Here is a 121,754-nt window from a genome sequence, read left to right as displayed (position 1 = left end):
TTCCCCATAAGGACGGTGTTGAGTGCCCAGTAGGTGACCGGTGAAGATCTGCTATGAACGCAGTGTCAGAGTCTGACTTAACTAAGTACTACTCCAAGGAGCCTCCTAGCTCCTCACCCCCCACCTGCCTCACTTAGGGGCAGGGAACATCCAGAGGCCCCGAAGCTCTCCCATCTCTCCCTGCCCCCACGTTGGACTCACCAAGCATGGGGGGCGGGGGGAGGACATTCTAGTACCCTTGGGACAGTTCCATCAGTGATTCAGGTACCGTCGGTGTCCTGAGTGTTTGTGGGGAGACGTGCTTGCTCCCAGCCTCTTGTTGAGTGGATGCATGGAATCATTAGGCCCTGGGCTCTGGTCTTAGTTAATGATCCTAAGACAGATGAAGAGTATTTAGGAAAAAAAAAAAACTCAATAAAAAGTGAGTAATATAGCACTGCCCTGTCTGACTATACTATAGTATAGTCATATATAGTATATATATACTATATATAGTATAATACTATAACTATTGGCTACATGTGACAAGTTAAATTAAAATTAATTATCATTTATTATTTTTAGGGGGTGGGGGAGGGGCAGAGGAAGAGGGAGAGAGAGGATCTTAAGCAGACTCCCTGCTAAGTGCAGAGCCCAATGTGGGGCTCATTGTCATGACCCTGAGATCATGACCTGAGCCGTAATCTAGAGTCGGACATTTAACCTACCAAGCCACCCAGGAGCCCTAAATTTTAATTTGTTAAAATGAAAAATTCAGTTCCTCAGTCACACTAGCCATATTGAAGTGTTCAATAGCTACACATAGCTAGTGCAGACATACACCTTTCCATCATCATAGAAAGTTCTGTTGCACAGCACTGTAGAAAAAACCTGAGCTTCTTTAGACGTGTTCTGAAAATACCAACCTGTCCTTAGACTTCTTGAGGGAATCTTTTCTGCCTGCCTTCCTCAGGCTTAAAAGGGTCAGAATTTTGTCCGATCATTAAAAATAACAATTAGCAGGATGCCCGGGTGGCTCAGTCAGTTAAGTGTCCAACTCTTGGTTTTGGCTCAGGTCATGATCTCAGGGTTATGAGATCGATCCCCACGTTGGGCTCGGGACTCGGCATGGAGTCTGCTTCAGATTCTCTCTCTCCCTTTGCCCCTCCCCACTCTCTAAAAAAAAAGAAAAAAAATTAAAACAACTAGTATACTTCTGACTTGGAAAGACAGAAGTGTTCTTTCCCACAGGTGCTTTGGGAGGACACATCTCAGCTGGCGGCATGTCCTCCACAGCCCCTGAAGAAGGTGACGTGTTTCTAGCACCCAGGCACATCGAGATGAAACTTAATTTTATACGATGAGCATTTTTTGAGAACAAACAAGTTTTATATTTTATTGAAACTTTACATACCACGTTAATTGTCCCTCTTTTGAGGGCCAGGATGAAGAGTTGAAAAGTTGTATTTTTTTTCCCCTTTTGTGGTGGTTAATTCTCTGAATTCCAAAGATGTGTATTTCAAGGTAAATTTGGTAAGTCGTTGCTAGCTGACCCTTGATAATTATGAACGTCCCTTTCAGATTTAGAATTATGAAATAAGAATTGAAGGAAAAAGTCAAATGTTATAAATTTATTTGGGACATCTATTGCCACCTCTTTGGAAGCCTTTGAAAATCCAAGCAGAAATCAATACACTTCCAGCTTTTTTTTTTTTTACTTTCAATAAATAATATCTTTGTGTATATGTATATAGAGATAGATATACTTAATTAATGAGTCAGTTAGCAGGATTTTTAAGTTTTATACTGCATTAATTCCAACATAGCTCTTTCCAGATTGATAGAATGCAAATGAGGTAAGAATTAAGGCAAACCTAAAAGGCATGCAAATGTAGCACATTTATGTTCACTGGTAACACAGGCTCTTGAGTGTGGACCACCCAGAGGAACCGAGGCCCCGCCGTGGGCCTGTCCAGTACTATTTTATGGGAGAATGGAGACACAGCCTATATTAAGTTACATTACCATGGGGGGCTCAGTGCTACTAACATGTAATCAAGGAGACACGAGCATTAGCAAAACATGAACAAGAAACCATAGAACTCTTTGCAGCACATTTCTGCCCAGGCTTGAGGGGAGAAGGGGTTTTAGGAAATGATGTTACACATATCACATTGTGGCAGGTTGTTTTATAATATATGCTTTTAAAATTCATTAGCAAATGACATTCTCATGCACACAAGTGTTTCAAACACAAGAAGCAAGTCCATTGATAGGTAGTCCAAGCAATATCTGTGTGCGTGTGTGCGTGTGCGTGTGTGCGTGTGTGTGTGTGTGTGTGTGTGTGTGTGTGTGTGTGTCTATAGCTGCAGACTGAATGGAACATTGAGACTTCTGTGCAGTCCATAGCATTGATCTCAGCTCATTTCTGAATGTCGCACTGCAGAAGTAATACAATGGAAGGGTCGCTCTTTGCAGCTTCTTTGAATTCATCCAGTGTAATCTGGTCATCTTTGTTCTTATCCATCTTGCTGAAAATCTTGTCTACTCGCTGCTCAGGGGTGAGGCCGTCCTCGTTCATTTTCATCATAATCACGGTGCCTACCATCTTATAGATAGCCTTGGGAAAACCAGAAACAAAGCATAAAGGTCTCCCGAGATCTGATAAAGAATTTAAATTTACTTCAAAGGACTCCGAAATCATTTTAAATAAGATGGTGATATGATCAAATATGTGTGAGTCTTGTGACTAACAGGGCATAAAAGAATTTCATCCGACTCCCGTTTCTGACTGGAGGGAGTGGGGAGAAAAGTGGTAGGAGCATGAGTAATAGATGAGAAGATTCAGGAGGAAAATGAGCTCAGTTTTAAACATTCTGGGTTTGAAGTGCACTGGTCCTTGCGGATTTAGGAAAACAGAAAATGGGGTCCCAACTGTTGTAATGAACTTACAGTTGGCTAAGACAATCACCAAGGTGGACCAGTAACACTTAGCCCAGAAAGAAGATGGTGTGGGCAGATCTGTGGATCAGGGACTCTGTTCTTTTGTAAGTTAAAGAATTCGTCTATCCAGTTCAATTAACCATAAACAAGTAATTCTCAACGTGGGAATTTCCTAAATAGAAACAACTTTCTATTGCCCACCTCTACCAAGGCCTGCAGGAGAACGTTCCTAGCAGCATTATTAAGAACGACCAAGGAGTGGAAGCAACACCAGCGCTCGCCACCTGATAGGCAGGTGAACAATAAGCCAGATCTGTGCAGCTGAATACTATTTTAGGGGAAAAAAGGAATGAAATACTGATAAATCCTAAAATTAAAAAAAAAAAAAGGCCAGACAGAAAGACCATATATTTACATTGTATGGTTGTGTTTATATGATATGTCCAGAGACACAAATCCCTACAGACAAAGAAGAGTGGAGTCTTCTGAGTCTGTATTAGGAACTAGCAGGTGGCAGGAGGGGCCTTCCTGGGGGAATGAAAATGTTCCAAAATTGGATTATGGTGATGACAGCATACTTTGGTAAATTTACTAAACATCATTTAGTTTTACAATTAAAATGGGTGAATTTATGATCTGCAAATTATAACTCAATAAAGCTTTTTAAGATGCCTGTTAGAGGAGCCAAGATGCCCACCAGGGGAAAGCTTGTTTGAGGAAGAGGGGAACACCCAGCAGAGCATGAGGACGAGGGGAACACCCAGCAGAGCAGATATAAGTCAAGGGCAGAAGAAGTGAGTCCTTCAATATCCTCTGCGCCCAGCGTCAGGGCCCAGCGGCTTGGATCTGTGACTTTTCCCAGCGCGGCGCTGAGGCAGGGGACAGGGGTGAGGTGAAATCAAGGCCTGGCACGCAACTACCTGGGCTCTAGGCAGGGAAGAAAAGAAGTCGCCGCAGCCTAGGGCCCACCCCAGCTTCCTCATGGGAGTCTGTCTTCTGTGCCCTGCAGCCCTGGTCCTAGCCCAAACTGTCCCGCCCTGGTCCCGAAGTCCAGCAACACCGCGAGGTCCACTGAAGCCCAGTCGGCCCGGCCCCGCCCCAAGGCTCCCCCCCTCCCCGCCCCTGCTACCCAGGTTCCCCCATGATCACCCCACCCACCCCCTCCTCTGTGCCCTGCCCAGGCCTCCCACCCTCGCCCCCACCCCTCAACCCCAGCCTCCAGGGTCCTGGCCCCGCCCTGGCCCGTGGGCCGGCCCTGCCTCCCGGGGTCCCCGTCGCCCCGCCCCAAGCCCCCCCCCACCTCTATGATCTCCAGCATCTCCACCCGCGTGATCTTGCCGTCGCCGTCCAGGTCATACATGTTGAAGGCCCAGTTCAGCTTCTGCTCGAAGCTGCCCCTCGAGGTGATGGACAGGGCGCAGATGAACTCTCGGAAGTCGATGGTGCCGTCGCCGTTCTTGTCGAAGGTCCGGAAGGCGTGCTGGGCGAACTTGGAGGCGTCCCCGTAAGGGAAGAACTGTAAGCAGAAGGCACAGGTTCAGGGGGGGGGGAGGCCCCAAACCTCAGGGCCCGGTGGTGTCCGGGAAAGCCTGGACGGCCTCTGCGCCGTGCCGCGGAGCGGGGCAGCTGGGGAAGCAGGTGTGGCCCGTAGGCCTCCCGCCCGGACAGCGGGTTGGCCGGTGCTCAAGGCCGAGGGCAGGCGTCCATCGGGCTATTTCCTGTGGAGGAGGCTGGGGACGTGTGGCCTTCGTGTTGGCAGGGCTTCCCTGCCCCCTCTCCCACAAGGACAGGGACTGAGGCAGTAGCCGACTTCCATCCCCAGGCAGGGTGGTGCTCCATGAGTTTCCTCTGCCTCCCTGGGGACCTCTAGGTTCGCTGCCCGGTGAGGCCAGCGCGAGGTTGCCCAGATCTGGTTTTCTCTGCCCCCGGCTCCCCATGGCCCGCCCACACTCCTCTCCCCCGGTGAGGCTCCAGCGGCTCGCTTCTTTTCTACAAGGACTTTTCTTTTGTAGAACAGACATTTAAAACCCATTAAAAATAGAACATGACTGGGTTTATTTCTGAGAGCTATAAAGAGGTTTCTTTTCAGAGCCAACAGTTGGCCAGAGTGCCGCTGGAGACAAAGAATGGACACGGAGGAAAAGGAAGAGCAGACCCTAGAGGAGGAGACCGCAGAGAATGAGGCGGTGGCTCTGCCTGCGGACAGGACAGGAGTCTGGGCCGGTCACACACAGCGGGTGTTTCTGACACCTGCCCCTCCGGCTGCCCCAGAGAAGCTAAAGGACATTCTCTAGGTAGAGGGGAGAAAACGAACAAACCTCAAACCCCAAACCAGAAGCAAAAACAAACCACATGCTGTTTTAAGGCAGAGAGGGGATGAACAGGTTTCTGGAAGAATCCATCGGGCAAATACAAAGACCAACGTAGGTGTCTGAGGATGTGATGGGTATCCCTGCTCCTTCCCAAGTTTTGTCCCTGGTTGCTGGGACAGGCCAGCCAGCCTCCCTACAGTGGGCCTGCTTCGTGCCCACCTGGGGCTCGCTCCCTCTGGGGGCCCTCAGCACACGTTTCTCTCTGTGCCTCCTGCCCTGGGCCTTGCTGCCCACACCTCCCATACTTAGAAGCACCATGGAAGGTGGAACATTTCTGTGCAGAAATGAAATGCGTGGTTCCACCTGCAGATCCCATAGTGGGAGCCAGAGAAGGGACAAGCCGTGCAGTGGGAGGAGCGGATCGAGGTCCGCATCTCAGTAGCACCCACTTCTGGACCCCAAGGTCTGTCGTGCTTACTATTGCTGGGTAAAAAAAATCCTGCCAAAACGGAGTGGCTTGAGACAACAATTATTTCACTAATCTCAGAAAAGCAGGATTTGACAACCACTTCTCTTTTAATCGAATGACATTTTTCTGAGGCTATGGAGGACAAGTTTCTCCTTTGTTTCCTCATCCCCTGAGCATGTTAACTTCTATCCTTCATTTTTCATGATTGGTCAAAATCCACTGAGGACTTTTTGGGGCCAGGCCCCATCTTCGGTACTGGGAAACCAGAGATCAACACCTCATGGTCCCCAGGCTCCAGGAATTCACAGTTATTGGGGGAACCCAAGGCAGAACTGATGAGAATTAGGACGGCGGAGGGGACAAGACGATCCCACCCTTCAAGACTGCGGGATTGGTTTCAAAATGGAACATTAGGAGGGAAAGGCTCCCGTCCTCTTCTACCGGCTCAGCCTGTTTCCCTACTCCACCCCGTAATGACATTAGAACCTTGGGCACCTGAGGACAGGCTAGCAGGCGCTGAGTTTTGAACTGCACAGTTTTGACCTTGACAGTTTCTGAAGAGGTAAGTTTGATTCACATGGGCCCTGAATGTTTTTAAACTTACGCTACTTTTGACACCAAATGTGTGGGGTTTGTTTTGATTGGGTTTGGTTTTTGATTATTCCTTCCTAACAACTCCGATTTTCTGGACATTAACCTGGTCCAACTGAATTCAGTTCCATTTGTGACTCTGACTGGGGGGAGTCCGTGCAGACCCCTACAGGTAAAGGGCTCAGTCCCACAAGACTGCCCCCCACTTCAGATGCCAGTGGCCAGTCCTGGATATTTCTGATAGACCTGATAGAAAGTCGGGGGGACCCACAAGGCCTTCCTTCAGTAATTTGCTAGAAGAACTCACAGAATTAAGGAAGACAATTTACTTACTATTATTGGTTTATTTTAAAGGACACAACTCAAGAACAGCCTATTGGAAAAGACGGATAAGGCGGGGTGCAGGGGAAGGCGCAGGGAGGGTACACAGAGCCCTCTCTGGGATCACCACCCTAACAGCACCTCAGTGTGCCCCCCACAACTGGGGAGCTCCTCAAACCTGTAGTTGAAGGGTTTTATCAGAAGTCTCATTACTTACCCATGGTTGATTAAATCACTGGCTAATGATGATTTAATTCCATCTCCAGCCCTTCTCCGCTCCCCAGAGGCCAGGGGATGGAGCTACCAGTTCCAGTCCTCTAACCATGCCTCCTTCTATCTTCTGACCAGCTCCCATCCGGAAGCTACCAAAGGGCCCCCAGCCACGGGACATCTCATTAGCATACAGAAGGCACTGTTATCCTTCCAGAAAGTCCAAGCGTCTTAGAAGCTCCGGTGTCAGGAACTGGGAGCTGAGACCAAGTACTTATTTCTTACTATATCACCACATCACAAGTGCCTTGTGCACGAATGTCCTTCACCCCTTTCTCCTCTCTGCGGATGTGGCCATCTGCCCCCTGGTCAGAAGTCTTGGGCGGTGAAATGGCCTCCGAGCACAGCACAGGGAGCCCTCGGCACCTTCCCATCTCTCAGTGCCTTGTGTCCACCAAGCTTGCTATAGACAGTGACTTGAGACCACTGGGTGTTTTTCTCCATCTGGGTGGGTTTCTGGCTGTGAAATGCTTTAACTATTTTATTTCTCATAGGGAGCTTTAAAGGGAAGGGGTGTCAGATAGTTTCATCTAAAAATAGCAGGGAACTTTAGGCCAGTATATTAAAAATTAATGTAGATCTGAAAATTCTTGAGGAAAAAAATCGATTGAGCTATAAAAGTTACATGTGCTCTGTAGAAGGGCTATTGACTGACTTTTATAGCCAACATGTTTACCTCAGAAGAACTGAGCGTGTGCTCGGGAGCTCTCACATATGGGGGGGGGGGGGCGGGGTGCGATTTGTTCCCTTTAGAAAACTCACCCTGTCGTGTTCTGAGAGCTAGGAGCTTTTCTAATCAGGGGAGTGCCCCTTCTTTTGATGAAATGATTCACCTCTGGATGGATCATCACAGAAAAATGAAACTACACTCTTCAGTGTCTTCTGGAAGAAATCAGGGTCTTGAGCTCTTATTCATTTCTGGACTATGATAGTCCCTGAGGAGTACAAGTATTTTTTGCGTATTGTTGCTTGAAATGTATACTGTTTTATTTTTTAAATTCAATGTATGTTGCTTGAATAACTGTATTACATGTTGATGTGGAAATAATTCTCAGTGGCACTAATAATCTATAAGTCTATATAATAAAAAAAACTTTGAGGTTGAAAAGTCATATATATATTTATGTGTGTGTCTATATAATACATAACACACAATTATGATACATAATTCCACTTGTGTCTTAGTCCGTCCAGCCTGCTGTAACGAAGTGTCCCAGACTGGGTGGTTTATAAACAGAAGTTTATTTCCACAGTTCTGGAGGATAAAGTCCAGGATCACGGTATCAGCGGGGACACTCTCTAGTGAAGGCCCTCTTTCGGGTTGCACACTGCTAAATTCTTGCTTTGTCCTCATAGAAAGCAAGGAAACTATGGGGTCCCTTATTCCTTCTTTTTTGCGGGGGGTGGTGGTAGGTCAGAGAAGGGGAGAGAACCCTAGGATCTTAAGCAGACACCGTGCCCAGCACGGAGCCTGACAGTGAGGCTGGATCTCACCACCCTGAGATCATGACCTGAACCGAAATCGGGAATCACACGCTGAACCGACCGAGCCACCCAGGCGCCCCTGTGGGGTCTTTTGTATAAGGGCACTAATCCCATTCATGAGGGCTCCACCTTCACGACCTAACTCCTTGCACAGTCCCATCTCCTAATAACCATCACCTTGGGGATATAGTTTCAACATATGAATTTGGGGAGGGACACAAATATTCACTCCGTAGCGATTTGTTTGAAAGAAGATACACCTCATTGTGAGAAACTTTGGAAACTGTATTAGAAGGTTGAATTTAGCCAGTCTTTGATAAATTTCTAGTTTCTGTTTTATGCCTAGGTATATACACACTTAGTGTTTCTACTTTAGGTGAAAAATTTTATTATATCCAGTATATCCTGCTTCTCCAGTGACAGGAATAAGCCACCTGGGAAGCAGCTGCAGACGGTCAGCTGACTGAATCCAGGTACTACGTCCTTCTGGCACTGGTGGCACCCGGGTCGGGTGGCTCTTGGAGGCCACACCTGTCTGGTTTGGCACCTCGGGGTAGCCTGCCTTCCCGAGGGTGCCTGGGAGAAGGCTCCACTTCGGAGGGCAGGGTTTGGGGGTGGAGCGGAGTCTGCTGCAGGGGCTGGCCAGCAGCACCCTAGACTCAAGTCTAAGGGTGACAATGGCACCATCAGCCCCAGTTGGACAAGGCATCTCTCGGGTGGAGATGACCAGGCTGGGCCCCCAGGTTCCCGTGTGGGGGATGGTTGACCAGAGACAGTTTCTTCAGGGCTCTCTGGAGTCCCCTTCCTCAGGTCTAGGACTCCCCCTGTGTCGGCCCACAGCCCTTTTGCTCTGACACTTGGGCCTCCAACTTAGGAGTGGGTGACTGACAGAAGGTGGGGGCAGGAAGGGCCTTCTACCCCTGGCTACTTCTGGCCTGCTGGTGAGACTCTGACCTCCAGACTACACCTTGATCTGTCCCTGCCTTATCATAGGGACAATCCTTTGCCCCAGCTGTGTCCTGAGAACACGGGCTCTCCATGTTGCTGGCCTGTGGTGGGGGGAGCACCCGGCCCACCGAGTGTAGCATGAGACCCACAGGAAAATCTCCCCATTCCTGCTCCCTTCCTGCTGAATGACAAGCAGGAGAAGCGTGCATCTGCCCCATGGAGTTTGCCTGCACTGATTTCTGGAAGCTCCTGAGATAGGTTTTCTGGGCCGCACATCTTCTTTCCTATTGACTCTCCCTCCCGGGAAGCCTGGGAACAAGGACCGCCCTTGTACCGGCCATCACATTGTGGGGAGCTGCTGCAACAAAGGGCTGCATCTTTTTCCTGAGGGTCTGGTGGGGGGAGACCAGACCCCTCCCTCGGGCTTTCAGCAGAGCCCAGTCAGAGACAGCAAGGCTGTCTGTCTTCAGAGCTGTGCCACGGGGAAGCTCCCTGGGCCCCGTCCAGCACCACGGAGCGCGGGCCCAGACGACAGCTCCTTCTCACACTGTGGTGGCCCTTCCGTGAAGTCCAGTGGGTCAAGACCTCCTCTGTTTCTCTCCCCCGTGATCTCCCTAGTGGACTTTCCTTTGGGAGGATTAAATATAGCTTACCCTCTTCTCTCTCTTCCGCCTCAGCCGGAGGCCGATCGTCTCCCATGGGATCCTGGCTACAGTCCCCTAATTCCCTCCTGCCTCGGGTCTCCTCTGGGTCCAGCACCCAGAGCAGCTCTGACTTTCCCCTAACATGGCTCAGACTGCGCATTTCTCTTACAGAAACCCCCAGTGGAATCAAACCTGAACCCTTCGCTTGCTCTTTGAGAGCTTCCGTATCTGACCCACTACCTGCCTTCGGTACTAGTGTCCTGCTTGGGGCCCAGCTCTCCAGAGGCTTGTGAAGCTGAAGTCTGAGCTTCTCACCCTGCTGTCCGTGGCCCTTCATGAATGCCCCAACCTGCACATCCATCTCTGTCATTCCTTTGCTTTCTGCCTCTGTGCCCCGACTGTGTTCCCAGGGGTGTCTGCCTTCGACCACAGTCAGACTGTTCCTGCTGTGTCCCTCCTGGCAGGAGAGTTCTGCGAGGGCAGGGACGGTTTGCTCCCCCTGCACCCCACAGTTATGCTTAGCGTCTCCCGAGGAGGAGCTGCAGGGCTCCAGCGAGCGCGGGGTCTGTGGTCACCCCATCTGTGGATTTGTCCTCGTGTCCCTCTTCCATCTGTGGAATGGGGCTGCTGCATTAACTAAATGCTTTCATGCGCCTGGGAGAGAAGATGGGTTTCCACAACTCAACAGTGACGAAAACCATGGCACCCGACTCATTAAAATGTCAGCTCTCCCTTTCCCAGAATTCCCTGTCCCCCTTCACTTTTCTCCAAAAAGCTGATGACCATCCAACATATTTCAATTATTTATTCATCCTCTTTCTTCCTCTATGAGAAATGTAAACTCTGTGAGTGCAGAGAGCTTTGGCGGCTACACTATTTGGGTTCTGACCGAATCTCGACATAGCAAGTGCTCCAGAATGACTTAGCGAATGAACGAGTGAACCGATTTCTTTCTGACACTGTCCTTCTAATAACCGTACCGCACAGTTACTACTGACTACGCATTCACGATCTCCTAGAATGCCCAGGACAACCCAAAGAGATGGTTTGGTTCTCTTTCACTTTGACTTGGTGATAGAGAGGCGGGTTTTTAGGGCAGAGGTTCAGCACCATCTGTCATTCCTATTTCTTAGGGGGATTATTTACTTAACATCAGTTATTGAACTGTAAATTCCTGGAAGGCAAAGCCTTGTTTGCTCACCATTGCTTCCATAACACAGAGCACAGGTCTCAGATGGCGGGGACCAAACACGACCTTGTTGAGTGAGCACATGAGAGAGACACTTGCAGTGCCAAGTTCCGAGTGACGAGGTGATCGAACACTGCTGCTGAAAACAGACCCCACTCATTGGACATGTATCATAATCTAACCAGCTCTGTCCACCAGAACTTCTCGTGATTATAAAGATACTCAATAACCACCCTGTTCAAAATGGTACCTACTGCAGGTAGGTACCACTGACATAGGTGCTGGGAATAAAATTTTTAAAAGACACAGCATTGAGGACAGTGGGGAAAGTAACCCTTGAAGTGTTACTGGTGTAACCAGAGAATGAATGTTGTAATAGTGTTTAATTAACCTGTCAATTTAGAAAACCGCGTGCACCCACCAGCTTCTGTATGGAGTTCTATGATCTATGCTACGTCGTTAGTTCTCACAATACCCTTGTCAATCAGTCATCCTCAGCTCCATTTCACAGACAAGGAAATGTGGACTTGGAAAGGTCCAGCAAACCCTTAAGTTAATTCTCTTCCCACTGTGTCAGTCTGCTGCAAGGTTATGCAGACGAGCAGTGAGAAATGGACAGTCCTTTTCAGAATACGAACATACAAAACAGAAGGTAGAAAGTTAGGGACAGATTTTCATCTGTCTCAGCATTTGTTGGAATTCTTTGATGATTATCACACAGCACTGGAATGGGCTCAGTCCTAGTACTTCTTATGTGTGTTAATTCATTCAGTTCTTATAGCAACACCGGCCACTCTAAACCACGCACTGTGGTCAAGGAAGTGAGCTTGAAATGCCCAGGCATTTGCCCCAGGTTCCTGGCAGAATGTGACAGAGGTAGGATTTGCATACGGATCTGTCTGGTCATTTCTGCTTCATCCCGCTGTTTCTCTTTGTCAAACTGAGGCAATAAACCTAAATCCACATTTGATGAAGTGAACGTATTTGTTACGTTATGTAATTCTTTGCTACCTTCCAAGGTCTGCCGTCTTCTGTGGTGGGCATTTATCGCCACCTTCTGGCAGCATGTATGTACTACATAAAAATTGCTAAAAAGGATATATATTTTTTTATGACTCATTCATTCTTTAACTCAACGTTTATTGAGCAATTACTATGTATTAATGAGTAATGGGGATGATCTTATGACCTTGAAACTTAAACAGAAATTTTCCATGTGTTCCTCTCCCTGCACCCTAATATGCAGTCTCCTGTCAATGCATTGTTGTTCATCATAGCTCAGGAACGGTCTCAGAGACCGAAACTTCCTGGGGTTTCACCTAGATTGTATCCAACTGCACCACCCATCCCTACTCTGAACCATCCAACATACAAGAGAAAACCCCAGGAAAACCTTGAGGACTTGGTCTCTCCTCAGGAAGATAATAGGAGACTTTGCACCAATATACCAGCTTGTTCCAAAGCTAGCAGGAGCTTTTCCCTACACTACAGATAGAGGGCTGAAGCTCTGCGTTTCCATCTTTTCAATAACCTGTTCAGTTGCGACTATTTTTTTTTTTTTAAATATGTGGTGAATAAACCCCAGACACCTCGTGCTGACTTGGCATGGTGTCATTGGCTTCTGCAAGCCCGGAGCCCCACCTGGCACAGAAGGCTGTTCGGTGGTTCGGTGGCTGTGTTAAGAAATGGCCTGAAGACACAGTGCTTCTGTCCCCTCATGTAATCCTCCCTCTGCACCTCCCGCTCCAGCCCTTTGCACTATCTTGCTGCCTATACGTCTCATCCTTCCAGAAGTTGTACCGAGTGCAGAGAAAACATTATAACATTTCCCATGAGAACCTCTCCCTCTTCCCGCAGCCACTGGGGCCTGCCTCAAGTTAATGGAGGCTGCAGGTCTCCTAGAGGTTGCCCCAACCGACCTTCAGGTTGAGGGAGGTTTGCACAGCAGGGCCTTGGCCCACTGTGACAGCTGATGGGCTGGGTCAAGAGGGGTGACGGCAAGGCTGCCCAGGAGGACAGACTCTCTCCAGCACTTTGTCCAAGGCCCAGCTCCCAGCCGATGCTAAGCAGCCCTCAGAACTCAGAATAGATTTGTGCCCATTAGTCTGCCTGAAATAGAGCTCATGATGGGATCAAAGAACAGAAGAGTATTCTTGGAGGCTCCATGGCTCACGGGCTTGGAAAAGTCTGCCATCCAATCCCTCACAGAACACCGTCCCTTTAAAAACGTCCTGACTCACATCAATTCTGTTTACCTTTGTTCTCAAATGTCAAGCCTATGTTCTTTGGCTAATGAACCCACAAACACAATCCCCTCCCCAAGCATGGCGTCTTCGTCATCTCCCCCGCACCCTGGCATCCAAAATAGGGCTACTGTACCTCAGGGTTTCTCTGCCCTCACCTCTGCTGGAACTGGCCAGAAGCTTCTAGTCTCCTGTGGACACCTTGGCTCAGTGGTCCCCTCTTCAGGCCCTGTCATTAATGCCGAAGCTCCCGCTTCACGAGTGTCTATCAGGGAGCAAAGCCCGAAGAAGGCCTTTTGTCTGTGCTCCCTCAGCTGCTGCTTCAACAAGTTGACTCGAGGGTCATTACTCTGAGTTCACTAACTGCATAAGGTTAAACCACTAAGGGCGGGGGGCTGCGACAGGCCAGGCAAACAGGCTCTGTCTGAGGAATCCTCACCGGTCGAGTGGGCCCTTCCTCCCCACACAGTGCTCCTCCTGCCTTGCGCTGTGTTCACAGGAGCCCAGCCTTCCCGTCTCTGTTCTCTTCAGCAGGGCTGGGCCGCAGCAGGCCCGTGGGAAGTGGAACCCCCACCAGGGCCTTCACACAGGTCCACACTCGTCCCCCCCTTCCCAGCGTGGGGATCCCTGGTGGGATTGCTCAGCCCAACAGAGCCACACCCACGGCAGGCCGATGGTGGCTATGGGCCTGGTTCTGTGGCGGGTGCTGCTGTGGAGGGAGGAAGAGGTGCCAGCCAAGCCCGAAGATTTCCATTAAGCCTCCTGGACCTCCACTTGGTCCCTGAAAGAAAGGACGACCCCCGAGGCTAATGAGAGGCAGAGGCAGGAGGCAAACCCTGTGTGGTGGCTGAATCTGTTAACCCATCTGAGCCTTAGTTTCCTCATCCACCAAATGGGGCAACAGGAATTAATTCCAAGTACGAAGGACTGTTGTGAGATTTACTGGAGATGACAGATGTGGAAGGTACCTGAGGTCGCATGGGGTTGGGACAGTGGGTGTTGGAGGCTCCCTCCTCCCCCTACCCCAAGGCTACCATGATGCCTCTCATAGCCCGGATGTACAGCACCCCGGCCCCCAGGTGATGGGTTCTCAGCACACACATCTCGGGCTGCAGGCCAAGCTGGGGCCCCTGAGGATTAACTTGGTACTTGGTTTCAGCCTCAGACTCTTCACACTGGTGCAACCTCACCAGGAATAGGATCCCGTTTCCTCACTGGCCCATGTTCTTTGTCCCCCACACCCACCCTCAGGGCTCTGCGGTCCCTCCTCCCCATAGCTCCAGAGGGAACCTCTCACGTCCGCTTCTTCGTGTCCACTTCCCATACCCACCAGTCCCGTCTAACCATTCTCAGAAGGAACAAAATTCTCCCCAGGCCTCCGAGCCTTCCCAGGTGCAGTCCAGTCCTCTGCTCCCTGAACCTTCCTCTGCCTGGGGCCTTGCTGTGCCCTCTGGCCGCAGTCCCCTTACTCCCTTCATCAGGAATACTCCTTTCATGCCCCCGCCCAGTCAATCCTTGTTGCTTCTCAGACCTTGATTCAGTCTTTGCTTCCTCAGGAAAGCCTTCTCTGAGCCTAGGTCGGAGCCCTCCCTTACAGGCGTGCACAGCACCGAGTCCCGCCCTTGGTGACCATCCTTCTGTGTTCATGGGACTGCTTCGTTGATGCCTTTCTCCCCTTGTGGACTGTAAGCTAACCAGGGCAGGGAATGGCCTGCTTTTCCCCACCACTAAAACCCCTGGTGCCTCGTATGGGGCCAGGCACACCGGAGTTGCTCAGTAAATGTCTGTCGGACGACCGAGCGACTCAGCACAGCAGGCGTCTTTCAAGCCAGAGGAGACAGCAGTGAATGCACACGGTGACCGGTCAGAGGGCTGAAATGTGTTCTGAAGATTGTCTGAAGTCAGCTGTGCTAAAGGAGGCTCGCCGTTTGGCCTTAAGGCCTGTCGCTGCCATTAAGACTTTAGCTGATGATTCATGATGGTGTGAATCATCCCGGAGCCGGGCACGTACCTGTCATGTGCACAGGAAGAGGAGAGAGATGCTTCTTCTTAATTAGAAATGGGGAGTCCAAAAGCTGTTTTCTGCCAGCGTCTTCATTGAACAGATACTCACAAAAGCCTAGTTGGTGTCAGGCTCTATGCTGAGCTCTGAGGGGGCAGGAGGGAGGGTGAGGAGAGGCAACAAAAAATCGGAGTGAAACAGAAGAGCTGGTCTCTGTCCCAGAGCCGGAGCTGCCTTCCACATGGGGGCTCTCTTGGGGTGGGGGGGCTCAAACACACCCACCCCATGCCCCCTGCCCCCCTCAGAGCTGACTCTTCACTAGCCGTTGGGCAACAACATCAATTTTCTGCACCCTTGGCTCTCTCCCTCGGGGTTCCAGACTTTCCTACAAGGCAACCACTATTAACTCCTGGTTCTTGTAGAACTACAGCTATTTGAGAAGAAAATTCGTCCTGAACTAAATTTCTAGAGAAGGGGGTTTCTGCCTCTTGGGGTAGGGGAAGCAATTTTTGCTTATGTCCTAGACCAGGTCTCTCTGTGTGCATTTTGACCTTGTTACACGGCCACAAGAAGGTCATGAGCTCCTAGAGAAGTTCTGTCACTTTTTTTTTATATATATATAGAAAAACATCACTCAGGCAGCAGAAATCCAGACTCCTCACTCATCTTTAGGTCTCTTTTGTTTTAGAATTAGCACCAACAGCCCATATCATCTCTACTTTAAGGGAAATATGCTTTGCATTTCATTATATCAAATTAGGACCTGGAATACTGTAGGTGCTCTATAAATGCTTTGGATGGATAAAGGAAGCAACGTGCTGGGTTGAATGACAAGGTGTCTGTGTGTGACTAAAGTCAAGCCCTTTTGCTTCTTAAGACTTCCATTTTCCTATAAATGATGTAAAATGAGGGCACAAATCAGATGAGCTTCAAAATTCCTTTTAGATATACTATTTTATTTTTCCGATTCTGGAAGTGAAATCTCAAAAAAAAAAAGAAGAATTAATTAATAATGAACTTGACAAGTGGACGATCCTTGCATTATTCGGCATTCATTTATCAACTAAAGAGCTGATCATATCGCTCCCTTGTGTCGGTATGTCTTAATTACAGGATCGAGTATTATCTCCATCTATATATGTATAAAGGGCGAGTATTATCTCCATCTATATATGTATGCATCAGTATCAATATCTATGTATCTATATCACTACCTCCTTGTCTCTGTCTTTATATCTATAGGTAACCTATATCTCTATAACATCTCTCCCTATCTCTGTCTCTGTAGCTCTGTCTCCTTATCTCTGTATTTATCTCCATTTCTATCCCTTTATCATATCTCTATCTCTATTCCTATTGCAAGTTTCACAGAGCCTGACAGATACTCACTGATTACTCAGACTTTAAAAAAATCAAATGAACTCTTTATTTCTGTCCAATACCCAATTCACATTACAAACTGGATCAATGACATCTTGATTTGGGGCAGGGGATTCCCTCCAGCACTTCATTGGCTGATTAATCTTGAGCCACCCACATAAATCAGTCCACCATTAACGTGTGTTACAAGATAGGAGGTCACCAATAGTAAATTACACTCTGGGAATGGTCATGAATTTCCATTTAAAGGCAATCCGTTTGATTAGAGCGAAGACTGTTTTATCAATTTAAAAAGGAGCTCATTTTTGAAACCAGACAAGGGGTGAGGATCTTTGCAGGTGCTTGGTGGAAGCCTGGTTGGTATGGGGGAGAACTGGAAAGACACCCCCGGCCTGGTATCCCTTCAATTACTCCAACTAACGTGAGTAGAGCAGATTTTGCAACTGGTCGTGAAAATGGATGTTTCGTCTCTCCCACTCCTCCTAGAATGCAGTGATCTGTTCAAGATCGATTCCCATTTTACCCTCCGCCCGACTCGCTTCGCAATGTCGTGGTGACGACGCGACTGCTCAGCCAGGCTGTGTCTTAATAAGAACCCTACCAGCACGCCGGAGGCCGCTAGAGAGGGAGCCGTCCACAGCCCAGGGAGCGGCAGCAAGAGCAGCCTGAGCAAGGGACGCGCTCTATCGCAGAAGTGGGAGTTTGTAAGAAATGAACACATTCTGGGCCACTGCCTCAGAAGATGCGCCCTCCGTTTCCTGGAAAGGAGAAATCTGCCAACCTATTATGAGATGGTTCCCCAAATTTGTTACTGTCCCCCAGGACTGCCGTATCTATAACTGCTTCCCAATTATGCCAGTTCCATGTACTCCCATCTCTGCCACTGGAGGTACAGGGAAAGGTGTGGGTGCAGCGGCTCAAGACAGAAAGGAAGTACATCATGTAGGGAAGTGGGGGGCCGTGTTGGCGTGTGAGATTGTGCTTGGGGGGGGGCCTGGGATTGAAGACCACTTCTGCAGTTTACTAGCTGTGGGATGGCTTGTAATCTTTTTCAAAGCCTTAGTTTATTCATATGAAAAAGGAGCTGGAGGTGAGAGTAGTTGCTGGGCTGGAAAGGATGCCCAGTATGCCCAGGACGGGTTACCAGTTCCACCAAAAAGGAGAGGAGCCTCTGGGAGCAGCGGGCACTCTCTCTCTGGATGGACCCACGAACGATGCTCTAGGATTAAGATGCTATGTGTGTAATAACTCCTGCACATAGTAGGCTCTCAGCTAATGAAAGATGCCATATTATTACTGCTATTACTACTTTGTGTTGTGGCAAGCCTGTGTTCTTCATGCACCAAGACTATGAAGACTGAGGGACACTATAAAGATGCAAGTAAAGGAAATGATTTTGGGGGCACCTGGGTGGCTCAGTGGGTTAAAGCCTCTGCCTTCGGCTCAGGTCATGATCCCAGGGTCCTGGGATGGGGCCCCGCATCGGGCTCTCTGCTTGGCGGGGAGCCTTCTTCCTCCTCTCTCTCTGCCTGCCTCTCTGCTTATTCGTGATCTCTGTCTGTCAAATAAATAAATAAAATCTTAAAAAAATTCATTTAAAGGAAATTATTTTCTTTTATTCTTTCATGGGAAAAATATATCGATTGATTAGTCAATAATCACCTTTTGTGTGCACCCACTACGTGCCGGGTGCTGGGCTAGGTGTTGAAAAGGATGCAGAAAAGTGTAAACTGTAGCTCGAGATTTCCACCGGCTTAGGGTGGCAGACACAGAAACACGCCCAAGGTTCATGAGCGATGCAAGGCAGCCCAGGGAGCCACCACCAGCCAGGGCTGGGACTGTTGGTCCCGCCTTGCAGAATGAGGATACATCCTGCGGTATCTAGATCTTCCTTTTATTACCTTCAAGCCCTGCAAAACCCATGTCAACCAGAATCCAGATTTGCTCAAAACCAGAAATCCAGTTGAGGCAAAGAATCTTGTAACATAAGAAATACTGAAGGGTTCGGGTAGTCCCTCCCCTCCAGAACAGCAGGGCAGGGTACCCCGGCAGCCCCGTGGCAGAAGACTGGACAGACCAGACCGTCGCAGCAGATCCGTGCAGAAAACTGTCACTCTCTACTGTCCAGTCTTGCTGGGTCCCAGAGGCAGATTCCAGGAGGGAGCCCTGTGTACCTGGACACGCCAGAGGTTACAGCCTGCTGGGGGACAGACGACGGTTCATTTGGAAAGACCCAGAGATGCACCAAGAGCCAGAACTCAGGGGCACATAGAGCAGGAACAAAAACCCACAAAGGAGTGCCCACCCGACCCCACCATTCCTTATCATCCCTGCAGAACCTCAGAATAAGGACTGAGCCAGCCTTCCCTGGGGGAGCCCTCCTTGGCTGCCTCTCCTCCCAAAGGCAGGCTGCCGGTTTTCCTCTCCCTGGAGTGTGCCCCCAGCAAACACCATCTGACTCCTTAATCTGCGGTCTAGAAGGACAGACTCAAAGATAAGATTTCAGAGCACGGGGAAGTCTCTGGAGGGATTGCCAGAAGTGGCTGCTGCTGGAATCCTCCCCACTAACAAGGACAGAGGCCAGAGCAGGTCTTCATTTCGATCATGTCCTGCAGGGCGTGACCCCCAGCAGAAGAAAGCCGGAGTCCGAGTTCCCACTGTGCTGCTTATTGGCTGGGCTACGTTGGGAGAGGGATGTGACCATCTGGGCCTGGATCCTCCTGTGTAGAATGAATGAGTAGGTTCTCTGTGAGCCCTAGGGGTTCTGTCTGCTATTATGATTCTAAACCAGCGCACTGTCAACATTATCCTTGACAAAAGCTGCTGACTTAATTAAACTTTTATGCACACCAGGCGTGGTTTAAACACATTGTCGATATTTAACAATGTCATCCTCCAACACCCTTGATTGATGTAGGTGTCACTGCTGGTCCCATTACACAGATGAGCAAACAGAAGCCCAGGGCTAGATCATATACCCCTAGCAGCAGAATTTGAACTCATCTGGCTCAGGAGGCTCTACACAGGCTCTGAGTTACAAGCCTCTGGTCTAAGGAATCCAGGAACACACACACCAAAAACGGCAAATCCCCAGTTGTGCCTCTGACCCCTCACCACGAAGCCGCAGCAGACCACCTGCATCCGCCAAGCCAGACAGATGCAGCCACGACGCTAGACCAGTGGGGCGCCTGGGTGGCTCACTCGGTTACGCATCTGCCCTTGGCTCAGTTCATGATCCCAGGGCTTTGGGATCGAGTCCCCTGTCGGGCTTCTTGCTCAGCAGGGAGCCTACTTCTCCCTCTGCCTCTACTGTGGCCCCTGCCTGTGTTCCCTCTCTCTGACCAATAAATAAATAACATCTTTTAAAAAAGGAGGGAGAGGATGCCTGGGTGGCTCAGTGAGTTAAGCCTCTGCCTTCGGCTCAGGTCCTGATCTCAGGGTCCTGGGATCGAGCCCCACATCAGACTCTGCTCATCAGGGAGCCTGCTTTCCCCTCTCTCTGCCTACTTGTGATCCCTCTCTGTTAAATAAATAAATAAAATCTTAAAAAAAAAAAAAGACACAGGGCAGGTGAGGTCAGCTGTTCTTTGGCAGCCCCCGTTGGGCCAAGTTGCTCAGAGATTGCTTAGGAGTCATGGGCTTTGGCCAGAGCCCAGGGTTCTTGACTTAACTGCTCAGCACTGTCCAGGGCAGTGTGTGATTATGTGGATAGCACCTGAGAAAATGCCGCTCAGCGTTCGTTCTGTGCGCGGTGTCCCCTGTAAGCTCAGCGCCGTGCTGGGTTCGTAGGGTACACTGCTAACCTGACAGCGTCCTGCTCTTGCTGGTGGGAGCCACATATCTGCTCCCCTGCTCGTGGGTTTCCTGGCAGTCTTGTGTAAATGCAGGCTCTGATTCAGCAGGCAGTGTCTGCGTATCTAACACCCTCCCCCGGGCTCCAGAAACTGCTGATCCACGAACCACACGAAGCAAGAATGTAGCCACCCAGCGGCTGAGATTTGAAGAAGGAAGCCCAGACGGCCTGGGGAGGTCAGGGGAGGCATGCTGGGGGGCTTGAGTGGGGTTCTGAGGGTGGCAGGAGGTAAGGAGGCCCAAAGGCATTTGGGGGTATTGAGGGCACCCACTGTTGGGGGTTGCTGCAGGGAACAGAAACCGAGAATCGGCATGGGGAGATACCCGCTGGGTCTGCCAAGCCTGCCTGGGGTGGCTCTGCCCAGTGAGGGCGGGAGGCTGGAGGGGGCACCAAGCCGGTCGGAGGGGACTCAGCTGGTTTCAGCCGCGAGGAGCCTCCTCCTGCAGGCCTAGCTGTCTGGCATAGGATGAGGCAGCAGTCCTGGTTCCTGACAGGGAAGCTCTCCTCCCACATTTCCATATTTATCTCTGCAGGGAAAGCAGGGAGCAGTCTTCCGACAGGCTCCCGGGGCTGCCCTCCGCCAGGCTCATGAATAAAGATGCCCGAGACTCTCCCAGGAGAGTCCTCCCAGGAGAGTCCTCCCAGCCTTCCAGAGAGCACAGCAGGGGAGCTGGGCAAGAGGAGGCAGGGCAGGAGGTGCTGAAGCAGATCGAGGCAGGCCAGGGAGGGCTCCTGCTGGGGTGTGGGAGTGCAGGGGTGGGGGGATGGTAGCTGGGGTTCTCCCTGGAGCACCACAAGCCTTTCTCCTCTGAGTGCCTCAGTTTCTGTGCCTGTACATCAGTGAGCCAAATGGCTCGGGGCTCCAGGTTCCAGGCCTGACTCTCTGTGACTCTACCATAAAATAGGGCTGATGCTTTATGATCACTAAAGCATTCGCCAAGTAAAAGGCCTGTTATGAATCCCCTGGAGAGGAGCCTTGTGCATCAGAAAGAGGCTCTGAGCCACAGCCATTATCTGAAATTTTCTGTAACTGCTTAAAAAGTTAAGAAAAAAGACAAGTAAAATTAATTCTAACAATGTATTTTATTTACCTCACTATATTCAAACACATCAAATGATATCATTTAAACATGTAATCAACATTAACTATATTAATGAAATAGTTCGCATTTTGGGGGGACCAAGTCTTTGAATTCAGTGTGTGTGTGGCCTATGTAGGGCGCATCTCCCTTCCCACTCGCCACATTCGGGATGCTAGAGCTCAGGGCTGCATTATGGAGACCTGCAGCCTGGAAACACGCACAAGGCAAACGAATGAGTTCAGGCTCTTGCTATAAACGAACTTGAGGAATACGTAAGCATCCCAGAGCAAGCATCCACTTGGTCAGGGAAGCAGGGGTTTGTGTGTTCGTGAAGAAAGCCGTGAGCTTCTAACCTCTGAGGCCCAGACACCAGTTTCTCTTCCTGCTCTTGGACCCATCAGGCTTGAAGGCCAGTGAGAGGCCAGTGTGGTCTCCTGCTTATGTGCGGGGCTTGGAATGGTTGCACAAACTCATGTTCTCATTCCACATCCATGTGTCTAATGTCTTCGTATCTTGATAACATCATCTAGGCTTCTAGAACCCTGGCTAGTATTTCCCCATCTCGGGTATCATGCCCCAGGGACTCAGGGCCATCACACCAATGTCATACACTACTTCTGGAACACTATTCTTGGGAGGAGCTCTCTCTAGCAAGTCCTGACTCTCTGAAAGAAAACAGATCTTTTTTATACTTCTCTGAGAAGCAATAGGGGAGACAATTTGGCTTAGAGGAATGAGTGAGGGCCCTGGAGCTGATGACTGTGTCGAACCCCAGCTCTACTTCTGGAGTGCCACGGGGCCCTGAGCAGGGCCCTTTGTTTCTGAATCTCGGTTCCCAAGGATATGAAAAGACCAAACCCACGGGTATGAAAGACCAAATCGTACCCACGTATGATAGAGGCAATAGCTTATGTAAAGCGATTTATATAATACCGGGTGCCTAGAAGACACAGAAAGAAAGAAAGAAAAAGGAAGGAAGGAAGGAAGAAAGAAAGAAAGAAAGAAAGAAAGAAAGAAAGAAAGAAAGAAAGAAAGAAAGAAAGAAAGGGTAGCTTACATCTCTTTCTGCCCTCGGAACTACGGATTTCTAAGTTTGGGAGTCAACCGTCTGTGCCGTCTCTGACAAAGAACTCTTATCCCGGAGAAGTGTAATTGACACGCGTTGGCTCACACCCACGTGCTGGACACTGTTTCGAGGCCTTTTAAGTGTTTTAACTTAACTCTCAAGACAGTCCTAAGAGATAGGGCTCATAGATGAGGAAACGGGGACACAGAGACGTTAAGTAACTTTCCAAAGGTCACACAGTAAATGGCAGAGCTGAGATGCGATCCTAGGAAATCCACCTGCAGAGCCCTGGTGCAGATCTCTTTTGCTTTGTGCTCTACCAGGGGCAGGACTCCACGGGGAGGGGATTTGAACTTGAGTTCCAAAGGCAGGAACCCCAAACCAGTGCAGAAGCTTTTAGGGCAGCCGTAATGATGACCTGAACCCAGATCCCATCAAAGCAAACCCCATCCATAGATACTTCTGGATTCTTACATTTCGTCTGCCACCTGTTACCAGCCATCCCTGCAGCTTCCCTGTACTTTGCGTTGTGATTCTATTTTCTGGAGCATTGTTCCCAGTAGGTCTCTGAGATTCCTGGAACAGCCCCAGGGCCCTGACTGTACCATCTCTGAAGTGTCCTTCTGGGGGCCGCACACCCCTGCTTTCTAGCTCAAGTCGCTCCCGTGGACCCTTCCCCTCCCAAGGGGCAGCCAAGGTTGAAGCACCAAAGGGGCACTTTAATTCCCAGCTCTGCCCTACAGCCTGTTGCTAAGCAGTTGTGCACACTGAGATGTGTGGAAGGAAACCCTCATGTGACACAAACCAACCCTCATGTGCCCAGAGGTGCATGCACGTGTGCGTGTTGGGGGGCAGAGGGGTATAGGATCAGACCAAAGCTGCAACTCCCTGCAGCAGGAGCCCAAGAGGGTGTGGGAGCAGCCGAGGGTACATAGCGGAGGCCTGGGGCAAGTGCTCTCCAGTAGGGAGCCCCCATCTTCTGTTTTTCAGTAGCTGTGCTCCCGGTGAGAGAAAAATAAATGCACAAAACAGCTGTTCTGCTCTTCTCCCAGCTCCTACTGGACAACCTTGCTCTTCTGCTGGGCTAATCCTAATTTCTAAACAGAAGCAAAATGCGGGTGTCGGGGGAGGGACCGGAGGCCTTGGGAAGTCTTTGTCCTGGACTCATTTTTCCCACTCTCACATTGCGGGACACCTTCCCTGGCCTGGCCACTGCCACACATTGCCATTTTATTTGTTTCTTCTTCCCAGGACAACGTGTTGAGAAGACCCCTAAACACAAAGGCTGTTGGAGGGAGAGGAGGACAGCCGTCCTCTCGCCTGGTCACTGGCAGTACGGAGCCAGTCTCTCATCTTGCCAGGACTCCTTCCATCATTTGGGGGGCCCAGTGCCAAATGAAAATGTGGGCCCCTTGTTTAAAAAATTATGAAGAATTTCCAGACGGCAACAGCCAAGCTCTGAACCAAGCACAGGACTAGCCAGTCACAGGAAACCCTTCTGGACCACCCGGGACCCGCGAATCTCTCCAGCTTCATTTCCCAGCCCACACCTCGGGCACCCCAGGCGCATGCTGAGCCGCTGGAATCCTTCCGAAGTTCTCTTGCATGCTTTGCCCACTTTCCTCTCAGCCAGGAATATCGTTTTTCTCTCTCACTCCTTGCTCGTTCCCACTAGGCCTTTGTCACTCAGCTTATGGGTCACCTCCTCTGAGCTGGCCTCCTAGACTGTCCTTGCCTTTTAAGCCCACACGCTCCCACACCTAAGCCTGTATCGATGTGTTCAGGACACTCACTACTCATCATTGTAATGATCTGTTTATACACCTGTCCCCCATTCTGCTAGAGGTCCTTGAGAGAAGGGTCAGTCCTAACTCATTTATGAATCCTTAATGCTGGAATAGAGGGGGTACTCAATAAACAGCTCTTGACTAACAATGGGTGAAGGTAGCCTCTTGTGAAATCTCTCATATACAGTTCTTTTCTTACCTTACTATTAAATTAACAGAATTATATTTTACATGCTTATTTCTACATTGTTCTCTTAATTCTTCTCTAATGAGTGATCTGTTCAGTGCATAATGCAGTTTCACTGTTGATATTTCTTAAAGTATTTTTATTTTCACTTAATGAAAATTACCACATTTTTCTGACTTCAAAGATAAAACACATCTCTAAAAAAAATTAAAGCATAACAATAAAGAATTACTATCCAAAAGCCTACCGCTCAGAGTTATTCTTAACAGCAAACATTGTTCTAGACATTCGTTCACAGATTCAACAAGTGTTTTTTGAACAATGGCTATGTTTCATGCATTCAGGATATCGCAGTGAATCATACCCACAGAAAGCCTTTTCTTCCCTCGGGTCCTTGTTTATGTTAGCACCTCTGTAGAGTTCTGTGTACACACACACACACACACACACACACACACACGTATATTTGTTGTTTTTAACTAGATTTGCTCATTGACTGCTACTTTGTGAAAATCTTTTTATGCCCCTGGCTTTGCACGTATGACCCTCTTTTGGCTTGTACATTTCATAATTTATTTCACCAGATCTTACCTCTTAGGCAATTGTTAGAAACGTCATTGTTATCAGTACTGGAGTGACACTTTTTTATTCATAAAATTGCTCTGGTTGGGGCGCCTGGGTGGCTCAGTGGGTTAAAGCCTCTGCCTTCGGCTCAGGTCATGATCCCAGGGTCCTGGGATCGAGCCCCACATCCGGCTCTCCGCTTGGTGGGGAGTCTGCTTCCCCCTCTCTCTCTCTGCCTGCCTCTCTGCCTACTTGTGATCTCTCTCTCTGTCAAATAAATAATAAAATCTTTAAAAAAAAAATTGCTCTGGTTATCTTCCAAAATAGATCATTGGGGAAAGAGTACACACATTTTGGATTTTGATGCAGAGTGCCCAGCGAAGCTGCATGAGCTGGTCAGAGTGCTGGTCTGTCGGTCTATCTGGCAGACGCTCTGTGTGAGCAGCTCACGGCATCTTCTGGCTGACTCTGGAGGTGGGTGGTTGTTGTCCCATGTCACGGAAGGAACCGAGGGCTCGCTGACCTGCCCGAGGCTGGTAGCTAATGCTCCGGGACTGGGTCCTAGATCTGTCCACCTCCGAGCCTCTCACTGAAACAACCTGAGCATAAGGAACTTAATAACAGCCTGAAAACCCAGCCCGGGAAGGGTTGAAGACTCAAGCAGGGAGGCAGGCCGTGTGCCCGGGAGAGGGGCCGTGGGGGGATGCGGAGACCCAAAGGAATTGTAGGGACAGGAGATGGGCCCAGGGTCAACCGAGCTTCCCCTGGCTCTGAGCCCTGTGCTGAAAGCAAGTATTATTTTCATCTAGTGGGAACCAGGAATTTTGAAATATAGACAAGAAAGCGGCGAGGCTCTGTGGCCATGGGGGTGGCAGGGATGAGCACAGGTGGGCAGGGGACAGAATGAGGGTGCCAGACAAGGCCTGAAAGCAGGCGGTGGGGACAGTCAGCTCCGGAGTCCTGGATCCTTAACGAGGCTGGCGGGGCCAAGCACCAGGCAGGAGGCCAAGCTTCCTGTCAGGTCAGGGGCCGGCCTGCCCTTGAAACTCTGTTTTAAAATGTCCGAAGGCTGTACATTATATAAAAACAATCTTCAGCTCTCCAGCCGCTGACACATCTTCTTAGAGATGTGTTTGCCTGCTAACCAGTCTGCTGCCTGGAGGGGCCTTAATCCAGCTGCTTTCTGTCGTTGACAGTTTTTTTTGTTGTTGTTTTGTTTTTGTTTTTGTTTTTTTAAAGATTCTATTTATTCATTTGAGAAAGAGTCAGAGACAGAGCACAGGCAGGGGAAGAGACAGAGGGAGAGGAAGAAGCAGACTCCCTACTGAATGAGGAGCCTGATGAGGGACTCGATTCCCAGACCTGAAGATCATGACATGAGCCCAAGGCGGGAACTTAACCATCTGAGCCACCCAGGAGCCCCCGTTATTGATGAATTCCACTGCTGGGGTCCACAGAACTACATCCACCAGCAGGACCCTCTCTGGATAGACAGCTGGAGTAAAAACCACTTTTAAAAGAAGTATCAGGTGCCTGGGTAGCTCAGTCGGTGAAGTGTCCATCTTCGGCTCAGGTCATGGTTCCAGGGTCCTGGGATCGAGTCCCACATCAGGCTCCCTGCTTAGCGGGGAGTCTGCTTTTCCCTCTGCCACTTCCCCCTGCCCATGATCTCTCTCTCACTCTCTCTCAAGTAAATAAAAAAATAAAATCTTAAAAAAGAATTAAAACAAATATTGCATATATGTCTTATGTACACTCCTCCCCATGTCCTAAATATGCCTTCCCTGGTGGACCCTTATAAACTCGAGAACCTTCGGTGGAGGGGTAAGATCTCACTCGCATCCCAGAGCCTGCGGGACAGGCTACAGGACTCTGAATTTCTCTTTGAACGTCCTTTCAAAGGAGTTATCATAACAAACCGAAACCATATCTGAACACCCAGAGGACCACAGTCCTCACAAATGTCTTCTCCCCCTGAAATAAAATGACTCCCCCACCCCTGCCTTTCACTGATGGCATAGATGGCAAATTCTCTAAAACACGAATTTCACATCATTTTTCTCTTTAATACCTTTCCTGCCCCTTCTTGTCTGCAGGAAACAGTGTAGACGCCTGAGCTGGGCATTCCAGGCCTTCAAAATGGCAGCTGACCTCTCGTCACAACCCCCACTTCCCTGTGCTATACACCAGACATCTTGAATTTTTTTGTTTTTTTTTCATGTCTTCATGCCTCCAGTGCCCAATGGATACACGGGGTTAGACATCTGACGTGTGTCAGTCACGGGGCCAGACCCTGATGCATACAGAGATAAGACGCAGCTGCTTCCTCCAGCGCTCACTCTCCATGATGTCCCAGCTTGCTGTACAGGCTACAGTCTGTCTCCTGGATCTGTGCTTTCTTACCCTTCTACTTACACTTCTCTTAGGGCATTGGCCCCCTTGTGTCTAATTTTCAAGCTCTGTGTCTGTGTCTGTCCTGTGAGATTAGGGTACACCACCAAGGAGAAAGGCCATCTCTTGCCTACCTTTGTATCTCTCAAAGCACGGAGCTGGGAACCTGACAGGCGCCTTCTCGAAAGAATGAATAACCCCATGGGCTCTTGAGGCAAAGGCAGGTCTGTCTGCATGTAAATATGTGTCAGTGTTTGGGGTTTGCTCATCTAACCTTCTCGGGCAGCCCTGAGGCAGCCGCACAGCCGCGGTGCCGTGAAGGGGCCAAGTTTGGGGTCACGTGGGCCTGGGTTTGCCTGGTGCCCATGAGGCTGTTGGGATGCAGAATCGTTGAAATGAGGGTGGAACTGCTGAGATTGGCCAAGAACAGCAGGTCTTGGACGACACAGTCCTGTATTGCTTTAATTACTGCTAAAAACCCTTCTCGGGCCTTCCCCCTTCCTGGGTCCGTGCAGTAGGCGTGCTGGACCCAGCGGGCCCTGGCAACAGTCAGACTCACTTGGAAGTGAGGTTGGCTTACGAGTGCTGTAATTCTTCCTCATGTGAATAAATTCACGACTCTTTCCAATGCCTCTTCTAAGAATCCTCGTGAAGCTTCAGGCCTGTGACAGATTTTTCCTGGTGTCCTCAAGTGGTGGCAAATGCCCCAAACTGGGAATCACAGGCGTTAAGTACTCCTCATTCTAACTTCACAGGTGGGGTCAGCCATATGCTGATAGGATTGATTACAAGGTGCTAATACAAGAACCCGTCCTGTGTCCAACCAGGGTCTCCAGGTCAGTGGAGAAAATCTGTTCTCCTCCCTCCTGCGCAGGAAGGGGGCGGGTGAGTGCTTCCCCTCCTCACAGACAAAGGGGTGTCTCCAAGGGAATTAGTACCAGGAAATGGTGGCTTCTGTATGAGGGAAAGACTGGTCTTTTGTTCCATAGATGGCTGCTGTGTGGGCCCCTGTGTGTTCTGACTGGGGAAGAGAATTTGAGGCAGACGAGATGGGGGAACTATGGCTATGCGGGATGCTCCCATTCCAGTGACGCTTCTACTTCCAAGTCCCTAAGCAGGGTGGACGATGGGTCCTGCATGTGTTCAAGTCCACGCTGGAGGGGGACACCGTGAGTCGTCCCTGGAATGCAGCCTAAAATCCCCAGCTCCCAGGGGGCAGCTGATGCTTAGATGACATTGCTCGAAGCCTCCTTCTTGTAGATGGAGTGCACTGGAATCCAGCCCGTGAGAGCCCCAAGATGGTGAGCTAATCAGACGGTCAGCCAAGGAGAGGATCGTAGCTTTCCTAGTTCAATGAGGAGATAATCACTCCCTTTTCTTACTTTCTCCCTGGCTCCGCACACTGTGAGGGTGGAGGAGCTGGCCAGGAGCAGACGAAGGATGGTGGGGGAGGGGTGCAAGACATGGTCATTGACCCTCCACCCCCATCCCTAGAAGCCGCACCACAGAGAAGTCAGCCTGTGCTGGAGGAGGCAAGGGGAGCTCGGACCTGAGGTGGAGACGCAATTTTATTAGATGAATAGGACTGAATTCTAATTACCTGAAATGCGCCTGTTGTAATTACAGAAAGTGACTGCAGACTGAAGGAATCTTGCCAAGATGCCACCAAAGTAACGACAACACACGTCAGAGTAGTTCACCACGGCTCGGTTACCAAGTACAGTTACAATAAATAAATTTTAAAAAAATCCCTTTGTGTTTATCTGTCAGCGAGTGGAGACTTTTCTGAAAATCCACTTTCCCATACTGAGTGACATTAGAGCTACTACTGTTCTGGTAACCAGAGTCCTTTGAACTGAGCCCTTGGGTGGCAGTCAGCAGAGTAGACATTTCACATTTCTGCTCTCGTTTAATAACCTTAGCCATACATTTGAATATTATCTATTGTATGTACGAAATTACCTCAGTTTGGTTGGCTTGCAACAGTATGAATGTACTATTGTCTTACACTTTGAGAGGTCTAAAGTCAGACATGGGTCTCCGACTTCATGACATTAGTGTGTTGGCAGGACGACATTCCTTGGCTTGTGGTCTCTTCCGCCATCTTCAAAGCCCCAATGGCCGGTGGAGCCCCTCTCTCGTTGCATCTCTAGGACCTCCTCTTCCACTTCTGAGGCTGCTTGTGATTACACTGGGCCTATCTGGATAACCCAGGGTTGCCCCCATGTTAGTAACCGTAGTGCCATCTGCAACTTCAGTTCCCCTTTGCCAAATCCACATAATGTAGCATTTTCACAGGCTCTAGGCATTTGGATGCAGATGTCTTTGGGGGAAGACATTATTCTGCCTCCCACAGAAAGGCCAAGTGACCAATCCAAGTTTACCCAGGTTTAAGCAGCAGACCAGTGTCTAGTCATGTCCTGGGCACATCTATCGACACAGAGCCTGCGCTCCCTAGCACCCGGTCTGACATTGATCAGCCAACATCCACCCTGGCTGTAACCAGAAACAAGTTGGGAAGGGGTGAGCTCTTCCTTTCCCAGGGGGTGCCTTGCAGAAATTGGTGTTTTCAACTAGCTCCTTCCATCCTGGTGCTAATTCACCACAAAGTCCATCTTCAGCATGATTCCAGGTGGCTCCTGGCCTTCAGCTGGGCCGGTGGTATTTGGACCTACACGATCTTCACTTTCTGTGTGGTGAGACTACAGATCGAAGAGACATTTCCTATCACTTTCACACCTAGAAATCACCCACTCACAGACGATGAATTAACAGCCACTTCTCTTTCCTTAGAATTTCTTTATTACTTAATTTAAACAAGCACCTCCTTAAATGTATCTGGAATTTATGCAGTGTCTGGTGGAAGGGGAGGAAACAACTGGCTATGCCCAGAGTCATCAGTCAATGAGGACGTCTGATCACATACTGCATTCTTATAAATGCTGGGGGTGGGGGGGCTCGGACCTAATTGTCCGTGCCATTCCCTTATGGTCGCCCCGGCACTAGGGCCATCCTGTTTTAATTCCTGTAGCTAAAAAACCTGTTTTCACATTGAACAGAGCAAATATGACGTTCTCAAGTATTTATTCTTCTTATTTATTCAGAATAACTTGAAATTGATATTTAATTATAGAATACTTGGTATCGTTATAATATGTAATTTTGTTATCCAGGAACATTGGGGTTCCATTTACTTATGCCTTCTTCTACATTCCTCAATAAAATTTTCTCTGTATAAGCCCCACCCTTTTTTTCCTAAAGGCTACTTCTAAGCTTTTACTTTATTGCTATTATAAGGGTTATCTTTTCCTCATATGTTTTCTGATTGATTATTGATGCTATATATGAAATGCAATGACTTGTATCTTTAACTTATATCCAGCCATTCAAAATCAGTCATTATTGGGGCACATAGGTGACTCAATTGGTTAAGCATCCGACTCTTGATTTTGGCTGAGGTCATGATCTGGGGGTCCTAAGATGGACCCCTGAGATAGGGCCCACAATGGGCATGGAATCTGCTTGAGCTTTCCTCTCTCCCTTTCCTTCTGCCCATCTGTGTGTGCATGCTCACTCTCTCAAAAAATAGAAATAAAATCAATCATTATTAACCCATTTTTTTAATGTTGGTTCTCATAGATTTTGGGGAGCATACGTGGTTCCTCCATAATGATAACGAAATCTCTTAATTTTTGATACTACATGCTAATTTACTCCCTTAGTGGTTGGAGGAGAATTTCTTTAACAAAATGAAGTAACAGTGGTAAAAGATCAAGAGTGTCCTTTTCTCAGTCTTGGTTTGAATGGATGTTTATTTTCAGGATGGTGATGCCAGTGTAGGTTTAACATAAAAATCCTTCCTCAAATTAAAGAATTTCCTTTTGTTATTAGATATTAAAGGTTTTTCTTTTCTTTTAGAGGATGCTGCCATTTTTAAATGCATTTATCCAAATGATTGCATGCTTGAGAAATAGTGGTGTAATTATATTATAAAGTATTTATAGTTTTTCTAATGCTAAACTATCCTTAAACTCTTGGGGAGGGGGTCTTCCTTGATTGTGGTGAATGATTGTTTTAATATGCATTAAATATGGATTACTAGGATTCATTGACAATTTTTCTATATGTAGAAGTAAGACTGGTGCTAGATTAAGAGATGAAGAGGGAGCAGGCTGAGTGCTTTGGGATGCCTCTGGGTCTGGCTTCTGACACGAGTGGAGGCCCCTACCAGGGAGAAGGAAGGGACCCAGAAGAATGGAGCAGAACAAAGGACATGATGCAAACCTCACCTACTTGAATTACCCTCTCCTGTTATGACTTTTCAGAGTCTTCCCGGCTCTCCAGAAGAATCCAATCTAAAAACCAGTAGCCCTCCACCCCCAGAAACTGCTGATTTTTATAGGACTGCCTGTTCAGTGAGATTCTCTGTAAAGTGAAATGCTGGATATTGTGTTGTTTTTTTTTTTTTTTTAAGATTTTATTTATTTGACAGACAGAGATCACAAGTAGGCAGAGAGGCAGGCAGAGAGAGAGGGGGAAGCAGGCTCCCCGCTGAGCAGAGAGCCCGATACAGTACTCGATCCCAGGACCCTGAGCTCATGACCTGAGCCGAAGGCAGAGGCTTAACCACTGAGCCACCCAGGTGCCCCTGCTGGATATTGTTTTAAGAAAGCTATCTCCTTCACCAGCTTCATTTTCAGGTACCAAATGACCAAAATGTTCGTGACTCACCATTATGTAACACAAGTCTCTTATGAATTTATTATTACCTTATTCTACTTATTAGCTTTGATTACACAAATATTCTCTCATGGTTTTATTATGCTTAGATGTGAGATTTTATAATTGCATTCCTTAGAAATGATGTGAAATTCAAATAAGCCTTCCCCTGTGAGTTTAAATTGAGAGGTTTCACTCTACTCTTTTTTTTTCTGAATTTATTAGGGGTTACTCTCTGTGCTTTTTTTACACAAGCGAGTGAAGAGTGTGTGAACTTTGCTATTTTTTACTATACACCCTCTTTGATTGCTGAGGCTTGGAACCTATTTGTAATGTCACTAGATAAAAGACAGTGGTGGGTGTGAAATTCTTTTTTTCTCGAAAGATAATATCATAAGTAGCGTATTGCTCACCTACCCACCCCTTTTCCCAGGGGAGCAGAGAAGACTACATTCTTCAGTGGGCCCTCAGTTTTAATTAGAACCTTGATCTGTGAAGAGATATCCTACACCAGAGCCAGTGACAGTCCCCCACCCAGAAAACCTTCCAGAAAAGGCAAAGCTTCCCATCTTCCCGAGGGAAGGGACGCAGCTGCTCTCAAATCCCAGCTGGATCCCTTAGCAGCACCTGCTAGCCAGCCTTCTTGCCTCTAGCCTGCTCCTCTCCAGGCCAGTCCACTGTCCACAGTGCTGCCAGAACAAGCTACTTAAAAATAAAAATGTCACGGAGTCATCCTACTTCATGGGTTTTTCATCACTTTATGAATTGTAGAACCTCTCTGGGAGAGGGGCCCTGGTCACTTCTCCAGGGTGTAACCCATTCATACAGTGGTACCCTCCCAGCTGGATCGCAACACTTGACGCTCCCGCAAAATGAACTTTTGTGCTTCCCAATGTACTTCCTGTCTGGTGTGTGTGGAGGGTAGTTTCTTACCCCCATCTTTTCCCCATGATACAGAAAGGTGGCACTCTCATACTTTCTAGAATGGCCTTTTCCAGGTCACCTGGGTGGCTCAGTGATTAAGCATCAGATTTTTTTTTTTTAAAGATTTTATTTATTTGTCAGAGAGAGAGAGAAAGAGAGAGAGAGAGATCACAAGTAGGCCGAGAGGCAGGCAGAGGCAGAGGGAGAAGCAGGTTCCCTGCCAAGCAAGGAGCCCGATGTGGGACTCGATCCCAGGACGCTGGGATCATGACCTGAGCCGAAGGCAGCTGCTTAACCAACTGAGCCACCCAGGCGTCCCAAGCATCTGATTTTTAATTTCAGCTCAGGTCACGATCTCGGGGTCCTGGGATTGAGCCTCATATTTGTGCTGGTCATGGAACCTGCTTGGGATTTTCTCTCCCCTTCTCCCTCTGCACTACCCTCTCCTACTCCCATGCTCGAATGCCCGCTCTCTCTAAAATAATAAAGTAAAATAAAATGGCATTTTCCTACATATCCTCTGGGATTTAGTTCAAGAAAGAAGCTTGAATTCAAACCTAAGTTGAGTGCCCTTCCTCCATGCTGTAAACAGCGTGAGTGTGACTCCCAACAGGGCACTGACCCCTGCTATTGTAATCACTTAAGATGGATCTGCAACATCTCTGGGGGCTCTTGAGGATAGGGACTGCATTAATTGTTTTTCAGATTGAAACTAATCATCTTTTTTTGGAAAGATTTTATTTATTTATTTATTTATTTATTTGAGAGAGAATGTGAAAGAGCACAAATGTGAAGAGGGAGAAGCAGGCAGGGAACCCGATGAGGGACTCGATCCCAGGACCCTGGGATCATGAACTGGGCTGAAGGCAGATGCTTAACCAACTGAGCCACCCAGGTGCCCCGAAACTAATCCAACTTTAAATCCCTGATGTCTAGTATAGTTTTTGGTCATAGTAGGTATCCAGTACAACTTTATTCTGTGAATAATGAGTTACTTCATTTTTCGAGGGGAGAAATGCACACCCAGAGAGGCCAAGAATGCAGTAAAAAGACCCCCAGGTGGGAGTAGGGTCAGGGTGCTGTAGTATTATTTTCGACTTGGTTATTCTACTTCTCTACCAAGAAGGGGCCTTGTCTAAAAAGACCCATGTGAGAAAGTTGGCCTGATCGAACACATTGAGGTCCATGCCCAGATGCTTCCACCAGTAGCCCCAAGACTGGAGAATACCCCTGGGGCTTCAGCGTGCTTAGAGCTGCTGACCTGTAAGTTTCACATTTTACTTGACATTTACTTGAAATTTGCATTATGCTCCCTAAAATGCCTTTTTTTACAAATTGAAACATGCAAACCCAGTGTCCATCGACAGATGAATGGATAAAAAAAATGTGGTATATACCTACCGTGGAAAGTTATTCATCCCCCCACTCCAAAGACGGACATTCTACCCTATGTGACAATGTGGAGAGACCTGAAGGACATTAGGCTAAGTGAAATAAGTCAGTCATGAAAGGACAAACACTGCATGGTTCCACTTATATGAGGTACCCAGAACAGTCGAACATCTAAAAGAAGAAAATAGAAGAGTGGTTGCTAGGGAATGGGAGAAGGAGTAATGGGAGTTGCTGTTCAATGAGCATAAAGTTACTGCTATTCAAGATAAATCAGTTCTAGAAATGTGCTCACAACACAACGCTTATAGTGAACGATATGGTATTGTGAGCTTGCATGCTTGTTAAGGTGGGCAGATGCCCTGTTACACACACACAAACACAAACAAAAGCAAAGGGACACAAGGAAATTTCAGAGGTGATTGATATGTTTGCTACCTTGACTATGGTGTTGGATGTATGCATATGCCCAAACTCATCAAATTCTAGACCTTATATACATGAAATTTTTTAAATGCCAATTAGCCTTAATAAAGCTGGAAAATTTTAAAACATGTTTACAATTAATTTATAGTTAACTTACTCTATCACCCTTCAATCTTCAAGTAAATTAAGCATTCTGAGAAAATAGACCCTAGTTACCTTCTGCCTATGCCCAGCTCACTACCCTATAGAAAACTAGTCAGATACAATTAAAGAAGAGGAAGAGATATGGGTCCTGGACTCAGAGAAGCCCAGATCCAATTCTGGTTCTACGACTTAGTAATCGTGTTATTTTAAGTACGTTACTTAACCCTTCTGGGCACCATGGTCGACTCTAAGGTTGGGGTGATGGCAGTGTTCCATCAGTGGAACAGCCTGCGTGGTCACCAGCAGAGTGTACTCACATGGTGGAGGTCCAGTGTTCTCAGCCCCACCATCATGTGCTCTCCATAGCCTCTCCCATCCACTTCAGCTCCAATGTGTTTAGAAATGAGACAACACTGACCAGCAATGTTGGTCTAAAGTGCTGGGAGAATTTGGGGGTGGCATAATGGAAGGCATTCACAGACACTTGAGGCCATTCCTTCCTCTTCCTCCTTAACCTAAACTCAATGAGCAATTCATTGAGCTTCTCATATGCAATTTCCTCACGTGTAAATTAAGATAATCATACCATCCTTGCAGAGTTTTAGCGAGAATTACATGAGCTAACACGTGTAAGAATTTAGCAGTGCTGATCACATATTAGGTCTAAGTATGTGGGAAATTTATGACTCTCAAAAAAAATAAGTTATTAAGGACCCACTTTCATAGAACCCAGATGGAGAAGGCAGGATGACGCTATTCCCAAGGTGACTACATTCGGATTCTTGAATGCTATAAATAAGTTCCTTTATGTGGCAAAAGGGACTTTGCAGATGTGATGAAGTTTAGGACTTTAAGATGGGGAAACTCTTTCTGGATTATCCAGACGAACCCAGTGTAATCACAAGTGTCCTTAAAAGAGTGAGAGAAGGAGATATGAAAACATAAGCAAAAGGAGAGATCTGAAGAAGCTGCATTCAAAGATGGAGGAGGGGCCATGAGTCAAAACCTGGATGGTGGAAAAGGCAAGAAACCACATTCTCCCTATAGCTTCCAGAAGGAATGCAATCCTGCCAGCCCCCTGATGTTAGCCCAGTGAAACCCATTTTAGACTTCTGACCTCTACAACTGTTAGATTATACATTTGTGTTTTAAGTCACTTGGTTTGTCCTAATTAGTTAGGGTAGCAGCAGGAAACAGGCTCCAGGAGACTACATTCTTGAACACCGATAGGACCACTGGACTCCTTTGATCACTAGGTACTATGACAACAGCTGCCTCCCCCCTTCTCTCATACCCCCCCCTCCGCCCCCCGCTGTAGTCCTTCATCAGGTTAATGATACTGTCAGGGGCTGAGAAGACGCTACTATGTCTGAAATGTGCCGCTGGGAACCAGACCTCTTCTTTCCTGGGCAAAAGTAGAGGGAAATGTGTATGCATGTATGTGTGTAGAGGAAGGGATCTCAAAACTAAAAAGAGTGTCATACAATAGGGACAATAATTCAGCCCTGCTCAACTCAGGACGCCCAGCCCGGCAAGCAAGGATGAATGGCAGTTGCCATGGAAACAGCATTCCTTGGCTTTTGCTCTCAGCCTCCTTAGCACAGCTCTGCCCATGGGCAATCCAGTCAGCACCCAGTGCTCAGCTGCTCAGCACCCTGCCAGGGTCTGGCAGACCTAAGCCCGGAGCACTTCTGCTCTTTTCCCTCTTTCAACAGTAACTTCATGGACTCAGAAAGACAGGAAAAGGGTGTGAGGACAGGGATGGAAGGCTGCAGGGTATAGAAGGCAGAGCACTGGATTCAAGATCTCCTTGTTCGTGTCCTTTCCCTCCTCTGAACCCATTTTCCTCTTTTGTGCGAAGAACAGAGGGGCTGGCCAGGATGAGCCCTGGGAGTCCCTCTAATAGCTGTGAGATTAAGTTCATGGGGAGGTGCTAAACTTAGACCGAAGAAGAGCATGGAGTTAAGGAATGGTCAGGTTGATGGCTATTTCTCCGTGTTCCTGAAACCCAGCCTTCTCCACCAGAAGGAAAGACCCCAGGAGCAGCCACGGGGAAGGAAGCTGTACTCTGTGTTAGTCACTGTCAGAGGGGTGTCCCAGTTCACAGTGAATGAAGTAGGAGAACAGGCCATGGGTCCACAGCCCGGCTGCTGAGCTCTGAGGGAGTCACTTCCTTTATTATTCCTCGTGGACCTAGCATAGCTCTTAAGCCCTGCCACTGGCCAGGTTGGACTCTAGGGTCCAGATCACACAAAGCAGGAGTCACTCCTCAAGTCAATCTGGTTAACCCGTCCACTTTTCTAAGGATGTTCAATTAGTGCCTGGCCTCCAGGAGCTTTAGTCCAGTGGGAAAGTTGAGACCGACCCCCCAGGTAACTGCCATCTAGGGTCTACATGGACCCTCGGTCAAGCCTAGGTTTAGAAAGCAAATTCACTTTGCTCCATCGGCTCATGCCCCCACCCCGGTGCCACCAGTCAGCAGTGGGATATTTGGAGAAGTTCTGTCCTCTGCCATCCTTGCGGGACTTAGTCACAACGCTGCTGAAGGAAGAGCTAGTGGCAGTGATGGGGCACCATTTCACAGCCCTTCGTGATAACTAAGCTGGAGTTCATCAATTAAACATGAGAGCACGACAGGAGCCGGGGCTGGCCGCAGGGACTCCTGGAGTCGAGTGACAGTGTGAGGCTTGCTGGGCTGTGCTCTGGGAAGATGTTCGCAGTATGTGTGCGCCTTGTTCCCTTTGCCACGACCTCCCAGCGGAGCATGTCCCGGGCCTAGGGAACAGCGTGAGTACGGGGCTGGAGGTGCCTTACTGGAGAGTGTGTAGTGGCTGCAGGTGGCCCGTGTTAGCTAGTGTGTGGACTGGAGCAGTGAGGCTATGGGGTCCTTTGGCAGGTTGTCTGTCACCTGTCTACTATCCCTTCCCCGATTTTTCACTTGGCTTTTGTTCAAGGCATCAGTGTTCCCAGCCTGAGGCAAAAGGTAATGACTGGACTAAAACTAATAATAGTAATCCTGTTCTTTGCTTTTTTTCTTTTTTTTTGTTTCTTTTCTTTTTTTTGCAAGTAATATATTTTAGGCCAAAGTGACCGAAGAGTTAAGTCTGGTGAAGGCGACTGGGATGGAAGCACTTCTTGGAGATGTTTTTATTTCCTGATAGAAAGGGGCTGTGGCTGCTGGCCCCCTGACTCCTTCCCTGGCAGACTCTGGTGGTGACATGGCACCCGGGATGGAAGCAACCAGCTTGAATCCTTGAAGGTAAGGTCAGGAGAGTCCCAGGGATGTTCAGAAGTCATGATCTACTTCCAAATACATGTCCATCTCCAAACTTTTTTTTTAAGTTTTTTTAAGTTTCTTTAAGATTTTTTTTTTAAGTTTGTTGTTGTTGTTGTTGTTGTTGTTTTTAAAGTAGGCTCCACGCCCAACATGGAGCTCAGAGTGGGGTTTGAACTCATGACCCTGAGATCAAGACTGAAGCTGAGATCAAGAGTCGAACACTCAACCGACTAAGCCACTGAGGCGGCCCTTCAAACTTCATTTTTTTTTTATATATATATGAGAAAAAGAAACTCTTGTTGTATTAAGCCACTGCTTATTGGATTTCTGGTTATTGGTAGCCAAGGAAGTGACAGGTCCAGTGTGAGGAAATGGAACTCATTCTTTTTCCAGTAGGCAAAGAGACCCATAGAAGAGCTTTTATTGTTGCTTCTAAGGTTAGTTTAAGAATGAAATTCATACTTGTATGTAATGAAAAGTTCAAGCAATTAAGAAGTATATAAAGTAAGGAGTGAAGGGCCCCCTCTCATCAGAACTTCTAGAAGTTAAACACTATGAAAAAGGAGGGGTGTGGTGAGACGTGTGTATATTTTGCAAAAGTGGGATCATGCTCTATGTCTCTCTAAAAAGTGTTTTGCAACTGGCTTTTTTGATTCAATGAGGTAGCATGGATCCAGGAGGGTTTTGAGGAGATAGGCTATTGTGGGAGCTGTACTTAAGGAAGGTAAATTGGATATGGAATCATTAATGTATAAATCAGACAAAACCTCTCCTATGAAAAGAGGAAACTGAGATCTATTGGTAACTTCCTAAATGCAGGCACTATGCCAGGCATTTGCATCCTATCCAGCTCCTCTGGAAGATCACTCCCATTTTATAGAGGCTCACTCAGAATCAGAAGCCAGTTCTTTCTGACCCCAAAGACCCTGTTTCCCCAACAAGCAGGTTTGCATTTTTCTATGGGTGGTCTGTTGTAATAGCCCCTCCGCCATGTTTAGGGGCCCAGAAATCATCTTGCTGGTGAGTCCTTCTAAAAAGGCAAAATGCCATGGACCTGATTCTGAAGGATGGACCCACTTTGGTGCTGGCCGAAGCTAAGTGAATGAGGCAGCGACACCCTCACATGGGTTTGGAAGCAAAGGGAGAAAGGACGGGAAAACCAAAGGAAGTGTCGTGTGGAGCCCATCAAGCTGGCTTCCTTGCCTACTGTTAAGTGAAGCTCTTGGGAAAATGACAACTGGCAAAACTTACAGTGAGGGGTAATTATGCTGTCAGAGGCATCTCTGGTGCTCAGGGCTGTGAAGATCTGCCAACGGGATTCATTGTGAATATGCAATTTGCAGAACGTTGTTAAGCCAATGTTTCCCCCAACTGGAAGTCTGACAACAGGAAGCTGCAGCTTCAATCCCCCTCTCATGCTGCCACAATAGCGGAGGTGGAGATGGAGACCATTGAGTCTTCTCCAGCACTCAGCTATACCCCAAGGGGCTTTGCCCGTAGGAAAGGCTCTCCCAGTGCCATGCCCTCCCCAGCACTCCTGGGAAATCCCACCCCAGTTCAGAGACCAGTCCTAATTCGACCTCTTCCAGAAGTCTCTTCTGATAACCCCTCCCCATGCCTGTTTCCCACCTCCCATGCCATTTCCCTAACCTTTTGTGACTTACCTTTTAAAGGGAGCTAAGCATATTTTCCTTTATAGCATTAACCATTTGTGTCCTGCCCCTTAGACTGGGAGCTCTTTGGGGGCAAGATCTTATCTGATTTCTAGGTCTTGATCACCCTAAAAGTCATTTAAATGTCAGGAGCTACTTACATTTTTATGAAACAAATGAATGAATGAATGAATGAATGAACTGGTCAGGGAGACATGTATCCTTTGCTTCTGGGCAATGGGATGGAAAGTGAGAAGGTGAGTGAATGAACTGTGGACAAGGAGCTGTGTCCAAGTCAGGGGAAAAGTAAGCACCCTCCTGCATAGGGTCTTACTTCTGGGTGGAAAAGAAGCCTGGGGGCTACCGTGAGTGAAGAGTGCTTACCATGAGGGAAACATTGGGGTGACTACTCCAGGAAGAAGGGTCCTTAAAAATAGTTTAGTCCTGATGTGTTTCGTGGTGAGAGAACAGAAGTGTCTCAAGTCTCAGGGGGTCAGTGGTGGGGCTGGAACTAGAACCCCCGTCTGCTAACGTCTAGCCCGCAGCTCACTTGGCTTGTTGGCTGCTTGTTGACTATCCTGTCTGTGGTCAACATCTGGATTTGGCCATTATGATCTCAGGAATGTAGACATGTGTATAATTCATCAAATGTTTTCCAAGAATTTTACTTTACTTGTCAACCCATTTCCTTTACTCTTTCATGTGATCCCTATTTTCTATCTCACTTGATGTTTTCTGTGCACTCGCTAGTAACCCCCTGTTGAAGATTCGAGAGGTCACTCGTGCAACTTGCACATAGCCATGTTCTTTCTTGTTCTACTTAGGTTGGCCTTCTTGGCCATCGGGGGAGCACATGGATTATGGGGGAAGGGTGATGCACTATGCAGTATAAGCTCCCAAAGTTAAAAGAAGAGAGAGGCAGATGGAACAGTGAGGGTATTGGACTTGGGGGTGCCTAGGGAGTAAAGGGAAGGAAGTGGGAAGACAGGGTGTGGGAGAAGAAATGGCATCATGGGATTGTGGTCACTCGAGGCAAGATTATGTGTCTTATGTGGCTGTGTCCCTCAGCCCTGAGGACTGAGCCTGGGTCTGGCTTCAGGATGGGCTTGGGAACTCTTTGTTGAGTGAATGAATGAATGTAGAATGGGCAAATCTACTCTCTGGGAAATGAAATGACTACTGTCTTCCAGAATCATCTGCCCTCATTTAGCATCATGCTAAAGCCCAATGGTACCTTGGGATGCATTTCAAAGTTATCCTGGAACTTTTTCAAAGTATAGATGTTGCTCCCACCTCCTTTATATTGAATCAGAAAAGGGAGGGGTGGGCCCCATCAGGCATGTGGAAATCAAGAGTGCATACCCCTGGGGTTAAGAATGACTCTTAGATTCTTCTACCTTCCCTGGCCTCTTCTGGAGATGGCCTTGCAGCGGATTCATCTCTGTCATATCTGGGGTGATCTATTCGGTAAGGTTTGTAGGGTTGACTGTCTACTTAGATTTTTTACATTCATCCTTACCCCAACCCCAGGGGTCTCTGATGAAGGACTGATGGGATGTTCATGGACAGGAAAGGGGGCTTTTAAACTGCAGAATCATTCTGGAATGGGATTTCCTTGCTGGTCAGTACCCCCTCACAAGCCACAGGGATTACCCAGTGTCAGGCACACTCTGGAGCCACCCCCTGCTTCCCTCCTAAAGGTTGAGAGCTTCAGCCCAGCAAAGGACTACATTGCAAGGAGATTATTTTGCTGAAGGAGCCAAAGTCAAGGAAGGCAAAAACTTTCAAACACACCCATTCCTCCCCCGCCCTTGACACACATTCACAGATCCACCTGGAATGAAGAACATGGTTTTTCCAATCCTCACCCCTCATGACTGGCGAAGTCTTGCCCTGCATTGTCTACCCATAGGAGGTGATGTGAATTTTAGTACCAGAAAAGGTTCCCTCCACAGGCCTTGAAATTTCACCTTTATTACTTTGGCTTTCCTGAGAAACTGTGAATCCCTTAGCACGGTGTACATATTAAGTCTAATCAGTCACTGGTATGTTAGTATAAATAAATTAATTAGAAACATTTGGGTGAGGGGAGGCCATGGGTGATGGAGGACAGCACCAGATAGGGAACTATGGCGCAGAGAATAAGGCACAGGAAAACGGAGTTGGCTCATTTCACACTTGGAGCCACCACTGTCCTCTTCAGAATTATCCTCCAAACTTCATCCTAGATGGTAAGAAGTCTACCTTTTGGTTGAGCTCAAACCTCACTTCCTAGAGGAAGCCTGCCCCAAAGCAGCCGTACGAGAGCGTAAGTGTATTTTTTATATGGCATGATCACCCCTCATTTTACCTCTGTGCACGCATGGGCTCTCAGCATAGCTGGAATCCTTGCAATAGAGCTGTGTATGAGACATTGCTATCTCAATGGTATAGAGGAAGAAACCGAAGCTTATATAATCTGTTCAAGATCACACAGTAAAGGTCAGAGCTGGGAGATCCAAAATTAAAGCCAATACACAGCTCAGCCCTTCATCAGTAAGTGATCTTAGACTTGTTACTATTTGTGTTCAGTTGTCTCATCTGTAAAATGGAGACAGTAATGGTACCCAGTGCAAAAGGCTGCTGTGTGAATTAAAAGAATACACACAACATACACGGAATAGTGCTTGATGCTTCGTGAGCACCCAGAATTGTTTGCTATTATTATTGTTCTTCTTATTGTTACTACTCAAAATCGCTTCCAAAGGATCCTATAGCCTCTGTTTCTGCTGTAACATCTACAGGACACACAGCAGGAACTCAGTCGATATTAGCTCCCTTTCCTTTGTCTTTCTGAAAATTGCCATCAGGATCAGAGAAATGTCACAACCACTTGTTTTATGGAACAAAGATTTTCATATTCCCTGGGAAAAGCGGCCAAACCTGGCACCACTGGATCAAAGCAAGCAGGATTCAGGGCCTTGAGCTGTGGCCCTGGCCTGGCGAGAGTTCAGAGGAAGATTCCTTGGAAACACACAGTAGAGACCGAGAGCCAAGGCCCTGTCATCAGATGCTTCCAGCCCCATATCACTGACACGTTGCAATCCAATGTCATGTTCTCGGACCTTGACAGGCCTGTTCTGATAAAGGGCTGTCTAATGGGCAGGAAGGGGAAAGTTTTGCCAATGTGCTTGTTTCCATTAGATTATGGATGTATTTTTAGTGTGGCTGAGAAGTAGCTAGGATCTTGACCTGTAAGATGATTTTATAGACTAGGACCAGGAAAAGAATCCCAGGAAAAAAAAAAAAAAAAAAGATTGCAAATGCTTGCTGCTGTCGGGAACTCCATCTTTTCATTGCCACTGGCTCATTATGTTAAGATGGAGCTCAAGTATGATTTCTTCTGGGAAGTTCCCCTAGATCCTCTTCCCAGCACTACCCATTTTCCAATGCATCTAGCACAACATTTACCTCCTTGTATCACCATTGCCAGTTTCCTTGACAGGCTTCCCTGTCAGCTGAGCAGCCTGAGTATAGTAGCCATTGTTGGTTCATTTCAGTGACCCCGGCTCTTAATTTTTTTTTTTTTTTAGATTTTTATTTATTTATTTGACACAGAGAGAGCACAAGTAGGCAGAGAGGCAGGCAGAGAGAGAGGAAGGGAAGCAGGCTCCCTGCTGAGCAGAGAGCCCGATGCGGGGCTCGATCCCAGGACCCTGGGATCATGACCTGAGCCGAAGGCAGAGGCTTAACCCACTGAGCCACCCAGGCGCCCCCCGGCTCTTAATTTGAGAGTGTTGTAGAGGAGATGCCCCATAAGTTTAATGAATGAATGGATGGATAGATGAATGGACGGATGGATGGGTGGATGGATGGGTAGATGGATAGATGGATAGCTGGATGGAAGGATGGAAGGATGGATGGATGGATGGATGGAAGGATGGATCGATAGATGAATGGATAGATGGATGGGTGGGTGGATGGAAGGATGGAAGGAAGGGTAGATGGATGGATGAAATACAAAGACCAAGCAGATATTCTGCACTGGTAAATCTTACTACAAGTGTGACTACAGGTCCTATGTCTTAGCTTCTCTCACCCATTGTAAGGTGTTTGTCCCTTATGGGACATTACATTTGCCGAATGCCACCACAGACCTGCTTTTCACATGATGTTCAAGTCATGTGGGCAAATAAAGGCCTCTACTGTCAAACAGATACCAGAAGAGAAATGCAAGCCTTTAAACACGTTCCACTAGTCCAGCATGTGCCCCGCAGAGGCACCCCAGTGAGGGTCAAGATTCGAGCACAAGGTGCGAGAAGAAGGCAGAGTTACAGGGCATTCTTATATTAGCAAATTATAGACAACAGATTCTCATGTTTAAAAAACAAACCCCAGTTGTGACCAATTGTTGGGAACTTTACAGCCCCAATTTAACTCTCTATTTGGATGAAGCTTCCATCAGGCCCCACTGTATCAAACAGATCAAAGCCCTGGGGAGGTTGTCAGGCCCAGCTCAGGCTGCAGAACAGTATCTTGGCACCATCTACTCTTGGCAAAGAAGAAGCACACACAGAGTGAGCCCATTTCTGCTTGTCCTGGCCTCAAGTCTCATCCACAAAGAAGCTCAAATGCCAACCCTGCTGTCCATCTCGCACTGACCTTTAGAAGAGAGGCTACTGGTGGACAGAAGCCTTCCAGGAACGTACTTTCTATGCAGAGATTGCTACCTGTCCCCCATCTAGTCTTTTCTCCTTCCAGGGTAATTGACTTCTTAGCTAGGCACGTGGTCATCCAAAACTGAGGCTCCTTTCCCAATGTCCCTTGCAGCTGGGTGTGGCCATGAAACTAAGTTCTGGATACGGCTGAGGTGATGTGCGTAATTTCTGGGTCTTGCCCTTAAAAGGAGGGCATATTCTCCCATCCCTTCTATCTTGTCCTTCCCACTACCTAGAAGGTGTGAGAAGCCCCATGGGGTCATGTGAATCAGAGAAACAGCCTAGGAAGGGACACCAGTAGAAAAGGGAATGAGTTCTGGGTGGCTTGTAGAGCAGCGCTGCTAGGCTAGCTTAGACTTTCTGTGAGAGAAAAACAATCTTCAGTCATGTTGAAACCACATGAGTCTGTAAATGAATTGAATATGTATGTGTGTTTTTGTGTTTACATATAAAATTTCTCTCACACATACGCACTCAGCAGGATCTTCATTTTCTCCTCTTGACAGTTATTAATTCAATTGATTTTTGGTCCTTCAAGGAAGTCATTCATCCATTTGAACAATAAATGCGTATTAACATGTGTCTCTAACACAAAATAATAGGGCATCTTCAATATCTTTGAAACCTTATAAGGAAATGGTGAGACTGATTCTTATGAAAAGTCATGCTTGCTTGATATATATCATGTTAATTCTCTATCAACTAGGATCCTCAGTTACCCAAGGCATTCCTCATCAGTCTGGACACTAAGATTTTTCCATTCAGGTAGCTGATTCAGGTGGCTAATGCAACTTCCAAAGTCCCCACTTTGTCATCATCCTGAAAGCTAAGTGGACAATGGTCCCAACTCCTGTCATCCCTTAGCTCTAGGACATCCCCTGGTTTTGTCTTCTGTAAGCTCTCCCAATGCTGGCTAGATCCTCAACCAGCAAGTTACCCTGGCAACCCAGCTGTGTCATCTTGAAAGATGTCTCCAGGCACTGGCTTCTGAGTCTGCAAGAGATCTGACTGAGGCCCAGCCATAAAGCCACAATATATTAGCTCTAACAAGATGTCATCATTCATCGTCCTCTTGGTAGGCATGTCACATTTTTTTTTAAAAGAATACCAATAAAAATAAGTCCTACCTTGACTATGCAGTGAGATTTACTTAGAAAGCACACGGCTATTTATTTTCAGGACCATCTATGTCTTTTATGATCTCCCTTGCATTTTTCGTAAAACTCTTTCAGTTTTCACAGTTTTCTCTGACAATCAATCTCATTACAAACTCAAACGTAAGCAGCCTAATTTCCAAGTCATCAGCTAGTTTTTGATACTAGACGTCTCTAGTTTTACATTTTAGCCTTTCATTTCCTCTTTGGGAAAATAACATTTAAGGAAGTTCATTGGCTGCTCCGTTTCACTGGCAAGTGCCTCGCATCTTCGTAAGAAAATCAGCTAACCGCTTGAGTCTGAGAACGGATGAGTTGCGATCCTGTTATGTTCCATTCTGCTTATTTAAACTTCCTATATCAAAATGGTTCATTATGACTCTGTGGTTTATTATTCTGGATAACACACTCTAAAATGTTTCACTCTTTTCATTTATTCTTCAAATTGCATTTCGGTTAATCTATAAGGGAAATTCCTTTATGTACTTATTAATTTGTTCTATCAACCAACTGATTTTTGTTACTGAGTACTGGGGATACAGCGATGGGTAAGATACAGTCTCTGTCCCTGTGGGTTGTAGGACAGGGAAACTGCTATGATGCCAAGTGACCTACGGTACAGGGACATTCATGTTCAGCAGAGATCTAACAGTGACAGCCCCACTTGACTTCTAGAATCCTGGCATTAGAGGTGAACTTAAGAGGTCATGTGGTTCTCTCCCTCATTTTACAGAGAGAGGCAGAAACTGAGGCTGTGCCTATCTCTCACCTTCTACCTCTCAGCTCCTCAATCTCTTCTGCTCAGCCATGTTGACCTTCGGTCTGTTGAACACAGAGTACACTCCCATATCTGCCTTTGTGCCGTATTTTATTCATTTCTAGATCTCCAGAACAAAGCAGCTGGTGGGACTCAAAAAAATGTTTCATGTGGTCCCACCCATGTTCTGAGGGAGGTAAGGCAGGAATTACCAGGCTTTTCAGTAGACTGAGATTCTATGACTCAGAGAGGTTATTAACTGGCCCAGAATCACACAGCCTGTCGGCAGCAGCATCCTGACGAGGACTGGGATTTCTGCCTCTCGTTCCCATTCTACTTTGTATTAAGGATACTTTCTCCTATGAGAGAGAAAGGCCAACTAAAGGTGGCCTAAACCATAAAAGGTAAATGATCCCACCCAACAGATGGTCCAGATACAGTTTCGGGACTGACCCAACAGATCTGGGATATCACGAAGTGTCCAACTTCTTTCTGTCCATGTTCAGCTTGGAAGCGAGATCTCTCACCACTATAGCTGTTCCAGGGTCATACACAGACACCACAAATATCGGCATGCCAGTCTTTCTATGAGTGAGAAGAAAACCTTTCCCCCAACCTTCCCCAGCCCCCCAGCAGATCTTTCCTCAGATCCCTTTCAACTAGGATTGGTTAACATGCCCACATCCTAGATTCAAAGCGGACCAGGAAAGTGTGTCCGTGGGTCGTTAGCTTCTGCAGTGGGAGGTTGGCCACAACCAGAGAAGAAGGCGTGGGGAGAGGGAGATGGCTGCTGGGTAGGTAACCAACTGTGTTTGATACCTCAATTAATCAAGCCACCCCTTCATGTCTCCTTGGGTCAGTGCCAGCCATTATGGGCATGATCCCATAATGTGTGGACATTAAATGTCCTTGAGAAGGATGCTGCAAGTTCCTTGTGGTGGGTGGGCTTCTCCAACTTCATAGAGACAGTCAACCCACTGGGTTTTCCACTGACCCAACTCCAGCACAGCCAACAAAGAGCTCTTGTGCTGTCAGACTCTGTCTCTTTGGCCCACATGTATATGCTGAGGGGCAGGAAAGGCAGGTTTTCTGTTTTCTGATGGGGAACTGTGGACTTGGGAGCATGAAGGATTGCCCACTGCCCAGTGCAGCAGAGGGGCCAGAACGCAGAATTGGCTCTGAAGCCACACCTCCCTCTCCTTCCCCCTGCCATGTTCCAACCATAAGTCATCTAGAACCACACTGGTCATCTATTGGGTGTTTTTTTTTTTTTAAGATTTTATTTATTTATTTGACAGATCAGAAGTAGGCAGAGAGGCAGGTGGGCGGGGGAGCAGGCTTCCCGCTGAGCAGAGAGTCCCATGTAGGGCTCCATCCCCTGCCCCTGAGTCCATGACCCGATGACCCGAGCCAAAGGCAAAGAAAGGCTTTAACCCACTGAGCCACCCAGGTGCCCCCTATGGGGTGTTTTTAATTAAAGACTATGGTTAGATAAACCACAGAGACCTTCCTTATGAGTAGAGCTCGGACCCCCTGAGATTTCCATTCAGGACTCACCTACCTAGGAAAGAGCACCGGCAGTCAAGTCCAACCGCCTGCATTTGGTGTCTATGACCTTGGGAAAGTTATTAACCACTTTGTGCCTCAGTTACCTCATTTGTAAAATGGAGGAAATAACGATACCTTCCTCATACACCCTTGTGAGGAACAAATGAATAATATATGCAGAGTACTGTGCTTGGAACAGGGCCTGACACTCAATAAGCATTCAATTAATGCGGGCTATTATTACCTATTTATTATTCATCTCTGCATCTTGCCATTCTTTGATTTATTCTAGAAAGGACCTTAGGTGTGCCTAGTTTCTATGGTGTTTAATGTTGTAAAGCCAACCAGCTGCCCCACCCTGACTGGCCAGATAACTGGGTGTGTGGAGAGAGGAGACAGCCCCCTGGAACAGACAGTAAACTTGATCGCATAGGATAATAGAAACCGTCCCCGCCTCCCGCCTCAATATCTAGTGTTGGGATGTTTTGCCTCAAAGGGGATCCTGTCCCTCTGGGTCAGCCCTCGGTGGGGCCTGTGTGCATACCCCAGGGACCCTGCCTGAGTGCCTTGTTCAGATGAAGTCCTGTTCTCCCATAGCCTTTCTCTGGAGTTAATGTAACTGCTCTGAGCTGTTAATGTCTGCTGCAGAGAAGTGCAAGGGGAAGGGAGGGAGAGCCTCTTCTCTCTGCGGTGAGCCAGTGAGCCCGCTGCTGGGAGCATTCCCTCCCGCACCTGTGCCTGGAACAGGCTCTTCTTTTCCTCTTTTCCCCTCCTCCCACACAGGAGCAGTGGTGGCTGGGCCAGCCTGGGGGGGCTTTCAGGGAAATGTGGCCAAGACTGGTTCTCATGACTATAAGCCAAGGCGGGCCTCTCCAAAGGGAGGGACAGTCTCCCAGAGCTGATGGCCACTTGAGGCCACACAGAGCCAAACAGACCATGAAAGATTTCTCCTGCACAAGCACACATTGAGGGCAGAGTCCTCACCTCTGGGCTCCTGTCACCAGTCCCCAAGGCCCCAGTAATAATGAGAGTGACCTTGAGCATTCACTGAGCACCTTTAATGTCAAGCCCTTGCAAGGTACATACAGAGAATCATTCAATGGCTCTGGAAGCTAAAGACATGGGAAGTGGAGGGAAGTGGAAGGAAGTGGAGGGAAGTGGAGGGAAGTGGAGGGCCCTGGGCAAGAATTCGCAGCTCTGACACCTCAGAGGTGTCAAAGCCCCCCTCCCCAAAATGCTTTGTCAGGTTCCAGGGCTGCTCTTCCCACAAAAGAAGCTGCCTTTTCAAACACCTCGCACAATTCTAAGCCACCCTCTGGGTCTCTGATAGAGGGATCCAAGCCCAAAATGATAACATGCTTGATCTGACCCTCATCCTTTGGTCATTTAGTGTAATATATATACACAAAAATACATCTTCCATTTCCCCCAAAAACAATGTAAGTCACACTGATAAGACAACCTAGTTTGTCTATAATTTCAAGCCCAAACATGTTGAGTTTGCTTTTTAGTTGAGAGAGAAGGAATTTCATCTACAGAGGAGATGGGCATGGGGGCCTGATGGCATGGGAGCTGCTTGTCATAGCCAGGCCCGGAGGCTTCACGGAATACCCAATGTCATTGCTGTCACCCCAAGAGATTTAATGAATTCACCTTCTTCTCAGCAAGTCGCCACCAGCTCCTCACCATGACAGAAACATAGGCCCAGGAAGTCCTGCTCCCCAGGGGAGTGCAGGGCTCCCAGCCTGCCGTTCTGCTGGGGGGACCAGGATGAGAACTGGACTAGCCCTGTGGGCTCGGGTGAGCCTCTGCCACTGAAGGGAACAGGTAGGGTGGCAGCCTGGGCAGACAGGCTATGTGAAGGACAATTCCAAAATGCCCCTGAACAGGGTCCCAATCATTCCGAGATCCGGGCCCTGTCCACCTCCTGCTTACCACCTGCTCTGTGGAGGGAGTGTGTTCACTTTGTCTAAGTTCACCCCAGGACCACAGCCCCCTGCCCCAATGCCCGGGAAGTCTTGCCGGACCCTCCATCTTCCTTCCCCTCCCCTGAGCTCCCAAAGCTCTGGAGGACCCACATCCTCAGTTAGTTCTCTGCATTTGTCTGCTTGCGAGGTATCTCTCTCCCTAGACAGTCGGGACTTGAGTGGGTGTCCTACCTGTCGATTCTGTCTTTAGTCTTGTGCTGCACACTCAAGGTACAGACGATAGTCAGTGAATAACTCAGCCAACTTTTCCTAAGCCATTCATGGGAGAGCACACGGCAAGCTCCTGCAGCTTCCCTCACTGAGTCACCGAGAACGCTTACGAGGGAAATGAAAGTTAACGGCTCATGCCCGGGACCGTCGTTACGGTGTCTTAAGAAGCAGACAATGCCAGGTCTGCTGGTCTGCCAGGTCAGAAGGTCTGCGGTTGTCTAACACCTCTTGGTAGGAAAGCACCTGTTCACCTGGTCCCCAAGATTCAGAACTTTAGGGCTATTCCGGCACCTGATGACCTCTGTGATTGAGCCCCACTCACATCTGCAACCTCACTTGTCCCCTGATACCTGGGCGGTCACTCGACAACAGCGGCTGGCTATTCCCCTTACCACCCACCGGTCTCCCTGCCCCTGTGCCCTTGCTTAGGTTGTCCCTCCTCTTAAGGAAATCCTCAAAGCTACAGATCCTATCTGCATTCAAGGTATCTTGAAATCTTCAGTGAAGATATTTACACAGACATTTGCTAGGCTGGAGTACCTGCACCAGCTTTGGCACAAATGCCATTTTTTCTCTGTGGTCTTTTGGCTCTCTACATGGACTGTTCCATGTAGGCTGCTAGCCCTTTTAATGAGGGAGACAGTCTGGCTTGAATTCTTCATCCCCCATTGGCTCTTGGTTACAGATTTGTTATAGACATTGCTCAAAGTGCTTGTTGAAGGTGGGTTGACTTTTAACAGCTTCTCTAAATTACCATCTACAGAGGGATTCTTCTCCACTGGACCTAATGAGGCCCTTGGACATTTTGTAGTTGGATTTAGCTCTATTTTGCTCCTGACTCCCCACCCCCCAATGTCTCTCCCATTTAGGACTGCATTTCAACTGAGAGGGGAGAAGTGACTTAGAGCTCAGGACAGGTGACAGGACAGCAACATCGGGGCATCACAAGGATAGAACCCCAAGCTCCGTAACTACCCTCAGAAGGAAACATCTGCGGTTCAAGACCCATTCCCAGTGGAGCCAGGAGAACGAATAATCAATGACAGATAGCATGCTTCCAGCAAGTGCTCTATGGGCCGCACGGAAGGAGGGAGGAAATGATTCCCACCAAGGTGAGTCAATGGTATCAGATCCAAACCCCTGTGGTCCTCTCAAAGGTCAGAAAAATCCAGTAATGTAAAGCAGCTTTTATAATGAGAGGTCCAGACAGATTTTGTATCTTCAAGTCCAATTCTGTAATAAAAATGGGCTATTTCTGCCTCTTTGGTTCTATTTCCAACGAGAAACGGATTGTCCTTTAACAATTAGCTGCAGAGAATAGCTAAAGGGAGAGTACATCCTTCTGGCTTGAAACCGCTATAATCAGGCTGGAGTTGAGACACATCCTTTTGGGCGTGTGAAGCAATGAAGAAGCAGCTCAGCCTCGGACTGCCCCCTGACTCCCAAGGGCTTCAGTCTCCTCCTGTGTGGTGGGCAGACTGAGAGACTTCGAAAGGGCTCTTTCCGACCTTATCCTGAGGGCAGAGGAGTTGAGGTATCATCTAAGAGCATTCCTTCGGTTATCATGGCCGCAATGACCATTGATATCTCTCAAACTGACACCTGCCCTATCACCGGAAAGCAAAATCCCAAGGTGTGGAAGCCATCCAAAATAACTTCACACCCTGTGAGGCAGGAGGAGGTTATCACTGCCACCCCTCTGGGATAAATGATCTCTCTAATGCAAGACGCGCGGGTAGCTAGCTATTCCCTGAGACAATCTCGCCATAATAAAATGCCTTCGGAGTCTCCCATGGGACTTTGTTTTCCCAGAACTACAACTTCATTGTCATCTCTTCCTCGAGATTTCAGCCCCTAGCTCTTGTTTTGCACATTAATTCAAGTTGAAGTGCAGCCTCGATCATGTTGGCAAACATTCCAAATGGAAATGAATTCCCAGGTTCTCACTAAAAATTGCAACGTCCCCACCAGCCCAATCTGGATGACATTTTGTGTCTTATGTAATATCTGTTTCCCGAGGGAATTAAGATGTTTCTGTATATAGTTCTGCCTAACAAATTTTTAATAAGGTCTACTCCTCATTACCTCTTAGGAACGAGCAGAGTCTGAATCCCTGAAAACTGATCATCCAAAAATCTATTTTGAGCCAAGAGTTTTATTTTCAAAATTGATTGGAATCCTATGTTGAGAAGCCGTGATAGCCATCTCTGGGTAGGCTGGCATCTGGAAGCGCTCCCGTGCCCAGGTGCCGAAGGTCAAGCCACTAATGAGCCTTTCCTGGGCAAGATGACTCGCTATTTCTGGCTCACTAGAGTCTCCCCGTTGGACAGATTAGGAAGCTGAGAGCTGGAGTGGTTTGTTGATTTATTTAACAAATGCTTAAGCATAGGGCTTCCCCAAGGTCACATGGCTAGCATGCGGAAGCGGCAGGTACACGTTCAGCCTTCGGGTGAAACCCACTGCATTTATGTGTATTCAGGCAAAACACAAGAGCAGTGTAGGCTCTGGGGAGTGGAGAAGGGCTCTAACTAGTGACAAGGTGAGAAAAGCTTGCATAATTGTGTTGTAAAGACATAATATCCTTGTAGAAGGAGGCATGGGGACAGAAGTCACTGGGCTGCAGAGGAGGAAGAGACTGTTCCTGCTTTGAGAATGGAGAGATCAAGGACGGCTCTCCTGGGAGAAGCTTCTGAGCTGGTCCTGGAAGCATGGCTAGGATAGACTGACAAGGGAGCATTTGAGGCATTCTGCTTCGCAACAAAGTAGACTAGAGAAGCTTCCAGATGCTTGCTCCTAAATGTAGCCAAGAGGACACAGAACGCACGGCAAGGTGGAGAGAATGCTGCTTGCAAGGTGGTGACAGTACTCGTTTGTGCTGGTCTCTCTTGGGCCTTGGGCAAGTCTCCTGACTTTCCAGGCACTAAGCCCTGAAGTGAGGGAACTCTACTCCAGAGTCTCCTTCCACGGTAGGTCAAGGTGAGAGCCAAGTGAGCGAACCGTCAGAGAGAACCAGTGAGAGTGTCAACAAAGGAAAGGGACTTAGACAAAGGAGAATAAAGAGGGATAGAGGGAGGGAGAAACAAGAAAGGAGGACTGTGGTCAGAGCCTCTGCTGTGTACAAGCTTTTTCTTCCACAGGTGGTTTTCACATTCTCTCAGCCGGACGGCCAAGGGGTCCTTGTTTGTTTCCTTTCGTTATGTTTTGTTTCAGCCTAATACGCTCAGTCTGTGGGCCTCCTGCCAAGGCCATAAGAAGCAGCTCTCAAACACAATAGTTTTTTTTTTATTCCCACCTTTAGGGATTCTAGTCAGTGACACTCTTGAGTGTCCAGACATAACCACAGCTCCTTATGTCCAAATCACACTTCCTTTGAGGATCAGCTTCAATATAACCTTCCCCTCCAGCCCTCCGTGGGCCCCGAGGCCCTTCCTTGTCTTTTGTGGTCCTCATCACAGTTGCAGATATATGGACATTGTGAGCCTGCACTTGACCGCTGGCTGCTTGATGGCAGACCAGACCACAGTGGGCCAAGGAAGGGAACCCTGACATTCTCAACAGACTCAGGGCCTACAGAGAACCCGGCCCATAGATGTGCTCAGGAGAGTGGATGGCGAGCAGGGATTGCATTTTATCCCACTGGGGCCTTCCCATTTTCATTTTCATGGGGATCTGGACAAAATACAATTTAATTAATGGCCCCAAATTAGGAAAACATCTCCTGCAAATTGGAAACAAGCTTAACAAAGTGCAGAGAAGAAATTTTCATTCTTATTTCCTGCCAGTGAAGTTTATTTGAAAGTGTAGTTTAAAAGGGGATATTTCTTCATTTGTCTTGGTGTCAGTTAAGACCCACTGACTCTGCTGTCTTGGGAATTAGAATGTTAAGCCTGCCCATGGTTAAAAACATCTTTAGTGGTTCTTAACTTTTCTTATGGAAAATCACCATATGGAACACTTTATAAACCTGACGAAAGCTATCCCAAGAGAGCATAGGTACAAACTTTCACACACCATCTCAATGTATACAGAATTCTGGGAGCCTACTCAAGGATACTCCCGGGTTAAACTCTAAACTTCTCAAAATGTCATTCATGGATTTTCTCCATTAGAACTATCTGTGAGGTCTTCCTTGGAATCCATTTGCTGGGGCTCTGTCCTCGGCCCAGTGAAACAGCAGCCCTAAGGAAGGGGCCCAGCAATCTGGCAATTAAATAGTCAGCCCTAGTGATTTTGAGACACATTCAAGTTTGAATTGGCCATTGATGCAGATCGACCTTTTCATTTGCAAAGTCACTCGATCAAAGTCACATCTTAAACAGGGCAAAATGAGATGCAAATGTTTTATTTTATATTCTACAAAACAAAGATTATATGCCTAAAATCCTAAACTTATTATATGTTTGCATCTAACTTTCAGGAAGCATGCCTTTACTCCTGACACTAGTTTTTATTATTTTTTTCAATTTTTTGTTTTTTTTTCCTCTTTTTTTTTTTTTAATTCATTTGAGAGAGCCACAGAGACAGAGACAGAGGGAGAATAAGTAGAGGGAGGGGGAGAAGCAGACTTCCAGCTGAGCTGGGAGCCCAGCATGGGGCTCGATCCCAGGAACTAAAGATCATGACCTGAGCTGAAGCAGACACTTAACCATCTGAGCCACCCAGGTGCCCCAATACTGGTTTTTAAGCATAAGAGCATAATTTGTGAGTAAAATTCTAAAACTTTATAGAGATTTATAGAATATGGTTGTGATACTTTATTAACTAGAAAATCTTTCTTATTCTATGAAAATATCTTTATCATAAAATGTTTAGGCGCTGCAGATTTTATGATCTCATTTATTTTTATTTGTTTTCATACTTGTCTCTGAGCAGCTGTGTCCATAGAGTTTCGGTGAGGGGCATCTCGGTGGCTTAGTCGGTTAAGTGTCTGCCTTGGGCTTGGTCATGATCCGGGGGACCTGGGATTGACTCCACGTTGCGGGGAGGTCCCTGCTCAGTGGGGAGCCTGCTTGTCCCTTTCCCTCTCCCATTTGCCCCTGTTCATGCTCTCTCTCTCTAATAAATAAATATCTTTAAAAAAAAACCAGAGTTTTAGTGAGCAGACCTATATTTCCAAAGCTTTAGGCCTAGAAAATTTCTTATTGAATGGAATTCCACCAATATATTTTTGAAAGGTAAACATGATACTGAGCTAGGAAAAGGTAAAAACTATCTAGTCAGAGATGTTTTGTCTTCTAAAAGGCGAAGAGAAAAGGAAGTTTGCCTTTTATCACTGCATTCATTAACTTCTTATTTAATATCCTATTTTGAAATGAACCTTTCTCTCTCCTCCTGCCGCAACAGCAAGCATTTATGTCACTGTGCCTTCCATTGGGGTTAACTGTGCCTTCTCGATCAGCCTGTGAGATCCCGGAGGGCAGGCAGGACCCATCCTTCAGTCATTTCTATATGTCTCCACTACGAGGCTCCCTGAGAAGAAGATACACAGCCAGAATATAATTTTATTTAGGATTCATTCAACAAACACTTACCGGTAGCAGGTTGTGTCAGGCTTTGTGCTCACTACTGGGTCTTACATTGATTGAAATGAGGTGACTAGGGTCTACATGACGAAAGAATGACCTGAACTAGGAAGGCTTGTGCCCAGACCTGTGTTCCGTGAAGCTCGCCCCAGCAGCTGTGTGTTGGAGGGGCTGGAGGGGACTGATGGGGGGCTGCCGTGGACCCCCGTTGCAAGGCAGGGCCGTGTTCTGCAGTGAGAGCGGCCACGCCCATCTTTACTATGCGTCCTACCTTCGCTCTTTCTGTGACACTAAGCCTCATTTTTCTGAACCTCAGTTTGAAACCTCAGTTTGAAACATTTTTAAACGTAGACCTAAGGAAGGGATTCTTTTCTATTTTGGATACAAAGGCTTCTAAAGTTGACAGTTTATGCTCCTGGCCATGCAGAGGGGTCTCTTTCTTTATCCCACTCCTCCCAAGAGCAGGGTTCTACAGTAGCGAAGTGTCTCTCCCGGAGCCTGCAGTGGGTCAGGTTGGTGACAGTGGACACACCAGGCTGATGACACAGACGGTGGGCAGAGGCCACGGGAAGTTTTGTTCGCTCGGCTAAATTCTAGAATGTCTCCAGGTCCGCACTGATAGAGAAAGAGCCACTGAAAAGTGCCTACTCCCCGGGATAAGGACGATGCCTTGCTGAATATTTGCACTTTGAAGTAGCATTAAAGGAAGTCTTTTCTGGTCTTCTCTTGAGCCTTATTACACAATCTACATCTTTCTCTGGGCTTCTTCCTTCTAGCTTACCAGAGCTGTCTTTTCTTTACTCCCTGTATACATGACATATTTCCTCTGTGGTTCTCCTTTGTATTATGCCTGTCCTTGGACAACTCTGGAAGGAGAAGACTGTGCCTGTTTTCAGGGGCATCTGGGTGGCTCAGGTCATGATCTCAGGGTTTTGGGATTGAGCCCCGAGTCCAGCTCCCTGCTCAGTGCAGAGTCTGCTTCTCCCTCTGCCTCTGCCCCTCTCTTTGCTGGTGCTTTCTCGCTCTCAAATAAATAAATAAATAAAATCTTAAAAAAAAAAAAAAAAAAAAGGTTTTGCCCGCTTTCTGATGATTCGACACAAGAACACAGGCTGAGTTTGAACAAGGATGTTAAGAGGCTGCCAAGAATCTAAACTCCACCCAGAAAGTCAGATACGCTCTTCTCGGAATAAAAAAATCCACTCTGGGGTGGGTGGGAGAGGGGAACGAGGGAGATGATACTGGTATATATACATCAGGTGTACCCCCAAATGCTGACTCTCTCTAACGTTTACAGGGCCCCCCACCTCCATCTTGAGGCTGGTGCTGTCCCAGTGCTGAGTACTTCCAGCACATAAAGGAAATACCTCATTTCCTGCATGTCAACTACTTCTCCAAAGGCGAGTCTCTCTCATTTTAAACGACTCGTGGGGAATGCGGCACACAGAGCTTTCTTAAACACGGAGTGACAGCTTGCATGACCTCCAGTGATACGAAAGTAGCTTTGACAAATCTCATTTGTCTGTACTTTCCTTGGGGCTGAGAGTGAAGACAGTGGTGAAGCTAGGCTCACTCCTGGGTGACAAAATGTGAGAAGATGTGACTTTGAAAACTGAAGAGAGTGGTTGGACAATATAGGAAAAATGCATACCATCCTGCTTCTCGGCAAAAGCAATTTATAGCCATTGGGTAATAAATGCATTTCTCAGCACTTCTACATGAAAAAGCTCCATGTGATAAAAACTCATGTTTTAGGTCTTAGAAATGGCAAGTGATCTTATACTATCTATATGTATATACTATATGTCTTATACTATACATATGTATATGCTATAACTGCCACTCTAAGCATACCTTTCTACATACATTTAAGGAGATAGTTTTGTATGTACTTGGGGCCCTTGGCTGCTCAGCTTTGGCTTAACCATAATCCTGGGTCCCTGACACTCATCAGTGGTCCTTATGGGGTTTCTGAGCTTTTAATAATGCAGTAAGCACCCATCTGCAAACTCACCCCCAAAACCACAACTACCACTGAGATACAATCTATATCTAATAATGGGGTCCTACCCCCTTCCCCTCCCTCGCCTCCTCTCCACTGGATGTAGCCATCAGTCTGGATCCTGTGTCCATCAGTCTTGCTTTCCTTTCCAATACAATATTATTACGTTTATTTGTAGTCCTATAAAATATTTTTAAATCTTATTTGTGTTTAATTTAAAATATTTTAAGACTTACTTTTTGGGCTTGATGTTTCTGCAACGCTACAGTTCAAATGCTTTGCTATGTGAATAGATCGTAATTCACTTTCCACTCTGCCTCTGATGGGCATTTGGGCTGCTTCCCAGCTTTGCTTCTGCAAACAGGGCAGCTGTGAGCTTTCTTATACGTGCCCCTGCTTGTACACTTGTGAGGACGGAACTGCTGGGGCACAGGCGAGGTGAAGCACTCAACTTTGGGAGGGGAAAAGCAATGTTAGTACTTGGTACAATCATGCCCCGCACAGAGATACGGGTGGATGGATGGTTCATGTTCCTCAAACTGACGGTTGCTACATTTATTTATTTATTTATATTTTATTTATTTGACAGAGAGAGAGATCACAAGTAGGCAGAGAGGCAGGCAGAGAGAGAGAGAGAGAGAGAGAGAGAGAGAGGAGGAAGCAGGCTTCCCACCGAGCAGAGAGCCCAATGAGGGGCTCGATCCCAGGACCCTAAGATCATGACCTGAGCTGAAGGCAGAGGCTTAACCCACTGAGCCACCCAGGTGCCCCTGACAGCTGCTACATTTAAAGGATGAAAGTAATATTTACTATTTGGTATTTTAGTCAGAAAAAGTTCAAAGTAAAACAATGCCCTTCTTCTACAAGCCTGACATTCTATAAGCAGACACGAAACGGAATGTCTTAGATCTTGCTAAATCTAGAACCAGTCCAACTGATAAAATCAGAAGAACCAAAATAATGCCACAACAGTAGAGATTATACTTTCAATGAATGGTTTTAGCTAATGTCCAGGGTAAGATTAACCCATACACAGTACAAAATGCTGAGTTAAGAGTCCATGTTGAAGACCTCGATGCCCAGATATGCACCAGACCTTCCCACCCCCTTCCAAATGTGCTGTGGTGGGAATCTAAGTTTTTTTCTTATCTGCAAGTAGGAGGCCATTTCCTGGTAAAAAAGCGTCCCGGGTACTTTCTCTTTAATGGAAAGAGGCGCAGATACCTTTAACAAGCCAAGCAATAGTGGAATTAGCAGAGCGTCAATAACCATCAGCAAACACTATTCTCTGAGATTCCCACTGTGGTTTCACCTAGTGCGGGCATCTGAACTCTAGTCAGTGTTTTGATTGAACATTTGCTCTTCTTATTCAGAACCTGCTTGACTCAAGCCTGGAACAAAACACATCTCTGTGCATTTTTAAAAACGTCCGTTTTCCCTTTTGGTTGGAAAACCATCAGGTTGAAACGAACGGGCTCCTCAGAGTTGTGACGTTTCTCGAAGACAGCGCTTCGTGGCCTGAAGAAAACAGACTGAAAACCACTTACCTTCACATAGAGCTGCTGAAATTCCTCGAGGTTCAGCCTCCCGCTCGGACAGTCCTTGAGGAAACCTTTGTACCACTGCTTGAGCTCGTGCTCGTTAAACTCCGTGCTCTTCACCAGGTCCTCCATCACTTCGGGGGCCAGTTTGCTGTTCTGTTTCCCCATTCTGCCTGGAGAAAAGCAAATGGATGCAATTAGCCGCGATCATTTCAAACTTGATTAAGAGCCAAGTCCGAAGTCTGAGCAGCCCGTGGGTGGGCACTCCCTCCAGCGTGTCATATCAAACCCCTTCCCCCCCTGCCCAGGTCGGCCTCCTTCTCTCTGGCATTCGAGAAAGGAGATGAGCAAGAAAGACCCTTCGAGCAGCTCGAAAGGCTGTAGGGCTCATTCCCGTCCATCACGCATCACGCGTCCCTGAACACACAGCGTCGACTCCCCCACGGAGGGGCAGCTGTCCTTGTTTGTGCTGCTCATGTAAAGTGCAAGGGCACTGTTTATATCCTCCTGGTATGAATTAAAGTGCATCAGCATTTGCTGCCTGGGTATCTAATTCCACATTTAGTTTATAAGGATATTAAGTAGGATTATTGACACATGCAATGAGAAGGCTTTACAGACAAAATGATTATAAGCAGACTTGGGAAATCTGATCGGCGATGGCAGGAAATCTCAGCTGGTTTAGTTCTAGCGTTGCAGCTTTTTTTTTTTTTTGAATAATCTTTTAAAAAAATTTTATTTTTTATTTTTATTATTTTTATTTTATTATTTTTTAATAATTTTTTATTAGTCAAATTAATTCTCTTTCTCTTCTCTTCTTCAGAGGTATCCTACGACGTTGCTGTCAATGTTGACAAACTTGGTGGCTTTTTAGAGAGATTGAGTGGTGAATTCCAGTTGACCTAATTCCATTCTGATATTATTGCAGCTGGTAGGTAAAAATATAACTGTATAAAATAATGTTACCTATACCCGTTATGTGCCAGGTTATTGACTGTATACCATGTGTGTTACTTAGAGCAATATTAATTAACTGCTGGATGCCTGGGTGGCTCAGTCATGAAGAATCTGCCTTCAGCTCAGGTCACGATCCCAATGTCCTGGGATCGAGCCCCACATCAGGTTCCCTGCTCAGCGGGCAGTCTGCTTCTCCCTCTCCCACTCCCCATGCTTGTGTTCCTGCTCTCACTGTCTCTCTTTCAAATAAATAAAATCTTTTAAAAATATGTAAACCAACAGCTTTATCTTAAATTCCTTCCTTTAAAAAAAAAAAAAAGATTTTATTTATTTGAGAGGGAGAGAGAGTGAACAAGAGAGAACATGAGCAGAGGGAGGGTTAGTGGGAGACCGAGAAGCAGACTGCCCTGCTGAACAGAGAGCCTAATGTAGGGCTCGACCCAGGACCCTGGGATCATGGACCTGAGCCGAAGGCAGACTCTTCACCGACTGAGCCACCCAGTCCTTAAGAGCCACTTAAATTCCTTCCTTAATAAAATGTATATAATAACAAAACTCTTCTCAGATTCACTGTGAGGACTAATTAAGAAATAGGTACACAACAATAAACAATATTCTAAAATTAAAATAGTTTTTGTATTAGTGCAGAAAAATTAAAGAGGATTCTTTAAAGTTTTCCTTTAATGTTGTGGTGTTACAATAAAAAAAAAAGTGAAAACTAAACAAATTAACCACAGATTGATTTAAAAATTCAAATCAAGGGGCACCTGGATGGCACAGTCAATTGTCTGACTCTTGGTTATGTCTCAGGTTCTGATCTCAGGGTCCGTGAGATCGAACCCCCGTTGGGCTCCCCACTCAGTCGGAGTCTGCTTGAGATTCTCCCTCTCTGTCCCTCCCTCCTGCCTTCTCTTTCTCTCTCCCTTTCAAAAATAAATAAATCTTTAAAAAAATAAGTTAAATTAAAAGTGAAAATCTGAAGAATCACCAGAATAAGGAAAGTGTCACAAGATCTTCAAAATCCTGATACTGGAACTCAATTAGGCTTTGAAATCTTACCCACGTGGATCCAGGCCTTCAACGTGTTCGAGACAAATTCTATCCTCGGCTCTAGTCAGGTCTACACTTGCAATGATCCCAGAAGGGGTAATCTCATCCCGTGCTTTGTTGTTTTTAATTTTTTGCCTTCTTCCACAACACATTCCACACCCGTTGTCAGTGATCTGCCCTAACACTGAACAATTCTTCACTGTGATGAAACCAAACCACTCTTGCTACTTCCAAGGAAAGCTTTCTCATCACATCATCGCAATCTAACACAATGAGAGGATATCATTAAAATGCCCATTTGTCTTCCAAGCTCTTCTGTTCGAGCAAGGGACCCGAGGATCAGCAACTACGCCCTTTATCGTGGAGCATCTCTACTTATTTTTGCTCTTAATTTCAAGCTCCATGTCTCTTATTAGCAACTGTCTCTCAATTATCGGCACTGTGGGATCCCCCAGCTGGATATGGAAATCAAGTTGGGTACACAGGTGTCAAGTTTAATTAATCTGGGTGAGAAAACTGTAATCCGTGGTTATCCTGCTAATCAAAAGGTGTATTACCAAACTTCCAGGACTTCACTCTGTTGTTTACAGTCGAGAATTACAAATTTTCATTATTGAACCAGAATCTCCCCTAACAGTAAAAGCTGCTGAATGCTGAGTGTTGGCTGTGGGACAGGCACTGTGTTGAGAACTTTACGCCCTCGATCTTTAACCCTATGACAGCTCAGCAGTGAGGATCAGGGCAACTCTCTTGTACAGGATCATACAAGTAATGTGTGGCACAACCAGAACTTGAACCTGGCTTAGTAAGACTCCAGTACACAATCACAGACAGACAGATGGATGGAAGGCATCTCAGGAGCAACGCGAGGAGCAAAAGCAGGAAGGTTTGTGCGGCTGAATCAGTGCCTCTTGGCGATGAAAGAATAGATAAGAGGAGGGCCTGTCACTTTGCCAAGCCCTATTTTGGAAAAGACTGTTGGAGTTAACCAAAACCACAAGGCAGAGCGAGTTTGTATTCATGATGGGAAAGTGGATTAAGTGTTATTAGAAACTGCCTCTCCCAAATGCCTTTAGAAGGTCAACAGCATGAGGACGCCTGGGTGGTGCAGTCATTTGAGCCCCTGACTCTTGGTTTGGGCTCAGGTCCTGATCTCAGGGTTGCGAGATCAAGCCCCGCAACAGGCTCTGCGCTCAGCGTGGAGTCTGCTTAGAGATTCTCTCTCTCCTTCTCCCTCTGACCCACCTGTGCACCCTCAAATAAGAAATCTTAAAAAAAAAAAAAAAAAAGAGGGCGGTCTCACACAGGGAACACGGTGAGAACCACAAATCACAGTTTTGGAGACTCACATGCCTAACATTGTGCTTCCCGGTCACGGGTCATGGTCAGCCACTATCAGCCAGGTGTGCCTGCCGGTGAGATGAATCACCGGGAAAATCAAGTTCTGGCCAGACCCTGTTTGGATTGATTGACTCCAGCCCACCTTCTGCATGGCTGCCTGAATGAATTTCTAAAATACAAACCTTACCATCTGAGCCTCTCCCTAAAACTGTCAACACTTCTCATTGTCTGCAGGATGTGGCCCCTTCTCCCTCGCCTGGCGCTTGTCCTGCCTACTCACATCCTCATTTGTTGCCCATCTGTCTTTTCACTTGTTCAGCAGGCTTCTCCTCTTTCTCTACGTAGCCTCAGCTCACACACCGCCCCCTCTGTGAAACCTTTGCGGACTTTCCAAGGCTGACGTAGGCGTCCTTTCTCCCAGGCATCTCCACTCCCTGGTAAAAGCTTCCCTGGTCATTATTTATTTCTCTACTGGATTGTCAGTTTCTTGGAGGAGAGGACTGTCTTTTATTTATGTTTGCATCCTTGCTACCTCAGACTAGGTGCTCGACGAGTATTTTTTGAGGAACCAAATGAACGAAGGGCACTGAACCACTGTGAGGTAGGGACTCAAGGACCTTGGCACTGGTCTTCATTAAGTTGTGGTATTTAGTACGTTCCTTTCTGGGAGAATCAGTCTCATAGTAATCCATATAGGAGAAGAGTCAGTGCCATCATATGTATAAATATAACGCTCAGGCAACAGATGGGAGGATCTTTCATTTCGCCGTACGGAAAATCGCCTGCCCACCCGGAGACTGTTTTTTTGTTGTCGCCTTCATCACTAAATTTTGAACATCTTAAAGCCAATATCCTCAGGATTCGGCATAAAGGTGGTGCTTAGGGCTGTCGGATGCATGAAGGAAAGCAGGGATGGGTTAAGACTCCCCACCTCTACCCCCTCTGTCCTGGAACTACCGTGAGAGAAGCCAACAGTGTCTCTCATTATGGGCCCAGGACAACAGAAACGGGAAACATGACCATAAAACTTATCGCATTCCCAATAAAAAGATCTCACGACACACATGAAGTAAAATAAAAGAATCCTTGTGTGTATGCGTGTGTGTGTGTGTGTGTGTGTGTGTGTGTGTATGTGTGTGTAGAGGGGGGCGGGTAATTCCCGTTCTGTTTCTAGTTCATTCTGTGATCTTGGGCTGGATCCTTTCCTCCTCAGTTGCTCAGTTTCCCCATTTGGAAAACAAGTCAGTTGGACCAGACAACCTTTAAGGCCCTTCTAAACGCACTATTCACTGATCAGCAGCTGAAGTTCTGTAAAGTTGAAAAGATGAGTCACAGACTTCAAACTGACTTGTCTCGAAAGAGTAGAACACATGTTGGCTCTGTGGGTTCTTCACCTGGGTACCCGTCAGTACTTGAATATTTGTTGCCTAAGAAGGGAGGGGACAGACATGGGGGTGTATGATTTTAAAGCTAGCATTCCAGGTTATAAGATAAAAACCAGCCAAGCCCCAACCCAAATGATTTCTCATGGTTTGCATGGCACTAGAGAGACTCAGTGTTAGCCAAGGAACAGGACTGATGGGGGAGATCTGGTGTGGGCAAAAGAAGCAGAAATGAGCCCATGGGTAAGGAAAGCCTAGCACCAACTTCCCAAGGATACCCAGAAAAGACCACATTTTTATACTCAATAGTTTACAAAAGGCTCCGTGCGACAACAGTTACCCATGTAACAGTCTAGTAAGAAAGAGATTATCACCAACCCCCCCTTTACTGATAAGGGCTTTGAAGCTCGAAGGAATGGGTACTCTGTCTTAGCTCAACCAGCAGAGAAAGCTTAGTACAGAACAGAAGTCGTTTTCCAGGGGTGGCTCAGTGGGTTAAGCCTCTGGGGCCTTCAGCTCAGGTCATGATCTCAGCGTCCTGGGATCGAGCCTTGCATCCGGCTCTCTGCTCAGCAGGGAGACTACTTCCCCTCTCTCTCTCTCTGCCTGCCTCTCTGCCTACTTGTGATTTCTCTATCAAACAAATAAACAAAATCTTAAAAAAAAAAAAAAAAAAAGAAGTCATTCTCCAGAACCCCACTGGTTTCCTAACACAGGCCACCATCTTCTCCTGCCTGGATTCTGCAAATACTTTCTCACTGGCCTGCCTGCCTTGGGTCTTGCCTGCCTCTCTTCCACTTCCTACCCAGTCTCGATAACAGAACTGCAGAGCCGAGGAACCAGAGCGTGAATGAGTGCTCTTAGCACAGATCTGGGAGACTTCCTGTAGGAGGAAAAGGCCGGCCAGGGGAGGCAATGAGCACCCATGAGCTTCGTTCCTCCACAAACTCTTTGCATCTCAGAGAGAGAGAATTCAAGGAGCATATGTGTATGTGCATGTGTGTGCTGGCCAAGCTTGTCCTTTACCCCCTCCGATATCTAAGTCCAGCCTCCCAGAACACAGCAGGGCCCGCTGAGTGCGAGGAGGTGCACAGACCAGCAGGCCTGGCTTCCAGGTAATCCGGCCATTAGCCTGGCTGAACCTTGGCGAGATTCGTGCAAAGCCTGGGGGCCGAGATGGAGAGGCCCAGGCACACGTGCGGATACACAACAGGTTAAGCACACCAGTGCGGAAACAGGCCTGGAGGTACGGCTCGAGCAGAGGAAGGACTTCCGGGGCTCAGCTGGAGGCTGAGGGAGTACAGCGCCAGGCAGAGCAGAGCCAGCTGTAGTGTAAGATTACTGGGCCAGCCCTGAATACAGCAGGTGCTCTCTCTCAGTCCTGGGCTCCTCACTTGTACACCGAAATAACTGGAAGAGACAGGCCTTGTCATGCTTAGTCTCCTGCCTAGATGACTCCTTCTTTTCCTTCCCACTTGTCTAAACAACCAGGCTAGGTTCCAACGCTGTCTTCCCTGTGACACTTCTCCACAAGCTCTTACCAGCCCCTCTTCTCCTTCTTGATCGAACAGTTTGCATCAATAATGACCCACGGCCCAGTTAGCTCTGGGCAACTCAGCTTGGTGGACTTTTGCAGGTGTGGTCTACGAGAAAGGTTCTGTGCGAGGCACGGTGGGAGAAAGACGTGGTTCTTGAAAAGCTCAGAAATGAGTGCAGGAGACATTCCTGCCCATTGGAATGTGGGGTACGATGAGACGAGTGCTCAGATCAGAGAGATACAGAGCACAGGCGACAGAGCGACAAGTGACCACCAGGTCAGGCAAGTTCACTTGACTGGTCCCCAGGTGAGAGCTCTAAGTTGGTGTTCCCCAAGCTTGCCTGAGTACAAAATCATCAGTGCTACTATCGTTAAAAATGCAGCTTCACGAGACCCTCCCTCAGAAGCAAATCTATACTTTCAGCAAGCGACTTGGGTCAATTTGGGGAGCACTGATGAAAACCATGAACACAAATCAAAGTAGACGGTCTGAGGAGGAAGCATTCCAAGAAGCACAGACATAACCCAAGTTCTCGCTGATGCCTCACTCCCTCTGCCTGACACCTCTGATGTTGTTCAAGATCCTGTACTGAGGATTAACATTAAGAATTTAAGGGGCACCGGGGTGGCCCAGTCAGTTAAGCTTCTGACTCTTGATTTCAGCTCAGGTTCTGATCTCAGGGTCATGACATTGAGCCCTGTGTTGGGCTCCACGCTGTGCATGGAGTCTGCTTAATATTGTCTCTACCCCTCCTTCTGACCCTACCCACCCTTTAAAAAAAAAAATAAATAAAAATCTCTCAACTAGAGAAGACCAAAGCTTGAAAAGATTTGCCTTCAGGTTCTTTTGCTTTAATTCCCTTGATTTTAGGTTAGAGAGTTTGAGGCTCTCCAAGATCACGTGGGCACCCCAATGGCAGAGTAGGCATGAAACCCTGGTCTCCCGACCCAGCTGGGTGCTGTCACCCTCCTACCCCAGCAGTGAGCTGTCCCCATACCAAACACCCAAAGCCTAGGAGCCAGGACACATGTTATCTCTGAGCAGGGATGTTGAAACAATCTCCATCACCACCTCCCTTGGATCTTATGAACAAATGAAACTAAGTTGCTAGTTTCCAGAGACTGTTAAAACCACCCTGAAACCCAGGCCTCAAAGTTGCCAAGTGCACTGTGTGGGGGTTTCTTTTCTAATAAGGACAATTATCTGACACGATGGCTCTATCTGCCCCTCCAGTCTGGCTCCTCCCAAGGCCCCAGCAGCATCTCTCTAAAGGCAGAGTGTGGATCCCTGGCTGGCCTTTCTATCTCTGGGGACCAGAGAAGCTTCAGAAAAGGCGAGAAATCCTTTCTTACTGCATTCTCTGATGACTTTACCTCACGCCCTAAACCTCGTGGGACTGCAGCCGAGGTCTGGCCCACAAGCATAACACAGGCGGGAGGTTAGAAGGGCGCAGACTGCATCCCTGGGGACTCAAGGCCAGAGTCCTTATTTGATCTGCAATGAGGAAAATGTTTTGATGGCAGTGGCAAAGGCCCTGTCAGGGCAAGTGACAAGAGTTCCAACCCAGAAAGAACAATAAATACTTGAAGGCAAAAAATTCATCTGCTCTAACCCCTTCATTTTCTAGAAGCGTCCCAGGAAGGTTAGGGAACTTGTGTTAGGGAACAGGGCAAGTCCATAACAGGGCCTAGCCAGCAGCGCCCTGACTAGTTAGCCTCGGCAGGATGACACAGTGGCTGCCATGATGCCCAGGCTTGTGACTCTTGGGCACTGACATGGGCTGAGGGTCCTAGGCTCTGCAGGACCAGAATGAGCCACACCAGGTCCCTGTGACCGGGCTGTGAAGAATGGTGGTCTTCCTTAGGCCTGCCCCAGCTGATTCCAGCCAAGTTCCCACCCCAGTGCTCCCTCTGCAGCCCAGGTGTGGAGTCTGAAGGCATTGCCTGGGGACAGCCCTGACCCAAGATGGCAGCTGCTGGTGGACATTAGCTCTTGGATCTGACTAAGCGGTTCTTTTTAAAATATGAAACGCTTCACAAATTTGCGTGTCATCCTTGCGCAGGAGCCATGCTAATCTTCTCTGTATTGTTCCAATTTTAGTACATGTGCTGCCAAAGCAAGCACTGACTAAGTGGTTCTAAACTAAAACTCGCCTGGTAACCAGGTGGCAGTTGCTCAGGAACTCTGATCTGTAAGGGGGTCAGGTGGCCCGACCAGCCTTGGGTGTCAGACTCCACCGCCTTCGTCCTCCCTTGCCAGGCACAAAGCACATCACTCAAGCTCCTGGGAAGCACGGCTAAGCCCGAAGCCACGTTGGTGCCTGGGTGTTAAGCTAGGACTTGGGGAAAGTTTCTACTCTGACTCAGTCCATCTGGCGGGTTCCCTTCCCCTTTCTGTTTGGTCACAGTGTCTCTTTCATTTTAAACTGGACTTAGTGGAGTGGGACAAAAAAGTGGGCTGGAGGCAGACCCGGGGTCAAATGATGTTCCCGTCGCGCACACGGTATGTGACTTATGAGCAGCTACTTGGCCCACTGGAGGCTCAGTTTCCTCATTTGTCAGATGGAAACGATGAAATTTGCGCACAGGGCTGTTACGAGAATTAATGAGATAACACACTGAATTCCTACCCACGGTGCCTTCCAAGTAGCAGGTGTTCAACAAACAGTAGCTATTATTAGCCTCATCATGGGACCCAGCAAACTGGGCTGCTCCAGACGATGGGGAGGCAGACTTTTCAAGATCCAGGACCATATATCTAGGCGTCACCTTAACCTTGACACCGCGTGCCACACCTGGTACGTGTAAACAGAAGTACACAAATGGTGACACCTGGGGGATTTTGCCGTGGTCCTGCTTCTTCACTGTCAAGTTGAAGTGTTTCTTGTCCAACCTGACAGAGGAAAGTCATCCGAGGACCCTGTAGGCCTAAAGCATCAACCATTGAGTGAAGTTTCCATCTAATTCCCTGCTCACCCACTGAACAGAAGTGTAGCTGATTAATAGCTGGTAGCGTTTCCTCTGGGAGGGTTTCAAGCAGCCGCCTACTTTTCCGCATCTTACTTTTACACCCCTGTGCGTCTTTCTCCAACTCGTCTCTGTGTGTCTGAGCATCAATTTCTACGAAAGGAAACGGTCGTCTCTGGCAGTGTCAGAACCTCACTGAGTTCTGTGAGGTAACAGAGGAAATGCTTTCATTAATAATCGCAGCCTTCTGTCCAACAGATTGTGTGCTAGGTTGTTCTGCCAAGTCCCTGTGGGGAAGGACCGTGGTCCTTATCTCCGATCAGCAGGGAGCTGCAGGAGAGAAGTACAGAGCAGGGGCGCCCATGTCACCAGCACATCCCCAGTCCCGGGGCTAGGAGCATCCTTGGGCCTCAGCCGTGCCTGCCCTCTCCTTGCTCTCAGAGTTAAGGACTCAGCTCTCCTGAGGGGCCAGTGACATATCCAAGTGTCTGTCAATAGTAGCAGAATCACTGAGGTCTCTTGACTGTTAGGCTGGTGGTCTTTCCTTTCTGAAAGCTGTTTGCATTTACCATGCTCCTAAATTGTTATCTCTACAGAAATTCTAAAAAATAGTTTAATAACTCATGTTAAATACAGAGAACTTTGAAATTCTCATGTCGAGGTGCCTTGATGAGAGTAAAATGTTCTATTTGAAGGAAGTATGACATGAGAAATAATTCAGTAATTCAGTTATTCAACAATCTTTTACTCAATATTACGCTATATTACAAAGATAAGTATGGTTCCCTAATCTATCTCCAGGGTAAGACTTTCCTGGATGCTAGACAATCTTTCCCTTTGCCTGCTGGACCTCTCCACCGTGGAATCCTACAACCATACCAAATTCAACATCTCTTCCTATGCTCTTCTCTGGGGAAATGGCCCTGCCATCTGCCCAGATTCCCATTCAGAGCCTGGGGGTTATCCAGGACTCTGTCTCTTCTCACAACACCAATCAAGTGAAGTAGTTTGTAGACCCTACTTCCCAACTCTCCCTCTAAATCCATTGACTTTTCTCTCACCACTACCTCAGCTGAGACTGCCATCATCTCTCACTTTTATCATTATCCAAACTTGCTTCTCCATTGACAGTCTGCTCTTCTGAAACCCATCTTCCACGCTATAGCCAAATGACCTTTCTAAAACACCAAATCCATCATGCCATTGTCCTGTGAAATCCTTTCAGTGGTCTCCTATTAGCCTCACTCTGAATCCAACCCTCAGTGAGGCTTTCTAGGCCTGCTCACCTGGGCCTCCCCTGCCCCACATGCAAGATCTCTTTGGTCTCACCCCTGTGTATGATCCCATCCTAGGTTCCAACTTGCTACATTATCTCAAACCTCTGGTGTGTACCAGCTGTTCCTCTTGCTTTGAGGGAAGTTGCCATTTGCTGTCCTTTAGCCTTCTAGGAAATTCTAAACCATGTACCAGACATAGATGAGGTACCTCGTCTGGGTGACTTTGCTGTCTGGCTTCCTCTTTCACACCCTGACGTCTGTGCATGCTGCTGTCACCATACCACCCGCCAGGGTGTGGTTACCGTACAGCACATCTGGTTGCCTTCGGCATGTCTGCCACCTCACTAGACACGGGCTTCCCCAAGGGCAGAGTGATTGTCAGGTTCACCTCAGACTACACTGAACAGGTGCCCAGGAAATGCTGTTGAATCAATTAATTACTGTGTGGTCTCTGTCAACAACTAGCTGGAGCTTATCAGCTGAGCGATAGGAGAGAACATATGAAACAGAGATCAAAGATGAATGTGCTAAGTGCCATTAGGGAGACAGGCACAAAGTGGAGATGGAGAGGGAGGAACAGAGAAAGAAGAGGGTGTGAGAGGGAACCCCAAGGAATCAGTAACAAAACTACTTTAGGAGCTGAAAAATTGGGTGAAGAATTATTTGCAAAGTAGCCCTTCAAAATTATCTCAAGGAAGCAATCGCACAAATCCACAGAGATGTAGATACCAGGATGTTACCTCCAGCATTGTTTAAAACCATTTTTAAAACACCGCACCTTTTCAAAAAACAACTTAAATGTCCATCATAGAAAACTAGTTAAATTGATTTTGTTAGAATGACACAGAAGTGGGGCGCCTGGGTGGCTCAGTGGGTTAAAGCCTCTGCCTTCGGCTTAGGTGATGATCCTGGGGTCCTGGGATTGAGCCCCACATCGGGCTCTCTGCTCAGTGGAGAGCCTGCTTCCTCCTCTCTCTCTGCCTGCCTCTCTGCCTACTTGTGATCTCTGTCTGTCAAATAAATAAATAAGATCTTAAAAAAAAAAAAGAATTACACAGAGGTTAATTACGAAGCCATTAAAAGTGGTAATACAAATCTACACTTAATGACATAGACTGGTATTGATTCAATGTCATTTATTTAAATTAAAACATGGAAGTATACAAAACAACTATGTGTTTCAAGGATAACCACTTAACCAAGGACATGTATTAAACACAATAGAATGGAAAGAGGAAATGGGAATAAGTACAGAAGATGAAAAAATATAGAATAAAACCCAGGAGGGGCTTAGATAGGCAGTGATGATAGTGTGCCACGGACAGAGGAGTATGATGAACATAAATGTGCACTTGAAGTCCAAGAAAAGAAAGAAAAAAGGAGAGAAGATAATGTAATATGCTGTTAGAGTTAAAAAAAGGAGTCACAAAACAGTATGTGCATTATCGCCTTGCCTTTGCTTTATACATACACATGCTCAACTTGTGTGCACACAATGTTTGGGCAGGACACAATTTACAGCAAAATCTTAACAGTGGTTCTAACTGCTGGTAGGTGGTAATATTTCACTTTTCATTACGTTTCTGAACTTTTTATAATGAATGCACATAACATTTATAATCAGAAATATATACATAAGTAATTCTAACAAACAAACAAAATGGCTTTTGTTCATAAAATCATCAATCTCGGGAGTCCTGAAAGTACTTTCACGGTGCTTTCAGTTAAAGCCACTCCCTTTTCCAACAATTAATTCACAGCAATAGGTCAGGGTTCACTTGCAGACCAAAGACCGTTAGTTCTGACGCCCATCCTGGGTTGCCTTAGGTGAAGAAATGAATATGAAGAGCGGCTCAGAAGGACCCTGGATCTGTCTCAATGCCCTGGAGATGGGGAGACACAGTGTTGGCGGATGTCCAGGTCAGAGCCCCTGACCCTCAGGATCTGCCATGTCAGGAAACCACTCTGAGGCTCAGCGCAACCATGTGTGAGCTTGATGATAACAATATCCATCTTGGTGTGTTAGCACATGGTTTAAATGTGTTAGGAAAGAGTTTTATAAATGCTAAAGCACTATCCAGTGTTCATTATAATGACTGAAAATCAAATTCAAAAGATAGAAAATTCAAAGATAGAAATGATGATCCCATAGATCATCACTGCTGGTTGCCTAAGGCCAGATTAGGATTGTCTAATGAGGTCCAGAGAGATCTACTCCAAGGTCAAGGAAAAGGTCCAAGAAGGTGAAAGGGAACAGAATTTGCTACCCCAATATATGTCTCTCTGGCATAGGATCCTTTGAGGCTGATTATTTTTAAGCAACAGCAGACATAGGAGAATCTCTAAAATGTGAGTAGAAAGAGACATTTACATTTATAAGGGAAATCTCCATTTGTAAGGGAGTCTCCCTCTGCAGCATGAAGGGGGAGAAGGCTAAATCCCTAGAAACTTTTGCCAGTGAGGAAGGCAACTGACCTAAGTGTTCATAACAATCACACTCTTGTTTCCTGTGCTTTGCCTGACAGTACCCCCAAACTGCTTCCCCTCCCCACGATCCCCTTTTGTGTTTAGCTGGAGATAGTATTTAAAGTGATCGCTTGGGCCATTTCAGTGCGTTCTTCAGTTTTCCTAGGTATCTCCCTTGTGTTTAGGAGGTATACATGTTATTATGCTTATGTTTATTTTTCTCCTGTTAGCCTGTTTTTTATTATGGGGGTCAGAGGCAGGAATCTTAGCCAAGAACCTAGAAGGGTTGAGGGGAAAGTATTTTTTCTCCCCCAAAGGACTTTGGAAACAGTAGTGTCACCAGATGTGTCTGTGGATCAACCTTCCCTACCTTCTTTCCAGGAAATAAGGAAGCGGTGATTTCCTTATTGAAGGAAGCCACCATTCTCAGTCCTCAGTCTGGAACTGCTGGCTATGATGCCAACTGATATTTTAAAAAAAAAAAAGTTTTCCAGGTCCCTCCCAAATGTCCTGTGTTGGCTGCTTTGACAGGTTCATTGACCACACATTTCCCTAAAGCACCAAACTTGGTTCCAGTCCCACATCTATCAGCGTTTTCCTGTGTGACCTTAGCCAAGGTCAGCTTCTATTCTGAGCTTCAATTTTCTTCAAAAGTTCTAGGGAAGTTTCTACCTCACCTAATTCACCAGGTCATTGTAAGGGACAGATCACAGAGGCCATTTGGAAGTGGTAGAACTGTTCCTAGCTCTTAATCTAGGGCACTTTCTGGACACATCAGGAAGGGAAACTAGACCCAGATATATGGAAATGAGCGGGTTTGTTAGGCAGGAAAAACAAGAGAGGGAGTAAGTTGCAAATCCCAGCATGAAACAGCAAAGACACCTGTTAATAAGCAGCTCACAGAAGGCTGACAAAGAAGCTGGGGGAAGAGGACACGACCATGGGCCACTTGTAGCTTTGGGAGGCGGACGGAAAGGGTATATTTACCAAAGGTTGCTGGAGGAGTGCTGACCCTCTCCAGGGAGGTTCCTTGTCTTTGATATGTTTCCAGGTCTGAATTATGCTTGCCCTGTCCTTGCTGGGCCTTTGTGAAGTATCCAGCAAGGCTGGAACAAAGCACTTTATTGTGGTGCTTGAAAAATATCTTGGCTAAAAGGGACAATGCCAAGGCTGAGTGGGCTAATATTAGACCTTCCGGTGCTGTTTGACTTGGCAGTTGTGCACACAGGCTGCTAACGTGGCATCCTCCACTCGCCTCCCTCCCGGCCACCGTGTGCCTTCTGAGAGCACAGGTAGCGTGTGCTGAGGGAGAGGAAGTGCTTCTTCCTCTGGCACCCTGTGGGGATGACAAATGCTGCTGGGCTGTGTCACTGCCACTTGGAGCAGTATGTTGAGTAATCACTTGAAGGGATATGCTTCCCCACCAGCCGATTTGCATACTAAGATTAAGCCCTTAATCGAATGCCCTTCCATGTTGAAACCCAAAGGAAATCGTAAGACCTATATATCGTATCACACATTTGAACATTTTATTTACCTTTATTTACTTATTTATTTATTTATACTTACCTTTACCTAGAATTTAACCGCTACATAATCACCACAGAACCCAGAGAACCAGCGACAAGTACCTTATGTCATGTGTAGTGATGCCATCTACAAGGAAGAGCATAGGCCTAGAAGCTAGAAAGAGGGAGATCCCAAGCTAGAGCTTCCATTAGCTGGTGCTTTGGGGAAAGTTCATCTTGTTCATTCAACTTTAAATGTCTATGCTAATAAGTGCCTCAAAAGGCTAAATGAAACATACAAACAAGCAAACAAACACAAACCAGAAACAGACTTATGAATACAAAGAATAAACTGATGATTGCCAGAGGGGAAGGTGGGGAGGATGGGTGAAATAGGTGAAGGAGATTAAGAGGTACAAACCTCCAATTATAAAATAAGTAAGTCATTAAGATGAAAAGTACTGCATAGGAAGTATAGTCCATAACATTGTAATGACTTTGTATGGTGACAGATGGTAACTACACTCATCATGCTGAGCATTTATAATGTATATAATTGTCAAATCACTATGTTGTACACCCGAAACTAATCCAATTTCATAGGTTAACTCTACAATAAGCAATTTTTTGAAAACTTAAGTGAAACAATAAATTTATGACTGATATTTTAGCAGTAATCATCTAGTTTATATCATTCTACTAACTATGTGTTCATGGATTATGAACTGGATTATGTTCATGGGTTATTACTTCATCTTTTTTTTTTTAGATTTTTAATTTATTTATTTGACAGAGATCACAAGTAGACGGAGAGGCAGGCAGAGAGAGAGAGAGAGGGAAGCAGGCTCCCTGCTGAGCAGAGAGCCCGATGCGGGACCCGATCCCAGGACCCCAAGATCATGACCTGAGCCGAAGGCAGCGGCTTAACCCGCGGAGCCACCCAGGGGCCCCTATTACTTCATCTTTATAATAATTTAATGAAGTAGATACCACGATGTCTCCATTTACAATCAAGGCAAATGAGACTTAGAGAATTTAAGAAACGTGACCAAGGCCACACAGAAAAAAAATGGTGGAGCTGGCACTTAACTCTGGAAGGCTCTGATCTACCATTCACTCTTCTGCTCTATTAAAGGGGATGAGAGAGAAGGAAGTACTTTTCAGGACAGAAATTGTTACTTCAATCTAAAGTTCATCATTCTCTTTTCTTGCCTGAGTGTTGCCCTGATCTGTGCATTTCTTTACCCAAGTAAGACAATTTCAGGTACTAAGCTTTGGTTGTTCTCTCCCAACTGCTTGCTTCTGGGCCCCAAGGGGACTGGGGTAGGTCTTAGATGCCAAATACAAGAGCAGCAATGGAAGGAACTGAGGATGCTTAAGCTGGAGAAGCAAGGACTCAAAAAAGGAAATTTGAGCTCTCCTTGAACAAGTGAAGGATTTACTGGCACAAAAATAGACCTATAGATCAGCATAACAGAATGGAGAGTCTAGAAATAGACTCGGCTACACATAATTACTTAATGTATGATGCAAGGAAGCTTTTCAGAACAAGAGGAAAAGGAAATATAATTGTATAAGTGATGCCATCATCATTTGATAGCAATTTGGTGGGAAAATATAAGTCAGAACCACAATATGTACCATCTTTGAAAAAAATCATTAATATTTGGAATAAACAGTTTAATATAAAAATATGTCAAAGAAAACTAATAGAAACTGAAAGTATGCTAGATGAAATGTTAATAGCTATGTGTATATATATATACACTTATCCATAGCTTTATATATAAAGCAAATTTCAATTATTAAGGGAATCATTAAAATCGGAAGCGATAGAGTATAAATAGAAAATTTGTATCAGCATAAACACAAATGGTAAACAAACCCAGGGAAACATGTTTAACCTATTTACTAAGCTTAAGTTGGACTTTCTAAACATAAAAGCAATGGCAGAAACTATAAAAGATAAGGTTGATACATATAACTACATAAATTCAAAGTTTAGGGAGTCTAAAAACACCTGAAAAAAGGGCAAATATCAAAGTGGAAAAAAATAGGCAATATAAATATCTTTTAAACATTAAAGGTGCTTAAAAATCAATGGGAAGAGAATTTGATAGAAAGCTGGACAACCAGCATGAACAGAATATGAACAGAGATAAAATATCAATGGCCAAGTTCAAACCTACAAATAAACATGGTAAAATTGTAAGTTTATGAAACCCACTAAAAAATACTAGAAATCAAGAAGTATTAAATATCAATGCTTTTGATTCCAGGGGAAGCCATCTTAAAAAAAAAAAACAATCTGAGAGAAAAAAGTTATACAAAGGAATATATTTATTACAGCCTTATTTAATAATGGTAAAAACTCTAGAACTGTGACCATTCCTCATTAGGGAAATGGGTAGTAAATTATAGTGTATTACCTCAATGGAATATAAAATTGTGAGTACAGTTTTGAAACATGGCAAATCACTTAGGATATGCTAAGTGGAAAAAGCAGACATACAATACTGAATACACATGGCAATTACAACTATTTCTTGCAAAAAAAAATGAACTCTGTTGTTTTCCTCTCTTCCTCCTTGCAAATCAATAAGAAGTGCACACTATGTGCAGAAATCATGTTATGTAACAGGGAATGGAGATGAATAAAAAGCTGCTTATTTCCTAGAGACCAGTGACCCAATGGGAGAGAAAAACAATATGCAAACATTTATCTACAATATGTAATAAGGAGCCATAAGGACATTCCTACAATGTACAAGATTTTATGATAACACATGTTAGGGGGTAAAGATCTCCTATACATTACCATATTAACTTACATTAAAATATGAGAACTTGAAAAGGTTTTGTAAAATCTAATTAATCTTCCTTATTATAAAGCTGAGAAGGCTGAGATGCAGAGAGCAAATACATAGATCCTAGATCAATGCTTTCCTTTTCCAGATGGAAATCCGATGCCTAAAGAAAACACAAGATTTTTCTGAGAGTGTAGAGAATATCTGTAGAAGATCTAAAAAAAAAAAGAAGAAGAAGATCTAGTTCCAGAGCCACGTTTCCTGATCACAAGTCCAGTGTTCTCTTCAAATGCGGCCTTCACCAAGAGCGCATCAACAAAAACAGAAGATGACAGAAGAAACAGGCTACTTATCTTCTAAAATGTGTAAGGGCAATGGAGGATACAGTGGGCAGGACCTCATCTCTGTCTCAATAATTTAGGGAAGAGACATGTGTTTGCAAGTCCAAGTCAAACAGGAGTTGGCTTCTCTGTTCCATGTACCCTAATTCTAACTAGTCAGAAATTCTGCCTTGACTAATTCTATTTTACTTCATATACTGCCTTTTTTGCAACAACTATCTGATTAGTCTTTCTATATGCAGGCTCAATCCTTCAAATTTGGTCTTGACACAGCTGCCATGTTGATTTTCCTAGGATAAATATCTGACCATTTCAGGCATTCAATGCCTCTTTGTTGCCTAAAAACAAAGTCTAAGTTCCTTTAAAATACCCATAGGGGCCGCCATGATCTTGCCAGTACCTTTCCTTCAGTTTTATCTCTTACTACTCCTGTCTCATACTTCCGGACTCATACTCACACACTGAATTTGTATTTTCAAAAATGTGTCAATATTTTATCATGTCTCTCTTAGCATAGGAGGCACTTGCTGAACAGACGAATGAACAAATGAGATAAAGGAAATCTAATAAAGACATTTCTTAATGGCATTGATGTTTTGGCTAATTAATGCTCTCCAACCATAAGCTCAATGAATTTGGGTACTGTGTTTGTTCTGCTCACTGTTGTATGTCCAGTATTTCACAGCTGAATAAATGCGTTGATGGATGAATAAAACTGTGTAACAGAGACTGGTATGGTTATTTTCGAAGGGCAAAGGAAACAACCCTATTTCTGGGAATTAAGGAGAGTTTCACATGAGAAGCAACATTTGCAATGTATGAATAGGGATTGTCAGGTGGAAATTAACAGACACAATGAGGTACCAAAGAACATGGCATGTGCAGGGATCAAGAAATACTAGAATACAGCTGGAACGCTTGAGATGGGCAGGATAACCTAATGGAAAGTATTAGACAGAGTTAGATTCAAATCCCAGAGGTAATTCTCACTATTTGTCTGACCCCAATCAAGCTATTAAAACTCTCATAGCCTCCATTTCATCTTAAAATGGTGAAAATTAAAGATGAGATAATATAAAATACTGAAAATTGAATAGCTTAGAATAGGAGATCTGTCTTCCTCTCCTTTTTTCCCCCTTTTCTTCCTCATCATGTTAATTCTTTGGTTTGACACCAGTATCTTGGGCTGCTTTAGTCACTAGGCAAGACTAAGGGCCTCTTTCAGATCTAAATCTAAAAACCTCTCCAAAGGATGCTCAGCAACCAACTCTTATCTGTATGTCTCGCTTATCCTACTGCATATATCACACTAAATCAAAATAAAATGTTTTGACTCCAACTCAGATTAAAATAGGAAGGGCCAATGGAAGAAGAAGGAATTCAATTATTAGCTAGTCTCTAAAAATTTTTTCTTTCTTTTCTTTTTTTTTTTAAAGATTTTATTTATTTGACAGAGAGAGAGAGAGATCACAAATAGGCAGAGAGGCAGGCAGAGAGAGAGAGGGGAGGAAGCGGACTCCCTGCGGAGCAGAGAGCCCGACTCAGGGCTCGATCCCAGGACCCTGGGATCATGACCTGAGCCGAAGGCAGAGGCTTTAACTCACTGAGCCACCCAGGTGCCCCTAAAATTTTTTGCTCACTTGTTGTCTATAACCAAATAATCTGTCCCCTACTTAACTTTCCATAGGGAGATCCTATAATGTTTTGTCCAAAGAGTACACTCAGAGAGGGTCTTGTCCTACCAGGACAAGAGGTATTATTCAGGACTTTCATAAGCAAATTGGGTTGTATCATCACATTACCTCTCCAACTTTATCTCCTATCAATCTCCCTTATTTCTTATGCTGTGGCTTTACAGACTGTGTGTCTTCTCTCTGATGCACCAGGTTTATTCTCACATTAGGACTTTTGCATTACTTTTTCTCTCTCCTTAGAATTCTCTACTTCAAAGATCTTTCATGGCTGACTTCTCACCAAGTCACAGGTCAAATGTCACTTTTTGGATTTTTCTATTTAAATTATTAAAACTAGCTTCTTCTCCTATGCGGATCTCATTATCTTGTTTTATATTCTTTGTAGCCCTTAAGACTATCTGATCTTAGCTAATGTACTTATTAATTTACGATTATCTATTGTGTTTGTAAGAGCCTATTCAGCCAGAGCAGCCCACCCAGGTTGAACTGCCAAGCGGCTGTAAAGCTTAAATTGACCTTGGGCCCCGCCCCAGGGGAACTTACTTAAATGCAAGTTAAATGCAAGTCCAGGAAACCAGTCCCAGGTAACAAAGTCCAAGTACAAGGGTGGGTCAGGCCAGGTGGAGGTATTCAATCAGTGGGGGTGCATATTGTCTCCTAGTTACCAAGGAGTATGGGCCCTGCCCTTTGGGCACCTTTTGGGCGCCAATCCTAACCAAGGTGTGATAGGCTGGTTCAAATGTCTACTAGGGTAAATTATAATTCAATTTGTCACCTAGCATCACTGTGGAGTTTTCTGTGTTACAATCTCATTGGCCACCTGTGTGTGGCCAGGCCCAACCACATGGCCTTTGCTCTATAAAAGTTAGTCTGGAAAGCAGGGAGGGGTCGTCCTCTCTGGAGGGGTGGCCCCGACTGGTCTGTTTGAAGGTCGGTCTGATTCCTGATGCTTGGCGCGAAATAAAGCTTTGCTTGACCTTTGCTTTGTATCAGTCTCCTTTAATCATGGACCCATTATTGGGGTACCCAATTTTGGGGGGACCCAACATGTTCCTCTTTCACTATAGAATGTTAGTACCAAGAAGGCAGGAATCTGGCCTGTTTTATGTACTACTTTTTCTCTCTAGACTCATCCCTGATACTGAGTAGGTATTTAATAGTCATAAAATGAATATCTTAACTCGATATAATGTTTAAGCATAAACTTCCTTTCTTGATAGTGACAGTGATTGATAAAAGTTACCTTATGAATGTGTTCTTTCATATATCAGTGCAAAGATGTTGTATGCCAAATTACTTGAAGGAAAGATCACATTTAAGTTCCCTTATCTCCCTGCTCATGATAGGGATATGCGACACACTAGAGTTCTTCACTATTGCCAACTTCAAAGAAAAACTGAAATTAACAGGCTTAAGTCAGATTAGAGGCTACAGTTTAAAAAAAAAAAATGTTATTAATTGTGTTAGGTTTGACCCAGATAGTATCCTAGGATCTAGAACAAAGTGTGAGCTATAAACCAGGGAAGTTACCCGACAAAAGCCATAGCTAAACCATCGGCTCTTGGAATTCTGGATATTTTTAAGTTAGACATCATTCTTTTTTTCTCTGCTGTTCTAGAGTGCTTTTGGAGGTCTTCAAAGCAAGAATGAACAATGGAAAGGTGACTGGTTTTGAATTTAGATTATATTAGTCTTACATTTTGGGCAATTAACTGACATTTCTGAGACTCGGTTTCCTCATCTGTAAACTTGTGATAATACCACCTGACTCAAAGGCTTTCGTAAAATGAGAGCTAATGTAAGTTAAAAACCTAACACAGTGCCTGTTATAGTAGATGCTCAACAAAGAGTATCTACTTTTATGGTTTACCTTACCAGGTGGTATTGATCAGTACATTCCACTGACATTCAGAAAAAGTTCTATAATAATCCACAGATTGACTCATTAAAAAAATTCTGATGCTAAATATAGTAAACCATTGGTGTTAATAGATTGAACATTTCAAAGTCTGACTATTGTATTATGGACCCATTAAATGAAGCAATTTATAAGTCTTTTGGATCATGTACTTGAGATATTCTTGGAGCCTGGCTGGTGTGTAGGAGTAAATCACTCAGGTTGGCTGTGATTCTCCCAAGTATCTACATCTCAGTGCCGTTTTGTTGATATTCATTCCTCCACATGTAGGGAGGATCTCTCTTACATGATTTTAAAAAAAAAAAAAAAAAGCAAAAACTAAAAAGCTATGTTTCTTTGTAGGAAGTGTCTTCTTTTTTTTTTTTTTTAAGATTTTATTTATTTATTTGACAGAGAGAGATCACAAGTAGATGGAGAGGCAGGCAGAGAGAGAGAGAGGGAAGCAGGCTCCCCGCTGAGCAGAGAGCCCAATGCGGGCCTCGATCCCAGGACCCTGAGATCATGACCTGAGCCGAAGGCAGCGGCTTAACCCACTGAGCCACCCAGGCACCCCTGTGGGAAGTGTCTTCTTAAAAATCATGTCTGTTCTGCTGGTGAGGGAAGTGAAGACAAAGTGAGAAGGGCAATCACCTCACTATATTTCATAAAGGAAAATTATATGAAACAGGGATACTCACGTTGGAGATCTGCCAAGATTTTGAGGTGTAACACTTCACTGTGCCAGGTATCTGAGGCTGAGAAAAGACCCTCTTCTTAAACCCAAAAGAAAGAATATGGGAATTCTATCAAAGGTCTGCCTATATGTCACCCTATTGATGCAATCTTATCTCTGACTATAAGTAAGGAAGCAAAAAGAAATGAAAGTTTAAAGGTAGTTTAACTTTATACTTGGTATCTCAGCTTTCTAGTGTATTAATTGTTAATGATTAGCAAAGAAAAAAATAGAATCTTTGGTAATAGGCATCAAGACCCCTGAATTGTTAATACTCTTCATCCCAGGAACTTAAGGAAAATTATCAGTTATACGCTCAAAGATTTGGACAAAAATGAAATTTGATGCCAGTGTCACACTGATAACAAAAATGTATTCTGATGGATTAAAACCCAAAGAACGGGCGCCTGGGTGGCTCAGTGGGTTAAGCCGCTGCCTTCAGCTCAGGTCATGATCTCAGGGTCCTGGGATCGAGGCCCGCATCGGGCTCTCTGCTCAGCAGGGAGCCTGCTTCCCTCTCTCTCTCTCTCTGCCTGCCTCTCCGTCTGCTTGTGATCTCTCTCTGTCAAATAAATAAATAAAATCTTTAAAAAAAAAAAAATAAAATAAAACCCAAAGAACACAATATGCACAGATCATGGTAAAAAATTGATAAACATGACCCCCTCAAAATTAAAAACTATTTTTTAGAGAAAATTAACCATGAATAAAGTTGAATAAGTAACAGGCAAGGAGAAGGTATCTGCAATGTGTATGACAAAGGATTTGTATTCAAAATATAGAAATATTCCAAATACTGTATGAGAAAAACACAAGCAATCCTATTAACAATAGCATAAGAATGGATAATTTACAGAGAAGAAATTCTACATGGCTAATAAAGAGTAAAGAAATGGAAAATAACAAGGGACAATTTTCTCCAATTAGTTTGATAAAAAAATTTTTTAAAATATGCTGATACCAAGTGTTTACAAAGATGTAGAGAAATATAAACTCTTTCTAATATATTACTGATGGGGAATATTAACTGGTACATCTTCTTTGGACAACAATTTGGCAATCTGTAATATAGCAGAAGGTGTATATGGAGCATGCTCTAGCAATTCTATTTCTACACATATACCCTAGAGAAACACACAGATATCCAAAGGGATATACAAAAAAGATGTACATTGCAGGTTTGGAATTGCAAACACTAAGAAGAAGTCACAGCAACCTAAATGATCATCAAATAGGGAAGGGATAAGTAATTTAAGGTAAAGTCACTTGATGAGATACAGCATGATACTAAAATGAATAAATGATATTAAATGAATAAAAATTGTGATCTAAAATTCTTTTTGAGAGGACAAGTCAGAGAATGAGACAGTATGATGTCATCTGTTTAAATATCAAAGAGCCAAAATGATACTGTAGAGACATATGCATTTAGTAAAAAGAATAAACATGTTCGTGAAAAAAAATTCATGCTAAGTTCAATAGAATGTTTCTGAAGAAAAAGTGAAGTGAGTGGAACTGAGAAGAGAAATGATCAGAATGAGAAGTGAGAAGAGAAATTCTCAGAAATGAATCTGAGAATTCTCGGTGGTAGGATAGTCCATACTTACTATGTTATTATCTGAACTTTAATGTATGTTTGAAATTGTTCACAATAGAAAAATTAATGTTTTCTTTTAAAGCATTTGGAATTCATAGTTCTCTCTAATTCTGGCTTTTTCCGAAGTACTCTACATCATTGAAGATTCGTGAATCATATGGCTTGGGTATCATTTTTGATTTGGGGTAATGTTATTTTCCTCCAGTTCCTATCATAAAGAGCAGTCATGTACATTTCAAAGGAAATGTAGCAGAACGCCAAAGAGAAAATTTTGCCATCCTCTAAGACTTTTACTTAAAGTAGCCCATTTTCAGTTTAGGAAAAACACTTCTCTGATCAATGCTGCCATAAAGACATACAATGCATACATCTAGGGCAGCACCTGAAGCTTTAGCTACAACAAGATCATTTTTGTGCGTTGCAATTTCTTGTTTATTTGCCGGTTCCACTAGACTCTTGGAACACTTTGAAAAGAGGGACCCCATCTTCCTCATCTATGCCTACACCACATGGGCACTCAGTGTTTTGTTTTGTTTTTTTTTAAAGATTTTATTTATTTATTTGACAGAGAGAGATCACAAGTAGGTAGATAGGCAGGCAGAGAGAGAGAGGAGAAAGCAGGCTCCCTGCCAAGCAGAGAGCCCGATGCGGGACTCGATCCCAGGACCCTGAGATCATGACCTGAGCTGAAGTCAGAGGCTCAACCCACTTAGCCATCCAGGCGCCCGGGGCACTCAGTGTTTTTAAAAATGACTTAATACAACTTCAGTTTTCATCCTGAATAGGCATATTTAGACACAGCCGTTAACAACATTTGCAAGGCATCTTGAGAGGTTCTGAGAGACTCCGAGTTGGCATGAGAGCCACTCTTTGAGTCACCTGGTTTCTTGCCATTGGATTAAAACATAAAATGAGTATGTAATGGCTTGTAGTTGCTGTTGTTGTTTCTCTAGAAGCCTAAGCATGAGTATTGGAATAATTTCTTTCTTTTTTTTTTTTTAAGATTTTATTTATTTATTTGACAGAGAGAAAGAGATCACAAGTAGGCAGAGAGGCAGGCAGAGAGAGAGAGGGGGAAGCAGGCTCCCTGCTGATCAGGGAGCTTGATGAGGGGATCAATCCCAGGACCCTGGGATCATGACCTGAGCCAAAGGCAGAGGCTTAACACACTGAGCCACCCAGGTGCCCCTGGAAAATTTTCTTAAAGGCCTCTCTGAACAGCCTCATGAGGTGGTGTAATAAAGTCCACTTAATGATAAATACCCGTTTCTTTGCCAAAACGGAACAAGATCTTTGGCCAACTACAGAGTTTCTTTCGGCTTATAGGCTCCAAAGTGTATTTTAGGTCAGAGAGACTCAGAGGAGATACAGAGGACACTGCCAAACCACATAAGCAAAATTCTGTTGAACAGAATTTTGTCCGATAGAACAAATCAGAAGAAAATCAGAACAAATCAGAAGAAGGAAAATCGTTTTCCTTTTTTGAAACCTGTCTTTTCCAATTCATTTTTTTTAATTCATTTTTAAAATTTGACTGTATTAGATACATTTTCCAGACCTAACTGAAATCCTTTCTGAAGCAAGGAAGACAACTAGATAAAAGGAAATGGAGAAGAGCAGGCGGGACTCTGGAAAAAACACTTGATGTAATTAAAGGAATGGAATTGGTTTGAAAAAGGAAGACTTGGAAGAGGGTAAATCTTACCTATATTAACATGACAACTATGTAAAAAATAGGCATATAAAAAAGAGGCCAGAAAGAAATATGCCAACTAATCACATTAGCTTTGAATATTAGGAGGATGATTTTTATGTCTCTCTACTGTAACAGTCTCTCATGTTGCCCTGAAGACAGTGTATTGTGTAACACATGTAGGTGAGGTACCAGAATTATTTTTGTCATGAAATAATTCCCTTCTCCCTTCATCCCATTTTCTTGGTTATACCTTGCCCAACATACTAAATGTATCAGTTATTAATATGTCCCATCTCTTCTTTTAGCTGCAGTGGCCCTATCCATACTTCATATTCAGGAAAGTAGAGTTAAGTTGTTTTTAGGCAGAAATGGCCTACAAATCCAATCAAAGCTGGGTCACTGACCCACGAGAGGCACAACCCAGGCCAGCTGATGAAGCTGGATGGTGGGAAGGGCTTGCAAGCAGAGATGGAAGTAATCAGACTTGCTCTTTCACAGATTTGGAATGGAAGAGAGATGGTACCAGATCCTTCATCAATAGTGAGTGCAGAGCTAAACTACAGAGAGAAGCTGATGTGCTACACATAGAGAGAGGAGCATCTCGGATCCCACAGATCAAGAAAAGGAAGTAGTGGTAAATCCCTAGAGTTATGCTGGTTCCTGAAGGCTCTGTAGGTCTTGTTCTCATGTTTATCCTGAAAATAAGCCTCCTTTGTATAATATTATTCAGAGGAAGATAAAACTGCTTTAATGCAGTGTATGTCCTCACTGGAGACAGACTCTAGGTTCTACACCGAGGGCCCAACTTAAGCCAGAACAGACAGAATACCTGTTTACACAATCCCAATATCCTGTCTAAATGCCATCACAGGGGAGCAAAAATGTGTTCTTTGATTTCTAAAGACTGTGCAATTCTCAAAGAGACCATGTTAACACTAGCTTTGTTTCTTATTTGAAATAAAAAAAAAGTTTATGGTCATCTGAAAGATTAAATTGGTCTGTGGCTTTAAAAAGTGAAGTCTGGAAGTGGGAGAATTCACTTAGCTATTCAAAAGGGTCTGTGAATGGGTATGAATACCAGCCTTGGAAACTGAATAGTGTATCTTTCATATATCATTGCATTATTTTTCAAATGTGTGTCAATGCTATTGCTATTAATAATGTAAACTTTAAATGTGGATTTTAAACATTGTTGAATTCAAAGTAGTTATTTGTTGCAATGGGTTCTTTCAAAGCAGCTAAGAATGAAATTAAACTTACTAACCTTGGGAGCTTGAAAAAGTTGTTGGCATTGAAGAGAAGTCCCAGAATTATAAATAGTGGTGGAAAAGATTAGGACATGTAATACAACCTGTAAAGACTGGAGAAAACCTCAATAGGTTCGAAATGAAACACAACAGACTCCAATAATAATTCCATAAGCTGAACGTATTGCAGACCCCAATGACTGGGTGAGAGGGTTTGTTTTATTCTGATGAGTATGCCTATTTAGAACAAGGTAACTTCCAGACTGCATTCTTAAGAGTCACAAAAAAAAAGAATAGATATTTGGCATCGGTTTTCTTTTTTTTTTTTAATTTTTTTAATTAACATATAATGTATTATTAGCCCCAGGGGTACAGGTCTGTGAATCGCCAGGATTACACACTTCATAGCACTCACCATAGCACATACCTTCCCCAATGTCCATAACCCAACCACCCTCTCCCTGCTTGGCATAGGTTTTCTATCTGAAGATTTGTACCGTTATCAACCTAGTTGCTCATGAACACAGTTCTCTCCTTATCTTCACAAATACAGTCATGTTCCTGTATGAATTACCTGCTACACATCTCCCAGAATCCATGCTGCACCATTTTAGAACAAGCCAATATCACCTATCACTCCTCACCTGGGTACTACAACTCCTTCCAAACTGGTCTCCTAATTCATTCTCCAGGAAGATCATTTGACAATTCAAGTCTGATCAAGCCACTCCCTTTGAAAAATCTTCAATAGCTTCTCACTGCTCTTAGGATGTAGTAACAAGAAGAAGAAAAAAAAAATCCTAACATTCCTTGTAAGATTCATGGCAACCTGGAAACTGGCTGCTTGCTACTAATTCTGCAGCCTCATCTAATGCCACTTGTCAGTTTCTCACCGGGTTCACTGTCAAATCCACGCACATGATATGACCCATGAGTGGAGCCCTCTTTCTGTGAGCCTCTCTTCACCTGGCTAACCTCCACTCCCACTTAGGATCCGGGCATAAATCTCATTTTGACTCTGTCCTGGATTCCCTGGACTAAGTCTCTTTGTTATGCATGCCCAAAGGAACATAATCTTCCCTTTTTTCCAGGCTGATCAGTTTTTAATCACCTGTTTGCCCTGCCTTTCCATACCATAAGCTCCATAAGAGAGTCTTCTTACTTCTAAATATTTCCAGGACAGGGCTTGGCCCATAATAAGCGCTCAAACTCTGTTAAAATGGCTTAATCAGTTCAGGATTTTTGAGCTGGATTTTAACTGTCATATTCTTACAGAAGAAATTTTGAGCCCCAAAGAGACAACCTCAGAAACCTATTGAAAACAAATTTGCTCTTCCACGTCCAAACTTTCTTAGTACATAATCTATACTTCTTGTAGTGAAGTATCACATTCAACTGGCATGTTTTAATCTAAAACTCATCTGTGGGGCGCCTGGGTGGCTCAGTGGGTTAAAGCCTCTGCCTTCGGCTCAGGTCATGATCCCAGGATCCTGGGATGGAGCCCCGCATCGCATCCGGCTCTCTGCTCAGCGGGAAGCCTGCTTCTCCCTCTCTCTCTCTGCCTGCCTCTCTGCCTACTTGTGATTTCTGTCTGTCAAATAAATAAATAAAATCTTTAAAAAAAATAAAAAAAATAAAACTCATCTGTGAACCAGGCATCATGATCCAGATACAGAAACTTGTCTTCTGAAGTTTACTAAAATATACTGCACGTTTCCATGTTAATGACATCTTTTAACATAATGACATCTTTTATGCAATCAAATATGCCTACTCTTTTATAGTTTCTTGATTGCTTATTCCCCACTATCTCTAGGTTACAAATACATCACCTGGATTTTCCTCTAAACCGTTAAAAAAAATTGAAGTCTTTACTCTATCTGGAATACATTTTATATAGTGTGAGATAGGGATCTAAATTTCTGTATTTCTAAGTTGTGCTAGTGCCATTTATAAAATAAACTACACTCTTCCCATTAAATTAAAATGGCACTTTTGTTGGTAATTGAGTACATCTCATAAAAAGTGAGATATCTCGGGGCGCCTGGGTGGCTCAGTGGGTTAAGGCCTCTGCTTTCAGCTCAGGTCATGATCCCAGGGTCCTGGGATCGAGCCCCACATTGGGGTCTCTGCTCGATAGGGAGCCTGCTTCCCCCTCTCTCTCTGCCTGCCTCTCTGCCTACTTGTGATCTCTGTCTGCCAAATAAATAAATAAAATCTTTAAAAATAAATAAATAAAAAATAAAATAAAATAAAATAAAAGTGAGATATCTTTGTAGAATATTTACTTTGTAAAAATACTCTGTTTGCCCATTCCTATGTTAATTTGACTATAATTTGACTATAATGTTTGTATTCCATATTAATTTGACTATAATGTTTGTATGTTCTAACATCTGGTAATGCAAGACTACATTGACTATTAATTTTAATACTTTTCATGACTATTCGATTTTGAGAATGTAGTGTTCCAGATAAACTTTAAAACCAGGTTAAACAATATAAATGATGACTACAGTGAAAGAAAAAACAAAAACCCTGTGGCATTATAATTATTATATATTACATAAATATGATGTTCCATATTATCTTTTCATTTGTTATCATATTTTCTGTTCTTCAGTAAGATTTTTTAGTTATGCTCCACAAGGCACTTTGCCTTTCTTATAATTTTTAATCTTAAATATTTTATCACCTTGGTTGCTATTATACATAGAATATTTTTTCCACTTTTCATTTCTGAATTTTTTTGATAGACTAAAAGAAAAGACTGTTTTTGTAATTTAATTCACATCCAAACTCCTTATCAAATATTCATTATTTTTAATTTTTACTTCAGTCTTCCAATTTTCTCTATATATAGTCAACAAAAAACAATAATTTAATCTTTTTCCAAAATTTATTCAGCTTATTTCATTTTCTTATCATATTGCTTTTGCACAAATAAAGAATAGAAGTATTTAACCTTTTCTGAGACAAGGCAAGATATAAACATATAGACACAAATCTGCATCTATTCCTGAGAAATTGACTCCTTGCTAGACTTTTGCTGTACAGAATGTCTTTAAAATTCTGAAAATGTAAGAGATTTCCCTATGAGATTCAGTACTAGTAGATAGAGCTGGAAGGATGTTAGAGACATGCTAGCCTGATCCCACTCTTTTTACCTATAAGGAAACCAATGCCCACCAAGAGAAAGTGATTTGATCAAGTAAAGCTCAGGCAAGAATACAAGATTTTCTGGTCCCTGAGACAATGTTCTTTGTAAAAGTGTTGATGATTACAACCTTAAACATGAATTTAAGACATTATTATTTTTGTGCTGATTTTTAATATTATATTGTTTTTATATTACAACTATAACTAAAGAACAATTTAAAAATATAAATTAAAAAATTTTTCAAGATTTTTATTTATTTGAGAGAGAAAGAGAAAGAGCATGAGAAGGGGGAGGGTCAGAAGGAGAAGCAGACTTGTTGCTGAGCAGGGAGCCCAAGATGGGACTCAATCCTGGGACTCCATGATCATGACCTGAGCTGAAGTCAGTCACCTAACAAACTGAGCCATCCAGGCGTCCTCTAAATTAAAATATTTATTAAGACTTTAAATTTTTGTTACAGTTAGTTTCAGTTTGCTTCAAGATTCATTTCCTTCTTTTACCCCAGTGATAAAACCCCTAATTTTTAGCAGTAGTTTTGCTGAATGTGACTAAACTCTGGTCAATGGCACGTATATCAATTTTGGGTATGGCACAGGGAAGTCCTTCAAAGGGAAGGGGTATGTTCTTCATCACCCCTTCCTACTTCTAACTGATGGAGGCTGCAACCATACTGGACCATGATGGAAGCCACACGCTAAGAAGGGCAGGGGTAAAAGGCAGAAGGAGTCTAAGTCCTTGAGATTTTGTGAAGCCCCTATCAGCCCTGGACTGCTTACTTCTGGATTTATTTATATGGGTGAGAAGTAAGTTCTCTTATTTAAGCCCTCGTTATTTGGGATTTTCTATCATTTTAAGCTGGATCTAATACTAGCTGTAAAGTAAATTATAAGGTAGAATAACAAAAGTGTAAATGCAATATCTTAAAGATGATCTCTAAGTTCTGGCTCAAAGAACAAAGAAGAAAAGAAACAAAGCATAACAGATGTTTGATATCAGAATTCTGATTATCGGGCTGCCTGGGTGGCTCAGAGTGTTAGGTATCTGCCATCAGTTCAGGTCATGATCCCAGAGTCCGGGGATAGAGCCTGGCATCATCAGGCTCCCCACTCCCCTCCTCTGCCCCTCCTCTGCGCATGCTCCCTTCTCTCTCCCTCTTTCTCTCTCTCAAATAAATAAAATCTTAAAAAAAAAAAAAAAGAATTCTTACTATGGTCTCAAGAGCTTTGAATTTAAAATATTTATCATAATAATACTAGTGCTAATAATAATAGCTGTGTATTGAGTACTGCAAGGGGACAGTGGGAAGCAATCAGGAAAAGAGCTCTAATGTCAGTCTCTGCTGTTGTCACTTATTGTTATGTGATTGTGGGCTTGTCACTTGCTGTTTCTAAGTCTCCATTTCCTCATCTCTATAATGGGGACAATAAAAATTCTTAGCAAAGGGGCACCTGGGTGGCTCAGTTAAGTGTCTGACTTCATCTCAGGTTATGATCTCAGGGTCCTGGGATTGAGCCCTAAATTGGGCTCCCCACTAAGCGGGAGTCTGCTTCTCTCTGTCTCCTTCTGCTCCATCCTGCACTTGGGCTCACTCTCTCAAATGAATAAAATCTTTTAAAAAAAATTCTTAGCATGAGTTGTGAGCATCAGATGAATACATGCATGTAATTAAGTCAATATAACTTAACCGTATGTAGTATTATTGATTAAAAACACCATTACTACTCACCTCTAAAATCCATCAAATAACTATGTGGCAATATTTATAATTTAATCAGTAGGATAATACTGCCACATAGGTATCATTATCTAAATGTCATAGAGAAAATGATTCATATAATTCAGAATAATTTGTGACACAGCCTGATTACAAAATCCATATTTCTTTTCATAACATCAGGCTAATCTTATTTGATCAAAATTCTATAACCTTTTAAAACATTACATCAGACACATGAACTTGAAAGTGTTTCCTGCCAGTACCGCATACTTTGTTTCCTGCTCCCTCTATCATAATGGCATCCCTGCTCCCCTTTGCTCATCGTCTAGCTAATTCCTACAGGTGCCCCTGCCTCCCAGTTTTACAGGCATTCCATTACATAGTTCCACTCATGTCCTTCTAAAGCAGCTTTACCAGCTGGGGTCCTCAGAAGACACAGAGATGGTAACCAGCATAATTTAACAAAATTCCTGAGCAAACTTTGGAAACAAGGCCAAACAAATCTCAACGGCTACCAGGTTCTCTACAAGAGGAACACTCAGACTCAATTCACACGTGCACTAGGAATATCTGAACGTGGGATGGAGGAAGCATTATGTCCCTCAAAAAAAGTTTCCACAAAACTCTCCGAAGGGCAATAACTATCAGGGTCATTGAAATATTTCCTTAAAGAGACAAAGTTGAGGGGCAACTGGGTGGCTCAGTGGGTTAAAGCCTCTGCTTTCGGCTCAGGTCGTGATCCCAGGGTCCTGGGATGGAGCCCCGCATCGGGCTCTCTGCTCAGCAGGGAGCCTGCTTCCCCCTCTCTCTCTGCTTGCCTCTCTGCCTACTTGTGATCTCTCTCTCAAATAAATAAAAATAAAAATCTAAAAAAAAAAAAAGGGACAAAGTTGAAAATGTCCTTACTACAAAATTTAAACCACCTTCCCTTTCAACTCTGCCACCTCGAGAATGAGCAAACTTTCAATAGGCCTTTCTTTTAATACCTTTTCCTAAGTACTGATTTGTTCTAAAGCTATTTGCTCTTAAATATTTTGCTTAAAAATGTGAAACGATCGATGACGGTATTTGAGCTTATTGTACATGTATGTATATGTGTGTGTGTATGTGTAGTACTCCCTCATCTCTGCTTTGAGAACCATTCTCTGCTCTTAGCCAATGTGCATTAGTGATTAGTGTGCTCTTCTACAAACACCCAACCAATGAAGGCTCTGATAGGTTAATCCTGATTCAAACGTATTCTGCAACCTTTATTACATGCGCCACTAACACTTCCCCTTCTGCCATATACTGGGTGTTATATGATGGACATTTATTTGACGAACAACAGATGGACTAAGTGATAATATTAGACTCGGCCAAAGAAGTGAAGTAAGGCCGTCATGGGAATGTGTCACAGGTGATGGAGGCATCTCAGAGAGAAAGGTGAAGGAAAGAGAGGATTAAGGGCAGGAGACAATTAAACACTGGCAGACGTCCTCTGACATTATTTATGAAGCATTCCATAAGTCATTGGCATGGGAAGGATTGTTCATTAACCGAACATTAGTCATTGGAAGCTGGGGGAGCTTTAGCAGGAGGCATGTCTGAAATAAATGGAAGAGTTTCCCAAACAGATGCAGAGCACAGGTCTAAGCTAGGACACTGACTCAGTTAGGATACTTTTTCTAGGACCACACTCACCAGGCTCCCTAGGATATGTAGGTATTAGCTACTATTTAACTACCAGCAAATTAGAACACATACTTAGAAAGAGCAGAACATAGAACAGGAGACTTAGATAAACGATGAAATGCAGACTGAGGAGAATGGCAGGAGGAAAGGTAGAGGTCCAGAATGGGAGGAGAATGATTTACTTTGTGCTAAGCTCTTTTAGGTGGTATGTGTGTATGTATATATATGTTATGTATATGTGTGTGTGTATGCATACCTGTATATACACATATATATGGTCTTCAACAACCCTATAAAGCAAATAAATATATTATTCCCATTTCACAAGTGAGAAAATGAGCCCCCCCCCAAATTAATTAGGACCAGCATTCCTACCTAGTTCTATGAATCTCCAAGACTCTTACTACCCAAAAGAGCCTCAGAATGTATGAATAACTTTTATAGATTTCAAAGAGAGAAAAGGATGTACTTTTTTAACCACAGGTTAGAAATATATTTGAAATTCCCTAGTAAATGAAGCAGGAAATATGGGGAGAGGAGAGAAAAAGCTGAGGAGAAGAAAAATGGGTCTTAGAAGAGCTAAAGAAAAGAAGACCATTTTGGATTTGTGTGTGTGTGTGTGTGTGCGCAGAAGGGTTGGAATCAAGTTTTCAGCTCAGTAGTTAAGAAGGGTTGGGAGATATACTTTCCTTATCATAAAAGCCCTGGGAGGAAAGAATGAAAGACTAGATCACATAAAAGTCCTCCCACAGACAGGCATTGAAAGGTAAGTCATGAAATTAGTTTGAATTATAAGGGAGGTGAGGGGAGAGTATTAGAAATTCCTTTTTTGGAAGGTAATAAAGGATAGAAGTGTGATAGTATGATATTTAAATCAAAAGGAGGGGCGCTCTTGAAATGTTTTTGTTCAAGTCCTATGATTCATTGGAGGCTTGAGTGGGAGACAAGGGTCACATTGTTCAGTTATAGTAGCACTCCCTGTTTCCCCAAAAGATACATTCCAAGACCACCAATGAATGCCTGAAACTTCAGATAGGACTGAACCTTAGATATACTATGGTTTTTCCTATACATACATACCTATAATGAAGTTTAATTTATCAGTTAGGCATAGTAAGAGATTAACAAGGGTAAGTAATAATAAAATAGACTAGTTATAACAATATACTGTCATAAAAGTTATGTGAATGTGGTTTCCCTTTCTCTCAAAAAATCTCATTGTACTGTACAGATCCTTCTTCTTGTGATGATGGAGCTGATAAAATGCTTGCATAATGAGATGAAGTGGGGTAACTGTTGGAGGCATGTGACTTAGCATTAGCCGACTGTTGGTCTTCTGACCACTCATCAGGAGGATCATCAGCTTCTGGAGCTGGGTTGACCAGGGGTAACTGTACCTGTGTAGAGCGAAAGTACAGATAAGGGGAGACAAGTGTACCTTGAAAAATAATAGATGGTCTTAAAATAGATTCAATAAGTTAACAAATGTAAAAATGTGCTCTTAGTTCCATATTCTGTTGGGTCCAATTATATGCTGGTATTATACGGCAGGGGGATGATAGTAAAGAAAAGCTCTAATGGCAAGGAGGTGCACTGAAAGAAAGAATGAGAAAAATATTAGTTTGAGGTGTCAGTGTAGGCTTTTCTTCCAGAAACTCTCTTTTCTATGCATCTAGGCCACCTTTCTATTTCACTTGACTTAGTGAATTGCGTTTATCTGTCTTCCTAGGCATTAATTCCGTCAAGATTGGGATTGTAACATATTTAATGTTGATTGCACAGTGACAACACTGTACTTGGCACATTCACTCCCTAGACACTTGTTTTACAAGGTAGGCTAGGCACTGTCGAATGTTCTCTGCTTTCCATAGCTCGACACCTCCCTTAGAGGTTCCACTACGAATGTGGGTTCTACTACAACTCAAGAGAATAAAATGGTTTCAGAACACTTGATTTCTCAGGAAAGGAATGATAGTAACTATCATTTACTGCATTTTCACAAATGAAACACTATGTCTTTATACATGTAGTCTTTCATTTTCTGTTCAAGAATCCTGTGAATTACTATTTTAAATGGAAAGTGAGGCTGAGAGTTTGAATCACTTATACAAGGTCATTGAACTAATAATCTGTGGAACTGGGGTTTTATCTAAGGGTATCAAGCTTGAAAACTCTGATACACATTTCCTACCCTACTTTCTTTTGAGCCAGTTAAAACCTTGGAGAGGGCTGAGGAATTCTCCCATTCACAAACTAAGAATGAGTAAAGATTAAATGGATGATTTTCATCTCTTTGAGGAAAGATTACCTTTATAAACATTTAAAAGAAAAGCTAAAATTTTGTATAGAATTTAAACTGATTTCACAAGTTCTTTTTTATTTTGTATAGAATTTCCTATATTAGCAAGAAAACAAACATCAAATGCCTTCGGTATAAATTTCAAAACTCTTGAATTTCTGGAATAAACAAAATTGATGGTCTTCCATTAACTCATAACACCAATTGCCAAAGGATTCCAACAAACGGAAACTGTTAACTGAAAGTTGCACTTGCATGGCACTATTTGGTACCTTAAAATAAAATATATTAATAAGCATGTTAACTTTATTGGTAATGCTTAATATGCCTTCAATTGGGCATTTAGGATTGGGTTTCAAGAAATCAGAAATAAACACACTAATCACAAATTAATAAAACCAACACAAAATATAAAATACCAAGGACTCCTGCAGCACCACAGTCTACTATTTTAAGAATCTCCTATTGCAATAAAATATGAAACAACAAAAATATTAGGGTCTAGCTATTTGGGTTAGAAAAAAAATCCACCCTGGCTCCAAAGCACATTTAACATGTTAATCATTTGCAAAAATCTATTTATATTCAGCTCCTCAAAGGCTCTTTCAGAGTCTAAGCGATAATAAATAAAATCCAAACAAAGAAGAGAAAAAAAAATTAAACTGAAAGATTTCCATTTTCAGAAAAGTCCTTATATGAGCAAGAATAAAGAAAAACCAAATTCACTCTATAGATCTGTAATTACTGCAAGTACATTTAACCAATATGTTAACACGTTGCCTTTTATGAGTAATACTTCATAAAAATGAGATCATTTTAATTAAGAGAGCCCTACTTTCTATAAAAAGTTCAGTAATTATTACGTCACATATACTGAGCTTGAAGGCCAGTCGGTGAATGAAATGAGAGTGCTCCAAGTCTTAAGGGTAATTTAGAACAAAAGGAAATAGACTGTTGACCTGAAAATAATCCAATAAATGGTTATAAATGCAGTGCATTGTCTTAAAAAAAAAAATAAACAGTTGGTGGTTACCCAGCAGGTCATCTGTGCTAGAAGCACAGTGAAGTAAGGCAGTGGAGAAATCCAGAGAAAGCATAAGAATCATGACAAATTACCTAACTTGTTTGCTTTAAGTTAGCTGGTAAGGGTATAGAACATCTTCTTTTTTTTTTTTTTTTTAAAGATTTTTATTTATTTATTTGACAGAGAGAGATCACAAGTAGACAGAGAGGCAGGCAGAGAGAGAGAGGGAAGCAGGCTCCCTGCTGAGCAGAGAGCCCGACGCGGGACTCGATCCCAGGACCCCGAGATCATGACCTGAGCCGAAGGCAGCGGCTTAACCCACTGAGCCACCCAGGCGCCCAGAACATCTTCTTAATGTATTCACAGGCACCTTATTATTAAAGTGTCAAACCTCTGTGAGGATTCTTGACTAATTTGCTATTCCATTTCTGTTTCATTCATTAAGTAGTTTCTGAAGCACCCCCAGGATCCCCATTTGTGAAGTTCTCAATGAACCAGGCTGGGAGAAACTCAAACTGTTTTGACTCACTTAAGGGAGCATAAATTATCTTTAGAAACAAACTGTAAATGAGGACTGTACCGTTGTGGTCCCTTCACAGTGTGAACATGTTAACCTAATTCCATAGCACAAGAGACCCATAATTCCATAGCGCAAGATACTACGGTACACATAGCTACCATAGTCCGGGTTTAGATTTCCTTCTTGACCTGTTAATATCAGTTCTTGTAAATAGGTAAAAATAACTTATATTTTGACTTATTAAGATATAGAAGGAGGAGTGCCTGTGTGTCTCAGTCAGTTGGGTATCTGACTTGGGGTTTTAGTTCAGGTAGTGGTTTCATGGGTCCTGAGATCTAGCCACAAAATAGAGACACACACATAGTCGGACTCCACACTCAAAGGGGAGTCTGGTTGGGATTCTCTGTCACCCTCTGTCCCTCCACCCACTTGAGTGCTCTCTCTCTCTCTCTCTCACTCTCGCTCTCTCTCTAAAATAAATAAATAAATAAATCTTGAAAAAAAGAGAGATAAAAAGAGAAATATTCATGGATTAAAATGAACTCTTAAAGATGTTATTATAATGCTTTTATATTTTTAGTGAGAACAAATTATATAATAACCTTTAATCTACTTTTCCTTTTAGTAACATAATAATATTGAAAGCAATGTAAATTGTGCCTATTTTTAGTGAAAATAATTTAATTTCTTGATGTAATTAACAAGGTGCATACAACTGATTCTTGGAACAAATATTAAATATACTTGACATATCTTAATATCTACTATAGAATATCTACTATAAAAGACATTGTACAAATTTTATGGAAATATGAAAAGCTTATGGGCTTTGGGCTGTGCTATCATATTGTAGATATGTCTTTGAGATGAAAATGCTCCTTGACATACTGCACTTTTTATGTGTTCGAGGGATGGATTAAGTAATTTATATGGATCCCATCCAGTTCCTTTACTCTATTAATTACGTGAATTAGCCACTGGGACAGTAGAAATACCATTTGTTAACTTATTTGTGTACCATTTGATACTTTTGGAAAATTGACAATTTATACCTACTAAATGTAATTGAGATGGACATTGTTAATTTCAACCTTAGACTAAACTGAATGTGACCCATTCTTTAAGAAAAACCGTCCAATGTTCCTAAATATTTACTAATCTAAGGAGCATAGGTAACACTCAATACAAAGAAAAAGACCTCCAGAGTGACATTAAAAGGTATTACTCTCCTGAATTAGGTTACTTGTTTGATATTGATATTATATTGTCATTTTATGAAACTCCCCAAGGAGGTCCTCAGTAATGTTTGGAATCCAAACCTATATGCAACCCCGACAGAAAATCTATAGCTTGCATGGGACAACATTTCTCATCGTGTTATCCCATTACAGATGAGATTCACAGCATAGCAAATGAAAGCTGGGTCTCGGCGAGTCTCTGCCTAGGCTACCTGGTGTTCAGAACAGTCTGGCCATGACTATTTTCAGAACGGGATAGTAAGACCAGGTGACATTTGTTAGAGACAGACTCTATCCAAGACAGAGCTCAACCCAATTTGGCAAAGGTTTACCATGAAGGGAAGGGTTAAATTAAATTGTTAATTGGTGGGGTCCCTGGCTGGCTCAGTCAGTAGAGCATGTGACTCTTGATCTCAGGGTTCTAGGTTCAAGCCCCATGCTGGAGGTAGAGATTACTTAAAATAAATAAAATTTTTAAACACTTGTAAATTTTTGAATGTTGAGGAACTCACCTCCATGCTTCATCAAAAACTTCCAAGAGTATTTAACTCATCTTTCAAATGAAAAAAAAAACTTAGACTGTCTTCCTCAAGCCTTCCCTAATGCTTCAGCTTTTCGCAGGTAGAAATTCCTGGCATTCCCCTGAAGGGGCCATCTGTGGTGGTTGTGCTATCTTTCTGAGGGTGTGGGAGATTACATGTTTCAAAAAGGAACGGGAGGGCTTGGATTACCTTTAAAAGGCCTAGAGCTTTACTGTCTTGGCATTCGGGAGAGAAAATGAGGGAGAAACCGAAAGATTGAGAGGAAAAAAAAAATAATAAAAAGAAGGAACGAGAAGAAGGCCCAGGTAGGCAGGTAGGATTGCTTGCTTTGCAGTCTCAGTGCCGCAAAACAGAGAAGGAAGCTGTGCAAGTACTTTCCGAGCCCTAAAGCCTTTGCAAGCGACACTGCTGTCCTCTCTAGCGCCCACTTCAGGCTGAGCTGCTCCGGCCTTCTTCTTTCAGTCTTCCTGCTCTCCACCCCTCCCCTTCTCTGCAGGTGGCTGCATCTGGAGGATTTCCATGAAGGCTGGGGAGGGTTAGGCATCTTGGATTTGCCTTCTGCCTTCTAGGAGCCAGAGGAGAGCTGGCAGAACCCATTGTGTGTTCACACTGCAGCTGCCTCACTCCGGTAGGTCTCAGGCCCTGCAGCTTCAGCAGTTTTGGAAGATGCAGGATGGGCAGAGGAGCAAGGATGGTGCCTGCAGTGTCTTAGAGGGCTGGAGTCCATTAAGGATGAGAGCATGGAGGAGATGGAGAGGGGCCGGCCAGTGCTCAAACAGCTCAGGTCTCTCAGCTCAGGTCTCTCGAAAAAAAAAAAAAAAAATCCAAGGATTCCAAACAAATTTACTGACTTGCAGAGGAGGCCAGGAAGGCCATGTTAAACATTGAATAAGGTGGGTATGTTGGAGGGGAGAGACAATACGAAAGAGATAGAAAGTGACCTTACAAGAAAGGAGAAATGATATAGTGTGAAAAGGAATCCTTGGGATTCTCTTGAAAGATGTGCTGGGGACCAGACAATTGTTTATTTAAAGACTTTAGCAATGTCACTGAGGATGCTGAAAGTGTAGGGAGAAGGGAACATTTCCATCCCCATTACTCTGTTAATTGTTTATTTCATAGACTAGAAGTTAATTGATTCTTCCAAGCTCCGTGGTGTGGGGCCTCAGTTTCCTCATATATAAAATAAGGGGTTTGGACTAGATGCTTTTGAAGGTTTCTGCCTGATGTGACTCTGTCAGCCTACAAGCTAGGGTATCTGATATTAAACATCTCTGAGTTTTAGTGCCAGATTCCCCATTCTTCCTGCACTACCCACTTATCAATGCAGTGTAACAACACCTGCACCATTCATGAAGCAGATTCCAACTCTCAGCGATGACAGGGAGAATGGTTCAATTATGACAAGAGATTGATCCTTCTGCCCTAAGTAAGGGAAGGAAGAACCAGTGATTTACATTTTGGGTTTCCAAGGAGAGAACATTCTCGAATTTTTTATTTCAAATTTTATCCATTGTAAATTACAAATTCCTTTGAGGTGTTCGAAATATTTGGACTGCCGAAAGGGCCAAAGGGCTAAAAAATGAACTGCCTTATTTAAAGGAAAATTTATGTCATTACGGAAATTGAATCTGCTTTTTCCATGGAAATCCAACTCACACTGGCCATGCTCTTCTCTTGTCTGCCTACCTCATGCCATTCTGCCAACTGCTTCAGTGCAGCATTTTCTGGAGTTACTAAACACCCTAGCTTCATGAGAGTGCACTTACGCGTGAAGTATACAGTGATACAGGAACCCCCCCCCCCCACCATACACATGTAAGCAGTTCAGGTGATAGTGGGGATAAAATATGTTTTCACAAGAGTTTCCTTTTTCATTTGCCTCAACCTGAAATTCCTTTAATTTAAAAAAAAAATCGGTATGTAGAAATATAACTCCTTCCCTCCTCTTGTCTTCAAGTGAGATGTGACACACAGATAGTATCCACTTGTGTTTTCTACACCCACTAGCATTTCCATTTCATTTTAGTCTCCAAAATATGGGCAGGAGCACAACTCTAGAAAAATGGATTCCCACTCTCCCATCTCACAGGGCACTGATCCGTGCAGCGCTCAGCACTTGTACGGAGCCTCACCATTTCCTCCAACCCCCAGCCCCATTCACCAGTGCCCGCGGTTTCCACAGGGGGGTTGACCTTGCAAAGACCCCGCTTCAGCTTCTGGGCAAGGAACAACCCATTTTAACTCAAAACACAAAACGACCTTTTCTCCTTTAAAGAAACACCACCAAATGTAACACATCTGGGCTTACATTTCTCAACCCTGTATACCAGAATGTGAACACGGGATGAAAAGGCAGGTAACTAGTTTGGCTCTGACAGTTCCCATTCAGAGGCTCTGAGACTCAGACTCTGTCGAAAACGGCTGACTGTGTGATTGTACATCCTTCCCTTTTTGCCCATTCACCGTCATGACGAAAAATCAAAACCGAAAAATTATCTTCTCGTTTCTAAATACTAGGAAATGTGCTTCTTTTGCGCCTTGCTCCGTGGTTCTGAACACGAACATCCCGCTCGGAAACCAACGCTGATTTCCACACCGCATCTCGTCTACTCAGTTTCACTTAGCAAACACCTTCACTGCTCTTCCACGGTGAGAAAAATGGTGCCCCAGCCCCACGGATGACAGGTTGGTACTTGACTGCAACCGCTCAATAGTTTTATCAGCAACCGGAAAACTTCACAATTGCTCAATTAGCTACTTAAATCCGTGTAAGGAAATCTGTTTAGGCTTACACTAAAAAAACACCTCTGTTTCACCTATCTTAAATCCAGCCTTAGATAGTCCCCCAAACACGCCGCATATAAACTCTCCCCCTTCCCCCACCCCCATTATCCCAAAAGATCCCCCCCGTTGACAGGCAACACATTCAGATGGCCAGCATTAACCAAAGCAATTGCCACCATGCATTCAGAGGCATCTATGCAAAGTATGTGACAATAGCCAAAGCATCTCTCAGACAATTGACTGTACTACACATGCAGAAAGGAACGAAGATTGCATTTTCCACTTACAGTTATAGCGCTGCGCACGGTCACTTAACGAAAATGATAAAACTCAACAGTTCTTTATATATATGTATAATTCAGATAAACGGTTAAGCCGTCTCTCTGTGCGGTTCTCTCGCGCTTTTTTTCTTTTTTCTTTTTCTTTTTGGCTTTGGAGCTCTAGGCTGCTTAAATTCCTCTTGGATCGCGCCTCGCAAGCCCAGCCGCCGCCGCAACAAGCTCGGGTAAGTCTCTGCTGCAGCTTGGGAATCCCATAGAAAACCTAGGGTCCCTGGAGCTGGATGCGCAGGCGCGCGAGCCGCCGAGTCTCGAGGCACCCCCCTCCTCTTCCCCTCCTCCCTCCTCCTCCAGCTCCGCAGCCCCAGCTTGGAGAGCTCTGGAGCCGGTGACCAAAAGCAGCCTGGCATTGGCGCATGCTCAGTTGGAGGGGCTCGGAGTTCTCGCGGGTGGATTCCATGTCTCCAGATTTTAGCAGAAACTCAAAAGGAAAGTACATCGGAAAAGAGAGCCAGACTACCAAAGCAGCCTGCACCTGGGCAGGCGGTAGGGAGAGCCGGTTGGGCTCACCACACCCCGCCGTTATGAAGTCTGATGATGAAGGCTAAGGCCAGAGATGGGACACTTGGAGCCTTCTATTCCCAGGGCTCCCAGCCCTAGAGGGCCCTCGGCCCACCTTTTGTCAGGTTGGAAGGTGACGGAGAAAACTGCAGAAATCCTATTCTCGAGATGAAATTGTATCCCCAGCTAGCTCTGAGCATATGTACCCCGCTCCCTGTGAAGGAGTGGTTAGGGTGGCCACTTCTCTTGGACCATTTCATCCTAGGGTCTTAACCTGGGAGTAGGGGGAGCCGGGCCTTCTCGTACCCCAGTACCCAGGACCGTCCTGTCCAGAGAGGCTGGAGAAATGTATGTTGGAAGGAGGCTGGGTCCGAAGTTTCTTGCCCTGTGTGACCTTGGGCAAATCATGCTAACTATCAAGGAACATTTAACCAGCGCCTGCAATGTGCAATAAATAAGTAAATAAATATATATATAATAAATATTTAATTTTTATTATATTTATAATAATATCAATAAATCAATATATAAAATAAATATTATTTATATATGGTGTGTGCATATCTATGCACACACACATACATATTTTAATACGCTCCGCAGGGTGAGGGGGTAGGGGATGGATGAGAGGAAACAACCCATCCTTGGAATACAGGGTTGAGAACTTGGGCTACGTGATATTATAAAGCCCCCTTTTGTGTCGGTTAAGGACGCCTGTGTTTGCTAGCCCTCCCCCTCTCCCCACTGTCCTGCCAAAGCCTAGAAGACTTGGCAAGGAGTAGTGCCCAGTAAATGTTTGGTCGCTTCCCTACCAGGAAAACAAGAATTCCCAGATGTTCCCAACCTGATCAGCTTCTTCAAGTGTGTATGTTTGCACATTCATTCATTCAACAATTATGCATTTACCAACTACTTACTATTAGCCACTATTTTGGGTATAAATGCAGTGAACAAAAGCCCATCCTCAGATTTACATTCAGATGGGAGTTCTATTTTCTAGGGAGGGGAGTTCTGGGTTGGGGGGCACAGTGAAGGTCTAGGTTCTCCTTAAGAAGGCACCTTTACAATTCCACACACCCTCGCACGTTCAGAACTGCAGTGTTAATAAACCTTTTTTGTTCTGAGGACACCAAGAACATCTCCCATGGAAGAAGGTCTCCAGACGGACAAGTCTCCGTTGCCAGGAGGGAGCTACTCCTAGCTACCAAGTCGGGGAGTCCAGGTTGGAAGAACTTGAGGATACTTTAACGAACACCAGGAGAACCTCCACCCCACCAGCCTCTGGCACTGGAAAATGCTTAAGCTCGGTGAAGACCGCCGGAGTGACACCTAAACCGCAGCCTGTCGCTCAAAGCTAACCTGGTCGGCCAGGAGCCCAGGAACGTAATTTCCCGAACAGACGCCTCGGGAAGGTGGCGCAGAGCGGGAAAGCGCTCTCGGGACTCCCGGGACTGAGCTCGCAGAAGTCCCCTCCCGGCGGGGCTCTTTCGCGGGGTGCTGGCGACCTCGGAAACCCGGAGCGCGGACTCGCGAGGAACAGGGCGCGCGCCCGGGCGCGCTGCGGCAAGCCGAGCACAGTGAGAGTCTGGCGGGCGCCAGCTCCGCGCTCCCGGGCCGCAGTGCGCAGTGCGCAGGGGGGCTGGTCGGCGGATTCTTTCTGTTTCTTGGGATGGGGTGGGGTCAGAAGTCAGTTCTGGATGGCCGTGGAGACGGCTTCCAAAGCTTTCAAAGTAATTTCTCGTCTTTTGTCCATTTCCCCTCCTAAAGCATTTTACGCTGGGCTGTCTGGTTTCTCTCTAGAGAACAGCCTCCGCATTGCAATCTGCATCAGCTGAAGGAAGGGGTCATAATGCCATTTCTCCGCGTGGAAGAGACGTGCCCATAGATTGCGCCCTGGCGGTCTCTTTCGCGCCGATGTTCGGGTTTAGATAACTTACTTTCAACTTGTGCTTAGGAAAAAACGAACACTGATACTTTAAACCTTGTTCTCTTGTAGGGGAGATTTGATTTAGATGCGTGCGCTTTTGTGAAGCAGCTTTGTCTCAGTGGGCAATGTTTAAAAAGTTTCATTTGCACCGAAGCATTGTTTGGCGTCCTTAATGCGGTATTTTAATTTTTAACCTTCAGCCATTATGCAACTTTATTTTCTTAAGCCCTAATGTTTTGTTGTCAATTTTTTTTCCCCCCTGAGATGCCTTTTGGTCGAGTTTTCCTGTGCTGCCTGAAATCACCGTAGGGAAGCTAATTCTAAAAGACACCAAAGGACTATTATCGTTTAAATTACAGAAAGCAGTTCCCCTCTTTAGGATGACAGAATGAACTGGAAAAGAGGAATGTGGTAGACACTAAACGATGAGGGAACCCTCGGTTTATTTCCTTCTTTACGCATTTGCAGATGTCACTGGTAATCCCACAAGAGCAGAGGCGCTCAGTCCAGCGCTCTGAGCCCTGGAGTCTAGGGACAGTAACACCGCACCCTGCTGAGTGCAGAATGCCATCGAGCTGTAGCAGTAGTTTCTGTACTTAAAACCGCGTCCCCAGCACTGTGGAGGGATATAACCCTGTCAACTTTCATACTCTGGAGGGGTTTTTTTTTGGGGGGGGGGGCGGGGTGGGGAGGAGAGGAAGGTGCTGTAGAGAAGAGTTTGGGATTTTGGGGGGGCTACCTAGTAGAATCCTCACTTGCTCAGAAATTCTTGGGGAGCCGTTTTCCTTTCCTCACAATTTGTTTTCCGAGGTAGCCTTACTTCCCCACCTCACTCTTTCCCAGATTCAAACAAACAAAATGAAACTAAGAGCGACTTTTTAGGTGTACACAACCTCATGTAATATTGGCATCCGCTTTAATGGAGACAGACAAGTAGAACACGGAAAATAATAGTACAAAACGCCAGGGGGCTAACAGGTCTGAGCTTGTGGTGCTCTGAGCTCATGGTAATATTATTTGTTAGACATGCTGTGTGTAAAATATATGAGCCAAGAAGGGCGGAATTTAAGGCATGGGGGCATTTAGGAAATTGGAAGGAAAATGAAGTGTTTGAAAGTCAACATTAGAAAATGAAAAGAGACAGGAATTGGAAAAATGGATTTAACCTCATTTAAATTCATGCAGAATAATGATAGTAATTTTCTTGTGTAGGTAAATTGTCTTTGTTTCAGAAAGCTATGTGTATTAATCCTTACAGAGATGCATTACATAATTATGTTTATTCTGTTTTATTTATCCTATTTTAAACAATACACGGATAGATGAACGAAATAAAATAACTTTCTGAGGTCAACAGCAAATTATTACCTAGAATAAAACTATACAGTAACATTTTTAACAGAAAGGGTTTCATTCTATATGTTTGTATTCCTTCTACATGTTTTTCTAGAATACGTGGGAAAATGCAAGACAACAGAGGGAGTGATTCCCATGCAGTTAGGGGGTGAGTTCCAGGTCTCTATGTAGATGAGGGATTGACAGTTCTAGTGTTAATGAACTCCACTGATCATTTCTCCCAGTGGACCCCTGGTTCTCTAAGCCATGACTAAATCTAAATTAATTTTGAAAGATTATTCTTAGCTGTGCCACCAATTTCCCTTAAAAATTGAATAATCCACAATAAAAGTTCCTTAAATCCCTGCTGAATGAATATTGTCAAACCTTTGAGTTTCCTGGAATTTTCTTAGAGAGTCTTAGAAATGGTCATGGTAAATGCAGGTGCTCTGTAGCCTTAAGAATAGAAAGGCTTTATTCCATTTTACCTTCCACATTTGGGCCTAATCTATAGATTCCTAACAGAGTTTTTAAGTTGGAAATTTTCACCATTATTGTTGTGTTTTCACCACACCAAAGAAAGGGTGATAGCAGAAGTGTGCTAAATCTGATTTCTATTTTTTTTTTCTTCAGTGAGTTTTTAGGTGGTCTTATACACTAGGCTGTGCTCTTTTTCAGTTGTGTGAATAGCCACCCACTCCAAATTTAATCATGAATGCATATTCTGGAGCTTCCATACTTTGAAAACCACCTGATGACAAAGGCTCTTCAAAAGCCCTTCTTGCTTAAAACAGATTTTACTAATTTGTTTCTACTTTCAGTCTTTATTTTCCTTAATATAGTTCCTTTTAATGATACTCTTTTTTTTTAAAGATTTTATTTATTTATTTGACAGACAGAGATCACAAGTAGGCAGAGAGGCAGGCAGAGAGAGAGAGAAGGGGAAGAAGGCTCCCCGCTGCCCAGAGAGCCCGATGTGGGGCTCGATCCCAGGACCCCGGGATCATGACCTGAGTTGAAGGCAGAGGCTTTAACCCACTGAGCCACCCAGGCGCCCCCTTTTTAATGATACTCTTAAACTCAAAAGAGAATGTTAGCATAACATATAAAGGAAAATAAAAATAATGAATTCTTCACTCCTTTTGAGACTACCGACAAAAACAAACTCTTTTACCAAATGATTTTCACAGTGGAGTTTATATTTTTACCTACTGCTTGATGGAGGAAAGGACCCTCTCATTTTTTAGTGTTCTTATCATATTCCCCCTTTAAAATTTCATTTGACCCTCCTAAAGAGGTTTAGGAAGAGAGAGTGATTGTCAATGATTCTTGTTTTTCTTCCAGAATGTAGGTTTAGTAGCCGTACTACAGTCTCAAAGAGAGTGGATTGTATTGATTTTTTAAGAAAGAAAAAAAAAATACTTGAGTAACTAATGGTGGTGTTCGGTAGTGGCTACAGGTTGAATTCCTTTTGATCTCCCTCATTCATTTATCACACACCTGACAGTGTGTCAGGCACTTTATATGCAATATTCCATTCCACAATGACTTTGTTTATCTATAGGCACTATTATAACCCATTTTACAGATGAGGAGGGAGCTGAGGCAACGTATGTATTAGTAATATCTCCACATGCCTTCTTTGGTTAGCTCGGTTTCTCTTTCTCCATCCCATTCCAATTAAAGTTATGATACTCCCTCTGTATATTACTACTTTTTTATCCATCTATATACCTATGCAAGCTAAATACTGTGAATACTGTGATCATCTTATTTTTCTTCAGTAGTCTCCCATTGCCTCCTGAGAAAACTTCAAAACCTAAGAAACTTCAACCCTAAGTCATGTATTCAGAATCTTCCACCATGTGGCAGACGACCACTTGCCTGCCTTAATTGTAGAGCATCAGATTTGGGAAGGGGAAGAGGGAGGAAACAGGCCCAGAAAAAAAAGCCCATCTTTCCCAACGTTCCTGCATTTTCATCTATTGCATGAAAGAGAATAGAAACTGAAGGCTCCCTCTTTTTGTTATTGTTGTTTTTTTTAGTTGTTGTTGTTCTTACTATATTTCTCCTTTAAATTCAATATGCCTTCCTAAAGGAATATTCCAGAAGAGAAAGAATGACCATTGCTGATCTTAAATTCAGACTGTTCTCTTGCTCTTTAGTTTCTTTTCTTTCTTTTTCTTTTTTTTTAAATTTTCTTTCTTCTTTTCTTTCTCACTAAGCAGGCTCCATGACCAGAGGGAGCCCAGTGTGGGGCTTGAACTCATGACCCTGAGATCAAGAACTGAACTGAGATCAAGAGTCTGATGCTTAACTGGCTGAGCCACCCAGGCTTCCTTTGCTCTCTAGTTTCTTATTTATGATTGCCTACAGAACACCTACATGATATCTACATGGGAATTTACCACAGATACCTTAAACTCAATATCTACAAAATAATTATCTCCTCTGCCCTCCACTTCCACCAATCTGCCTGTGCTCCCCTAGCATTTTGAAGGTGTCCATTATCAACCCACTGCTCTAAATCAGAACCTGGGGCATCACCTTTAGCTCTTCTATCTCTCCTTCCCTGTCAAATTGTCTCCTAAATCCTGTGAATTCCATTTTCGGAATGTCTGTCAAATCTACTCCTCCCTGCCACTGTGTTCGTTCACTCAGCCTTTCATCATCTCCCTGCTGGACTTGTTCTTTTTTATTCTCATGACAAGTGAAAAACTTCACGTAAAATCACATCACTTCTTTGAACAAAGCTATTGAGTAGTTTCTCACTTTAAATGAGAAAAATAAAAATTTCTTAGCACACCATACAAGACTCCTTATATTCTGGCTCTTGTGTACCCCCCACATCTCCTGCTACATCTCATTAGTGTTCTATGCTCCAGCACACTGCAGAGCTGTACTTCTACTTCTCTCTAGTCTTGTCTTTTTCTTTTTCCTTCTCTCTAGTCTAGTCTTTTTCTGTTCCTGGGAAACTTTGCCTTGCCTGGAACATTTCTATTAACACTTCAAGTTCAGCTAAAATATTATTTCTTAATAAAGGAATCATTTTCTTCCTAACCCTTAGAGGACAGTTTGCAAGGTTGCTGTCCAGATTAACTAAAATTGTATATAGGAGAATATTTTAAACTATGAGACTCTATTTAAACATAAGATAGGATGTAATGGTAAATTGTCCAATAATTATTAAGTAAAAGCTTTATGTTGTCTGCTTTTCTTTTTAAGATTTATTTATTTATTTATTTTAGAGGGAGAGAGTGAGTGCAAGTGTGGGATGGGGAGGGGAGACGGAGAGAGAGAATTTCAAGTTGACTCAGGCTTTGTGTGGAACCCCACCAGTTGGGGCTTGATTTCATGACACTGAGATCATGACCCGCGCTAAAACCAAGAGTGGGCCATTTAATGGACTGAACCACCCAGGCAGCTCTCCTTTTCATTTCAAAAGGTAAAATGAATATATGATATTGGTGTAAAAACAAAACTCTTGGGGCGCCTGGGTGGCTCAGTGGGTTGGGCCGCTGCCTTCAGCTCAGGTCATGATCTCAGGGTCATGGGATCGAGCGCCGCATCGGGCTCTCTGCTCAGCAGGGAGCCTGCTTCCTTCTCTCTCTCTGCCTGCCTCTCTGTCTACTCATGATCTCTCTCTGTCAAATAAATAAATAAAATCTTAAAAAACAAACAAACAAAAAAAAAAAACTCTTGAACTGTTTTAACTAACATATGGTCCTTGATTGAATTTAGAGTTAGTTGCTGCTTTATAAGGAAATGTGTAACATTTATGTATGTATGTCTTACACCTTGGTTGAACTGCTATCACACAGATAATCCATATTCACTATAATTAAAAACGCTTATAAACCAACTGATTTTCAAAGTTTTTTATTCTATTGTTCTTTTTTGTTTGCTTTTCTGGACATTAGGCATAAATTGTAAGCATGGAACTATAATAAAATTTCCTATACTTTTCAGGTTTTAAATGATTGTACCATCCTTACATTATACAATCCCCAGAAATCATTATCCTCATTTTATTTAATTAATTAATTTATTTTTAAAGATTCATTTATTTATTTGAGAGAGAGAGAGAGGTTGAGAAAGAGGGAGGGAGAGGCAAAGGGAGAGGGAGAGAGAATTCCAAGCAGACTCCATGCTGAGTGCAGAGCCCAACACAGAGCTCAGTCTCATAACCCCGAGATCATGACCTAAACCAAAACCAAGAGTCTGACGCTCAGATGACTGAGCCACCCAGGTACCCATCCTCATTTTATACATGAGATGATCAACTCTTTAAAAAGTCCAAATTGTAATGCTTTCTAGAAGTTATGTGGTTATAATGCGATAGAAATAGGTGCAATTCGGTAATTTATTTCTATTAGAGTAACTACTCTCTGATACTGACAAATGTTCCACTAGTTTCCATCTTTTCAGTTTCAGGTTCTTGCTTGGTATGACAAGAACATGAAGTAGTAGACTATAATCTAGGAAGAAGGTGAATTACTATTCTTTGCACTACTAAAGTTACAAAACACATTTTTGCCTCACTTTGTTTTCCTTGATTTAAGAAATCACAGTTCATTACAAACCCAAAGACAAAGGGGGCTGGGCATCTGTTAGCAGTCCACAGTATAATCACAGGGAACTTTTTACACTAAAACTACAAATTATTTATTTATTAAAACATTTCTTATTTTTACATTTTGCCCCAATCTCAGAGCCATCAAAGGATTCACTTTTATTCAAATTACTTGTAATATAATGGAAATGGAAATATTTCATTGGTTAAATGTCCATAGTTTTCCACTGAAAATTTGGTGATCCACTGAAATTTGGTGATTGAAATACAGTTTATTATTTTAGACAGATTTGGTTATTTTGGAGACAGAGATTGGAGTTATGCAGAGGCCAAAGAATGTCAGGGATTTTCAACAACCACTAGAAGCTGGAAGACAGGCACGGAAAAGATTCTTCTTCAGAGCCCCCAGACCATAGTGACACCTTGATTCCAGATTTCTGGCTTCCAGAACAGTCAGAGAATAAATTTTCATTGTTCTAAGATACCCATTCTATCGTATCTTGTTACAGAAGTCCTGAGAAATATAGAGGAGAGAAGTGAATTTAAATACAGCATTTGACACTTAGGTTTACAATAAAGAATACTCTGCCAGTGAAATAATAGAAACATAAAGTTTTCTACAAATAGATATACTCCCCCTCCCACCCCCTCCATGAGAACCAGTGGACTTTGAGTTAAGAGTTGGATTCAAGAACCAACTCTACTCTGTACTAGATGTAGTCTTGGGCAAATCACCTAAATTCCCTCCATGACTTGATTTCCTTACTTATAAATTTGGAAAGATTTAAAACTCTACTTAAAAGTGGGTCTCCACAGTTCTAAAACTCAAGATATTGGGCATCCACAAAATTTTGGATAGTAAAGGAATAGTGCTAATTTACATCCAAGATCATATTGAGTTATTTTCTTCTAACTGAAAACTACAGACACACCTCATTTTATTGTGCCTTGCTTTATTGTGCTTTGCAGATATTGCATTCTTCACAAATTGAAGGTTTGTAGGAACCCTGCATTGAGCAAGTTTATTTGTCATTTTTTCCAAAAGCACATGCCATTTTGTGTCTTTGTGTCATATTTGGTAATTCTTGTAATATTTTAAACTTTTGAATATTATTATATTTGAATTGCTATAATCTCATGATAAAACTTTGATGAATGGAGAGTTATTTCTTATGGATGAGCAAAGAATATGGTTTCTTGAGATGGAGTCTACTCCTGCTGAAGATGCTGTGAAGATTGTTGAAATGACAGCAAAGGATTTAGAGTATTACATAAGCTTAGTTGACAAAGCAGTAGCAGGGTTTGAGAGGACTGACTCTGATTTTGAAAAAAGTTCTACTGTGGGTAAAATGATATCAAACAGCATCCCAGGCTATAGAGAAATCATTCATGACAGAAAAAGTCAATGGATTTGGTAAACTTCACTGTTGCGTTATTTTAAGGAATTGCCATAGCTACCCCAACCTTCCTCAACCTGATCAGTAAACATTATCAAGGGAGGACCCTCCACCAGCAAAAAGGTTATGACTCATTGAAAGCTTAGAAGATGGTTAGCATTTTTTAGCAATAAAGGATTTTTAAAGTTAAGGTATGTACATTTTTTATATCATGCTATTGCATAGTTAATAGACTACAGTAAAATTAAATATAATTTTTATAACACTAGGATACCAAAGGATTTCATTTGACTTTATTTTGATATTCCCTTTATTGTAGTGGTCTGGAACTGAACCCACAATGTCTCTGAAGTATGCATGCCTGTAAATTAAATAAATGGGTTTTGGTTTTGAGTTTATTTTATGAATAATTTCCTTAGAGACCTTTCATATTGTTTTTTCATAAAAAATCAGATTAGGTACATTGATCACAGTACCATTGCTAGAAGTAATATAAATTCTTTTTAAGATTTCCCAGACTGGTTTATAGATGGTCCAATAAAATTGAGTATTAGTAACATTGAAATGTTAAACAATATTTTGAAATTAGACTTTTATAACACTTTGTCAATGTAATGATTTTTTAAATTTGGCTTTACTAGTTAGACAAATTTTAGGTTTGCAGCACAGACAATGTTTTCAGAAACATTCAGTGATCATAGATCTTAGCAATTTCAATTATGGAGATTGTAGCATAGTATTAGAAATTCAAGCATTTTGATTATGGATTGGATGAAAAATAAGACTAACTGAAAGGTTAACTGTATTCCTTCTTTAATATATTGTAGGTCCTGGTATTTATGAGGGCTATGTCTTAAGACACTCTTGACTCTCCAATATATGAATATCCACTATAAAATTGCTTTGTTGGTAAAGTGGCCATATAATATTGCCTCCTTATAGAGTATGAAGTGAGACAATAAATTAAATAAGAACAACAAGGCTACATTGAACTGCAGACACTGGATAATCTGTGGCCTAGACTTACCAATTTGGTTATCAGTTACAAGTGCTAACTTTATGGTTGCATAAGATTGACATCTGTGCTTTAGCAAAATAGCATATTACTGTCATCATAATCTTTAAGATCATTCACAAATAGATACAATCCAAGGATTTAATCTATAAAGGCCACATGCTAGTAAAATTCTGCTACCTGTAATCATTATAATTTTCATACATGGATCTATTCCTTGAAAAATAAGTAACTGAAACTTGGGATTATGGTTCTTTTGAAAGCAATTCGAATCCAATGAATGAAGGTCAGTTTTGGGTTTTGTTTTGTTTTTTTTTTTTTTAATTTTAATGGAACAAATCAACACCATGGGAGTTCTTCTGAAATGGATATTACAATTTAATTATCTCCATATGTGCGCTGCATCACATGCTGGAGCTTTTTTTTTTTTTTTAAATGATTTTTTATTTATTTACTTGAGAGAGCATGAGAGGAGAGAGAGATCAGCGGGAGAAGCAGACTCCCCGCCGAGCAGGGAGTCCGATGTGGGACTCGATCCCAGGACTCCAGGACCATGCCCTGAGCTGAAGGCAGTTGCTTAACCAACTGAGCCACCCAGGCGCCCCTTGTTTTGTTTTTTTAAGGGTTTATTTATTTATTTGAGAGAGAGAGAGAGCGGGAGAGGGGAGAGGTCAGAGGAAGAAGCAGACTCCTGCTGAGCAGGGAGCTCAATGTCGGGCTGGATTCCAGGACTCTAGGATCATGACCTGAGCTGTAGGCAGTTGCATAACCGACTGAGCCATCCAGGCTCAGGTTTTTGTTTTGTTTTGTTTTGTTTTGTTTTTCTTTTCAGCATAACAGAATTCATTGTTTATGCACCACACCCAGTGTTCCATGCAATACGTGCTCTCCATAATACCCACCACCTAGCTCCCCCAACCTCCCACCCCCACCCCACCCCTTCAAAACCCTCAGATTGTTTCTCAGAGTCCATAGTCTCCCATGGTTCATCTCCCCTTCCAATTTCCCTCAACTCCAGGCTCAGTTTTGAAGGTCAGTTTTGAAAAAGCTAAAATTTACTCTTCATCTTTAGGAATTCCACATGCATTTTTACAAGTAGTTCTTTCTAAATACTTCTAAATAGAGAGAAACTCTTAATCTAAGAGAATGGTATTATTTATGTTTATGCTCTTTCTATCCAAAAAGCTGTGTGAATGACTTGCCACTTCAGTGGAGAGGAAAGAATATAGTAACCCTAGTTTTATTCTCATTATCTTTATTATTTAATGCAGGTTTGTCCCAGATATAGCGGAATATCTTATAAAAGCATTTAGAGATAACTTAGTGTTTGAGTTAATTTCCATGAACACCATGTGATTTATGAAAGGAAGAGGAAGTTAGACTTGACAGAAGGAGTTTCTAGGCTTATTTGGGCAACAGTGTTTACAATTGGCATTAGACACTACAACTGAACTACCTTTTGGCAAGCGTTGCAATAATTTCCAACACAAAGAATATGTTTTTTTTTTTAATTTTATTTTTTATAAACATATAATATATTTTTATCCCCAGGGGTACAGGTCTGTGAATCGCCAGGTTTACACACTTCACAGCACTCACCATAGCACATACCCTCCCCAATGTCCATAACCCCACCACCCCCTCCCAACCCCCGTCCCCCCATCAACCCTCAGTTTGTTTTGTGAGATTGAGAGTCACTTATGGTTTGTCTCCCTCCCAATCCCATCTTGTTTCATTTACTCTTCTCCTACCCGCTTAACCTCCCATGTTGCATCTCCTAAGAATATGTTTTTTTTTTTTCTACTGTTCTACCCTATGTAGTTGTCCTGTTCTTGTCTTTTCCTTTTTTTTTTTTTTCTTTTCTCTCTCTCTTTTTTTCCCATTGAGAAATGAAGGCTGTATTTTTTAGGCTTAATTTTTTTTTTTTCTGCTATTTGGTAGCTCTCTTGGACATGAAGATAGCTTTTCAAGGCCTTCGTAAAGTTTGAGTAGTTTTTTCTTTTATATTTTCTAAGGAAAATGTTATTTATTTTTATATTTTGAGAGAAATTCTCAATATGTTAGTGAACACTGAAATCCACATGCTACAGATTTGGAGATTCTTTGCCACTCACTCAAACTAATTTTTGTGAAATGAATTCCAAAATTCAAACATTAAAACTTACCATATTAAACAATAAGTGAAATATCTTCAAGGAGTTATTGCTTAAAAGCTTTTGATGATGATATCATCCCCCAGTAAAAATTTTGCCAGCTTACAAAACAGTCAAAATCTGACTACATTAAAGCAAGGATCACACTTTGCAATCATGTTTTAAAACCAAGCTAACCATGCCAGTAAAAAGAGATGAGGTTTAATTTCCATCAAGAGTTAAGAGGTTTTTATGCCCACACAGTTTATGGATGTGATGTGATTGTATATATAAGTAGCACAGAATATAAATTATATCCTTTTCCTCATTACCATGTATAGTTAGAACATAATAACAGCAATAAAAAGTTGCAGGGAGCCTGCAGTTGATATTTTTGCCCTTTACAAACATGCTGATGCATTTTGATACACATACTGACACAAAATCTTTTGCACTTATAGTCTTGCCCATTGTTGAGCTCTGTTTCTGCTTTTCCAACTAGAAAAAGTCTAGCAATTTCTTCAGTGCAATATACCTAAACCCAAACTTCTCACCTTTATTCCATGGTATACTCTTAAATGAATATAATCTCTCCATTCCCCTTTTCTATCAATGGTATCTCTATTGACTTTCCTAATCATTTAGGCTTTAATCCTAGAAATTATTGGTGATTCCTTACCCTCATGACAGCACAGCAGTATCAAATTCTAATAATAATTTCTTAAAAATATCACTCCCATTTGTATTTTCCTTTCCATTCCTATTGCTTATGCTCAAATACAGGTCCTTAATATTTCTGATTCTATGGCAATGGCACCTAATTTCACTAGAGATCATGCTCTTCCACTTGCTTCCAATTCATCCTAAAAGTGGCCGCTAGGTGAGTTTTTCTAAAATGTTATTTTATTTTATTTTTTTTAAGATTTTATTTATTTATTTGACGGATAGAGAGATCACAAGTAGGCAGAGAGGCAGGCAGATAGAGAGGGGGAAGCAGGCACCCTGCTGAGCAGAGAGCCTGATGCAGGGTTCCATCCCAGGACCTGGGATCATGACCTGAGCTGAAGGCAGAGGCTTAACCCATTGAGCCACCCAGGTGGCCCCAAAATTCTATTTAAATACATCTTTCTCCTGAAACAAACCCACAGATATAATCTTTCTTATAGCATAAAGTCCACATTTTTTTTTTTTAGGTTGGGATTCAAGGTTCTGAATACCCTAAAATCAGTTTTTTTTTCTGTCTACCTTCTTTTACCTCCTTATAAAAATATTCTCTCTCAAACGCACTTGCCTACTCACTATTCCCCAAACATACCTTACACTTTTATCTATACCTTTAGTCATGCTCTTTTTTGTTCTTATCTGTAATGTATCAACTATTCTTCCTATATCCAAATCATAAATATTCTTTGTGATCCCTTTAGATCTACTCCAATCCTTAATGACTCAAGTCTTCTGAACCACATGTATATGTATCATTTACATAATCTATTGAAAATTACATACAAGGTTTTTAAAAACTTTTATGTCATTATTAAGGTTTTTATTGTTAATGCCTTGCCTCTGTGTCATAACTTCTTGGTATGATGTCTGACACAATATTGACTAAATAATAAATACTAGTACTTAATGATTGTTTCATTGATTAAAACTTGCTCCAAGGGGTGCCTGGGTGCCTTAGTGGGTTAAAGCCTCTGCCTTCAGCTCAGGTCATGATCCCAGGGTCCCAGGATTGAGCCCTGCTTGGTGGGGAGCCTGCTTCCCTCTCCTCCTCTGCCTGCCTCTCTGCTTACTTATGATCTCTGTCTGTCAAATAAATAAATAAAATCTTGAAAAAAAAAAAAAAAAAAGAACTGGCTCCCAGAATAAATATCTTTGAGTCCTCAGTAATGAGGGCCTTATTTGGCTATACTTAGCAGCACCATTAAAAAACTTAGTGATAGGGATGCCTGGGTGGCTCAGTGGGTTAAAGCCTCTGCCTTCGGCTCAGGTCATGATCCCAGAGTCCTGGGATGGAGACCTGCATCGGGGTCTCTGCTCAGCAAGGAGCCCGCCTCCCCCTCTCTCTGTGCCTGCCTCTCTGCCTACTTGTGATTTCTGTTTGTCAAATAAATAAATAAAATCTTTAAAAAAAAAAAGATTAAAAAAAAGAAAAAACTTAGTGATGACAACTGATACAGAAAAGAATTAGGATGTGTAGTCACAAAAGTAGTTTAATTATCAAATGAGGATTAATGAATACATATGTATAATACTTTAAGAAACAGACTTAATAGTATATTTGAAAAGCAGAATGGCAATTACATATCAGTGAAGATATTAAAATATTTGGAAATATCCAATGGTGTATATATTTTAATTTCTTTTCCTTTTATGTTAAATGTAGAGCAAAAAGTGATAAAGAATTAATTCCAATGGGGTTTTCCATACAACAAAGGGGGAAAAAATGAGCAACTTGAAAAATCAATGAAAAGTCTGGGAAAAGTTGGGAAATCCCCTTAGATGATTTTCTTTAAGTATGATCTCAGGATTTTGATTCTACAATGTCAAAGAGGTAAACTAACAAGATTAATACTTATATAGAATTTGCTATGTGTGAAGCACTGTTTTACATATATTAACCCATAAAATCCTATAACCACCACCTGAAGTAGGTACCATTACTACCCATTTTATAGTTGAGGGAATTGAGGCACAGAGGGTTAAGGAATTTATCCAAAATCACATAGATAGGAAGCTATGGAATCAGGACTCAAATCTTAAACTAGTTTAGTTTCAGAATCAATGCCTTCCTTTCTTCCCCTTCCTTCTTTCCTTCCTTCCTTCCGTGGGTATAAGACATAGATACAGAAAAAGATAGCATTCTTGAATTTACAACACAATGAAATATATCACGAGATGAATACACCACCCAAGTAAAGAAGTGGAGGACGGAAGCATGAATGGGACTTCTGAAGTACAGAGTTCATAATCTTAGTTCTTAACCTCTCTTTGCATTGCCTCTCAGTGGATTTCTGCACATTTCTCACCACCTTCAAGCTCTTACTATGATTTCAGTTTAAACTGCTTCAAATATATAGCATTCATTCCCAAAAAGCCATAGCAGGGAATAAAACAAGAAGGAAAGAAAAAAAAAGCCTGAATTTTGTTGTTTTCTTGACAGTTGAAGTATTTTCTTTTTTTTTTTAATCATTTAAAAAGACAAAAGTAGTTTTGTAATTCTACAAATCCTATGGCAAAGTCAGTAAAAGTATATTTCTGGACAGGGTAGTTAAGCAGTTTTGACAACATGCAAATCCTTATGGTCTTGTAGATCAGTACTAGGGGAGAAATGTTACAGGGAGGGCTCATGGTGAAGGATGCCATAATAGTTTAATTTCTAGCCCTCTGTTTGCCAGCCTTCACCACCAAGCTGTCCTGCAGACACACCGACTACTATTTGGAGTTTAAACTGGCTATTTTGTTTCCATATTAAAGTTCCCAACAAAGTTTGACCTTATATCAGTACTTAAGGATGGGTTGGGGCGCCTGGGTGGCTCAGTGGGTTAAAGCCTCTGCCTTTGGCTCAGGTCATGATCCCAGGGTCCTGGGATCGAGCCCCGCATCGGGCTCTCTCCTCGGCGGGAAGCCTGCTTCTCTCTCTCTCTGCCTGCCTCTCTGCCTACTTGTGATTTCTGTCTGTCAAATAAATAAATAAAATCTTTAAAAAAAAAAAAAAAGGAAGGGTAATTACAGTTTGAGGCAATTAGTTTATAAATCAAACCTAATGGAAGCAGTCTTTTCTTTGGTGGCATGTAGATATTGAAATACTTGGCCTTTTTAAAAGAAGTTATCCAACCAGAGAGGAGTTTGAAGAGCAAAAGTGGAAAAGATGATATTGCTATTATATTACCATGCAAGAAGAGGGCTATTTAGTAGGAAGACACATTCATATTTAAGTGTTCATGACTAGAAGCCTGTACTTTTTCGGAAGAGCATGGCACCCAGTCTGGTATTGAGCACATATTCTGTACAAAATATTCTTTGAATTGAAATATTTTGGTTTGTTTTCACCCTCCAGAGGTTCATAAGCAAAAGCAAAGAAGAAAACCTCTGTGCCTTTTTAGACTTTATTTTGTTTTGATATAGAAATTGGATGGTCATACAGCATATTAAACCAAAATTTTATTTATAATCCTTTGATTATTTTATCATTTTTATACTGGAGAATGTACCTACTTATTTTTCCTTTAAATTCCATTTAGTACAACTTGGAAATGTATGGTCACAGCGCTTCTGCTTCTCCTTCTTATCTTTAGTTTTTCACATACCAGAAAGAGGATCTTCATCTCAACCATGATTACTGTGGTTCTGTCCCTGTTAGCTGCATATTATATTCCCAGCTAGCCTTCTTTCAATAATTTCTTAAAGATGACATTGTAACCAAGTAACCGTTATCCTGTGTAGTTTTTTTCATCCTGACTGGCTAGCTCTTCCTGTAGCCAGATCCCTTGGTTCAATGACTTTCCTGATTAATTCATCTTTATTCTTTATTTCTACTGCTCAGTCTAGTGCTAAGGCTATTTCTCTACTTCTTTGTTCTGAGAAAGCAGAGCTCTGTTTTTCTGGACCTTAGGTCAATTTTTGTTTCCTAGTTGAAACTATTCCTCTGAGTCCACCAAATCCCATTTTTTAAGACCAAGTTCAATTCTGTCCTCTGTGTCACCTTCTTGCCTACCCTATCTAGAATTGATTTCATGATTCTTGAAATTCCTTATATTATTTATTTCTTAATATACTTATTTTATATATTACTCACTTGATGTATGTTCAACCCAACAACTAAAAAAAAGTTGTCTATCGTATGGCAGATCCCATGTTATACTCCGGGAATACAAAGGTAAATAATGTAATTGTTCCAACGGTCATGGAATTAATAATTTATTGGAGAAGATAATATATATACAACTGACCATTGTGTGATTTTATAAGTATTATAATAGATGTCTGAAATGCTATAGATATGTGTATGAAAAATTAACTAATATGGTTAGGGAGAATTTTTGATTTTGTTTTTAAAAGTTTAGGTTTTTTTGTTCTTGTTTTTGTTTTTGTTTGAGAGACAGAGAGAGCACGAGCAGTGGGAAGTGGCAGAGGGAGAGGGAGAAGCAGACTCCCCTCCCCGTTCAGAGGGAACAGGATGGGGAGCTCAATCCCAGGACCCTGGGGATCATGACCTGAGATGAACGCAGCTGCTTAAATGACTGAGCCACCCAGGTGTCCCAGGAAAGGAAGTTTTATAGAAAATTATAAGCTCAGAGGGATAGAATAAAAGAATGTATTCTTCAAGAATCAGTTTGAGGGCACTGTTTCTTTCTGGTCACCTTCTCTAAGCTCCCAGACTAGTTTTGATCCCTTCTCTTCAATGCCTGGATATCCCTCTACTGTGGCACATATGTATTATACTATAATAAACTCTGTATGTCTGTCTCTTCTGCTATGCTGCAAATTCCTTGAAAAAAAGATTGTGCTTGTTCTTCAACAATACTAAATTTTTCAATACCTAATACTTAACGAAGATACTTTTATGTCTTCTGAAATCAATAACAACAAAATGAGTTGGGATTTGCAAGCAGTTTTGTGTGGTAGAGTGTGAGAGTTACTGGAGAGGGAAATGGCATGGCTGGAGATCAGGCTGGAAAGTAGTTTAGGACAAAGTCGTGAATGGCTGATTAACTAGCCTATATAGCGGGCCATGTATGTTTTATTATCCTTTTATATGCATATTTCTTGCTAGAATACTTTCTTTAGAGACAAGGATTGTATTTTATATGCCATAATATTTACTTCAGTATCAGGCATACTTCCTTGCACATAATAAATGTTCAGCAAACCAAAGGGGAGTTAAATCACTAAAAGTGAAAGCATCCACTAAAAGTACTTTAAAAACAATGCTATTATGCCATTGTCAATGATTATTGATTGATAGTAAAGAGTGATTACACTCTGCTCTAGATAATGATGGAAGAAACATTCTTTTGATCCATTATTCTTCCGTGAACCAAACCTATTTCCATCTTGAAATTGTAGAACTCTGAACTAACTTAAAATATTGCAATAGATACTTTCTTTTTTTGTGGCAAATTCTGGATTCTCCACTCCTAAAAAAGTATCAAGTGAGATTAAAACAAATTAATACAGTTTTGTTTTTTTTTTACATAAGGTTTTTACAGTATGTACTGGCATCAATATAAAGTCTGTCGAATTGTTTTTGACCTCAACCAGACAAAATACAAAAAACTACCTGGCTGGCTACAGCTCCAATTCTGTTGTGAGAATTGATTTGCATAGTAATGTATCTGAACTACTGGAAGATAGAATCTGATTCAGAATTACACTGGTAACAATTTAACAACTGGCTTTCTAGAAAGGAAGAAACAAGCAAACCCTGATTTGTGGTATTTGCTGGTTTCAGTGATGTAAGTACTTCTGTCATGGTCCAAATCCAAGGTACTCACATAAAATTTCTGAAATGTATGGTTAGGAAGAGATGCTGACAGTCAGTTCATCTGAACCTGTAGGAGCTAGCCCAGCATATAGCTAATTTGATGTTAATAATAACTACTGTAATTAAAAAAAAAAATTTTAGTGCACACCTACTTACATGTCGAACACTCATCTAACTGGTGTATTTCATTTAGTTTACACAACAGCCTATGAGGTACATTCTATTTTATAATTCCAACTTACGCGAATCTGTATTTCCGAAAGGTTAAGCAATTTGTTCACGTTACACAGATAAGAGGAAGTGGAGCATAGATTCACACACAGACAATTTGATGCCAAAGCCTAACCACCTAAACACTATGCTGTATTTCTTTCAGGATAAAAAAATTAAATTATGGTTAACATAGTTTTCATATTAAATGTATTTTGCATTCAATGCAAATGTATAATTCCTTTAAAAGTGGAGGTAAATAGTAGTTCTATAATTTTGCAATGTCCAGCTAAATATTTATTGTGCAACCAACCAAAGCAAAGTGATTTGTCTCAGTGGAAAAACTGTACAAAAAGAGAAAGCAATCTATGTAATTATAAGTCTGTATAATGAAAAAAAATGATAGACATTTTACCATCTCAAAATCTTGAAAAGATTTCTTGGGGAAAGTTAATTAAAAAGAATTCACAATTATTTTTTTTAAAAGAGCTGTTATTTACAATTGCATGAATTCCAAAAATAATACAGACTCTTGCTTTTATTTCAGCGCAAAGAATCTTTTAATTGATGCTGAAATTTATTAGAACATCAAATGGAGGTTGTAAATAGCTGAACATTCCCACCTGGTTTTCTAACACTGAGGTTTCAAGAAAAAGGTTATTTTTGACTAGCTAAACATGCAGAAAATATAATAGTACATTAATAAGGTAAGATTTAAAAATGAA

The 121,754-nt window shown here is 43.7% G+C and overlaps 1 protein-coding gene and 1 non-coding gene across 5 annotated transcripts; both read right to left on the bottom strand.

Annotated features, from left to right (window-relative positions):
* Positions 1-1,346: 1,346 nt before the first annotated feature.
* VSNL1 (visinin like 1) lies at positions 1,347-103,443 on the bottom strand. Of its 4 annotated transcripts, none has more exons than XR_007130417.1 (5): positions 101,402-101,771; positions 59,663-59,829; positions 4,223-4,438; positions 2,323-2,599; positions 1,347-2,286 (listed from the first exon to the last, which is right to left on the bottom strand). XR_007130417.1 is itself a non-coding variant. In XM_047747181.1 (4 exons), exons 2-4 carry the CDS (start codon positions 59,822-59,824, stop codon positions 2,402-2,404), a joined length of 576 nt encoding a protein of 191 aa, XP_047603137.1. In that variant the 5' UTR covers positions 59,825-59,829; positions 103,313-103,443; the 3' UTR covers positions 1,347-2,401. The 4 variants fall into 4 exon arrangements, 2 of the variants coding, with proteins under 2 accessions (XP_047603137.1, XP_047603136.1); XR_007130418.1 differs by having other exon boundaries at positions 1,347-2,292; positions 2,329-2,599; XM_047747181.1 differs by lacking the exon at positions 101,402-101,771 and adding an exon at positions 103,313-103,443 and having other exon boundaries at positions 1,347-2,599.
* Positions 67,942-68,048, bottom strand: LOC125110120 (U6 spliceosomal RNA). The gene has a single exon (XR_007130452.1). It is a non-coding gene; the product is annotated as a U6 spliceosomal RNA (small nuclear RNA).
* Positions 103,444-121,754: the final 18,311 nt, after the last annotated feature.

This window comes from Lutra lutra, chromosome 9 (genome assembly GCF_902655055.1).
Source record: "Lutra lutra chromosome 9, mLutLut1.2, whole genome shotgun sequence".
NCBI classification, from domain to species: Eukaryota; Metazoa; Chordata; class Mammalia; order Carnivora; family Mustelidae; genus Lutra; species Lutra lutra.
This window is presented reverse-complemented; position numbering and strand designations above follow the sequence as displayed.

What these genes read in the sequence shown, in the direction of transcription:
- VSNL1 (XM_047747181.1), bottom strand. Translation starts at nt 59,824, where the DNA reads ATGGGGAAACAGAACAGCAAACTGGCCCCCGAAGTGATGGAGGACCTG. An exon ending in TTCAGCAGCTCTATGTGAAG is followed by an intron (nt 4,439 to 59,662) that starts GTAAGTGGTTTT and finishes TTCTGCTTACAG; the next exon opens with TTCTTCCCTTACGGGGACGC. An exon ending in AGATGCTGGAGATCATAGAG is followed by an intron (nt 2,600 to 4,222) that starts GTGGGGGGGGGC and finishes GGTTTTCCCAAG; the next exon opens with GCTATCTATAAGATGGTAGG.